At 47.0% G+C, this 144,179-nt stretch overlaps 1 protein-coding gene across 2 annotated transcripts; it reads left to right on the top strand.

Annotated features, from left to right (window-relative positions):
• The first annotated feature begins 55,817 nt into the window (after window positions 1–55,817).
• LOC147125024 (ADP-ribosylation factor-like protein 13B) lies at window positions 55,818–118,848 on the top strand. Of its 2 annotated transcripts, XM_085996170.1 has the most exons (10): window positions 55,818–56,022; window positions 67,121–67,257; window positions 68,278–68,348; window positions 71,037–71,286; window positions 80,657–80,762; window positions 86,296–86,498; window positions 91,648–91,768; window positions 94,094–94,364; window positions 108,362–108,475; window positions 117,480–118,840. In XM_085996170.1, the coding sequence occupies exons 2-10, from the start codon at window positions 67,199–67,201 to the stop codon at window positions 117,533–117,535; spliced, it is 1,251 nt and encodes a 416-aa protein (XP_085852296.1). In that variant the 5' UTR covers window positions 55,818–56,022; window positions 67,121–67,198; the 3' UTR covers window positions 117,536–118,840. The 2 variants fall into 2 exon arrangements, with proteins under 2 accessions (XP_085852296.1, XP_085852299.1); XM_085996173.1 differs by lacking the exon at window positions 108,362–108,475 and having other exon boundaries at window positions 117,480–118,848.
• The last annotated feature ends 25,331 nt before the right edge of the window (window positions 118,849–144,179 follow it).

Raw genomic sequence — 144,179 nt, 5'->3', positions numbered from 1 at the left:
CAGTGAACTTTTTTTCTCCCATCTTTTTTGGTTAACTGCCCTAGGAAGTATACATCAATGCTTTCACAACTGAGAGGCGATTGTGGGTTAAGAAGACAACTTGGAAAGGCTTGCATAATTCCCTTTGAGACTACTTCAGCCTTCTTCTTCAGTGGATTATGCTTAACACAGGGTTGTTATGGCAGGCCTGAGTGAGGAGTAAATATCACATATAATAGAAGACACCCTTCATTCAGATTAATGAGCAGATCATTCACATCATTGTTTGCTGTTCAGAATAGTTCTGCGAATGTTGTCTTTTCTAACTGAAATTCCATAACTAGTTTATGAAAGCCAAACCTTTTAAATCCATCCATTAAAGTCTGCCTTGACTCCACATACACCTTTAAATTCTGATGGTTGCGCAGACATTACTCTGGGAATATTACCAAAAGATGCTGAAGTATTAAATTCATGTCAAAGCTCTTGTTGAGCACTTACCCATCTAAACATCACAGTGGTTAAGGTTTTGAGTCATTAGTAATCTTTCTTGATGGCCTCTGGCTTCATGCTACTACAGGAATCTCTGAAATCATCTCCTGCCTTGCAGGAGGTGCAATTCCAATTTGTATTTTTCTTTTAAAATGTAACAGGTCCTTCTGTAATGGGTGTCCAATAATAAATATTCTTCATGATGGTGAAGACATGATGAAGAAATCCGTCTTTCAATACTTCAAAATTGGTATAAGTGGCTGCAGACATTGTACAAGAAGATGCACTAAGTTAACCAGTTGCTGCTTCTAGTATTCTTCAGGATTCCTCCTGTTTTGCTATTTCTTCCCGATGGAATTTGCTGCCTGATCTTGACTGAAGACAAATCAGTGTCTGCCTTTGCCCCACTTACATCTCTATAGTAACATCCATTTTGGAAAACTAGACAGTGACACTCCACAAACTGTTTTTTGCCTTGCCAATAGAGTTCAACTGAACAATTTACACCTATATAAGCATAAGTCACAAATGTAGTATTTTGAGAAGTTTAACATCTGATGCTCATTACAAGTGCTGCCTTTGAAGGTGATTCACTCCTTGATTCTGGAGGCAAAGCTCCACTGATGCTGAAGGCTGGCGTCGGCTTTACCATTTCATTTGGCTGGAAGGGTGGGGAAAGATCTCGGCCTTCAGGGCCAGAAATGCCACCTTTCACATTGCTGGCCTGTATGAACAATCCCCTGACATCTATGACTTTTTTTGAATAAGTGTGTGCGCAAACTTTCAGTGTTGCCATCATGTTTGTTTGCTGTTCAACACAACAGGATCTGGGTTATATAACTTATATTGGTACCATTGGAAGCAATTCTGAAAAGTAATAGTGTATTAAATTCCTGCAATAGTAATATCTACTTAATCATTACAGTACGGTTTTAACAGAGGAAGCTGTTGGTGAGACCGTGCTTCTGATTAGTTGAGGTATGGTTCTTTCTGCTGGTCTGTGTAGATGATAAAGAATTAATCACAAAGAGTAAAGGATAAACTCTGTTTTGGTCAATATTCCCTGTTCCTCAAAAATTCACCTATGTACACTGCTTTTCCTTCGAAATTGCAACAAAAATTAGATACACATACCTTTCACATGTCTTCAAATGAAATAATGTAGCAGTCTTTTGGTTTCTAAAGTATTAGTTATAATTTTAAAAAATAGTAATGCTCATGACCATGATTATCCAAGTGCATATCTTTCCTGTCCATATCAAGGAAACCGGTCCCTTAATAAGAGCAAGGCAGTTCCACTTACAAACAGCCCTATTCTTTCAGCCGCAGTGCACCTGTAGTGATCCAGTGACAGCTTCATATCATCTGCTGTAGTCTGCACACTAATCACATACCTAAAACTCAAGAGCATGTTAATGCCCTATGCATAAAAGCTGATTAGTTAATGGTTTCAAAATTTTCAAAGGTCAGATCGAAAACCAAGTTGGACTGTTGCCAATCCACAGTGAAACTTTGCTTGTCCTAATGAGGCCCTTGCCATGATCCTCTGCAACGTTATAATAGCATTTTATATTGCAGAACTTCTACCACATTATGTCTCTTCTCCCAGTGCTATGGAATCTGCCCCCCTCTTCTTCCTTATCTACATGCTGCAACATTAGCTGCAGAAATGGGGTCACCTTCCACATGTATGTAGTGACACCCAGTTCTACCTCTCCAACATCTCTCTCAATCCCTCCACTGCCTCCATGCTGTCAGACTGGTTGGATAAGTCATAACTTCCTCCAGTTGAATATTGGGAAGACTGAAGCTCGCGTCTTCGACTCCTGCCACAAACTTCATATCCTTGCCACTGACTCCATCAGGCTCCCCAGCAGCTATTTCAGCCTGAACCACTGTTCTCAACTTCAGCATCCTGTTTGGCCCAAGCTGACCTTCTGAACCCATATGCTTGACATCAGAAAGACTGTCTACTTCCATCGCTCTAACATCGCCCACCTCTGCCCCTATCTCAACCCATTTGCTGCTGAAAGCTTCATTCATGCAAGAACAAGCAGATGGGCCACTGATTTAAAGTCTGATCCCAAAGGACAGTACCTCTTACAATTCAGCATTCCCTGCACTGGAGTGCCAGTCTAAATTATGATCTCAACCTTTAGTATGGCGATTGAAACCACAACCTTCTGACCCACAAGCAAGAATGCTACCAGCTGAGTCCAGGTGAAATATCTACATTACTGGCCTGTGTAGGCGCGTGGGGAGGCTGAATAAAATGTAAAAACTATATTGGTAATGGTGGCAGTGTGCCTCTGACAGTATCTAGTGTGGGGTACCCCATCCTGCGGGAGGCACCTGCATGTTTCCTTTATATTACTGAGCTTGATGCCGCAGGAGGCTCCCTCTTTCTTCCTTTTCTCAGTATCAGCTCTGTTTCTCTTTCTCTCTTTTTGTCTGTCTGTTTTTCATAGAATTATAGAAATTTACAGCACAGAAGGAGGCCATTTGGACCATCTTGTCTGTGCCGGCCGACAAAGAGCTATCCACCCTAATCCCACTTTCCAACACTTGGTCCGTAGCCTTGTAGGTTACGGCACTTCAAGTGCATATCCAAGTACTTTTTAAATGTGAGGAGGGTTTCTGCCTCTACCACCCTTTCAGGCAGTGAGTTCCAGACCCACACCACCCTCTGGTTAAAAATATTCTCCTCAAATCCCCTCTAAACCTCCTACCAATTACTTTAAATTTATGCCCCTTGGTTATTGACCCTTCTGCTAAGGGAAATAGGTCCTTCCTATCCGCTCTATCTAGGCGCCTCATAATTTTATACACCTCAATTAGGTTTCCCCTCAGCCTCCTCTGTTCCAAAGAAAACAACCCCAGCCTCTCCAATCTTTCCTCATAGCTAAAATTCCCCAGCCCAGGCAACATCCTCGTAAATCTCCTCTGCACCCTCTCTAGTGCAATCACATCCTTCCTGTAATGTGGTGACCAGAACTGCATGCAGTATTCTAGCTGCAGCCTAACTAGTGTTTTATACAGTTCAAGCATAGCCTCCCTGCTCTTATATTCTATGCCTCGGCTAATAAAGGCAAGTATCCCTTTTGCCTTCTTAACCACCTTATCTACCTGTCCTGCTACCTTCAGAGATCTGTGGACATGCACTCCAAGGTCCCGCTGGTCCTCTGCACTTCTCAGTGTCCTACCATTTAATGTGTATTCCCTTACCTTGTTAGCCCTCCCCAAATGCATTACCTTGCACTTCTCCAGATTGAATTCCATTTGCCACTGTCCTGCCCACCACACCAGTCCATTGATATCAGCTTTCTTCTTCATTATCAACCACACAGCCAATTTTTGTATCATCTGCAAACTTCTTAATCATAGTTCCTACATTCAAGTCCAAATCATTGATATATACCAAAAAAAATAAAGGACCCAGTACTGAGCCCTGCGGAACACCACTGGAAACAGCATTCCAGTCACAAAAACACCCTTTGACCATTACCCTTTGTTTCCTGCCTCTGAGCCAATATTGGATCCAACTTGCCACTTTGCCTTGGATCCCATGGGCTTTTACTTTCATGACCAGTCTGCCATGTGGGACCTTATCAAAAGCCTTGCTAAAATCCAGATAGACTACACCAAACTCACTACCCTCATAGACCCTCCTTGTTACCTCCTCAAAAAATTCAATCAAGTTAGTCAGACACAGCCTTCCCTTAACAAATCCATGCTGACTGTTCCTGATTAATCTGTGTCTTTCTAAATGAAGATTTATCCTGAATCTCAGAATTTTTTCCAATAATTTTCCCACCACCAAGATTAGGCTGACTGGCCTGTAGTTACTCGGTCTATCCCTTTCTCCCTTTTTAGACAACGGTACCACATTAGCAGTCCTCCAGTCCTCCGGCATCACACCTGTAGCCAGAGAGGATTGGAAAGTGATAATCAGAGTCTCTTCTATTTCCTCTCTTACTTCTCTTAACAGTCTGAGATACATTTCTTCTGGGCCTGGGCATTTATCCACTTTCAAAGATGCTAAACCCCTTAATACTTCCTCTTTCACTATGTTTATTTCATCTAATATTTCACACTCCTCCGTAATTGCAATGTTTGCATCATCCTGCTCTTTTGTGAAGACAGAAGCAAAGTATTCATTAAGAACCATACCCATGTCTTCCGCCTCCACACACAGGTTGCCTTTATGGTCTCTAATAGGCCCTACTCTTACTTTTGTTATCCTCTTGCTCTTAATGTATTTATAAAACATCTTTGGGTTTTCCTTGATTTTACTTGCCAATGTTTTTTCATGCCCTCTTTTTTTCCCTAATTTCCTTTTTAATTTCACCCCTGCACTTTCTATACTCCTCTAGGATTTCTGCAGTATCGAGCCCTTGGTATCTGTCATAAGCTTCCCTTTTTTTCCTTTATCCTACCCTGTATGCCCCTTGACATCCAGGGAGCTCTAGATTTGTTAGTCCCACCCTTTTTCTTTAAGGGAACATACTTGCTCTGAACCCTCACTATCTCCTCCTTGAATGCCTCCCACTGATTTACCTTCAAGTTTCTGTCTCCAGTCCACTTTGGCTAAATCGATTTACTTGTACTTCTTGCAATCTAGTATACTGTATTCGCTGCTCACGATGCGGTCTCCTCTACATTGGGGAGACCAAACGCAGATTGGGTGACCGCTTTGCGGAACACCTCCGTTCAGGGTGACCCCGAGCTTCCGGTCGCCTGTCATTTTAATTCACCGCCCCATTCCCACTCGGACCTCACCATCCTCGGCCTCTTGCATTGTTCCATGGAAGCTCAACGTAAACTCGAGGAACAGCACCTCATCTTCCGATTAGGCACTTTACAGCCTTCCGGACTCAATATCGAGTTCAACAATTTCAGATCATAACCTTGGCCCCTATTACATTTTTATTTATATATTTTATCCACACCTTTGTTTTGGCCTTTCCCCCCCCTTTCCTTTTTTTTTCTCTCTCCCACATGGCAGCTGTCTCCCATTCTGCCAGCACATTTCACACCTAATCTAGAGCTGTCTTTTGTCTCCACTAGTCCTATCACCATCTCGTCTCGTTTTGAATACCTCTTAATGTCTCTTCTCTTTTGTTCTCTCCCAGCCCGGCCTCTTAATCTATTTCATTCCCTGTGCCTCTTTAGTCTTGATAAAGGGTTTTGACCCGAAACGTTGACTCTAATTTCTCTCCACAGATGTTGCCTGGCCTGCTGAGTTTTTCCAGCATTTTCTGTTGTTATTTTGGCTAAATCACATCTCAGCTAAGTAAAATTAGCTTTTCCCCAATTGAGAACTTTTATTCCTGGTCTATCCTTATCCTTTTCCATAACTACCCTAAATCTAACTGAATTATGATCACTACCACCAATATGCTCTCCCACTGATACCCTTTCCACCTGCCCAGCTTTATTCCCTAAAACTAGGTCCAGAACTGTCCCCTCTCTTGTTGGGTTTGCTACGTATTGGCTAAAAAAATTTCTTCTGAATGCATTTTAAGAATTCTGCTCCCTCTATACCTTTTATAATATTAACAAAGTTGAAATCCCCTACTATACTGCCCTATTTTTGCACGTCTCAGAAATTTGCCTACATATTTGCTCTTCTATCTCCCTTTGACTGTTTGGGGGTCTATAGTACACTCCCAGCAGTGTGATTGCCCCTTGTTTGTTTTTCAGTTCAACCCATATGGTCTCATTGGATGATCCTTCTAAGATATCATCCCTCCTCATAGCTGTAATTGTTTCTGTAATCAATATTGCAACCCCCCTCCTTTTTTATCCCCCTCTCTATTTTGTCTGAAAACCCTGTAACCAGGAATGTGGAGCTGCCATTCCTGCCCTTCTTTCAGCCATGTCTCAGTAATAGATGACAAGATAGATGAGTTGTCGGTACAAATAGAAGTAAATGGGTATGATCTGATAGCCATTACAGAGATGTGGTTGCAAGGCTGGGAGCTGAATATTCAGGGGTATTTGACATTTCGGAAAGATAGGCAGAAAGGAAAGGGAGGTGCAGTAGCTCTGTTAATAAAGGATGAGATCAGTGCAGTAGTGAGAAATTATATTGGCCCAGATCAAGATGTAGAATCAGTTTGGGTAGAGATAAGAAATAATAAGGGAAAGAGTCAGTGGTGAGAGTAGGCCCCCTAATAGTGGCTACATTGTAGGTCAGAGCATAAATCAAGAAATAATGGAGGCTTGTAAGAAAGGTACTGCAATCATGGGCGATTTTAATCTTCATATTGATTGAACAAATCAAATTGGCCAAGGTAGCTTTGAGGAAGAGTTCATAGAGTGTATTCAGGATGGTTTCTTAGAACAATACATTGTGGAACCAACCAGGGAACAGGCTACCTTAGATCTGGTACTGTGTAATGAGACAGGATTAATTAATGATCTCATAGTAAAGGATCCTCTAGGAAAGAGTGAACATAGCATGAAAGAATTTCAAATTCAGTTTGAGGGTGAGAAAGTTGGGTCTCAAACCAGTGTCCTGAACTTAAATAAAGGCAATTACCAAGGTATGAAGGCAGAGTTGGCTGGGAAAATAGATTAAAGGGTAAGATGGTAGATAAGCAGTGGCACACATTTAAGGAGATATTTCATACTCTCAGCAAAGATATATTCCAGTGAGAAGGAAAGACTCTAAGAGAAGGATAAACCATCTATGGCTAACTAAAGAAGTAAAGGATGGTATCAAATTGAAAACAAAGGCATACAATGTTGCGAAGATTAGTGGTAGGCCAGATGATTGGGAAATTTTTAGAAACCAGCAAAGGATGACTAAAAAAATAATAAAGAGAGAGAAGATAGATTATGAGAGTAAACTAGCAAGAAATATAAAAACAGACAGTAAGAGCTTCTACAGGTATATAAAAAGGAAGAGAGTATCTAAAGTAAATGTTGGTCCCTTAGAGGATGAAACTGGGGAATTAATAATGGGAAATAGGGAAATGGCAGAGACTTTGAACAAATATTTTGTATCAGTCTTCATGGTAGAAGACACTAAAAGCATCCCAATAATAGATAATCAAGGGGCTACCAAAATTCCCTATTTAAGAAAGGAGGGAGGCAGAAAGCAGGAAACTATAGATAAGTTAGCCTAACATCTGTCATTGGGAAAATGCTGGTGTCCATTTTTACAGAAGTATTAACAGGACATTTAGAAAATCATAATACAGCCAAGGAGAGTCAGCATGGTTTTATGAAAGGGAAATCATGTTTGACAAATTTGCTGACGTTCTTTGAGGATGTGATGAGCAGGGTGGATAAAGGGGAACCAGTACATGTAGTGTATTTGGATTTCCAGAAGGCATTTGATAAGGTGCCACATAAAAGGTTAGTGCACAAGATAAGAGCTCATGGGGTTGGGGTTAATATATTGGCATAGATAGAGGATTGGCTAACTAACAGAAAACAGAGAGTCGGGATAAATGGATCATTTTCACGTTGGCAAACTGTAACTAGTGGGGTGCCACAGGGATCAGTGCTGGGGCCTCAACTATTTACAATCTATATTAATGACTTGGATGAAGGGACCAAGCGTAATGTAGCCAAATTTGCTGATGATACAAAGATAGGTGGGAAAGCAAGTTGTGAAGAGGACACAAAGGGCTGGATTTTCATTGGGCTGTGGAGTCGGGATTGGAGGCATGTGGGGGTTTAAAATCTTGAAATCGGGGGTCCCGACCCCATCCCACCCCCAACCCGCCTCCATGCCAGTTTCAAAGGAGGCGGGTACCCGCCCCGCACTGGGACCCGCCTCCCCGAGGCGGGAAGGGGATTAGTGCCAATTAACTGCCTGTTAACAGGCAGTTTTTAGCCTAATCCCTATTTTCATTGGTGAAATGTGGGATTCCCGATGGCTCCAAACCACGCCAAGTTAGTGAGGCAGGCCGTCGGGATGAAGGGCTTGGAGGGATCGAGATGTCCGGTGTTCAGGTGAGTGATGGGTGCATGAGTGCAGAGGTAAGTGTGTTTGGTCTGTGTAAAGTGTTTAAAGAAGTTCTACTAACCTTTACTTACCTTTACAGCCTTCCTTCCTTCAGGTCTTGGGAGTCCCTCATCTCACCGGCACAGAAAGCAGAATGGCCGCCAGCTGTCAAAATCTGCAGCCTCTGCTTTCTGTTCCGGGTATATATCTAAATCATCCTGAGAGGACGGAATTAACCTGGAGTACAGATTGTCCGTGTTTGCCAGCTTCAAACAGCTGTGAAACGCTGATATTTCATCTATCAAAAGGTCTTTCTGTGATGTCACCTGTTGCCGGGTGGCCCTTAATTGGCCTGCTGAGCCCGCCGGGCAGGCTCAACAAGGTCAGTCAAGTCAAAATCGCGTGGGTTGACCACAACTCGATGGAGGCGGGACTACAACCCCAAAAGTTGTAGTCCCACCTCCTACCCGACTCCTCAATGAAAATCCAGCCCAAAGAATCTGCAAAAGGATATAGATAGGCTAAGTGAGTGGGCAAAAATTTGGCAGATGGAATATGATATGGGAAAATGTGAGGTTATCCACTTTGGTAGGAAAAATAAAAAAGCAAATGATTATTTATAGTAATCTTGGATGTAATGCTTAAGTTATCCACCAGAGGGAGACAAATGTTAAGGGTTCATTTACTAGTTTTAAGGTAATGTTGCATTATGGGTAGAATGACTCATAGCATCATCCATCTTGGATATATTGTGCAGTAGAAATACAGAGTGCATGCCTGTAACTGTGAGAGCTCTGTTCTCTCCTTATTCTGTGTAAATTAAAATTAAGTTTTGAGTTCCTGAAGTCTCACTTATATCAATTAATTGGACCTTACTACTCGGTTATAACATTTGGCGATGAGGATTAACTGTTTCAACTTGAAGAAGGGAAAATACAAGAACACTGCATCTGAATCATGGCTACTCGAGTAGGAGAGATTTCTGCTTTTGATGTTCAAAAGCAAACTTGGATCGAGTACTGTGAGTTATTGGAGCATTTCTTTGTGGCAAATGATATTGTCGATGTTGGAAAAAGGAGAGCTATTTTGCTAACTTCGGTGGGAAGTCTGACGTATAGTTTATTGAGAAACTTATGCAGTCCTGCAAAGCCTGGAGATAAATCATTTACTGAATTAGTGGACTTGCTAAAGGAACATTTCAATCCCAGACCGAGTGAGATTGTACAGCATTTCAAATTTAATTCACAGAACAGGATACCGGGAGAAACTGTGTTGGATTATGTAGCGGTGTTGAGAAAACTGGCACATGATTGCAATTACGGGAACAGTTTGAAGGACATGCTGAGAGATAGGCTGGTTTGCGGAATAATGGATGCTCGAATACAGAGGAGATTATTGTCTGAGACTGGGCTTACGTATGAAAAAGCGTTGGAACTTGCTCAATTAATAGAGACAGCTAACCGTGATGTACAAGAAATACAAGGTTCAGACTGGTCTACTACAAAGCAAGTTGGAAGTCAGTTTATCATGCACAAGTTAAATATGGGTCCGAAATCACAACGTGCGCATTTAAAAGCATGTTATAGATGCAATGGAGATCACCTGGCAAGGGAATGCAGGTTTCTGGAGGAAAAGTGCCACAAGTGTGGGAAAAAAGGACATATAAAACGTGCATGCAGGGCAAAAGCTACCATGGAGGTATACGAACCTAAAGGGGGAGAAAAGCAAAACCTGGTAAGAGAAGTGAAAAAACAGGGAGCACATCACATCAGTGGAGAAGCTGAGAAAGAAGACAACGTGTTCATAATGCATAGTATGGTAGAGGACATTCCAAAAGTGGATCCTATCGCTTTGCAACTGATAGTAAATGACACTAAGGTGAACTTTGAGGTGGATACTGGATGTGGTGTTACCATAATGAACAGGGAAGAATACTCAAAATTGTGGAACCGTGCAAAAGTTCCAGAGTTAAAGTCTTGCTCTATGAAGCTTAAAACCTATACCGGTGAACGAGTGATAACCTTGGGTACAGCTATTGTAACTGTGAAACACAGGGACACCGTGGAACAGCTACCTATAGTTGTAGTATCAGGTTCTGGACCAAATTTGTTAGGTCGGGGCTGGATAAAAGAACTTAAATTAGATTGGGGAGCAATAAATCAACTAGAGGGAGGCAAACAATTGTCTTTGCAAGAAGTCTTGATTGAACATGAGAGCGTGTTCAAGGAAGAACTTGGAACATTTAATGGCCCCCCAGCTAAGATTTATGTCGACAAGGAGGCACTGCCAAGATTTTTTAAACAACGACCTGTGCCTTATGCCATGAAACCGAAGGTAGAGGCTGAGTTTGATCGTCTTTTGCGGGAGAACATTCTGGAACCCGTGAATTGTTCAGAATGGGCAGCTCCAATTGTACCTGTTTTAAAACCAGACAATTCGGTAAGAATCTGTGGAGATTATAAATTGACTGTAAATAGGGTGTTTAAATTAGAACAGTATCCTATTCCTAAAGCTAAGGATCTTTTTGCAAACCTGGCTGGAGGGAAGAAATTCACGAAGCTGGATGTGAGTCATGCTTACTTGCAGATTACGCTAGATGAGGAATCCAAGAAGTATGTAACCATAAATACACACAAGGGTTTGTTCACCTATAACCGCTTGCCATTTGGTGTCTCATCTAGTCCAGCTATCTTCCAGAGAACTATCGAGGGTGTACTGCAAGGGATTCCACATGTTTCCATCTATCTGGATGGTGACGGGAAGGACCGACCAGGAGCATCTGAGCACTCTGAGCGAGGTACTGCAAAGATTGGATAAGGCTGGGTTACGGCTCAAGAGGAGTAAGTGTACTTTCATGGGGAATGAGGCCGTGTTCCTGGGACACAGAGTGGATGCCACAGGGCTCCATCCAATCAAGGAGAAGGTAAAAGCACTGCAGGAGGCCCCAGATCCTACAAATGTGACTGAGTTAAAAGCTTACCTGGGACTGCTAAACTATTATAACAGGTTTTTGCCAAACTTGTCAACAGTGTTAGCACCTCTTCACAAACTACTGCGCAAGGAGACACAGTGGCAGTGGGAAGAGGAACAGAGGGTTTCATTTGAACAGTCCAAGAAACTAATGCTGTCCTCGGATGTGCTGGTTCACTACAATGCAGAGAAAGACATCATTCTCTCTTGTGACGCTTCACCTTATGGGGTGGGGGCAGTTCTTTCACACTGTATGGAAGATGGAACAGAAAGACCGATAGGGTTTATGTCTCGAACTCTGACCCCAGCGGAAAAAAACGACTCCCAGTTAGATAAAGAGGGATTAGCAGTGATGTTTGGGTTACAGAAGTTTCATAAGTACATTTATGGCAGGAAATTCACCATATACACCGATCATAAACCTCTTCTGTCTCTTTTTAATGAGATGAAAGCAGTACCACAGATGGTGTCACCCCGAATCCAGAGATGGGCAGTGACGTTGAGAGCGTATGAGTATGTCATCGTTTATAAAGTGGGCAAGTACCATGGGAACGCAGATGCCTTGAGCCGTCTTCCACTATCAGGTACACCTGTCCGTGCAGCTCCAGTGGACAGAGTTTTGATGTTGGGAACTGGTCAGGAAGTACGCAGACATGTGGATCAGATACTGACCAGACAACGGGAGATCGAACTGGAGGCTCCAGAGGAAAGGTTGGAGGACAAGTTGGTCCCCAGTTATCCAAATGCACTGGTGGTACCAGCACCATGAACAGAGACAGTTATACCTGGACCCCTTAATCAAGAGGAAACCATCATAGCAGAGTCAGATACTCTGAGTACTGCTCAGGAGCAGCAGGTGGCTCTACCACAACCAAGCAGGGACTTGACTGTAAGACGTTCAACAAGGTCTCACAAGCCGCCAGAGCGATTGATAACGACCTGTTAAATTCGTTCAGGATGGACTATCGTTAAAGGAGTTTCCTTATGGACTTTTTAAGAATGTTGTTAAGAATCGTTGTAACTTAAGATGGGGGGGATATAGTAATCTCGGATGTAATGCTTAAGTTATCCACCAGAGGGAGACAAATGTTAAGGGTTCATTTACTAGTTTTAAGGTAATGTTGCATTATGGGTAGAATGACTCATAGGATCATCCATCTTGGATACATTGTGCAGTAGAAATACAGAGTGCATGCCTGTAGCTGTGAGAGCTCTGTTCTCTCCTTATTCTGTGTAAATTGAAAGTAAGTTTTGAGTTCCTGAAGTCTCACTTATATCAATTAATTGGACCTTACTACTCGGTTGTAACATTATTTAAATGGAGAGAGATTACAAAATGCTGCAGTAGAGAGAGATCTGGGGGCCCTTGTACATGAAACACAAAAAGTTAGCATGCAGGTACAGCAAGTAATTAGGAAGGCAAATGGAATGATGGCCTTTATTGCAAGGGGGATGAGTATAAAAGTAGGGAAGTCCTGCTACAACTGTACAGGGTATTGGTGAGACCACACCTGGAGTACTGCGTACAGTTTTGGTCTCCTTATTTAAGGAGGGATATACTTGCATTGGAGGCAGTTCAGAGAAGGTCCACGAGCTTGATTCCTGAGATGATGGGGTTGTCTTTTGAAGAAAGGTTGAGCAGGCTGGGCCTGTATTCATTGGAGTTTAGAAGAATGAGAGGGGATCTTATTGAAACATATAAGATGCTGAGGGGGTTTGACAAGGTAGATGCAGAGAGGATATTTCCTCTCATGGGGGAATCTAGAACCAAGGGGCATAGTTTCAGAATAAGGGGTCGCCCATTTAAAACGGAGATTAGGAGGAATTTCTTTTCTCAGAGGGTTGTGAATCTGTGGAATTCTCTACCCCAGAGAGCTGTGGAGGTTGGGTCACTGAATATATTTAAGGTGGAGATAGACAGATTTTTGAATGATAAGGGAGTCAAGGGTTATGGAGAACGGGCAAGGAAGTGGAGTTGAGGCCAAGATCAGATCAGCGATGATCTTATTGAATGGCAGAGCAGGCTCGAGGGGCCAAATGGCCTACTCCTGCTCCTATTTCTTAATTTCTTATGTTCTTATAGCTTTAATATGATACTCCCACGTGTCTATCTGTGCCCTCAGCTCGTTTGCTTTTATTCCCTAGACTCCTTGCATTGAAGTATATACCATTTAGCACGGCCAAACTCCCTTGTTGTCTATTTTCTAGCCTTTGTTTCCTCTGCCTTCCAAACTCACTTACTAATTTTCTGCCTTTCATTTCCAGCTTTGCTTCTCTCCCTTCTGAATCTACTCTCAGGTTCCTACCCCCCTGCCAAGCTAGTTTAAACCCTCCCCAACAGCACTAGCAACCCCTCCCCCCCACGAGGATATTGGTCCTGGTCCTTTGAGGTGCAACCCGTCTGGCTTGTACAGGTCCCACCTCCCCCAGAAACGGTCCCAATGCCCCAGGAATCTAAAGCCCTTCCTCCTGCACCATCTCTCCAGCCACGCATTCATCTGCTCTATCCTCCTATTTCTGTATTCATTAGCACATGACACTGGGAGTAATCTGGAGATTACTACCTTTGAGGTCCTGCTTTTAAATCTCTTTCCTAGCTGCCTAAAATCTGCCTGCAGGACCTCATCCCTCTTTCTACCTATGTTGTTGGTACCGATATGGACCACGACCTCTGCCTGTTCACCCTCCCCCCTCAGAAAGTTCTGAAGCCACTCAGTGACATCCTTGACCCTGGCACCAGGGAGGCAACATACAATCCTGGAGTCATGTCTGTGGCCGCAGAAACGCCCGTCTGCTCCCCTAACTATCGAATCCCCTATGACTATTGCTCTTCCACTCTTCTTCCTCCCCCCTGTGCAGCTGAGCCACCCATGGTGCCGTGTGTAGTGTATGTACCTTTAAGAGAGAACTACTTTTACAGCTCCTGTATACTGTAGTACCGGCAGTGACCAAACCTGTATATAAGCCTTGCGCATGCCTCTGTACCCCCAGTCTTGAGACTACCCTACTCCAGTAAATACCTGTTGATTGTTAAGTTACAGCATCCGTGTGGTTATTGAAAAAACATCATACTCTCCGAATCACGGATCTAACAGTGGCGACGAGTGTCGATTCGAATCTACCTGCAACTCTATATTTCGCTTCGAGGATTCGCTCCGGGAGGGCGGTGGAAGAAAGTCGAGGCCAGAAACACGGGCGTCGACCACGAGCAACCGCCCAGTCGTCCGGCAGAGAGTGAACATCGCAGGGGAGGCTGTGGAAAGCCGGGCTTGGTTCCCCAGCCACGACGATCAGCAATAGACTGACGACAGGTACTGCGCAGACCCTTCCCGGACAGCGGCGGCTGGAGCCAACCGACGGCGGAGAGAAAGCCGAGCAGCGTCGACGGGGTAAGACAGAGGGTGAAGCGCACAGGGCGCAGCCGGGGTTTGAAAACCGAGTGGCGTCGAGGAAAAACAAAACGGAGAGAGAGAGGGTAAAGCAACAGCCGGGTTCAGGACCGAGCGGCGGAAATGGGAAAGGCACACAAAAAAAAAGAACGCGCAGAGCACAGCCAGGGCTCAAGGGCTGAACAGTGTCCGCGGGGAGAAGAAGGGAGTGCGCGGGAGACGCCATTGAGCCGCGGAGAAGAAGGAAGAGCGCGGGAGACGCCATTTTTAGAAGCCGCAGTGGAGAAGAAGGGCGAGCGCGGGAAGGAAGGAAAGAGCGGGAGACGCCATTTTGTGCCAGCGGAGAAGAAGGGGAAGCGCAGGAGACGCCATTTTTGACAGTTAAATGACACCCAGGGATGCAGAAGAGTGGCAGTATCTCTACGTTCGACAATGAAGTCGAAGATTGGGCGACATATGTGGAACGTATTGAGGTGTACTGCAGGGTGAATGAAGTGCCAGATGCTAGGAAAGCACTGGTTTTGTTAAATTCCATGGGTGCAAAAACTTATGGGTTACTGCGAAACCTAATAACCCCAGAGAAGCCTGTGAACAAGAATTTCGAAAGCATAGTCGAAATCCTACAGGACCACTTAAATCCCACACCACTGCTGATAGCAGAACGATTTAAGTTCCATAAAAGGAACCAACACAAAGACGAAAGCAATGCTGAGTACCTAACGGAACTGCGCAAGCTATCGAAACACTGCCAGTTTGGAGCGGGACTAGCAGATACGTTAAGGGACAAGTTTGTGTGTGGGCTGCAAAGTGAAGGAACCCAGAAACGGCTTCTATCAGAAAAGGATCTTACGCTGGACAAGGCTTTCAGTATGGCAGTATCACACGAAGCAGCCGCAAGGGGCGCTGCAGCGATACAACGGAGACCGCAAGAATATAAAGGCACGAAACAGCATGGAAACGCTGATGGGCTATCGCGCCTGCCACTGCCTACTGTGGAGGAAGCACCAGCAGTGGACCCTATTGAGATATTTTATTCGTCAATAATTGAACGATTGCCAGTAACAAACACGGATATAGAGAAGGAGACCCGCAATGATCCAACGCTGTCTCGGGTATATGATTTGATGGTGAGGGGATGGCCAACACATGGCGACTCACTGTTGCCAGCATTCTCATCCAGAAGAGAACAGCTGTCAGTATGCCAGGGGACAGTGATGTGTGGATCCAGAGTGATGATTCCACCCAAGTTAAGGGAGAGAGTGCTAAATGAGCTACATGAAGGTCATCTGGGGGGAGTGAAAATGAAAAGCCTTGCTAGGGCTTATGTGTGGTGGCCGGGAATCGATCAACAAATCGAAGACCTAACCAAGAGCTGCTCAGGATGCCAGAAGGTCCAAAATGCACCACCACATGCCCCTCTATACTCATGGGAGTGGCCCTCCTCTCCATGGCAATGGGTGCATATTGATTTCGCTGGTCCATTCATGGACTCAATGTTCTTAATAGCAGTGGATGCTCACTCGAAGTGGCCTGAGGTGATAAAAATGTCCTCAACCACTACAGAGAAAACGATTGCAGTCCTATGGACCATATTTGCCAGATACGGCTTGCCAGAGCAGATTTGCTCTGATAATGGACCACAGTTTGTGTCCGAAGAGTTTCAAAAATTTATGAGAAGGAATGGGGTAAGGCATTACACATCCGCCCCATATCATCCAGCCACAAATGGATTGGCTGAGAGGTTCGTACAAACCTTTAAGAAGGCGATAAAGGCCATGTGCGACGATGAAATTCCACTACAGCATATGGTGGACAATTTCTTATTAGCCTACCGAAACGCGACACATGCAGTTACCAACCAGACCCCGGCCATGATGTTCTTTAACCGAAGGTTGAGATCTCGTCTGGACTTGCTCAGACCAAATGTGCGAAGAAATGTTGAGGACAAACAATTCCAGCACATCAATGAGAAGCCGACAAGGAGCTTCAATGTAGGACAACCAGTCTTGGCCCGTGACTACCGAACAGAGAAATGGCAACCCGGAACGATATGCACAAGGCAGAGGCCATTAATGTACACAGTGGATGTCGGGGAGAACATTGTGAGACGCCACGTCGATCAGATCTTAGCGTCACAGGAACGAGTCAACCCCATGTCTCGAGTACCTGGGGATGAACCCGACATACCCGTTGCATCTACCTCAGAACCAGTAGCAGTGGCAACCGATGAACTAACCGATGAAAAGGGGCCAGAATCGCCTCTGCACCAAGAACAAGAACCTCAGGAAAGGCACTATCCCGAAAGGATCAGGAAGCCGCCCCAAAGACTGAATCTATAAATGGACTATTGTTGTTTAATGTACATGTTAAAGTGTTAATTGTTATTTGAATATTATGGGTACTACTAATCTAAAAGGGGAGGAATTGTAGTGTATGTACCTTTAAGAGAGAACTACTTTTACAGCTCCTGTATACTGTAGTACCGGCAGTGACCACACCTGTATATAAGCCTTGCGCATGCCTCTGTACCCCCAGTCTTGAGACTACCCTACTCCAGTAAATACCTGTTGATTGTTAAGTTACAGCATCCGTGTGGTTATTGAAAAACATCATACTCTCTGAATCACGGATCTAACACCGTGGACTTGGCTCTGGCTCCTCTCCCCAGAGGAATCATCGCCCTCACCATTATTCAGAACTGAAAACCGGTTAGCGAGTGAAATGCACTCAGGGGTTTCCTGCCCTACCTGCCTGGTCCTTCTCTTCTGTCTGGTGATCACCCATTCTCTCTCTGCCTGCACACTCTTAAGCTGCGGGTGACCACCTCCTGAAACATGCTATCCAGGACGTTCTCCGCCTCGCGGATGCACTGCAGTGACTCCAGCTGCCGCTCAATCTCTGAAACCCAGAGCTCAAGCTGCTGTAGCTGGCGACACTTCCCGTAGATGTGGTTGTCCAGGCCACGAGAAGCGTCCAGGGCTTCCCAAATGGCACAGGATGTACATTCCACAGCTGCCCTGCCATGCCTTTACTTTGTAGATTATTAACTAGAAACACTTACCAGCTACTCGCCAATCAGCTCCTTCCCTGGTTGTGACATCACTATAGCTGTTTTGCAGTAGTTGCTTTTGTTGTTGTTTTCGCTGGTGGTTCTCGGGCCTCCTCGCTGCCTCTGCTTTTATCCTGCTCTGATCCTGCTCCCGCTGGTCTCGGGCCTCCTCACTGCCTCCGCTTTTATCCTGCTCCGCTCCCGCTGGTCTCGGGCCTCCTCACTGCCTCCGCTTTTATCCTGCTCTGATCCTGCACCCGCTGGTCTCGGGCCTCCTCGCTGCCTCTGCTTTTATCCTGCTCTGATCCTGCTCCCGCTGGTCTCGGGCCTCCTCACTGCCTCCGCTTTTATCCTGCTCTGATCCTGCACCCACTGGTCTCGGGCCTCCTCGCTGCCTCTGCTTTTATCCTGCTCTGATCCTGCACCCGCTGGTCTCGGGCCTCCTCGCTGCCTCTGCTTTTATCCTGCTCCGCTCCCGCTGGTCTCGGGCCTCCTCGCTGCCTCTGCTTTTATCCTGCTCTGATCCTGCACCCGCTGGTCTCGGGCCTCCTCGCTGCCTCTGCTTTTATCCTGCTCCGCTCCCGCTGGTCTCGGGCCTCCTCGCTGCCTCTGCTTTTATCCTGCTCTGATCCTGCACCCGCTGGTCTCGGGCCTCCTCGCTGCCTCCGCTTTTATCCTGCTCCGCTCCCGCTGGTCTCGGGCCTCCTCGCTGCATCTGCTTTTATCCTGCTCTGATCCTGCACCCGCTGGTCTTGGGCCTCCTCGCTGCCTCCGCTTTTATCCTGCTCCGTTCCCGCTCCTTCTGGTCTCGGGCCTCCTCGCTGCCTCCGCTTTTATCCTGCTCCACTCACGCTCCTTCTGGTCTCGGGCCTCCTCGCTGCCGCTGCCTTCATCCTGCTCTGCTCCCACTGGTCTCAGGCCTCCTCACTGCCGTCGCCTTCATTCTGCTTCGCTCCCGCTGGTCTCGGGTCTCCTCACTGCCTCTGCTTTTATCCTGCTCCGCTCCAGCTCCCGCTGGTCTCGGGCCTCCTCACTGCCGCTACTTTTATCCTGCCCCGCTCCTTCTGGTCTCGGGCCTCCTCACTGCCGGGGGGGCGGGGGGCGGGTGGGGGTTGGGTCGGGGGAGCGGTGGTGGGGCAGGTGGTGATCGATGCAAGATTATGGGCCGGGAGGAGGGGTGGGGGGTTCAACAAGATGGCGATTGTTGGCCGGCCGGAGGAGCTGGGGGGGTGGGGGTGGTCTCCAGTTGATCATGGGCCGCGGGGAGGTCGGAGGAGAGCGGGAGGCTTCGTGGGATATTCGGTGATCTGGGGGAGAGGTGGCCTGGGGGGGGGATCGGAGGCCTCATGGGGGTGGTCTCCGAACGCGGTGGGTGGGTTAGGTAGGGACCCTGTATCCAGGAGGTAAGTGTAAAGGCACTTACCTCCTGGATCCAGCAGTTCTCTCCTTGCTTTTGCTGGTGGGTTTCACGAGGGGCACAAAACCCGACCAGCTAAAGTTAAATTCAAAATGCAGGTTAAATTAGAGGCTTCCAGCCTCATTATAATATTTAAATAGATCACCCGCCTCCTGGTAGCGGGTTGGTTGCCCGCCCCACATCCCGCCTCCATTAAAACCGGAAGTGGGCAGGTTGGAGTTGGGTTCAGGTCGGGATTCAGATTTTTAACACTTTAACAACCCCCACGCCACCAACCCACCCATTTTTTTAGGTTGAAATTCCCCGTGTGTCTCTGTTTCTCTCTCTCTTTGTTTTGGTCTTTCTCTCTGTCTCTCTCTCCTTTTCTGTGTCTATAGAGGCATAGGGTACAAAAGCAAGAAAGTTATGATGAACCTTTATAAAATACTGGTTCGGAGTATTGTGTCCAATTCTGGGCACCACACATTAGGAAAGATGTAAAGGCCTTAGAGAGGGTGCAGAAAAGATTTACAAGAATGGTTCCAGGGATGAGGGACTTCAGTTACGTGGATAGACTGGAGAAGCTGGGGTTGTACTCCTTAGAGCAGAGAAGGTTAAGAGGAGATTTGATAGAGGTGTTCAAAATCATGAGGGGTCTGGACAGAGTAGATAGAGAGGAACTGTTCCCAATGTCGGAAGGGTCGAGAACCAGAGGACACAGATTTAAGGTGATTGGCAGAAGAATCAAAGGTGACATGAGGAAAATGATTTTATGCAGCGAATGGTTATGATCTGGAATTCACTGCCTGAAAGGGTGGTGGAGGCAGATTCAATCGTAGTTTTCAAAAGGGAGTTGGATAAGTACCTGAAAGAAAAAGATTTGCAAGGCTACGGGGAAAGGGCTGGGGAGTGGGACTAGCTGAAGTGCTCTTTCAGAGAGCTGGCACAGGCTCGATGGGCTGAATGGCCTCCTTCTGTGCTGTAACTGTTGTGTATGTACCTTTAAGAGAATAACTGGTCTCAGACTGCAGTACCAGCAGTGACCACCCCTGTATAAAAGGCGCTAGTGAGCCTCTGTGTTTTTAGTTTCACTATGGACTTCCACCAGTAAAGACTTATTTTGTTCACTCCTGCTGTCCGTGTCTCAATTATTCACGGGCGTAACACTGGCGACGAGTAAGAAACAAACTTACCTGCAACTCGGCAGCACCTCAGACGACGTTATTGAAGGTCGAAGCCAGAAGAAAGAAAAAAAATAAAATAAAATCCAAAGAAACTCGAGAAACGGACGTCGACCGTGGGCAACCGCCCTCCAAATCGTCGGATTGAAAACTTGCAGGAGAGACTGTCCAGAGCCAGGCTGGGCTCCTCGGTCTGTGGTTTCCCAGCTAATCGGGCTGGTGGCAGGTAGTGCACTGATCCTTCCTGGGCTGCGGCGGGCTAGAACTCGATCGGGTGGCTTTTCAACGGGGCCAGGCAGTGAGTCGGGAAGCAAAGAGAGAGAGAGAGGGTGGAGCACACAGGGCACGGCCGGTGCTTTCAATCCAGGCAGCGTTCGGACCTAAGAAGAGGGAGGGAAGTGTCCCAGAGGGTCCGCTCCACGACGGGAAAATAATAAAAGAAAAAGAATCATTTTAAACGCGCAAGAAACCGTGGAAAGCAGCGCTAACAACAGCGGGGAAGAAGGCAAAGCGCGGGAGGCGCCATTTTGATAAATCGGGGAAGAAGGCAAAGCGCGGGAGGTGCCATTTTAGATTTGCAAGATGCCGAAGACTGGCTGTATCACTGCTTTTGATAATACAATAGAGGACTGGACCACGTATGTGGAAAGAGTCGAGGTATATTTCGAGGCAAACGAAATAGCGGAGGGGAAAAAGGCATCGATATTGCTAAACTTAATGGGCACTAGAACGTACGGCCTATTGCGGGACCTGATTACTCCAGCCAAACCGAAGGCGAAGAGTTTTAACGAAATTGTTGCTGTCCTACAGGAACACTTAAACCCTGCACTGCTGTTGATAGCAGAAAGATTTAAATTCCACAGGAGAACTCAGCACAAAGATGAGAGCAATGCTGAGTATCTTACGGAACTATGCAAGCTATCAAAGCACTGCCAGTTCGGAGCAGGACTGGCAGATACCCTACGGGACAAATTTGTCTGTGGACTCCTGAGTGAAGGAACACAGAAGAAGTTACTCTCAGAGAAAGAGCTGACGCTAGATAAGGCTTTTAGCGTGGCAGTATCGTATGAAGCAGCAGCCAGGGGAGCTGCAGAAATTCAACAAAAACCACAGGAATACGGCACCCACAAAATGACACGGGGATTTGCAAAATGTTATCGCTGCGGCAGAACTAACCATGACCAGAAGGACTGCTGGTCCAAAGACAAAATATGCAGGCAATGCGGGAAGATGGGACACATTGCACAAGTTTGCAGGTCTGGGAAGAAGACCAGTGACAACAAAAAGGCTACTAAGGAACTGTACAAGAAAGTACAAAAGATGACGGACAGTAGTTCCGAAGACCAGATGAGCGATAGTAAATCCGGGAACAGGAGACTAAGCTGTCTCAAACTTCACAATGTAATCGCAAAAGAGGATCACCGAACCATTTGGGTCACCCTCACGATAGCAGGGTCACAAGTTAAAATGGAATTGGATACAGGATCAGCGCTAACCGTCATGAATCGACGAGACTACGAGTGGCTATTTTCACACATACCCTTGAGAGAGACATCCATCGTCTTGACGATGTATACGGGGCAAAATGTATACCCCAGAGGAAAAATAAGGGTGCCTGTCGAATACAACGGCAAGAAAATACGGAAATTGTATCTCTACATACTGCCAAATGGTGGACCACCGTTATTGGGACGGGAATGGATCAGGAAGATAAACTTAGATTGGCACTCCATTCATGCAATGACGGTGGACGGTAAAAAAGATGAAGACGTCACTCCTGGACGATTGTCAACAATCTTAGCTAACGCCAAAGAGGTATTTGAACAAGAACTGGGCATGCTTAAAGGCGTAACAGCCTCGATAAAAATAGAAGAGAATGCAGTTCCCAAGTTTTTCAAAGCAAGACCGGTACCATATGCAATTCGCCCAGCCGTCGAGGCAGAGCTGGAGAATCTGGAGAAGGCGGGCATGTTGTCTAAGGTCGACTGGAGCGAGTGGGCGACACCCATCGTTCCTGTCATGAAGAAAACGTTAAGCAATAAGTCCGGGGAGCCAAGGAAGATTCGCATCTGTGGGGATTTCAAGGTGACGGTGAACCCAGTCCTTCACACAGTACAATATCCTCTTCCAAGGATAGAAGACATCTTCGCCTCACTGTCTGGAGGGAAGCGTTTTACAAAAATTGACCTAGCACAAGCATATTTGCAGATGGAGGTTGAGGAGTCCTCTAGGAAGTATCTCACGATAAACACTCACAAAGGTCTTTACCAGTATCATCGATTGGTATTCGGAGTAGCACGGCTCCGGCGATATGGCAAAGAGCGATGGAACAAGTTCTGCAAGGGATTCCGGGGACTCAGTGTTACTTGGACAACATCCTTGTAACAGGCGAAGATGACAGTGAACACCTTAACAACCTAGAACAGGTGCTCACTAGACTACGGGAACATGGGCTGCGAGCCAACCGCCCCAAGTGCGAATTTTTTAAGAAACAGATATCGTATTGTGGCCACGTGATTGATGAAGAGGGGTTACATAAGTCCCCTGACAAAATTGAAGCGGTTGTTAAGGCCCCAGCGCCTGAAAATGTGTCGCAACTGAGGTCATTCCTCGGATTGGTGAATTACTATCGTAAGTTTTTGCCGAATTTGTCGACAATTCTGCACCCACTGAATGCCCTGCTACGAACGGGGAATGGAAATGGAAATGGAGCGATGATTGTAAGCGTGCTTTTCAGAAGAGTAAGGACTTAATCACTTCAAGGGAAGTATTGGCTCACTACAACCCAGCACTGCCAATCAGGCTGGCATGTGATGCGTCTCCCTACAGCATTGGGGCGGTTCTGTCACATAAATTCCTTGATGGTTTAGAGAGGCCGATTGCTTTTGTGTCACGCTCGTTAACTTCTGCCGAGCGTAACTACGCCCAGATTGACAGAGAGGCCCTCAGCCTAGTGTGGGGGGTGAAGAAGTTCAATCACTACCTGCACGGTCAAAAATTTACTCTACTAACCGATCATCAACCTCTTGTCTCCATTTTCAACCCTCAGAAGGGCGTACCGATAATGACAGCACAACGGCTGCAGAGATGGTCCCTTTTCCTAGGGGCACACCAATATGACATCGAGTACAAAGGAACTAAACAGCATGGAAATGCTGATGGATTGTCACGTCTACCGTTGCCGACGGTGGAAGAAGAAGACCTTGCAGTGGATCCAATGGAGTTATTCCACTCGACCATAGTCGAATGTCTCCCTGTGACGAATGCAAACATAGAAAAGGAAACACGGAATGACCCGACACTATCACGGGTCTATGATTTAACGGTGAAGGGATGGCCAGCACATGGCGAACCACTGCTGCCAGCATTCTCGCCGAGAAGAGAACAGCTGTCAGTGTGCAGAGGAACCTTGATGTGTGGATCCAGAGTAGTAATTCCACCTAAGTTGATGGATAGAGTGCTCAATGAGCTTCATGAGGGTCATCTGGGTGGGGTAAAAATGAAGAGCTTAGCCAGAGCGTTTGTGTGGTGGCCGGGAATCGATAGAGAAATCGAAGAGATGACCAAGAGCTGTGCAGGATGCCAGAAGGTCCAAAACGCCCCACCACAAGCTCCTCTGCATCCATGGGAGTGGCCCTCATCTCCATGGCAAAGGGTGCACATTGATTTTGCTGGTCCCTTCATGGACTCGATGTTTTTAATTGCGGTGGATGCACATTCAAAGTGGCCAGAGGTAATAAAAATGTCCTCAACCACCACGGAAAAAACTATCACAGTTTTATGAACCATATTCGCCAGGAATGGGCTGCCTGAACAGATTTGCTCTGACAATGGACCACAGTTTGTGTCTGAAGAGTTCCGGAGGTTCTTAAAGAACAATGGTGTTAAGCATTACACATCTGCCCCATATCATCCAGCCGCTAATGGATTGGCCGAGAGGTTTGTCCAAACATTCAAGAAGGCTATCAAGGCAATGTGTAATGAAGATATACTCCTACAACACAAGGTGGACAACTTCTTGTTTGCCTACCAGAATGCGACACATGCGGTTACCAACCAAACTCCAGCCATGATGTTCTTCAATCGAAGACTACGATGCCGCTTGGATTTGGCTAAGCCAAATGTCCGAAGAGATGTGGAGAACAGGCAGTTTCAGAATATGAATGAAAGGCCGACCAGGAGTTTTAAGATAGGTCAACCAGTTTTGGCCCGGGACTACCGCACTGAGAAATGGCAGCCAGGAACGATTTGTACACGACAAGGACCTCTCATGTATACTGTGGACGTTGGGGAGAGCATTGTAAGACGCCATGCTGACCAGATTCTAGAGTCACTGGAAAACGTCAACTCCACACCACGATCTGATACACCTGGTAATGAAATCGACGTTCCAATTGCAGCTACCGCTGAACCGGTAATATTGGAAGCAGATGAACCAAACAACGACATTGATCCCGACTCAACATTGCCAGAAGAACCTGATACCCCAAAGAGGCGTTATCCAGACAGAATCAGGAAGCCTCCTCAAAGACTGAACTTATAATTGCTTAAACTTAACCAATGTATCTAGCAACAGTAATTGTGATTGTAATTAGTTATCATTTAGTTGTTAAATGAATGTTATGTACTGTTTATCTAAAAGGGGAGGAATTGTTGTGTATGTACCTTTAAGAGAATAACTGGTCTCAGACTGCAGTATCGGCAGTGACCACTGTGGTAAACCACTGTAGTTCACTGTGTTCACTTGTTGTTGTTGTTGTTGTCGTTCACTCTTGTTTCACTGTTGTGCCTGACTATGCCTCAGCTGACTCCGCCCCTGGGCTACCGAGTATAAGAGCGGCCGCATGGCAGCTCCTGGCATTCGGTCGTCCACTAGAGGCATAGTCCTGATCTGTCTGAAGTGCAATTCAGTAGTTAATAAAAGCCTGTTGTTCTGAACTCTGCCTAGCCTTTTATTAGAATTGATAGCGCATCAACCACCCCTGTATAAAAGGCGCTAGTGAGCCTCTGTGTTTTTAGTTTCACTATGGACTTCCACCAGTAAAGACTTATTTTGTTCACTCCTGCTGTCCGTGTCTCAATTATTCACAGACGTAACAGTAACCATTCCATGATTCTATATCTCTCTGTCTGTTTGTCTCTCTCTCTGTTCCCCTTCCCCTTTTCTCATCTAGCTATATGCCAGAAAATGAATAATCTTTTCAGCAATCATTATATTCTGCTTCAATTCAGACTTGAGAGATTCAATGTCAATGGAAACGAAATTCAACACTTCTGAAGCCCGAATTTTAAGGATAGTCAAAATTATAGTACTTTTTACCCATGACCTGTAGCAGAGCTAACAATGTGTGAAAGCAAAAGATTTGCTTTGATCCACGCTACAACCATCAGGTAATTGAATTTCCCATTACTTAGTGCAAGCAAATCTGCTGAATTTCAGCATTCCCACTACAAGGCTGAATATTTCCTTCTCACAGGACCACCAGCCCATTTATATTGTAGAATGGAATATGCAATATGTTCCAGTCCCTGGTTTGCCAAATTTAACCCATTTATACTGCAACAAAGATGGGTTCTGTGATGCCAGAATAACTGAAATGCATGATTTTGTGCATGCAAAGTTGCTACAAAGAAGTGTTTAAGACTTTGCTCCTCTGGCCATTGATGTTTCCTAGTGTTGATATCTCCTCTTATCTCAGGAGATTAGTATACTGCCTTGTTTATATGGCAGTTCTGCCTCCAAAAGCCAGGCTGTATTAGAAACAGCCGACATCAGCTCATACTGGCAGTCAATCAACACTTATCTGCACCTGGACTCTACCCCTGAGATTGAGATGATTTGTGCTGGTCCTGATTTGGAATCTGTAATTGGATAGTTTCTACGCCAAAGGGACTGGAGGCCTGATTTCAGCTGATAGTCTGAGCTTTGCTTGTCAGTTTAGGCTTTGCTTGTCAGTTTAATTGTATATTATCAGTTACAACACAAGCCCAGATTATATTAATGCAATCAGCCACCATGGTGATGCACCTGCTTTGATACCTACTACCAGTCCGACAGTAATACTGTACATGAAAATTATAATATTTGATTTAGGAGCTTTAGGTGACTGGGACCCTCCACAACCTTTTTCCCCTTCACATTCCTCTGACCCCCATCCCTTCTTCCAATCTCACCCCTTGCCGTGTTTTCACTATCCCCTCTGACCTTCCGCCCTCTGACCCCAAAAGATCAGTCCTCAGCACGGAACACCTCCGTTCAGTCCACAAGCGTGACCCTGAGTTTCCGGTCCCCTGTAACTTTAATTCTCCGCGCCACTCCCACTCTGACCTCTCTGTCTTTGGCCTCCTACACTGTTTAAATGAAGCTCAACGTAAGCTCGAGGAACAGCACCTCATCTTTCGATTAGACACTTTACAACCTTCAACAATTTCAGATCATAACCTCTGCTCCCACTTTTTCAGATGGCAGCTATTGATGATTCTGCTATTCCCATTTACACCTCTTCTAGACCCATCTTTTGTTCCTTTACTTGTCCCATTACCACCTGCTTTTGCCTTGCACCATCATCCCTTTTGTCATTTAATCTCTCCTGCCTTCCACCGTATCACACACCTTCCCTTTTGTTCTTTCCTCCCCTCCCCCCTGTCCCTGCTTCTGCGCTTGCTTAAAACCTGTTATATCTCTAACTTTTTTCAGTTCTGATGAAAGGTTATCGACCTGAAACGTTCACTCTGTTTCTCTCTCCACAGATGCTGCCTGACCGGCTGAGTATTTCCAGCATTTTCTGTTTATATCCCATCAAAATAATGTGCTTTTTACTGACTTTGCATTATATTTTTAAGCCAGTTCTTTATTTAAAGGGTAACTGTCTTTATGAAAAAGTGTTTGGCAGCCATTCAGTTTTCCAGTGTGGTTCTTGGGCAGGCAATTTGGAAACTAGTAACATATAAACTAACAAAAGTCACTTTTTAATGATATAATAAACATCCTGCGGTGCCCACCGATTGCAGAAGGCCCCAAGTGTCCTGGTGGACACCGCATGATCCCTCTCCAGGGCCACCCGGGCACCCACCAGGCCACAGAAGAGAGGCAGACAGTTGTATCAATCTTCCCCCCAGAATCTATGCATCCTGAGCCTATGAATGGTGGATTTGGCCAGGCCCAGGAGCAGACTGACACGGAGGTCCTCCAGCTTGCTTGCTCATTTACGTGTACCGGTTGACCCAAGTTCAAGAGCGTTGGACTGAAATTTAGCCAAAACTTGAGGAGCAGCCCCTTTAAATAACCAGATTATGATTTGGATTTATGTGTATTTTGCACGTATCAGTTTGGTTGGGCCATTTGTCTATTAATGGTGACCTCCTCCCCAGGGGTCACCTGCAGCAATGTTTTTGTCCTTGTTGCACTGGGATAGCGCAGTGTCATTCTACTGGTCCAATCCAAAATGGACAAAAGTCACTTTTTTTCCCCATGTTCCTTCAGTGTCTGATCTGGTGGCTTTGGTAATTAATGTTTCAATAAACTTTCAACAGCAGCAAAGCAAACATGAGAATGCAGGCCATGATCCCTATCCTGTCCTCCATCCTTTTCTGCACTTGGAAAAAGATATATCGCATACATCATTCATTACAACACAGTCACACATATATGGTGCATTTCAATGTGAAGTATATCATTGCACAGTGTGCTTGTAAAATAAAAAATCACATTCCTTTGAAGCTCCTGTAGACTCAGTGACAGGCAGGAGCAGCTTTGTGTGGATTTTATTTGAGCCTCTGTAATGTTGTATTTGCACTGGAGAACTGCTTCCTGAAGCAGTATATCCAATATAAAATACTGTTCCTGCTGCTGAAAACACTGCCTCATTTATATTACTGTATGTAGCAGATGATAATACAGGTGGCAGTACTTCAGTCTCAGCCTCAGCCAACGGCTGGGGAAAGTTTGCAGAGATCAGAGATAACAAAACAGCTTTGTTGGTTTTTACATGGCTGATGGCAGCACTTCATCCTCTCAGCCTACCAGTGATGACATAATCTGGTCACCTTTACCTCTGATGGCAACATTTATAATGGCTGAGGTGATGCTGCCATCAGTTACAGGGCCTCTGGCAATGGGAATATAGCTTCATTGACTTTGAACTTCTTGCTGATATCAGGGGTGCCAATGATGTCCAACTTCTAGATGCTATGAAATAACAATGGCCTTGGATTTTTTAGATTAATGTTCAGTGGTTGTAGGACACTCTACATAAGCACAAAGTTTAGAATCAGTTAATAACAAGGAGATGGGGAGTTCCTGAACGGACAAAGTTTCAGGAGGGACTGGATGATGCGATATGTTATACCCCTTGGCTTTTACCTCCAGCATCTGAGTTAAAATCGAATCCAGATCATTGAGTGTAAAATGCATTTATATGGCAATGTAGAAGTAGTTTTACTTTGTTTCAAGTTCACCTCTTTTTGATTGATCTCACTCCCACCTCCTCACCTTTTCCTTCTCTCTCCAGAAACACTTCTAATTGTGCCGTGAACATATTTATACTGTTTGGTGCAATTATTTCCCCTAGTTTTTTTTATTCGTTTATGGGATGTGGGTGTCGCTGGCAAGGCCAGCATTTATTGCCCATCCCTAATTGCCCTTGAGAGGGTGGTGGTGGTGAGCCACCTTCTTGAACCGCTGCAGTCTGTGTGGTGAAGGTACTCCCACAGTGCTGTTAGGTAGGGAGTTCCAGGATTTTGACCCAGCGACGATGAAGGATCGGCAATATACTTCTAAGTCAGGATGGTGTGTGACTTGGAGGAGAACTTGGAGGTGGAGGTGCTCCCATGCGCCTGCTGCCCTTGTCCTTCTAGATAGAAGAGGTTGCGGGTTTGGGAGGTGCTGCCGAAGAAGCTTTGGCGAGTTGTGGCAGTGCATCTTGTAGATGGTACACACTGCAGCCACGGTACGCCGGTGGTGGAGGGAGTGAACGTTTAAGGTGGTGGAAGGGGTGCCAATCAAGCGGGCTGCTTTGACCTGGATGGTGTTGCGCTTCTTGAGTGTTGTTGGAGCTGCACTCATCCAGGCAAGTGAAGAGTATTCCATCACGCTCCTTACTTGTGCCTTGTAGATGGTGGAAAGGCTTTGGGGAGTCAGGAGGTGAGACACTCGCCACAGAATACCTTGCCTCTGACCTGCTCTTGTTGCCACAGTATTTAATTGGCTGGTCCAGTTAAGTTTCTGGTCAATGATGACCCCCAGGATGTTGATGGTGGGGGATTCGCCGTTGAATGTCATGGGGAGGTGGTTAGGCTCTCGCTTGTTGGAGATAGTCATTACCTGGCACATCTGTGGCGCGAATGTTACCTGCCACTTATCAGCCCAAGTGTGAACGTTGCCCAGGTCGTGTTGCATGCGGGCATGGACTGCTTCATTATCTGAGGAATTGTGAATGGTGCTGAACACTGTGCAGTCATCAGCAAACATCCCCATTTCTGACCTTATTATCATAAGAGGGAAGGTCATTGATGAAGCAGCTGAAGATGGTTGGGCCTAGGACACTGCCCTGAGGAACTCCTGCAGCGATGTCCTGGGGCTGTGATGATTGACCTTCAACCACCACAGCCATCTTCCTTTGTGCTAGGTATGACTCCAGCCAGTGGAGAGCTTCCCCCTCCCACCCCTCCACCGATTCCCATTTCCTTCAGTTTTACTAGGGCTCCTTGATGTCACACTCGGTCAAATGCTGCCTTGATGTCAAGGGCAGTCACTCTCACCTCACCTCTGGGATGCAGCTCCTTTGTCCATGTTTGGACCAAGGCTGAAGTGACTTCTCAGATTTCCTTTTTGCTGCTAGCTTTCAAATAAAAAGCACAAGTATAAATTGGGGTTCAATGACACCGTTTCTAGAAATTCAAGTTAATTTGCTTTTAGTTTGCTTAGTTTCACAGTCCCACACTTGGCTCTCCTCCTGCGCAGGATAGGGGGACGTAGAGGGAGGGCAGTTGCAAACCAACTGGAAACTTTAGCTTTCTTTTGGGAACTTCAGAATTACATAGAAACTACAGCCGGGATTTTGCTCACCTCGGCTGGCTCCATCCCACTGTCTAAAATAATTTTCCCTTGATAGGGTTTGTTAAGCCCACCCAGTGCATTTCCCGGTCCAATTGGAGGAAGTGGGTCTGGTGACGTCATTTCATGAGCCGGTTTCCTTAAAGGGACCATGACCAACTTTATTTTGAAAGTTGTGCTGTTAGTGCACTACTGCATTGGAGTGCTGCAAACACTGACAAGCACTGCACAGAGGTGCAGGGCTGCACCCAGGTTCTCCCATGACTCCTTTAAAAAAAAAAAAAAAAATTATTCATTGATGGGATGTGGGCGTCGCTGGCTGGCTAGGCCTGCATTTAGTGCCCATCCCTAATTGCCCTTGAGAAGATGGTGATGAGCCGCCTTCTTGAACCGCTGTAGTCCATATGGTGTAGGTACACCCACAATGCTGTTAGTAAGGGAGTTCCAGGATTTTGGCCCAGCGACAGTGAAGGAACGGCGATACAGGTCCATGTCAGGATGGTGTGTGGCTTGGAGGGGAACTTGTAGGTGGTGATGTTCCCATGCGTCTGCTGCCCTTGTCCTTCTAAGTGGTAGAGGTCACGGGTTTGGAAGGTGCTGTTGAAGGAGCTTTGGCGAGTTGCTGCAGTGCATCTTGTAGATGGTACACACTGCAGCCACAGTGCGCCGGTGGTGGAGGGAGTGAATGTTGAAGGTGGATGGAGTGCCAATCAAGCGGGCTGCTTTATCCTGAATGGTGTCGAGCTTCTTGAGTGTTGTTGGAGCTGCACTCATCCAGGCAAGTGGAGAGTATTCCATCACACTCCTGACTTGTGCCTTGTAGATGGTGGAAAGGCTTTGGGGAGTCAGGAGGTGAGACACTCGCTGCAGAATTCCCAGCCTCTGGCCTGCTCTTGTAGCCACAGTATTTATATGGCTGGTCCAGTTCAGTTTCTGATCAATGGTAACCCCCCAGGATGTTGATAGTGGGGGATTCAGCGATGGTAATGCCATTGAATGTCAAGGGGAGATGGTTAGAGTCTCGCTTGTTGGAGATGGTCATTGCCTGGCACTTGTGTGGTGCGAATGTTACTTGCCACTTGTCAGCCCAAGTCTGAATGTTGTCCAGGTCTTGCTGCATATGGACACGGACTGCGTCAGTATCTGACGAGTCTCGAATGGTGCTGAACAGTGTGCAATCATCAGCGAACATCCCCACTTCTGACCTTATGATGGAGGGAAGGTCATTGATGAAACAGCTGAAGATGGTTGGGCCTAGGACACTGCCCTGAGGAACTCCTGCAGTGATGTCATGTGATTGAGATGAATGACCTCCAACAACCACAGCCAACTTCCTTTGTGCTAGGTATGATTCCAACCAATGGAGAGTTTTCCCCTTGATTCCCATTGACTTCAGTTTTGCTAGGGCTCCTTGATGCCACACTCGATCAAATGCTGCCTTGATGTCAAGGGCAGTCACTCTCACCTCACCTCTTGAGTTCAGCTCTTTTGTCCATGTCCATATGCTTATGGAGTCAGAGCACACAGGGAGGTCCTCTTCCCTTCTGATGGGTGCAAGATACCTCCCCAACAGACCAACGCAGCCTGGTTGCACATTGCACAGGAGGGCACAAGCAGGGATGTCGTCAGGTGGACCTGGGTGCAGTGGCGCAAACCTTTCAATGATCTTATTAGATCACAAAACGTTAGTACAAAGCCACACTCACCTTCATCCTTCTATGCCTCTCATCACATCCACTCTGCCTTCCCTGCCCTACCCCTGCACATCCTTATTCACACCAACTTACCTTGCACCTCCACCCATCCCTCTCACTCTCTCTGCATTATCACATCCCCATCTCACTAGCCACCCCTCACACTCACCCTCATTCTAGTGCAATCATACCAACTAACAACACACAAGAAGTTTGCCACTTATATGTTTTATGCAATGTTCATGTAAAGTTTCTGTTAATGTGCTGTCAAACATTGAAACCTTTATTTTCAACACTTTCCGTTCTTGGACAGATTTGTATGCACCTTTGGAAGTGGCTTAATGAGTTTCAGTGAATGGTGAGACATAACTGTACCCTCTGCAATGGTGGTGAGTGTGAAAGGAATGGCTTGGACATTGTAGGGATGCTTTATGGTGTTGATGTGGGGTGGTGCCAACCTGGTGCATCATGTGGCAGCCAGGGTGTATAGTGTCAAGTGAAGTAAATCTGGCCATGGTGAAGCCATTCCTGGCCTCCCGGGCAGCAATGTGGTCGGGTGCTGATGCCCTCTGTCCTGTGCAGCATCAGGTGATTGCGGAGAAGTTTGGTGTTGTTGTTGGTGCTGCTGGTGTACCTGGTGCTGCTGGTGTTGGGGTTGATCGTGGTTGGATTCTGAGGACCAAGGTGAGGCAGGGCATCTGTGTTTATTGAATAGATGGCAAGTGAAGTAGAGATGACAGAAGCATTCTGTCAATGTTGAGAGAGTTCTTCCAATGAGGTGATACTGGATGGAGAGTGGAAAGTGGAAAGCCTGCAGAATGTGTGCTGGAAATGGACTGAGATACAGCTTGTGGTTGAGGAAAGTGATGATCTGTAAGGTGGGAGCTTTTACTGTACATTTGAAGCTGTCAAGTAATCAGCTGGCGCAATGGCCACTGAACTCCTGCCTCAGGTTGACAGCCGTGGTCCCTGAACAGGGTGGTTCCTGTGGCCATGAAGTTAAAGTGAAAAGGTAATTTTAAAAAGCCTGTTAATGATCTGTCAGCTAGATGTTAATGAGATTACAAAAGCAAAATACTGTGGATGCTGGAAATCTGAAATAAAAACCGAAAATGCTGGAAATACTCTGTCTGATGCTGCCTAAATTGCTGAATATTTCTAGCATGGTCTGTGTTAATGAGATTAATTGGGTTGCCTGCCGCTGCCTGTGGTCATGAAGTTAAAGTGTAGGGTCTGCTCAGCGCTGACAGACCCGACATTGGGAAAGGCGCGTGGTGGCGGGTTGACAGCGGGGTCCCGATCCGCTGTAAAAAAAAACACTTTGCCACCCGACCCACCACCAATGCCACCCACTAACCCCCTGGAAAATTCCAGCGTATGACGCAGAAATAGGCCATTCTGCCCAAACAGTCCGTATTGGAATTTATCCTCCACATGAGCAGTAATCCTAATCCCACTGCCCTCTCTCTTCCCATATCCTTCATTCCTCTTTCCTTCAACCACCTATCTAACCTATTTTTAAATGTTGACTTATATTCTACATCTCTTGGCATAAAACACAGCATTCCATTAGCTTTTTATAACCTTATCCACTTGAATGCTGCTTTTGATGTCTTGAGAACCTTCGAAGCCCTCTGCTCTTTCACTCATCCAGCTTTCCCCATTCAAAGTGTAAATATCACTTGATTAACCAAAATGTACCTCCTAACACTTACCAGCATTGAATTTCATCTGCCTTTTTTTGTCCATTCCATCGCCGTAACGATATCCCCAAGCAGCTTTCTTTGATCCTCCGAAGTATTTATTATGCCTCCTATTTTAGTATAATCTGCTAATTTGGAACCATTCCCTCTAGCCCCGTATCCAAATCATTGATATATCCAGTCAACAGAAGCAGATCAGAACAATACCCTGTGGGACACCGCTACCCACTAAGAAATTTCACTGGGTCTGATTCATACTAATCTCTGGTCAGCATTCTTTCACAATTACTTTAAAAACAATGTTGATGTATTTTGTCTTATTCAAAGTGAGGGATATCAGTGCTGGAAGTAAAACACATCATTTCAGACACACATGTTAGCATCAAATGTTACGTATAGCCCAGTCAGTTGCTTAACACCAACAACTTGCACTTATATAGCACTCTTACTATAAAGAAATGTCCCAAGGTGTTTTGTAAATAGGCGTAATGAAAATGGATGCTGAGCCAGGAAGGAAGAGATTAGGAATAGTGACTGACAGCTAGGTTGAAGAGATAGGTTTTGAAGAGGATTCTAAAAGTGAAGAGTGAGGTACAGATATAAGGCTGGAGAAGATAGCAGAGATAGAGTGGATGGAGGAAAGCCATGGAACGATTTTGGAATGACAATGAGAATTTTGAATTGAATGTGTTGGGGGACAAGGAGTCAATTTCAATCAGCAAAGATGGGGATGATGGGTGAGTGGGATTTAGTGTGAGACAGGATCATTTGGCAGAGTTTTGGAAAAGTTGAAGTTTATGGAGGGTGGAGGAAGGGAGCCAGAAAAGAAAGTATTAAAGTAGCTGAGTTTGGAAGTGTCAAGGCATTTATGAGGTTGGGGAACAGAAGTGTAATGTTGTGGAGGTGGAACTAAGCGGTCTTGCTAATGGACAAGATATGGGTTTATAGGTCAGCTCAGGTTTGAAGAGGACACCAAGATTTCAAGTGGACTGGTTCAATCTGAGAGTGGCCAGGTCGGGAAATGGATTCAGTGGCGAGCGACCGGTGCATCTCCCCACAGTGACTGAGCTGAGGCTGGGAACTCAGTGTGGGGAGAATCAGTGGCAAAACTCATGCCTTTTCAACTTGTGGCAGTTTGGAATGACGCTTATTTTAATAAATTTGTTATCCGTCATTATAATGGATTCTGACACTTGAAAAAGACTCACTGAAGCCCCATTGGCTTTGTTGCTGGGAGCAACCCCAAAGTTAGTGAAAAAGTACACAAGATAGTGCCAGTGCCAAAATAAATGGTGCTGTCATTAGTCTTGTCCAACCATTAGAGAGGGCAGCAGGCCCTAGAAAAGCATCAGTGCAAAATAGCAGTGCAGATGCAAGCTTGTATCTGAGCAATTGTTTAGATGTGGATTCAGTGCTTTAGAAACCATCTGGCAATATAACTGGGTGATTTCTACAGCCCTGGGAATGACAACTGGCATGGCAAAATTTCCTTCTGGAGTGTCTCTGAAAATCTTTTTTTATTAAGTCCACAAAAATATTACTAAGCGCGTTCCCCATAGAAAAACTAAGTGTAGGGGAGAAGGTAGGGTCCTTCAGATGAAGAGACATAACTTTCGTCACATACAAAAACAGACAGCATAAGACAGGTCTCTGAACAGACTCGTCAATCCTCTTCTGCATATTTACTGATGCAATCAGGGAGTGTTGATGTTGCTTGTGCTAACAATCACTATTTTACATCTGCTACAAGACTTTAACTGATGCTACATTTACATTACAGCGTTGCTGCCACTGGTGGCCCCAAATCTTATTGGCAATGCAATAGTATCAATGAGTGCCTTAAGTAGCATGGAGTACACAACAAGAGTTTAACTGAGACACTAGTTGTGACTTAAACTTTTTAAATACTCAATTAGTCAACACCCCTTTGTGATTATTCCATAATAAGGCAAATTCATCAATAGTTAATAAAATGTGTATCAGCAGTTTCAGTGTTACATTCATTATTATTAATGGTAGAACTCCCACAGGATTATTCATGGTATTTTATAACTGGAGAATTATACCATGCCCGTCCGTCCGAACATTGTGTTCTGCCCTAGGGCAGGTCCTACATGAAATACTTGAGCCACTTACTAGGCAAGAATAGTGGAGATGGTTTCCCTTTTTGCCTTCCTCGTGGTTCTTATCTTTGGAGTACCTTCTCCTAGAAAGGCTCTAACCGGGCCTAAAGATCCCATCAACACTTTATGATGGTGGGGGCGCGGCACCCACATCCATCGTTCACATGTACCGCCACTGGACGGCAATCCAGTATTCAGAGCCGGCGCTCCAGTCTCTGCTCGCCAGGGCTGTCAGCAGTGGGGCCAAAACTCAACCCTTCTGTCTAAGAGGCAGGAATACTACCACTGAGCCAGTGGTCACACTGTCCCGACGCGAGTACCCCATTGGATGTCAAACCAATATTTAGAAATCATATTCTAGTCTCTAATCACCAGGGCAGTCTGAACTGGGCTTGAACCCTACATCTTCTGACTCTGAGGCAGGAATGCTACCAAAAAGGAACTGTCATGAGGAGAGTTATGGTGAAGCTCTGTTTAAAGTAGCCTGTCCCTTTAAGGCCACAGACTGTACTCTCTGTGGGGAAGTGTTATAATTAAGTCAATCAAAGCTAATTGCTTCTGTAGATGAAATTTTGTCATTAGATTGGCAGTTGCATGCAAATCACTGGCTCTTCCCCTTAGGGAAAGGTCAAATTATCATGGTCAACAGAAACCAATAGGAAATTACTGACTTTCTTTTTTATATACTTTTTTTTTAAGATTCTACAAATGTAATTTGTTGTTCTTTGAGTATGGTATTTGAGCCAGGCAGATACATGTGTGACACAAACATTACAAGTGTGGCAATTTCATAGAAACATAGAAACATAGAAACATAGAAGATAGGAGCAGGAGTAGGCCATTCGGCCCCTCGAGCCTGCTCCACCATTCAATGCGATCATGGCTGATCATCCAAATTCAGTATCCTGTCCCTGCTTTCTCCCCATATCCCTTGATCCCATTAGCCTTAAGAAATATATCTAACTCCTTCTTGAATATATTTAATGAATTGGCCTCAACTGTTTTCTGTGGTAGAGAATTCCACAGGTTCACCACTCTCTGGGTGAAGAAATTCCTCCTCATCTCAGTCCTAAATGGCTTACCCCTTATCCTTAGACTGTGACCCCTGGTTCTGGACTCCCCCGCCATCAGGAACAGCCTTCCTGCATCTAGTCTATCTAGTCCTGTTAGAATTATGTAAGTTTCAATGAGATCCCCTCTCATTCTTCTAAACTCTAGCGAATATAAGCCTAATCGACCCAATCTCTCTTCATACGTCATTCCTGCCATCCCAGGTATCAGTCTGGTGAATCCTCGCTGCACTCCCTCCATGGCAAGAATATCCTTCCTCAGATAAGGCGACCAAAATTGCACACAATACTCAAGGTGTGGTCTCACCAAGGCCCTGTACAACTGCAGCAAGACATCCTTGCTCCTGTACTCGAATCCTCTCGCTATGAAGGCCAGCATACCATTTGCCTTCTTAACCGCCTGCTGCACCTGCATGCTTACCTTCAGCGACTGGTGCACAAGGACACCCAGGTCTCGTTGCACGTCCCCTTTTCCCAATCTATTGCCATTCAGATAATAATCTGTCTTCCTGTTTTTGCCACCAAAGTGGATAACCTCGCCTTTATCCACATTATACTGCATCTGCCATGCATCTGCCCAATTGCCCAACCTGTCCAAATCATACTGGAGTTTCTCTGCATCCTCCTCACAGCACACACGCCCACCCAGCTTTGTGTCGTCTGCAAACTTGGAGATATTACATCTAGTTCCCTCGTCTAGATCATTAATATATATTGTGAATAACTGGGGTCCTAGCACCGATCCCTGCGGTACCCCATTAGTCACTGCCTTCCACTCGGAAAAAGACCCGTTTATTCCAACTCTTTGCTTCCTGTCTGCCAACCAAGTCAGTACCTTACCCCCAATCCCATGTGCTTTAACTTTGCACGCTAGTCTCTTATGTGGCGTCCTTATCGAAAGCCTTCTGAAAGTCCAAATACACCACATCCACTGGTTCTCCCTTATCTATTCTACCAGTTAAATCCTCAAAAAATTCCAGTAGATTAGTCAAGCATGATTTACCTTTTGTAAATCCATGTTGACTTTGTCCGATCCTTTCAATTATAATGATCACATTATATTTATGGATATACTTTTCCCATGGCAATGCCAGAGGATATGTTGTTTTGTATCATAGCCCTACTAAGCCATGATAGCAATCATGCTTCCTAGAGCAGCCGTCCCTCACAACTGGGTTGCTCTCCCTCATTTATGATTTTTCTTTCACTTTCCTCGCTCTTCTTTTATTTGTCTTCTCTTTCTTTTCCTCTCCTGGTTTTATTTTCTCTCTCCCTCCTCACAACAGAGTAACATGAGTGATGATATTTTATATTTCATCTGTCAGTCTCACATACTGATTATAATGACAGCTGATTATGTTGTTGGTAATGACTTTCAAATATTGAACCATTTGAAGGAACTGTAGTCGTGTTGGGGGAGCCACATTGGAGTACGGCACGCATCAGACCCACAGGTTGGCACTGGGGTGGCCTCCAAACATTAGAAATCAGACGGTCAGTTTCTGCATTAGAACCCTGCATGCGGTTGCTTCTGGGAATTGTGGTCTCGCTGGGGGAAGCGTATCAGGAGGCCTCTGACTGCTGGCTGGGAATGATGCATTGGGGGAGGGTGCACCTAGAGCCCAGTATGTTCAAAGGATTATCATTTGCTGTTTGTGGAAGAGTGGAGGAAATTATGAAAGCCAAGTTTATGAGCAAATCTCTAATTTAAAAAAAGGTTTAGATGCTCGTTATGTGAATTTTTACCTTTAGGGATACAGTGGAAGAGGAGAGGAATGCTCATGGCCACTGTATCTCCTTTTGCTGAAATGTGGGTAGTATTTTATTTTGATGGCGTTTAGTTGGGGAATGGTTTGATGAATAATGAAAATGGAAAGATGGAAAACACAGGGACTTAAATGTTTAACCAATGAGGAAGAAGAAAACTGATATAAACGACAGGTTTAATGTACCTGATGGGCACAAGAATTGTTTTTGAAAGATTAGTTTTCTTCAACTACATTTAAATGTGGATTAACAGGTTGGAGGGGAGTATTTGAATGTTCCAGGAAAAAAATGTAGTTGTTGCTATCGACTATTTGGAAATTTTTCAGCATACGTGTCTTGAACCAGTTTTGCACATAACTACCAATGGGTGTTGAAATGTGGGCAGTTTCATGGTGCGGAATATTATCCACTACGATATAAACTTAAGCGTTTATGTGCTGCCAGATTCTTCTATTGCTGATTAGTCAAGTAACTGCTCACAAGCAGCAAGTCAGACGGGATCTCCAAACATTCTCTGAAATGGTGATCGGCAGTGGCTTTAAAAGGTGCCCATGCTTGGAAAAAGTGGTAAATCCACACACTAAAAACAGATTGCTTACCATCAAGCTAACTAATGACGGCTGAGCTTGTAGTTGCTCAGCTAATCTCAGCAGTTCTGATTTACAGTTGCTAGAGAAAAATTATCTTTCCTTTTGAAAAAACAGTTCCTACCAGCATATTTAACTCTGAGCTCTTGCAACTGGTAGAGAGAAGTGTTGTTTATTCTATTAGTGCATGCATTATGCAAATGCATGCACTGAGACATATCTAGTCATACTTTATGTATCAGCTTTGAATTGACCAAGAGCCTCAATTCACCCATGAGAGTATAAGGCTGTTGGAAGACCCTTCCACTGTGAAGAACTGCTGGAAACACATTCTGAGATTCAGTTTTTAAAATAAGTTTTTTTTGCATAACCTGATATTGTATCTGTTTTGGAAAAATCCCACAGATAAAAAGGAAAAGCTTATAGCATTTAAATAAATTGCACTCAAACAGGGAAGGGTTTGACAGAAGACTTTGTTGGGAATTGTCTGAAGGATTCTTCTCTTTCTACAAAGATTTCGGGAAATTCCGGCTTATAATTCATCTTCTCACTAACAGTATCATATCCAAAGTGGGGTCAAAATATAAATCTACATTTTCTTCACTATAACCCTGTTTTAGGAAGCCATGATCTTCATACAGAACTTTCCAAATGAAGATCACTTTTCTGGATCTGTGAGATCAACATGACTGTAAAGAGGACAGTGAAGTCCATAACTCCACCATCTTGAACAATACTGATGCTGTTGCTATAGTAACTGTTTAGACAATTCTAATCTACTAATCTAATCATGATAATGTGCTCTGTTTGTCGTCTTCAACATGATGTTAATCCAATAATCCTGTATATTGATTCCGCTCATTTCTCCATTCCCGACCAGTCAAAGACTACTGTCCTGCTCCAGGGAAGGAGGCTGAAATAGACCAGGATTCAGGAGTTTCTGTCAATACTGGCATGTGACAGGTGCCGCACTTATAACCAGGTAAGATGGATACAACAGCGTTTCAGTGCTTGAAGTAGAAATTTAAAAGGTTCAGTGAATTTGTGCTGTATAATCTGGTTTTGGAGTCAATGTATGTGAGATCAGCCCTGGCTTAAAAGGCTACTGGTACATGATACCTGTCTGCCTCCCCCCACCTCCTCGTGTGAGTTCAAACCTCCTTAAATAGGTGGAACAGCAATCCATGACAGCAAAGACTAAGCAAATGTGGGCATCCAGACAGTACTAAGAGTCAATAAGCTCAGGACAATCCCCTAATTCCAACATGTGAAATAATTTTTTTGTGTTATACTAAGGTGCTATTGCAGGCATTGAAAGGACTGTAAATTCATGTGAACTCTATTTTGCTGACAAAATGAAGACAATTCAAGGAACCTAGGTTATATGCGTAAGGAGGAACTGACTATAGAAGTATATTATTATCATCATGATTCTTTAACACAACTGAATGTAAACCTTATAGATTTCGATCCAAAAACTCACATGAATTCAAAGAATAAAATAGACTAAAGCTACTTATATTACCAGTTAAGAATTTCTGTGAAATAGCTTTTTGGACAAAATTCAATAGATGTCTGACAATCACAACATATTACCAACATAGGGAAATGCTTCAGCAATCCTTCGTCATGCTATAACATCCCCTTACCTTTTTATTTTGGTCAGTTAGGGTGATGCATCCTCTCCTGAAGCATGACCAAGAGAATTCGGTGCGGCTTCCGTTGAGGAGCAGCAGTGGCAGCAGACGGTTTGCTCACAGACATTCGTACCTGTACATCCACATCACTGCTGTCAGCCAGTACTACTGAAGAGCTCCCTGCAGCTCTGCCAGCCCGATTCACACTCACCAAGCCTGGCTTTGCTGTGGAAAACCAGCAATGGAATTTCTCATTGGGATTGGATTTTCTTCATTTGTGCCACAGGATGATATGAGAAAATGTAAAACTGCTACTGGTCGCAGACAAAACTATTCTATCCTGGTAATAAGGATGGATCAGTCCGTAGAGCAGTTAGAAAGTTAACTAGAATTTCGATCGACCTTAATATTTGTCTGTTTCTGTCATTCTGGTATAATTTTTAAACTTTTGAAGAAACTGGATCAAAGGAAATGTTGGGTCACCAGCAATGTGATGGAGTTGCACTAGCACCAGATTCCACCATCAGCACAAGCTGAGAGGAGTTAAAGCGATTGTGCATTTATCCTGGCTAAACCAAGCTCTTGTTCCCACCTTTATTTATATACTACCCTGTGCCTGTGCTGAGCCTGTGCGGAATCTAAATTAGCATCTAACCAGTCTCTAGGAGAACAGAACCACAGGATGGTACAGTAAAATCTGAGTAATGACAGATACAGCACATTGATACACTGAACCAGGTCAGAGTATTTAGAAAGATAAGGCGGGAGCTCTGGTGGCAGATAGGGAGATTCATAAAATGGCACATCTCTGCTGCTGTCTCTTGTCTGGAGGCCAGTTAGTTTATATTTGCCAGTGCCATCAGCTGTGCGAGATCCCTGTATCAGGGGTCATCTGCACTGGAGTACACTAAAAGCCTGACTCTGTGAGGTAGCTGAATTAAGATCAGTAGAGATATAGGGGGAGAAATTCGGTATCGCCCCATTTGGGGCGCAATTATCGGCCGGGCGCAAAGATTAGCGCCTGGCGCTAATTATCGCCTCCGACTGCAAACTTGGCTTTTATCGCCCCTGGAGGTGATTGGAGCGCTAAATCAGGCGCTTCACATCTGTCTTAAGGCGCAAAGGCCAAGGAGCGAGGCGCTAACTCACAGCGCTGGCAAAGCTCATGTGATGTCAGTCAGCAATGGAACACAGACACACTGGCACCGGCCAATTCTTAAAGGGGAGTTCTGATGAATGGTCATCGACCTGAAATGTTAACTCTGTTTCTCTCTTCACAGATGCTGCTTGACCTGCTGAGTTTCTCCAGCATTTTCTGTTTTTATCTTGAAGGGGAGGGTTGATCTTGGTCTCCATCTACATCCTGTTCATTGCAGCCTTGAGTCTCGGCCTGGAGAGACCTGTACATTAAATCTGTTGGAAAGAACAATGGAAAGACCCAGGGAAAGAGCTCAGAGTGCAGCCCCCGCAGTCTCTTCTAAATAGATACAAGGAAGGGCAAATCAAAATGAACCTGCAAAGTGCTGCACAGTATGCAAAACACCTTCACAAAGTGTAGAATCTCTCCAGAAGTCTCTCTCTCTCGCTCTCTCAGAATGCGTGGTGCAAAAATATCACCAACAAAAAAAGGCAGGAAGCGGTCACCTTTAAATAGCGCTCCCCCAGTCCCTTCCCGACTGCAAAACGCTCCCCTCAACCTGTCGTTGCTAGCGGCAGGCGGTAAGGCAGGGGGCGCCACTCAATTTCCAGTCCGGGGCGCTACCAGGGCGTTGCGCACTCGACTGTCGTCACGATCTGCTGGCGCAGGAGATCGTGGCAGTAGTGTTTAGTGCCGCCACAAAATGTCCGGTCAATTTAGCGAGAGGTGCAGATATCGCCGCCCCCGGGCGCTAGTTGGTTTGCGCCCCACTTAACGCCCTCTTAAGGCGCTAACGGGTGGCGCTACCAACTGAATTTTTCCCCCATAATCATTAACACAAGGTGTTGCTTAGGAGAAGTTACTGATCTCATCTCTTCACCTGAAGAAGGAGCAGTGCTCCGAAAGCTTGTGATTTCAAATAAAGCTGTTGGACTATAACCTGGTGTTGTGTGACTTCTTACATTCATCTCTATGAGGCAGCTGAATTAACTGTACAGCTATAATTATAAAGGATTAAGTGGTGCAATGGGTTAGATATTGGCCTTTCAGTTCTGGGACCTGGATTCAAATCCAGTCTCAGATTGGCTGTAAAAGATCCTCTGTGAAATGCTTGAGCCATCTCAATCCAGTTCCTAGTGTGCATAGGTCCACATCAGAAAATTACACCTAGTTTGGCAATAGTTAACTACTTTAGCAATCTCAGTCAGAGAGGCCACTGGATGGTTGATGTAGGAAATGGAAAATGTTTACATTTATTACATTAATTTAGTAAGGGATGCTCTTCTAAAGTTGAGAGCTCAATGTTGGTAAAGCATAGAATGAGCTTTACTGCTTGATGCTAGCACTGGATACCTGAAACTAAAAGTGTTCCATTCCACAACTATGCATGAGCAAAAATTCATGCAGAAAACAAGTCAAGTAGAGATACAGTCATTAACCCAGAGTGATTTTTTTATTAAGTTCCTTGAGGTGCTGTTTGATGTTGGGGTGTAGTTCCATGCCTGGCACCCTCTGGCCTGAGTGGCCATTCTTCATGTGTGAGCCTAGACAATGAGTGCTGGCGGGCCTGTGACTGAGGGGCAGAGAGAAATCACAGCTGAGCTGAATGCTGCCCGTTCCCGACGTTCGCACAAATACTTTTTTAGGAAGCGTCATTGATTGGGAATGGGAATCTTAGGTGATTTATTTTCCCTCTCCTCTCTAGCCCAGTGGCGCTAAGACCAATTGTAGAGCCTTTATCACAGCTGAGATCAGCTAGCTCTGTACAGATGGGGGATTGAGCCTGGCACCTCCTTGGTCTGTATGGCTCAGTTTACCTAGCCTGGTTCATTCACCAACTAACCTATCAGGGCAGCAATATTGGCACTTATTGCATCTTGACCGAACAGTAATGAATAGAGGAGACGGAATGTACCTTTTACTATTTACTGAGTAAATGGGTGGACATTACAGCACATTGTCTGCATGGCAGGACCCGAAACTGAAAGTGAAAGACAAAGTAAAACCGAGCCCCCCAGCACCCCCTTCAGGTAACACCCGGGAACTGGGACAAACTTAATTGAAGCAAAACTCAAAACACAACACTCCTTTCCCCCAGATAAAACCCCTTAGTCCTCCAGGCGTCTGGGACGGAATCTAACCCGACTTGAGCGTCGCTGGACAGGCATAGTCGGGGTGCCACTGCTAGCCGCAGGAAAACCTTCCTCCATGGCTGATGACTCCGTGACACCTTCTGTCGATGTGGCTTCCGTCGTTGTTGCAGGAAGCAGGCCGTCACTGCCTGGCAGAGGTGGCGGAGACAATGGCCTAGCCTGTGACGTCTCTGTTACTCTCACCGGAGTACGACCCCATAGCTGGTCTACGTGGCGTCTGTGTAGCTGGCCATCAGGTGTACGGACGCTGTACGACAGGGGACCCGTGGCCTGCTCCACCACGGCAGGCATCCATTTGTCTCCTCCTGCATGGCAACGGGCAAACACAGTCTCTGACGGCTCGAACTGCCTGGTGGTGCCCTGGTGCTTCTTAGCCAGCTCTTCTTGCTTTGTGTGCATCTCATCCCTGTAGTCCGGGCGTAGCCGGTCCAATGCAGTCGCCAGCCGGTGACCCATCTGCATCTCGGCAGGACTCTTCCCAGTTGCTGAGTTTGGTGTGGTATGCTGTGATAACAGGAACCTGGCCAATCTGGTTTGCCAGTCCCCCACCGATATCCTCACCAGTGCCTCTTTTGTGGTTTGCACCATCCTCTCTGCCTGCCCGTTAGAGGAGGGGTGATAGGGCGCTGTGGTCACGTGGTGGATCTCGTTTCTGCCTGCAAAAGCCTTGAACTCCGCTGACATGAAGGCTGCTCCATTGTCCGAAACCAGCACGTCGGGGACCCCATGCGTGGCAAACAGCAAACGCAACGTGTTGATCACTGCACTGGATGTCATGGAGCTCATGATAGCCACCTCCAGCCATTTCGAATGAGAATCCACCACTATCAAAAAGACCTTCCCCTGAAATGGCCCTGCAAAGTCAATGTGGAGTCTTGACCATTTACGAGTGGTCCACTCCCAGGGGTGAAGGGGAGCCTTGGATGGGCTATGGCGAGTCAGCTGACATGTCTCACAGCTCTTTACCACCTCCTCCACGTCTCGGTCCAACCCCGGCCACCAGACGTAGCTTCTCGCCAATGCCTTCATGTGCACAATCCCAGGGTGTGAGTCATGCAGCATTTTCAGCACATCCTCTCTTGCGGTGGCAGGAACCACCACATGGCTTCCCCAGAGCACGCAGTTCTTGTGTGCAGACATTTCATGACGCCTCTGAATGAAGGGCTTGAAATGCTCCTCCTGGACCTCGGAGGGCCAGCCATGCAGCAGCCAGCGTAGCACCCGTGATAAGACTGGATCTTTCTGTGTGAGGCTGCCAATCCGCTGGGCATGGAGTGGGGCCTCCGGAACCTCCTCCAGTAGCAGCACCTCCAGGGGTGGTGGCGTCTCAGCCATTGGCCGGTTCAAAGGCAAGCGACTTAGAGCATCAGCATTAGCCAGCATCTTCCCAGGCCTGTAGCAAAGTTCATAACTGTAGGCCCCCAACATCAGACTCCACCGAAGCATACGCGGTGATATGATCTGGGGCATGGGCTTGGAGTGATGCAAGAGCCCCAAGAGTGGCTTGTGGTCTGTGTAGATGACGAACTGTCTCCCTAACAGGTACTGGCTGAACTTCTTTACCCCAAATATGATGGCTAGGGCCTCCTTGTCAATCTGGGCGTAATTACGTTCTGTTGTTGAGAGTGTGCTTGAGGCAAAACTGATAGGCGCTTCCCAGCCATCTGGCTCTATGTGACCCAACAGAGCTCCCAGCCCATATGGTGAGGCATCACACACCAACACCAATGGCTTGTTTTCATCATAGTGTGCCAGAACCTTATCTGCTTGTAGCAGTTCCTTTGCCTGTCTGTAGGCTGTTTCATGAGCTGAGGTCCAGTTCCACACTGTTGCTTGGTCTAACAGCCTGTGCAGTGGCTCTAAGATTGTGGCTTTGCCCTTGAGAAAACAACTGTAGAAGTTTAACAGTCCGAGGAATGCCTGCAGTTCGGTCTTGTTCTTGGGGGTGGGAGCGCTCCTGATAGCCTCCACCTTCTCCGTAGTCGGATGCACACCGTCTTTGTCCACTCCGAATCCCAAGAACTCCACCCCATTGGCAGCGAACACACATTTCTCCTTCTGAAGGCGTAGTCCTACCTCAGCCAGCCGGCGTAGTACTTCCTACAGCCGCTCATCATGGGCTTCCTGTGTCTTGCCTGTAATCAGTATGTCATCCAAGTAAGGCTGAACTCCCGGAACACCAGCCAACAGGGTGTCCATGAACCTCTGAAAGATTGCCACAGCCGTAGACACCCCAAACTGCAGCCTTGTGGCTCGGAAAAGTCCTCTGTGGGTGTTGATTGTCAACAGCTCGGCTGACTCTTCATCCAGGGCCAGTTGCTGGTATGCTTGCTTGAGATCCAGCTTGGTGAACAGAGTGCCTCCAGCCAGTGTTGAAAACAGCTCTGTAACTGTTGGTAAGGGATACACATCTGGTAACACAGCAGTATTAACCGTACATCTGTAATCTCCACAGATTCGCAGGCCCCCATCCTTCTTTGCAATGGGCACGATAGGGGTGGCCCAACGGGAGTTCTTCACTGGCAAGAGAACCCCTTAGTTCACCAGCTTATCCAGGGCCTCATCCACCTTCTTGCGCAACGCAAAAGGAACTGGTCGTGCCTTGAAGAACTTAGGCGCTACCCCTGGGTCCACTTCGATTGAGACTGGCGGTCCCCGACAGGCCCCAAACTCACCAAAAACCTCTTCATAGTTCTCCAACATAGGCATTATGGGCTGTCGCTGTACCGTGTGTACTCCTGTCACTTCAATACCGAGGGGCTCAAACCAATCTCTGCCCAGCAGGCTTGTGCCCTGCCCCGCCACCACATAAAGTGGAAGTGTGTCCTTGACTGCCTGATACTTAACTTCCACATGAATCATACCCAGCACCTGGAGTTGAGCTTGGGACCACTGCCGTAGCATGCCACTGACCTGAGCCATCGCCGGGGGTTCACTTGGCCACAGCCTATTGTAAGTCTCTTCACTTATCAACGAACACGCTGAGCCTGAATCCACCTCCATGCAGAGTGGTGCCCCATTCATGATCACATTTGCCGTGTATCCCCACTGTCTGTGGGGTAGCTGCTCAGCTTCCGTGGTATACACTGTGCACTCATCGTTGTCCTCCAGTGTCAGGGTGTGTGTCTGCGATGCTTGTGTTGGCTCTGCTGCAGCAGCCTGAGCTTTCTTCATGCAAACACGAGCTATGTGTCCTCTTTTCTTACAGAAATGACATACCGCTGACACAAATTTGCATGTAGTGGAACCATGGAGAGCCCCACAGCGGAAACATTTTCTTCCTGTCTCTTTAGTTGCCTCCATGTCTCTCGCAGCAGCAGCTGCGTGTGTGGTCTTGTGCACCTCCTCGGCGGCCTGAGATGGTGCTGCCTCTGTACGGAGCATACGTGTGTTCATCGATGCAGCCTCTGCTGCTAAAGCCTTCTCCTCGGCCAGCCGGAACGTCAGGGCCTTCTCCGCTAACAGCTGTCTCTGCAATGCCGAGTCCAGCACTCCACACACAATCCGATCACGGAGCATATTGTCTAACTGGTCACCAAAATTACAATGTAATGAGCATTTCCTCAACTCAGCAATGTAACTTGAGATAGATTGTCCAGGCTGTTGTTTACAATTGTGAAAATGGAAACGCTGCACAATCTCTGAGGGTTTTGGGTTAAAATGTTTCTGCAGCTTCTCAATCAAATCAGCATAATCCACCTCACTAGGTTTACGAGGAGCCACCAATGAATGCAGGATGGAGTAAGTAGCAGCTCCGCATACACTTAGCAACACTGAGCGCTTCTTCTCTTCTTTGTCAATATTATTGGCCTCAAAGAAACACCCCAGTCTTTCTGCGTATTCCTCCCATGAACTGTCCTTATCCCCAGAGAACTCTTCAATACGTCCCAAGGTCGTCATAGTTTTAATGTGCACTGTCCCTTTAAGATCCACGGACTTTTTTCTTTTTCAAAAAAATTCTTTTTCTCCTCTGGCCAGAGTTACGGTAGCTACATTCACGGTAGTTGCCTGGCCCGCACAATACTCTGTCCGCCGTCTACGTCGCAGCTAGCCAACTATCAAAATGCCGTTGATGTTGCTAGCTGAGTGGCCCTCTCATCGCAATTTCCAATATCATGGCTGTAGGTTCGCATGTCTATCTCCGTCCTTCTAGAGAGTTCAACAGCCGCCTCATCGCCAGTATTGCATCTTGACCGAACAGTAATGAATAGAGGAGACGGAATGTACCTTTTACTATTTACTGAGTAAATGGGTGGACATTACAGCACATTGTCTGCATGGCAGGACCCGAAACTGAAAGTGAAAGACAAAGTAAACCGAGCCCCCCAGCACCCCCTTCAGGTAACACCCGGGAACTGGGACAAACTGAAGCAAAACTCTAAACACAACAGCACTGATCATGCAAGGGAGCTACTTTAAAATAAGTAAAGATACACTCACTAACACAGGTTGGTGCTGGGAGCCTGGCAGTGATCTTGCAATCTCCTTGTGTACATTTGTTAAATCTGCTCCATCACATTATCAACTATAGTTGGTCCTCCTTGACACTTCAGATCATCAGCACTCAGCAAACTCTTGTAGAGGCCAATACTGTACAGTTAGTATTTAACCTTAGATGAGTTCCTTATATTTTTATTTGAACTAGATGTGTAAATATTCTCATTTGGAGGTCTTATCTTTGAAGTTCTATATTTAAGTAAAATAACATTAGTCTTCCCAGTATTTAACAAAACTTCAGCAAAGAACAGCAAACAATCAAGGGTGCCTTCAGACTGGCTAGAAAACAAAACAAACCCACTGACAATGATGGAGAAATGTATGTTCAAGGACCTGCCTTATAAATATAAATATTTACTCAATCAAATCAGAGATATGTCAAGTATACGTACTTTTGTAATATTTGCTCTTCAATTATCCTTTTACTTTAAACAAAAGTTGTCCAAACAAAATCAATCGTAACTATTCCATATTGTAAAAAGGTCATACGGTTATACTGTTCCTCTTAAAAGGGGGCAGGGGATGCTGTAGTTTTGCCAACTGAGGGTAAAGATGCAATGGACCCATCCATTTCTGACGGTAGAGATGATTCAGCGATGTGATGAGCAGCCCCTGACATCCTGAGATGCATTCCCTGTGGGTGCCACTCTCCACTGGGACAGTAGGTTTCAGAATCACCCTCATAAGAATCTCAGCATTTCATTTTTTTATTATTATAACAACTTAAAATTTGTACCTGTTACTACTTGTTCAGAAGGATTTGTCTGTTGTTGTGTACATAGGTGGAGGAGATGTCAGGTTGTCTAGGTTGGGACTGTTTGAAAGGACAGTGGGTTTTATCTGATATACCAGTAAATTACATTGTGGAAATATATATGTCTTTGAACTATGTTAGATGGATATTTTCTCACCCTATTGTCTACAAGACGATGCTGGAGTCATGCTGCCTGCAGGATGCAGCATGTGTTCGACACATCAACCAGCGATCGCCTAGGCATATCGATTTATGTCCTGTCAAGGTATTAATTAGATACTTGGGACCTGAACGGATCTTTGAAATATATTTTTGATTGACAGTTTGGATTAATTGTGAAGATCTTTTTATCTTTCCATTTGTACCAAGGTGATTTCAAAGGGAAGAGAAATATATAATCAGGCTCACACTCTTGGTTCTGTAGTGCCTTCTTACCTTGTTGTTCTGCTCGACATGCCAGGAGTGAATTGAGCGCCCCGTGAGAATTCAGTCCCATTGCAAAGCTTATCATTACAGACAGAGGGTGCAAAGCTATTGAAGAAAACTGTTAGGACATTAAAAGCTTTTATTGTTCTAATACTACAAGTTGAGTGAATTATTGTAATCTAGCTAAATCTGTTATGTTTGTTCTTGTTTCTGTTTTAATATTACTTCTCATTAAGCTTGATTTGTAGTTTGCAGCCCGAGTTTTATGTCCTATCAACATGGGGTTTGCCAGCAGTGGAGAACATGGTAGCAGTCATACTATTTTTAGTGTATACCCCATGGCAAAAGGATTAATTCTGTGCCCATTGTCCCAGTTACTTCACACATAAGATAACATTTTGCTTCATTGATTTAACAAACTTAGATATGGAAGCAGATTTTTCTATTGAGCATGCAGCACGAGTAAAAAGTATTGAAGAGTGACCAAACTGTTAAACACAATGACAAATGCAGTGGAGAATTAGGCAACATTTTCCTGTCGCAGCAACATTTCTGACAAGAATGATTTGTTGTTTGACCGCAAACTAAAAATGTCTGCCATCTAAATTTTAGTGGGGCTGATACCTCTAAAATGTAAAGATTGTCTGTACCAATGAGTAGATTTTCCACTTTCCACTAGTGTGTAAAATGGATAGGCCGCCGAATATAGAAACCATCTGATTTTCATTTCCATTAATTGCAAGGGGATAATTTGGCAGCAAAATCTAACCAAGCGAATAGGGTTGCCAACCCTCCAGGCTTACCCTGGAGTCTCCAGTGCAGTACTGAGGGAGTGCTGCACTGTCAGAGGTGCTGTCTTTCAGGTGAGACGTTAAACTGAGGCCACGTCTGCTCTCCCAGGTGGACGTAAAAGATCCCTAGGCACTATTTCAAAGAAGAGCAGGGGAGTTATCCCCAGTGTCCTGGCCAATATTTATTCCTCAATCAACATCACTAAAAACAGATTATCTGGTCATTATCACATTGCTGTTTGTGGGAGCTTGCTGTGCACAAATTGGCTGCTGCATTTCCTACATTACGACAGTGACTACACTTCAAAAGTACTTCATTGGCCATAACGCGCTTTGGGACGTCCTGAGTTCGTGAACGGCGCTATATAAATGCAAATCTTTCTTTCTTTCTCCAGGAATTACAGATAAATCACTGCAAGCAACCTGGAAGAAAAATCATAGGGGCATTGAAACAATTTTTTTCTTGTTTTCTTTGTACTGCTTTTATTAGTTATAAAAATATTGGAGATGGGGAGGGGAAGAAAGGCTGTTTGACAGTCAAGTACTCTCCAATCAGGTAACGAAGAGTCTCTTCACTTTCCAATTGTCACAGGAAGGCGGTGCGCCGTGAGGATAGACATGTCGGGCGACCAATGGCTGGAGCATGGGGGCGGAGCAGTTGGAGGTCATGTGATGGAACCTCCTGGAATACGTCCAACCAGAGTTGGCAACCCTACAAGACAATCCTTTCCAAAGGACAATGTATCGAGAGTTTTCCAATTGTGACCTGAGTCGTTACTTCTGTGTTTCTATGTTGTCAAAACCCGCATTTGGGGTCTTGTTGAGGCTGAAACAATTTATTAGCCCTTAATCTCAAACACCACTGCTCTTTGACTAGTGAGTACCGTATGTCTATTTTGAGGCATCACTACTGCTCTTCCTATTTTAACCGGTCAGCAGAAGGAACCCAAACACATGTGCTAGAGCCACAGAAATCATAAATCTGGAATGCAACTGGACTGGGCTGACCAGTGTAGATTATGATATTAGATCAATATCCTGGAGTTTTCACGCCGCAACATATACCTGAACTGGAGCAGAGTGGATGGAGATTTACTCTGCTTTTAACCCATGCAGTGCCTTACCTGGGTGTGCCTTATCCTGACACTTGGTGCCAAAAATGGAAACAATATTTCCTTCCTTAGCATAGCCATCTCTTCTCTTGGTGAGGGCAAAATTCACCACCCAAAAAATAGAATAAAACATGGAGCCACTATAAATTCAGTACCAGGTACTGAAAGACTGCAAATAACCCCCAGGCTATGCTTGGACACCTCTGAGTGGTCAGTTTTGGAATGGCATTGCTAGAGAATGGGCAAAAGTTTTAGATAGAAGGAAGTTTCCTTCCTTAGATAGAAGGAAGTTTCCTCAAAACCTCAAAAGGGGTCTCATCATCAACAAAATAAATAAGGTATATGACATTTGTTACAAAAAGGAAAGTGAGCCAAAAGGGATTTTTTAAAACCATCTAGACTGTACCAAATGCGATGCATTCTATGGTGTAAGTGAATATTACTTTACATTAATATTCAAAGTTACAGAATAATCTTTAATATTTGAAAACACAGCTCCTCTGATGGCTCTGTGGGTAAATGCACCATGAGGTGTGGTACTGAGCCTAAAATCCCAGGTTCGATCTATGATCTGTGCTGGATTAGCCAATCTCAGAGAGGCTGGCAGTGCAGGTGCCACAGTCGGCCTTGGTGTTGCCAAGCTGGTGATGGGGGGTAAAAGCAGCCAGGGCCCCTGCTCCTGATTGGCAGCGAGTGACTCCTGCTGGAAAGTGTGCATGAATGAATGTTGGATGAGAACAGAATTAGATTCAGCTGTGATAGTCTTCATGGTCAACGAGACTGTCACCACTCACGGTCGAGGCTCATAGATTAAGAATGGCCACTCAGTCGGGTTCCAGAGGGACACCTGTTAATGACTATTGGACTGTACCCTAGTGTGTCACTGACTTCAGGAGGAGAGTAAAGGAAAAATTCTGAAGGAAAATTGGAGCAAGAAAAACATTATTTTGTGATAGATAGTACAGTTGGAGCCATCAAAATCCAGGTACTTTAGTGGCAAATATATGCCTACTATCCCTTTGGGTCTGCTTGTGTTCTGTGTATTAGAAGACAAAGCAACAGGGGATGACTGAAACAAAGTAAAATGTCTGATATGTCTGACCAGCTGGTTGCTGGGAGTGCAGAAAGACTTGGGGAATTTGTACGGAGACACCAATAGTTACAGATTTTTCAAAGCCTGATTCACACTCCAAAAACCCTGGCTCAGCAAATGCAGGCTAATCGCTAATGTTTAAATGTCTGCACATCTATTTCCTGGGAGAGTTTCACAGTCAAGAATCAGCATGGGATGCCTGGCTGCTGGTATTCCTTAAGGTTTCCACATCTGATCCCTGGGGGCATAGAGATGAGTATGTGTAGATGGAGCATTACACTGCAATTTAACGTGATTGAAACCTGACTGGAAGACTTTGATGGTACAGTATAGAAGAATCTTTACTGTACACCTGACCTGCCTTGTATCTTAGAAAGAGTAGGGAACCTGGATGGACACATTCAGAGGGTGACATGATGATGCCATTGCTTTACTGATCATTTTTGAAAGTTTATTCAAATGAATATAAATCCTCCCAGTGAAAATCATGTCCCAGTACTTGTAATAGAGCAAATCTTGCATCTGTCATAGTGTTGACTTTCCAATCAATTAATATAGCTGCTGTAATCAATTTTAAGAGCAAACCGTTCATGAGGCAATATCTGCCCAAAGACTTCCCAAGGGGGAGTGCCTCTTTAATACAAAGGAATTTAACAGATTGTAAATCTTGTTTCTTTGCCTTAAGGCACCCTCTAGTGGGAAATTTTCACAGTACAATATGGTTTGTTAATTATTTTTCATATAGAAAAATCAGGTAATTGATGAATGGAGGATTGTGAGAAAATTATATATATTTTAAATGCTCATTTTAATTACTCTCTCAATCCCCCATTCACTCAATCACACCTGGAGGTACATCAAATCAAAAGGAGAATTATCTCTCAGAGCACAGGGGGGAAGGGGAAGGAGCAGACTATCAGATACATCACAGTATCTAATTTTAGGGTGAAACTAGACCTTACATGAGTAGCTCATGGTGCTGGAAGATGGAGAAAGGGAAGAGGAGAAAATACCTGAATTAAAGAAAGAAGTTGAGTACCTCTTCATCCTGATCACCATCAATGTCTTTCAATTGTAGTCAAACAAGTCAGCAAGACAGAGGTTACCACAGTTCTACTGCTTTGTCTCCCCTTTTATAGGGTCATATGATCCAATCAGTATAGAATTGCCGATGTTAACTCACTCACAATAATATGATCCTTCTCCACAGAACTGCCTGGTGTTTCCCCAGGACCAGAGACTGTACTGGGTCTAATACTAATGGTGTTTTTAGTAGTAAATTAGTAAAACAAAAAATAAGCTGGCAGGTATTGGTATAACACAGTGCAGCCTCAAACCATATCGCGGTCAATGAGTCCTGTGCACGGGCCATGATCCTCATCCTTTCCCATGCAGGCTGGTCACCTACATGCTTCGGGATCAAACAGTAGGACGAGGAGTGGCTGTCTGGAAATTGCTAGATGAAAATGTAAGAAATGGTCTATTTGATCTATTTTATATTAATTTCTTTCATTTCTGGCTTTTGCCTGCTAAGTGAGTTTCTGTTAGAAGGCGGGAAATGTCAGTTTCATTTCACTGGAATTGAAAAGCAAGCACTGTGTTTTAGCCGATAAGAGTTGAGTCGAGGCAAAAACAGACTTCCTTTGTTACATGAGACGGCTGTATCAACTTCCACAGGTCGTGCAGCTGCGAGGTAGTTGGCAGGTTAATGGTGCCATCCATTCAAGAGCTAGGTTGGCCTATTCCTCCACGAACATTGTTGAGGAGCTTGGTCAAAATGATAACTAAAGCATTGGGCCTCTGTAACTGTCTCCAGTCGAATGATTTGATTGACAACTTAGTCGAGATAAAGCCTTGAGAAGGTGTATGGGAGGCCTTCTTGTTAAAAGTCAAATTTATTAAGTGAATAATGGAATAAGGGAATCATTTGATAACATATGAATCCGCACTGGAGGAAAATATATAAAGAGGTTTGTTAGAATAGATATTTCAGAATTCGACAAAGCTTGCCAGCCATTCAACATTAGAGCTCGAGACCTGCGATGTGGTGAATTCTTCGGTACCATATACCGCAAGTGTGACTCTAAGTATATGTGTAATTATTATTAATAATAGTTATCATTGTTTATGTGTAGTTATTGGTAATAATAGTTATTGTATTCCTATGAAAGCCAATAAATGCCTTTGAACCCTATTATCTTGTGGAATAACTTATACATTTATAAGTTAAGAACATCCATTCCCTAACAAAAACAGCACATAAACAGGCCAGGTTTTAAATTAGAAGTCTGTTTTTTCCCCATTGCTATAGTGTGGAAGTGCTGTTGCTGAAGGTGTTTCCATGAATTGCCATAAGTAGCTCAGAACAACATTAGAATACAAGCTGGGATTCCAGCTCCTGCCACTACCATCCTCCCCCGCCACCCCCCCCCCCCACACCCTTTAGCTTTGGACTTGACAATAGTGACAACCTATTGGCAAGTGATGTAATCTAACCTGACGACCAGGCACTTCCCCAACAGTAACACAGCAAAATCTTTCTAGAGTAAACTCTTGCCACCTAATGCCACTAAACAGTTAAGATATAGCCATGTGGGTGATTCTTCCCCATTAGCAACTAGTTTTAATGCAGTCAACAACCAATGTGAAACGTTTTGTATAATTCAGCGACAGAGAGAGGAAAGAATGAAAGACTCAGAGAAAAGAACTACAGGTCCCAGGGTGCATGCCCGTCTTTGTACAGTTTCCTCCTTGCCCTCCCTCAATGGGATTAACATGGGAATTATATAAATCCGGATTACAGTCAGCATAGCAGGAAATGATTGAGACAGTGAACAATTTCAGGACTGACAGACAATGGGATTACTCCTGCAATATTCCCAAGGGTCCCAAATAATGAAAGAATCTCTTTGAGTATTCCGATGTTTAAGTTGATCAGTTGTTGCTGTGTTTAAATTGAGCACCGGTGATGACCCTGCTTTGACTACAGGAGCAGTTTATACAGGAGGTGAGTTAATTTAATTGTAAAGCTAGAACTGTACATTCACTGAGTTTGAAAATAAGCTACAGCTTTGACTGCTTCAATGTATACAACTGAATTTCCAATTGTTCGATAAAATACTCCAGGATTTTAATTGTGTTTATTCTTTATCCTGGATGTGGTTGAATAAAGGCTATTCTATGGGGGAGGGGTGTAATAGGATAATTAATTCCACAAGTGACTTACCAGATAATTCAGTGCGGAGCGCGTCCCAAATGATTTCACTGCAAGGATGCTGGGTAACTCATTTATTATACTTTCCTCTCCTCCCTCCCCCCCAAAAGAATGCTCTATTTATCACACTTGTTTTTACTTCAACAATTGTTACTCTAATGGGAAAGCAACAGTACCAAAAACTGGTCGGTATTTCACTGCTGTTAGTGGGATGATGCCCTACACGAAAGGCTGCCACATTTACCAAAAGCAACAGGTATTGCACATTAAAATAATTAATTGCATGTGAACATAGAAAATAGGAGCAGGAGTAGGCCATACGGCCCCTCAAGCCTGCTCCGCCATTCAATAAGATCCTGGCTGAACTTCTGCATCGACTCCAAAAATTGTTCAATCTCAGTCTTGATTTTTGGGCACTAAGGGAATCAAGGGATATGAGCATAGGGCAGGAAAGTGGAGTTGATGTAGAAGTTCAGCGGACCAAGCTCGAGGGGCCGTATGGCCTACTCCTGCTCCTATTTCTTGTGTTCACATACAATTAATTACTTTAATGTGCAACACCTGTTGCTTTTGGAAAACGTGGCAGCGTTTCGTGTAGGGCATCATCCCACTAACAGCAATGAATAAAGTATGTGAAGCACTTTGAGATGTTACTGAGAGATGTGAGAAAGTGCTACTTTTTTCAACTGTAAGGCGGAATGGAGGGATAGAGGGCAGAGAGGTGAGAGTGATGATATGAACACAGTTTCATTTCTTGTTTTTACTGCCATACTGAATCAGCTTCATCTCCTCTCTGGTTTATGAGTCAGTGCTATAGAGATGGCAGGAGTCAGTGAAGGAGAGACTGTGCCAATATTCTTCTTGAACACAGAGCAAAAAGAAAAAAACGATGTAACAATACTTTCTGGCTGCCACAGAAAGAGATTTTCCCAATGCATTATTTATCTTTAAAAGGTGAGGGAAACTCTGACTAAACGCCCTTGGTGAGGGGTAACATTTTACCATCAACTGCTCTAGACAGACACAAAAGCTCACTCCAATAGTAAGGGACCATTCGACTCATCAATAAGTAACTTTTAATTTCCAACTCTTACTGTGTATAGAAATACATCGATCGGAGCACAGTTTTGCATTGGTTTCAGAGTGTTCATAGAATAGTTGTGTGCTGATGCATTGAGGGAGCTTTTCTAAGCTTGGTAATTGAGGTACATTATTGGCAGAGGAGCAGAAGGTTTACTCTGTATTTAACTCATGCTTTGACCTTCTCATGCCTGCCTCCCCCTGGTACCTAATGACTTTTACAATAGGAGTGGAGAAAGCTTGCTATTCCATATACCTCTTGGGTAATTTTTTTTACTGAGTTGTAACTCACTGAATGTCTGGAATTTTTTTATTTGGTGCATAATGGCATTTGCACTGAGGAACATAAGAGTGCTGACCTTTGAGCCCAGAAATCTTTAAGGGATGCTTTGCTCTCGCAATATGTCTTGAAAAGTTTCAATGGTATTTATTAGGTGTCAGCACAGTGGCACAGTTTCATTGGAGCTCCCAGCATGCTGTGCCATGGAAATTTAAAAGCACCATTCTCCACAGGATGAATTAGCAATCTGATTAGTACTGTTCTAAGAGACACTGGAGGCTAAATTGGATAGCCCCCGAAAACGGGTGTGGGGATCTCGATGCGCGATTAACCCGCGCCCGTTGATTGCAATGCAGGCAGCGCGCCAACTTCATGCTGCCTGCTCATTTAAATGATCTCTGTGTCCAGACATCGCTAACTCGCTGTTCATTGGCTGGTGCATCAGCAGGAGGCCAATATCGTGAGAGGCTAGCACCTCTTAAAGCTAGCTTGCAATGATTAAAGCTAGCTTGCACCTCTTAAAGGGGAGCGACATTATGGCTGGAGCAGGTGTTGGAAGTTATGATTGAAGAAATTCTGACCTGGGAAAGAGTGAGAAATGGCACAACAGGGGAGAGAGTAGGCTCCAAGGTTTTTGGACACTGCACTGGAGGTCTTGGTGGAGAAGGTAGAAAGGAGGAGAGATGTCCTGTGTCCACAGGGGGGAAGGAGGCCCACCAGTCACACGGTTAAAAGGCCGTGGGAGCAGATAGCCGTGGAGGTCAATGCCAGGAGTCCAGCCCTGAGGACCTGGATGCAGTGCCGCAAGAAGTTCAATGACCTCACACGAGTGGTCAAGCTCAGTGAATGCATCTTCAAATGCCAGATCCTACCAACTGCACCAGTAGTCTCAGCCACTGCTCAAATCACCACAACCCCATCACTAACCTACCAACAATCTCTATCAATCAGGCCGCATACCTAACATTCATATGCTTCACCTCACCCTCACACACTTAGCACTGCTGCAAGCCTCATACCCACATCTCACAGCTTGCACACACTCCCAGCTATTCAATCATGACAGCCACATCACCCAAACAGATTGCACCACACTCACTGACACACTTCCCTCTCTCTTGCAGGACAAGGTGGTACACAACAGGAGGCTGCAGGAGCTAACCGGAGGGGACAGGCACGTCTGCATATCCTAACCCCCATGGAGGAAACGGTGCTGGCCATTATTGGGATGGCATTTATTGAGGCCGTGGCCAGCGGCAGAGCTGAAACCATCATAGATAACGGTACCTTTAAACCTAATCCTCTTTCTCACATCCCACTTCCCCCTCATCCCACACTCTCTTCTGATTTACAAGCTGCGGATGGTGTAAGCATACAGCTCTTACTTTCCCCTTCTCTCCCCGCACCACAACCTTACCCTTGTGCCATTTTCCTTTCAGATACTCAAGAGGTGCAACCTGGCCAGGCAATGGAGGAACACCAAGAAGAGAATGATAATGAAGACACACCATCACTTGATTTCACACTTGCAGCCAACAGCTCAGATACTGATGCTTGGTGCAACTTAAAAGATAGATTACAGGCAGGATCTGCATGTGATGAGACACCGGGCATGAGTGGTCTGCAGCCAGGGCAGGGGACAAGGGTAGTGCAGGCGCCAGCTCACTGGAGGACAAGGTTGCAGAACAGGTTCCACTACAGAGGACTCAAATGAGGACTTCGGTGAGGCAGCCTACAGAAGAACACTGATGGGAATGCACAATGAAATGCTTGGTGCATTGGTAAGCCTGTGGTCAATGTCAAGGAGCATGGAGGTATCCAGCACCAACTTAGCACAGGGCTTTGCGTAGAGCTTGGAGCCCATCCTTTCCAGCATGGAAGTGGTGGCCAACTCCATTCGTACACGTGTGGACCCAACCATGATGCAACGTCTGATGGCCGATGTCGCAGCTTCCATTGCAGCACAAGCAGCAGCCGCCCAACGTCTGAGTGCTGCAGTGGAAGCTCAGACTACTGTCATCATGGCTGTTGTGTATGTGTACCTTTAAGAGAATAACTGGTCTCAGACTGTAGTACCGGCAGTGACCACCCCTGTATAAAAAGGCGCTAGCAGCCTTCTGTAGTTTCAGTTCCTGATTGTCTCCATTCAGTAAAGACTTGTTAAACCAACTCGTGCATTCCGTGTCTCCATTAACACACGGATTTAATACTGGCGACGAGTAAGAAACGAACTTACCTCCAACTCGGCAGCACCTCAGACGACGTTATTGACGGTCGAAGCCAGAAGAGAGAAAAATAAAAAAATAATCCACAGAAACTCGAGAAACGGGCGTTGACCGTGGGCAACCGCCCTCCAAATCATCGACTTGAAAAGTGCAGGAGAGACTGTCGAGAGCCAGGCTTGGTCTCCAGTCTATGGTTTCCCAGCCAATCGGGCTGGTGGCAGGTAGTGCACTGATCCTTCCTGGGCTGCGGCGGGCTAGAGCTCGATCGGTTGGCTCTGCAACGGGGCCGGGCAGCGAGTCGGGAAGCAAAGAGAGAGAGAGAGGGTGGAGCACACAGGGCGCGGCCGGTGCTTCGCAGCCGGGCAGCGTTCGGACCTAAGAAGAGGGAGGGAAGTGTCCCAGAGGGTCCGCTCCACGACGGGAACGATTAAAAATAAAAATACCGCGGAGAGCGGCGTTGACAACAGCAGCAGCGGCGGGAAAGCACGGGAGGCACCATCTTAACTCGGCGGGGAAGAAGGAAAAGCGCGGGAGGCGCCATTTTGATCCATCGGGGATGAAGGAAAAGCGCGGGAGACGCCATCTTAGATTTTCAAGATGCCAAAGACTGGCGATATCACTGCCTTCGATAATGCAATAGAAGACTGGACCACGTATGTGGATAGAGTCGAGGTATATTGCGAGGCAAACGAAATAGCCGAGGAGAAAAAGGCATCGGTATTGCTAAACTTAATGGGCGCAAGAACGTACGGCCTATTGCGGGACCTGATTACTCCAGCCAAACCGAAGGTGAAGAGTTTTAACGAAATTGTTGCTATCCTACAGGAGCACCTAAATCCTACACCGCTGCTGATAGCAGAAAGATTTAAATTCCATAGGAGAAATCAGCATAAAAATGAGAGCAATGCTGATTACCTTACGGAACTACGCAAGCTATCAAAGCACTGCCAGTTCGGAGCAGGACTGGCAGATACCTTACGGGACAAATTTGTCTGTGGACTCCTGAGTGAAGGAACCCAGAAGAAGTTACTCTCAGAGAAAGAGCTGACGTTAGATAAGGCTTTCAGCGTGGCAGTATCGTACGAAGCAGCAGCAAGGGGAGCTGCGGAAATACAACAAAAGCCACAGGAATACGGCACCCACGAAATGACACGGGGATTTGCAAAATGTTATCGCTGCGGCAGAACAAACAATGACCAGAAGGACTGCTGGTCCAAGGACAAAATATGCAGGCAATGCGGAAAGATGGGACTCATTGCACGAGTTTGCAGGTCTGAGAAGAAGACCAACGACAATAAAAAGGCTACTAAGGAACCGTACAGGAAAGTACAAAAGATGACGGACAGTAGTTCCGAAGACCAGATGAGCGATAGTGAATCCAGGAACAAGAGACTAAGCTGTCTCAAACATCACAACGTAATCGCAATAGAGGATCACTGAACCATGTGGGTCACCCTCACGATAGTAGGGTCCCAAGTCAAAATGGAATTGGATACAGGATCAGCTCTAACTGTCATGAATCGACGAGACTACGAGCAGCTATTCTCACACATACCCTTGAGAGAGATATCCATTGTCTTGAGGACGTATACGGGGCAAAAAGTATACACCAGAGGAAAAATAAGGGTGCCTGTCGAATACAACGGCAAGAAAATACGGAAATTGTATCTCTACATTCTGCAAGATGGTGGACCACCGTTATTGGGACATGAATGGATCAGAAAGATAAGTTTAGACTGGCACTCCATTCAGGCACTGACGGTGGCTAGTAAAAAGGATGACGACGTCACTCCTGGACGATTGTCAACAATCTTAGCTGACGCCAAAGAGGTATTTCAACAAGAACTGGGCACTCTTAAAGGCGTAACCGCCTCGATAAAAATAGAGGAGAATGCAATTCCCAAGTTTTTCAAAGCAAGACCGGTACCATATGCAATTCGCCCAGCCGTCGAGGCAGAGCTGGAGAATCTGGAGAATGCAGGCATGTTATCTAAGGTAGACTGGAGCGAGTGGGCGACACCCATCGTTCCTGTCATGAAGAAAATGTTAAACAATAAGTCTGAGGAGCCAAGGAAGGTTCGCATCTGTCGGGACTTCAAGGTGACAGTGAACCCAGTCCTTCACACAGTACAATATCCTCTTCCAAGGATAGATGATATCTTCGCCTCACTATCTGGAGGGAAGCGTTTTACAAAAATTGACCTAGCACAAGCATATTTGAAGATGGAGGTTGAAGAATCCTCTAGGAAGTATCTCATGATAAACACTCACAAAGGTCTTTACCAGTATAATCGACTGGTATTCGGAGTAGCATCAGCTCCGGCGATATGGCAAAGAGTGATGGAACAAGTCCTGCAAGGGATTCCGAGGACTCAGTGTTACTTGGATGACATCCAGGTGACAGGTGAAGATGACAGTGAACACCTTGCCAACCTAGAGCAGGTGCTCACTAGACTACATGAACATGGGCTATGAGCCAATCGCCCCAAGTGCGAGTTTTTTAAGAAACAGATATCGTATTGTGGCCACGTGATTGATGAAGAGGGGTTGCATAAGTCCCCTGACAAAATTGAAGCGGTAGTTAAGGCTCCAGCGCCTGAAAATGTGTCATAACTGAGGTCATTCCTTGGATTGGTGAATTACTACCATAAGTTTTTGCCGAATTTGTCCACAATTCTGCATCCACTGAACGCCCTACTACGAACGGGAGTAGCATGGAAATGGAGCGATGAATGTAAGCGGGCCTTTCAGAAGAGTAAGGACCTAATCACTTCAAGAGAAGTATTGGCTCACTACAACCCATCACTACCGATAAGACTGGCGTGTGATGCGTCTCCCTACGGCATTGGGGCAGTACTGTCACATAAATTCCTTGATGGTTCAGAGAGGCCGATAGCTTTTGCGTCACGCTCGTTAACTTCAGCCGAGCGTAACTATGCCCAGATTGACAGAGAGGCCATCAGCCGAGTGTGGGGGGTGAAGAAGTTCAATCATTACCTGCACGGTCAAAAATTTACTCTAATAACTGATCATCAACCTCTTGTCTCCATTTTCAACCCTCAGAAGGGCGTACCGATAATGACAGCACAACGGCTACAGAGGTGATGCTTTTTCCTAGGGGCACACCAATATGACATCGAGTACAAAGGAACTAAACAGCATGGGAATGCTGATGGATTGTTGCGCCTACCGTTGCCGATGGTGGAAGAAGCACTTGCAGTGGATCCAATGGAGATATTCCACTCGACCATAGTCGAACGTCTCCCTGTGACGAATGCAAACATAGAAAAGGAAACACGAAATGACCTGACACTATCCCGGGTCTATGATTTAACGGTGAAGGGATGGCCAGCACATGGTGAACCACTGCTGCCAGCATTCTCGCCGAGAAGGAAACAGCTGTCAGTGTGCAGAGGAACCTTGATGTGTGGATCCAGAGTAGTAATTCCACCCAAATTGTAGGATAGAGTGCTCAATGAGCTTCATGAGGGCCATCTGGGAGGGGTAAAAATGAAAAACTTAGCTAGAGCGTTTGTGTGGTGGTCGGGAATCGATAGAGAAATCGAAGAAATGACCAAGGGCTATACAGGATGCCAGAAGGTCCAAAACGCCCCACCACAAGCCCCTCTACATCCATGGGAGTGGCCCTCATCTCCATGGCAAAGGATGCACATTGATTTTGCTGGTCCCTTCATGGACTCGATGTTTTTAATTGCGGTGGATGCACATTCAAAGTGGCCAGAGGTAATAAAAATGTCCTCAACCACCACAGAAAAAACTATTACAGTCTTACGAACCATATTCGCCAGGAATGGGCTGCCTGAACAGATTTGCTCTGACAATGGACCACAGTTTGTGTCTGAAGAGTTCCGGAGGTTCTTAAAGAACAATGGTGTTAAGCATTACACATCTGCCCCATATCATCCAGCCACTAATGGATTGGCTGAGAGGTTTGTTCAAACATTCAAGAAGGCTATCAAGGCAATGTGTAATGAAGATATACCCCTACAACACAAAGTGGACAGCTTCTTGTTTGCCTACCGGAATGCGACACATGCGGTTACCAACCAAACTCCTGCCATGATGTTCTTCAATCGAAGACTACGATGCCGCTTGGATTTGGTTAAGCTGAACATCAGAAGAGATGTGGAGAACAGGCAGTTTCAGAATATGAATGAAAGACCGACCAGGAGTTTTAAGATAGGTCAACCAGTTTTGGCCCGGGACTACCGCACAGAGAAATGGCAGCCAGGAACGATTTGTACACAGCAAGGACCTCTCATGTATACCGTGGACGTTGGAGAGAGCATTGTAAGATGCCGTGCTGATCAGATTCTAGAGTCACGGGAAAACGTCAACTCCACACCACAATCGGATACACCTGGCGATGAAACTGACGTACCAATTGCATCTACCGCAGAATCGGTGATATTGGAAGCAGATGAACCAAACAACGACATTGGTCCCGACTCAACCTTGCCAGAAGAACCTGATACCCCAAAGAGGCGTTATCCAGACAGAATCAGGAAGCCTCCTCAAAGACTGAACTTATAATTGCTTAACCTCAACCAATGTATCTAGCAACCATAATTGTGATTGTAATTAGTTATCATTTAGTTGGTAAATGAATGTTATGTACTGTTTATCTAAAAGGGGAGGAATTGTTGTGTATGTGTACCTTTAAGAGAATAACTGGTCTCAGACTGCAGTACCGGCAGTGACCACCCCTGTATAAAAAGGCGCTAGCAGCCTTCTGTAGTTTCAGTTTCCCGATTGTCTCCATTCAGTAAAGACTTGTTAAACCAACTCCTGCATTCCGTGTCTCCATTAACACACGGATTTAATAATGGCTGTGGATTACATTGTGCAAAGGAGCTTGCAGGGTGTCACAGCAGTTCAGCAATCTGTCCTCCAACAGATTACCAGGATTGCTGAGGCAACATCCCGGGGGAGTGGCAGTGGCTCCATGGAGCATGAACCTGCTGTCCTCTCTCAGGAAGACAGCATTTGTCCTATCACCCCTGCCACTCTGCCAGTGCCCTTTCCTGTCAGCCAGCGTCAAGACTGCTGCCGCCTATGCTGAGATGGTGCAGTGCGCAGCCAGGCCTTCTAGGCCCAGAGCTGCTCGAGGTCGTCCTCCAAGTCCATCTGCAGTCTCTTCCAAAGAAAGTCAGCAGCCTTCCACCAGTCATGCTGCAGCCATTGGGGTAGCACTGCGTAGGAGCACTAGGACAGGCAACACAGGCAATAAGGGAATGCACAAGGGTGATTAATGACTTATGTGTGCAATATGGCATGATTTCATTTATAAATTTGGTTTGGAATATTTATTTTGTGTTGGTTTTTATTTTTGCATTGTGGCCAAGCAGATGCTGTGATGTCAGTGTCAGAGGGAAGGTAAAGTGTGGGACTGTTGGTGAATGGGGAACTGTGGTTGTGGTTACTGTTATCGCACTCGGATGAGTTCTTCACGGACAGCCCGAGCAGAAAGGGGCTGTCTAGGTTGCCTACTCCCTTCCTCTTCCTCCTCCTCCTGCTCCTCCTAATACGCCTGCTCCTCAGCTGCTCGCCATATAGCTGGTGGCAAGGGCTGTGCCCTCATGATGGTGAGGTTGTGCAGCATGCAGCAGGCCACCACGAATCTTGACATCGCTCTGCCTAGTACCACAGGGCTCATCCAGATTGGTCCATGCAGCAGAAGAGTTGTTTCAGCATGCCAATGGTCTGCTCTATCACATTTTGTGTGGCAGCATGTCTTTCATTGAATGCATGCTGCGCACGTGTGTGTGGGTTGTGCAGAGAAGTCATGAGCCATGTCATCAGTGGATAGCCCATGTCACCCAGTAGCCACCCTTTGGTTTGCTGAGGTGGCTGAAATGCAGCTGGCACAGCCAACTGCCACAGAATGAAGGCATCATGATTGCTGCCAGGATACCGGGCATTGACCTGCATGATTTGCTGCCTATGTTTGCACATCAGCTGGACGTTGAGGGAGTGGAATCCCTCTCAGTTCTGGTATAGGGCAAAGCAATTTGTGTGCAGTCAATGGCACCCTGCACCATGGGGAAGTCTGCAATCCTAGTAAAGCCGTGTGCTCACTCCGCCTGCTTGTCTCTGCCAAGAGAGAATGAAATTTAGTCAGCTCTCTATGAATAGGGAGCCTCAGTGACTTCCCTTATACAACCATGGATGGCAAACTGCGAGGTGTTGCAAATATCTCCAGCTCCAGCCTGGAAGGAGCCAGATGCAAAAAAGTTCATCACCATGGTTACCTTCACAGCCACTGGCCACGCGGTCCTCGCCCTGCTCTGAGGTTGCAATTGTGGCTGCAGCCGGAGGCAGATTTCAGTGAGGACGTCCTTACTGAAGCACAGACGTCTCGCACATTGTTCCTCGCTGAGGTTCAGGTAGGAGAATTGATTCCTGAACACCTAAGGCGAATATGGCCTCCTGCTGAGAGCCCTCCTCCTCCTCCCTCTTCCAGCAGCTTGTCCTGCTCTGCATTGCCTCTGTTCATTCTCCAAGTCATGCTGTATTCCAAGGGGAATGCCTACTAGTGCACCCATGTCTGACAGCAGGAGGTTTGTGCAGAAGCCTTGAAGTCAGCAAAAAGTCCTTCAGCACCTGCCACACCACTCCCTGTAGACTTTTGCAACTTGAACCAACTATGGAAAGCACCAAACACTTGTAGAATTGTAGCAACAACCAGAAGAAATCAATCAGCAACTAACCTGTAAGTTATTGATGATCCCTTTAAACAGCGCTGGTGGGGGACCTTCCTGCTGCTGAACGCGTGTTCAGCTGTGTGAGATTAAGAGATGGTGTTGGCTGGAGCGTTGAGGTCCAAAATGGCACTGCTAGCATCAAATCAATGTGGCATGCTAATTGACATCATGATCTGCCTGCTCTGCATACTTCCGGCAGATGTTAGCTGCGCGCGTGCTAATTCACTCACCAATATGGTGTCCGGCGCGATTCGCCCCACTAGTGTGCACGTACGCAGCAGATGCCCAAACAATGGGCGCTACCGATTGGAATTTCGCAGCGACTTAGTTAAGGCCAGCATCTTTCACACGCAGGAGACAGATTGGAAGAACAATCACTGATAAATGGAATGTATCTGTAGATCTTCGAGTAGCCTACCCAGGAGTGGCATTGCCAAGGATCTGGGAGCAGGATGGTATCTGATAACTGAATAGGAACAAAAATAATTTGGCAACAGATGAGGAAAGAATGTTGTGTTGCTTGAATCCTAATTCTGCTCATTATCCTGATCTGGTGTTCTTTTTTTTGTCCCTTAACCTAGTGGATGTGAAGCTGTCAGTCAGTCAGTTTGTCAGCCTAAATGCTCTGGCTAGCCATCATCTCATGTTGATTCCACATCATGTTCAGTCTAATTACAAACTGCTGCACCTGGGCTCAGAAAGTTCAGGAGCCAATAAGGTGAGTTTTCTTCTGCTTTGTTGGTCTAAAGGGAAATATCTTAAGAGAAACGTTATCGCATTTATACTTTTATTACTTTTATTCTGTATTGGGTCTATAGCTGTAGCAGTGGTTTGATCTTGACTCTGGGTGTGAAAAAATAGGAAAAGTTTCCACTCCTTAGTATCATGACCCTAATCTTAATTTAACTCAAATACACAATTCATATTTTTTTTGTAATCATTTTGCAATGGACACCATGGCAGAGAATGAGCAACTTGAGCTCACCTTTTGCTGCATGGAGCTAGACGAAGTTGATCGGGGGCAGGTGGAGTGAGGGTGGGGGTGGGTGCTGGTTTGCAAGTACCCTGAAGACTTCCATCCTGTGTTACCTGAGCTCTGGCACTGTACTAACCAGGAGCCAGAACCAACAGTGGATGGAGATTTCTGCATAAATTAAGTGTTACTCAAATTCATCTCCTTGTCAAAAAGATGAGTTATATCATTTCAGGCAGTGCTTGTACAATTCTATCACAGGAAGCTGATCTGAACTGTATGTTCATTAATATCTGATTAAGGAGCAGATTGGCAGTGGCACAATGACACAGCTTGTTGATACGCCAATGGATAGCACCACAAAGTGGGAAGGCATGCTCAGTCCCCTCGAAGTGCACTAGGCCCTGGAAGGAGGAGGGAAAATTAAATGGTGATGTTGCTGCAAGGTGCTATTGTGCTGCTCCTGCCAGTTAGGCAAAAGTGAGCATTGGCAGAAGTTTGGAAGCAGGCCACAGAATCATGGGACCTATAGCTACAACTGAGAAGATGTGCCTTTGTTGGAGGGCAAATACTCTCAAGCAGAAAAATCTAATCTTGGGATGAATATCAGCTTTAATTAGGCACAGTGCCCGATCATTCAAGGAACCCACGTACAGTATCATTATTATAGCCATAATTGTATTTATTTTCTGATGCTGATTTTTGGCCCAATTTGAGTAATCTATTGGTTACAGATATCTATGCACTTTTCCATCTCTCCTTCAGGAATGTCACTCTGCTGATCCTAGGACTGAACAATGCAGGGAAATCTGCAATATTGAAAGGAATACAAAAAGGTAAAGGAACTGCTACCCTAAGACCCGATCAGGAGCACAGACACAATTGTTGTTTTTTATCTGTTACGTCACTTTTGAAAGAGAGAGTGTCACTGTCAGAAACCTGGATTCATGGGAAGGCAGGAAGAATTATTTGACAACTCTAAGGCAGAATTATAAGGAAATTAGGAGCCACCCATGTGCTCGCATTGAATGAATAAACTTCTCAAGAATAGGAATCTAGGGACTTGCATTTTATATCGCAGTAAGGTGCGTGTGGACTATCTAATTTAATAATGGATGAATAAAACTCTTGGAGATGAGAGCTGAGATATGGAGATTCTCTGCCGGGGAGATTTCCTACTGAGCGCTTGTTCAGTATCCAACTGCTCCCTCGGGTTCAGGGAACATAGGGGAGCAATGCTGGAGTATAGCAGGATGGAGCATCTATTTTTCTACTTACTGGATTATTTGTAAGGGGGGAGGGATGCAGGAGTATAATAGGAATTTTATTGGAATACTAGTTAATAGCCTTTGGCTTGGCACATGGGAAGTCAAAACCAAGTGTAGTTTTGAGATAAAGTAGGGTTAAAGGTTAGGGGATAATTGGACCAGGGTGTGCAGATATAATTAAGTCCTCATTTTAAAAGCAGCAGTGCCTCAACTAGCAGGGCATGTAATTGCAGTGTGATAAGTTTACATAGACCCTTTCCATTTTGAATATGGATGTAGAAATTTATAGTGAAACATTTTGACAGGTATTGTGTGCAGATGTAAGATTTTTCATATATTACAGATAAGTTTGCACCATGCACCTCCACTGGCAGAAGAATATAATTGCAGGGTCACATGTTTGCATAGGCAGTTCCTATTATAAATGTGGACATAGGAATTTATAATGGAAAAAATTGACAGGAAATGCATGGAGATGTAAGATTTTACTATATTATAGATAGATTTCGACCATTTCTACGAAATGCTGATGTTACACGTTTTGGGCTAGATATTATCCTATGTTCATACTGATACATAGGGGAAATTTTAGGCCTAAAACACAGGTGGGTTGGGGTTGGGTGGGATGTTAAAGCGTTAAAAATCTGAATCCTGACCGGAACCCACCTCCAACCCCTGCCCACTTCCTGTTTTAATGAAGGCGAAATGGGTGGCCTATTTAAATATTATAATGAGGCTCCGTGCCTCAAATTTAACCACCATTTTAAATTTAACAGCAGCTGGTCGGGTTTTGCAGGCCTCATGAAACCCGCCAGCTAATGGAAGGCGAGGATTGCTGGATCCAGGCGGTAAGTGTCTTTACCTGCTGGATCCAGTGTCCCTGCCTAACCCACCCCCCAGGAGGCCTCCAATTACACCCCCCATCCCCTGCTCCTTCTCCCCCCTCAGACCCCCCCCCTCCCCATCCCCCTCCCTCCTCTCTGCGGTTTAGTATCGCAGGCCTATCCGCCCGCAGCCAGCCAGCCTCTCAATCTGGACAGCTGTGGGTGGGAAACAGAGGTTTCAAATGCAATTTCATTAAATTCGGCTGGGCCTGCGAGAAACCCGTTCTCCCGAGTTTCCCGATCACTTCCAAGTGCCCCCCTCCCTGCCCGCCCCGCTCCCAACCCACCAAAGTATTAAAATTCAGGCCATCGTTCTTCTTGTAGTTCTGATTTAATCTAAAACTGACGTTTTATTCATTACAAAAAATAAAGGCGTTAAATGTGTACAGGTAGGTTGTTTCTGTTTACCACGTCTATAAATAATGCATTTATGATTTTGCTACACACAGTGCACAGAGGAAATATTTCCAAGTAATATACTTCATTATATTTTATCTTACTGTAACCCATTAAAAGTGAATCCATTCTGTATAACAATGTATGTTATGTAAGTGGCACATGCACTGGAACCAAATGATAGGATGTCTGCATAGCTTGATTTCTGCAGCCCCCCTATGTCCTGTGCTGGGAAGTTCCTTGGGGTTCTCCCAAGTGGCCTCCATAACTTCCATGGAAGACCAGCGGAAACCTCAGATACACCATATAAACAGGGTTTCCACCGATCTTCCCCCAAGGTTACAGCGGCGGATCGGGAGAACCCCCAAGGGAATTCCCAGCGTGGATCTCCATTGGTATTGGTGAATAAAACTGTCCTATTAACTTGATGATATTACATTAAGAAAAACAGATAAATGGGAGTGATTTTAAGCCTATCATTCCTTGTCCAGTTTGGATAGTTCTAAAATGCTGTTGTAGTTTATTACATCATTAGAACCCCTCAATGAGATTACTATCGCTAATCCATTAATTTCTGTAGTAACAGTGTAGAATTGTAGAATTTCTTACATCCCATTTCATTGTCACTTGACTTTATCTTACAGTAATATGCACTGTTTATTTTCAGCTGAGGCTATAATCATCCCTGTGCTGCAATCATTAAATTAAAAGCTTCTTTGTTGCCTGTATTTCATACAGTTTGCTTGTATTACAATGAGGAAGAAAAGCTTGAACAGTTCCACTCCATTTCTATTGTGATTGGGGTTAAGGCACTTTGTTGGGGCAATGTAAAAAGCATTTCCCCCAATCTCTAACCCCTGCTATAATTGACCTGACACAAAGTGGAAAAGTGTTCCAATTCCCAGAATCTTCACAACAACAAAAATTCACCAAAAGGATGAATATTTTGTGTCATTGTTACTCTTTTTTCCGCCAGAATCTCCTTACTTCATTCGTCCAAATGGTGGATTTTCCAGGACTAATCTCATGGTAGATCGGTTTAACGTGACGATATTTGACCTTGGCGGTGGAGAGAAAATCCGAAGTACTTGGAAGAATTATTATCCTGCAGCGCATGGCATTATTTTCATTGTTGACTCTACGGATGTGAAGCGAATGGGGGAAGCTGGAACTGTTCTGTCAGAAGTACTAAAGCATCAAAAGATGTCTGGGAAGCCTGTCCTCGTGTAAGTCCTGAAAACTGTAAGATAGTAAATTTGATAGTAGATATAGTTGGATGATTAAAGGGGCACAGGGTTGATGGCAAAGTGTTTAGCAAAGCTTCTGTTGTTTTGTTTATATGTGACTTAACTTAAGTAAACGGTATCAACATGAAAAGCCACAGTATCATTTGTGTGTGATACCATTAAAGTTTAAATGGAGGACAGTTTTTCTGGCCTGTCTCCTCCAAATACATTTTGGTTTCTCCTCCATCTCGCCATCAGCTTACAGCACACTTATATTGTCCACAAGGCCTGCTCCTTTGACTCTCCTTCCACATAAGCTCCTGACTACTAAACTCCCTTCCTAAGTCCCCTGCTTCTCCTCAGCCCCATGCACACTGATATGATTAACCTTCTCTGTTCTCTAGCAGTGATCCTACCTCTTTCAGAACTGCTATTATCAGCCCCTACCATCAAAAATCCCTGGGCGGAAAAATTTGGTTGCTTTGCGCCTTCCGTTAGTGCCCTAAGAGGGCGCTAATGGGGCGCAAAGCAACTAGCGCCTGGGCGCGGCACTGCCAACGCTTCCCGTGAAATTCAGCGGTATCTTCGGTGTTGCCCCCTGACTTACCACTGGACGCTATGTCCGACGAGGTCACGGGGGCCTACCTGCGGCCGGGGCGGCGCTAATTAAAGGCGAGGTGCCGGGCGGCCATTTTTGTTGCAGGCTGCCTGCCAGCACCTGCCCCCGTTGCCGTCCCCGGCCTCCTGAGCAGCACCCCCCTCCCCCCCCACGGAGTGCCGGCTGCGCTCCATGAGCCCGGCACTTCCCTTGAGTGCCGGGCTCTTTTGCTGGCACTCCGATCCCTGGTGGCCCAGCTGGGCCCCAGGTCATGCTGTGCTAGGCCCCTCCCTTTACGAAGGGGTGGAAAGCCTGCAGTATCGCGCTGCGGCACGTAGCGCCACAATATTCCTTCGCTGCGTCCCAAGAGGGAGGCAGGGCACTTCCAGTAGCACCCCGCTTCCCTCTTGGGGCGCTACTGATGAATTTCGGCTGCAGGGGCGCTAAAAGTAGCGCCCCGGCTAAGTTAGTGCCCCAAAGGGGGCGCAACTCAATTTTCCCCCCTGATCTCTTTACCTGTCTCTGTATTTCCAATTTTCCCATTCTTTCCAAAGTTCTGGAATGTGTTGCTTAACAACTGTGCTCTCACTTTTCCCAACACTCCCTATTCAAGACCCTTCAATTCAACTCCTGCCTTGCCCACAGCATTGAGAATGAACTGATCAAAGCCACCAATGATATCCTGTGCAATTGTGATTGTAGCTTGCTGTTTCTCTTTATACTCCTTGACCTCTCAGTTGCCTTCAATATCATGGACCTTTCCATTCTTCTGCAATGCCTCTACTCTGCATCCATGGTATTGCCTAATTCTGCCAATACCCATTGCATCAATAACATTACATCATCTCCAGTGACTTCTCTCCACAATCACCTCCCTAAGTCTCCATCCTCGGTCCCACCCTCTTCCTCATTTACATGCTAAATAAACCTTGGTAACATTATTAAGAAAACACCCAGCTCTACTTCCCTGCCTCCTCCATTACTCACAAGGCTATTGCTGCACTCCTCATCAGCTGCTTTTCTGACAGTAAGCCTGGATGAGCCAAAATTTCCTCTAATCTAACACCAGCAAAATCAATGTCATTCTGTTTGGTTCCTATCAACATATATACCGTGATTCTATCAACCTTCCCAGCTAGCACGTCAGCTGGTGTGGAACCTTGACATCTTGTTCAACTAAAAGCTAAGTTTCCTCCACCACGTCTACTCTATCACCAAGATCGCTTTCTTTTAGCACGGTCTGACTCTTCCCCAATGCTGCTGAGACCCCATTTCATGCCTTCATCATCTCTAATGTATTCCTAGTTAGCCTCCCTGCTTGCACCCTGTACAAAATGCAACTCATTCAAAACATCACAGTCTGAGTCCTCATTAGCACCAAGTCCTGCCTCCTCCATCACCCCTATCTTCTCCAAGCTCCACTGGCTTTCTGTGCCCCAGCACATTGACTTCAAGTTCCTTGTCCTCACTTTCAGATCATTGTATTGCCTTGTCCCACCCCACCTCACTGATCTCTTCCATCCATACAACTCCACATGCACCCTTCACATCTCTGATATTGTGTTACTCTGCTCCCTATGCTCCAACATTGGTGGCTGCTCTTTCAGTCACTAAACCCTGATCCTCTGGAACTCTCTCCCAGATCCTTCTATCTTGCCAGCTCTCTCCCTGCCTTCAAAAACTTACTAAAAATCCTTCTCTTTAACCATGCTTTATCCCACCACTCACTAAATGTTTTCATTCTTCCTCACTTTTTCCTTCTGCTTAGCAATGTAAAGTGCCTTAAGACGCCTCTCTATATGTGAGAAACACTATAGAAACATAAGTATTCTAGTTGTTGAAATGTAGTAAGTATACGGAATAGTAATAATTTATTCCAAGTTACATCCCTTTCCCTTTTCAATTTTGGTGTAGACGTGGATGCTGTACTGAGGTTGGGATTCAAGTAGATTGAGGTGTACTTTCAACTGGTCACTAATTTTAGTGGAAAAGCAAATATGAGAATAAAGAAGGAACATTGCTTTATACCCATGTCTACTTTTAGCTAAGATTAACAAACAAGAGGTCAGTATTCCTATTGTTTGGGCAGTGTAGAGGGAGTTTTACTTTGCTTTGCATCTAACTTATGCTTTACCTGATTTGTGGTTGTTTGATGAAACAATGGCCCAGAAATTCGTGTCGGGGGCTTCCCGCGGGTGCAAGCCCCCGGCCTACACTTACATTGCGCGCCGACAGTTGAGGCCTGGGCCTGCGTGGATTTCCTGTCTGTGGCCCGGTCCAGCTCCCGGCGCGCTGTACTTGCGTGATCCAGCGGCGTACTTAGTGCGATGCGTCGGCTGGGATCACGTGAGCACTGGGCAACCAATCGGAGGAGGGAAAAGTCCATTCATGAGTTTGACATAAGACCTGTGAAACTCATGAAAACTCCGGGCGCCCAAAACAGTACATAACCTTAAAATAATTTTTTTTTAAACATCACACTATTTAAATCAACTATAAATAACATTAAATAACCATTTAAAATAATAATTTAAATTTTTGAAAAAAATAATTTTATAAAAAATCAGAGCTAAAAATACACTTACCTTACTGTAAAGTATTTAAAAATAATAAACCTGTGGAAAAACTGTTCTAATTTTAATTAATTGACCACTTACCTTTTAAAATGAAGTCCTTACATCTGCTTTTTTAATGTGTAAAAAGTGGAGGCCTTCACGCACGGGCAAACCTGTCAAAAAAAAGGAAGTTCAACGCGCACACGCTGCCTCATACGTCGCACACGTTTCACCTCTTAACCCCTACTTTCAGGGGACCGGAAGTGCCATTTTCCCACGCATGCGCTGTGCATGCAAGAAACCGGCACTTCCATCGGGTCCACGCATGAGTACCCCGTGCGTACTCACGTGTTGGGACCCGAATTACTGGGCCAATGTATAGGGAGATTTACTCTGTATCTAATCCATGGTTAGACGCATTTTCATGAGGCGTTCATTGATTCCCACAGGAAATTCGGAGAGTTGGCTAACAAGTTCATTTTTGATGGCAAATCCAACTCCATGGATCCGGAGGTTTTCCGTTGGCTTCCCTTTCCAGTAGAATGTGCAACCCCCCTTCTCCTCCTTCAATTGACCTTCTTCTGCTAGTCAAGTTTCAGATAGGGCCGCTATATCAATGTTGCATCGTTTCAGCTCTCTGCATACGATGGCCGTCCTTCTCTCTGGTCGATCACTTGTTGCACTGTCTACTAGTGTCCGCACATTCCATGCTCCGAAGTTCAATTTTCTGTCTTTAGGACCGCATTTTGGTGACCCCTCTGGATGCGGTATTCCAGACAGGGTGTTATTGTGGCAGGCTATTTTGGGGGCACCTTTTCCAGCCCCCCTCCCTGTTCAGGATGAGCAGAGTGGATCCTAAATAGGGCTGCTCAGTCATGGATGTAGCTGCCGGGGGGCTCCCCTGCCTCGATCCAGGAGCCCGACGACTGAATCAGACACCCACCGCCTAGTGTGCCAGCTTGTGATTAGGAGCTTCCAGACCTCACAATCCTGCCCCCATCACCACTTACTGATCGCCACAGGACTTTACGCTGGCGTGTTGTAGAGGTAAATGTAGATCCCTCTGAAGGACGCCTGTGCGTGGTATCTTTTAGCGTGGGGTGGTTGGTGCACAGCCAGCCACCACACGATCCTTGACAGAAAAAGGGCCAGGGTCCAGTGGCAAGGAAAAACCGAGACGACTGGAGACCCCTCTCTGCTGCAGCCTTCTTCCGCCTTCACAGCCGTTGTGGTGCTTCTCGCAGCCCCTGAACCAAAGTGACTCAGAGTTACCACCGTCATCTGCCTGTTCCACCGTTGAGGACTTGGTATGGATCGCACTTCGTCTGGAACCTCCCCCTTGACCTTACCGCCTTGGGTGACCCTGCCAAGAGCTGTGCTCCCGACGGCATCACTCACAGGTTCATAAGTTCATGCAAGCCTCTCCACCACGACAAGGTGGCGATCCAAGGAAATCAATGAACGCCTCATGAAAATGCGTCGAACCCTATCCAACAATCAGATGGCAACAGTTGTGAGTGCTTATGCTCCCACCCTGGATTCGCTAGATGAAGTAAAGGAGATCTTCTATGCTGACCTGAATAAAACCTTGTCTGGTATCCCAAAAGATGATAAAGTCATTCTTCTTGGGGACTTCAATGCCAGGGTCGGTCGGGATTACCAACTATGGAAAGGCATCATAGGAAAAGAGGGCATCGGAAAGTCCAACTCAAACGGACTACTTCTTCTCACTAAATGTGCTGAGCACAACCTCATAATCACAAACACTTTCTTCCGACAAAAAAACAAGTACAAAACCTCCTGGAGGCACCCCCGCTCAAAATTGTGGCATCTCATTGACTATGTCATTGTACGGGCAAGGGATCGTCGTGATGTTCTGGTCACTAGGGCCATGTTCAGCACTGATGACTGCTGGACAGATCATCCTTATCCAAGCAACTATGTCCCTCAAACTAAAGCCCAAGATATGTGCTCAGAAGAAGCAGTTCCGGCCAAAATTAATGTCTTGAGGACACTACCATACAGCAGTGCTTTCAAGATTCCATCAGGCAAAGTCTTCCAAAGGAATACCCACATGACGCTGGAGAACATTGGGAACTGCTGAAAGCCACTATCCTCAACACCTCCCAGAACACATCAGGACTGGTTTGATGAGAACGACTCAGAAATTGAGCAGCTCATAGAAAGGAAAAGGAAAGCTTTTTGCGCTTGGCAAAACAACATCAGCAGCAAGGCCAAAAGAGAGGCTCATGCTAGAGTTAAGGCAGATGTCCAGCAGAGAATAAGGGAAATGAAGAACAACTGGTGGTCTCAAAAGTCCCTAGAAATACAACGTATGGCTGATACTGGGGACTCCAGAGGCTTCTTCAGTGCCACCAAGGCAGTTTTCGGACCAAGCTACCATGGCTTAAGCCCCTTACGCTCCAAGGACGGTTTTACTCTGCTCAAGGACAAGGAGGCAATTGACACAAGATGGAGGGAGCATTTTCAAGAACTGCTCAACCAACACAGTAGCGCAGATCTGGAGTCCATCAATCAATTACCGCAGAGACCAGAAAGGGAGGAAATGGGGGCACCCCCAAGCATTGTAGAAGTGCAGAATGCCATCAGGTCCATGAAAAACAAAAAAGCTGCCGGCTCAGATGGGATTCCAGCAGAAATCCTTAAAAAAGGTGGCCCTGAGCTCCTGACACACATACATGCCTTCCTCCTAAAAATATGGCAGCAGGAAGAAATTCCACAAGATCTCAGAGACGCTTTGATTGTTACTATCTTTAAAAAGGGGGGAAAGTCGGTGTGTGGTAACTACCGAGGTATCTCCCTTCTTTCTTCCACAGGAAAAGTGCTTGCCCGTGTCCTTGCTAACAGACTTTTGCCGTTATCTGAGGAGGTGCTTCCGGAGTCGCAGTGTGGTTTCTGACCATCCAGAGGAACAGCTGATATGATCTTCACAGCACGTCAATTACAGGAGAAATACCGTGAACAAAAGCAACCACTGTTCATAGCTTTCATAGACTTAACTAAAGCTTTTGACACCATCCACCGCCAGACTTTATGGCATATCTTGTCTAAGCTTGGTTGCCCCGATAAATTCATCTTAGTTCTGAGGCTGCTACATGACAACATGTCTGCAGCAGTTCTCAGCAGCAGCGGTTCTATTTCAGAGCCCTTTACAGTTGAGACAGGAGTAAAACAGGGCTGCATCGTTGCTCCAACCCTTTTTGCAGTGTTCATCTCAGTTATCCTCCATCTCATCAGCAATGATCTGGCCACCGGAATTCAAATCCTTTACCGTACTGATGGCCGACTTTTCAATCTCAACAGGCTTAAGGCCAAGAGCAAAGTCTCCATCACTACCATTATGGAGTTACAGTATGCAGATGATAACACCATCACAGCTCTTTCTGAGCATGATCTGCAAAACACCTTGAATGCTTTTTCCAGAGCCTACAAACTTCTGGGCCTCACCATGAATATAAAGAAAACCCAGGTGCTCCACCAGCCATCACCTAATCAGCTTGCAACTCCTCCCTCTATAAAGATTGATAATAACACCCTTGAAAATGTCAACACCTTTCCATATCTTGGTAGCCATTTATCCTCCAAAGCTGACATTGATTCGGAAATCCATCACCGCCTGAGTTGTGCAAGTGCAGCCTTTTCTAAACTGAGGAGGAGAGTCTTTGAAAATCATGACCTCCAAGTCCAAACTAAAATTCTTGTATACAAAGCCATCATCCTTCCCACCCTTTTATATGGAGCTGAAACCTGGACTACGTACAGTAGACATATCAAAGCCTTAGAGCAATACCACCAACGCTCTCTACGCAAAATCTTGAGGGTCAGCTGGGAGGACAAGCGTACCAACTGGAGTATACTTGAAGAGGCCAATATCTACAGCATCACTACGCTCATCATGCAGCATCAACTCCGATGGATTGGACATGTCATTCGCATGTCAGACTCACGTCTCCCAAAACAGGTTCTGTACTCCCAGTTGAAGGAAGGGCAGAGGTCTCCTGGTGGTCAAAAGAAGCGTTACAAAGATAACATCAAAGTAATCCTTAAAAAGTTCCACATCGATATTAATAACTGGGAGGAAATCGCACTGGACAGAGACAATTGGAGAAAATGCATCCACAACGGTGCCGCACTACATGAAAAGAATCTCCAGCGTGCTGCTGAGGATAAACACCAGCGCCATAAGGAGAGACAACAACTTAAGAAGACCCATACTCCAGTCACTACCAATAGTCTTATATGCCCACACTGTAGTAGAGTCTGTGGATCTCGGATTGGCTTCCACAGCCACCTGAAGACCCACAAGTAGATGACTGATGAAGGACATACCACACTCGAATTCGAGTGGTCGCCGATGATGATGATCTAAACCATGCTATAATAGAAACGACAGAATAGTGGATGCTTTCCTTTATATTTAACCCATGGTTTACCTGATGTGGCCATCCTTGATCCTAATGCTGACTGCTAAAAATAGAAAAATATTCAATTTCCCACTGAAATCCCTCAATCTTGATAAACACATAAATATAAATTGTTTAGACTTCCTGCATGTAGTTCATTTCTTGGAAACCCAGTTCATATTGATGTGTCAAAGACATTCCATGTGAATGGAAATAACCTGTGGCAATCAGCCTGGTATAGGACCTTTTACCTAATAGCTTTGCAATTTGGATCAACAATCTGTCATCTAATTGGAAAGTCAACTATCATTCAATAGTTGGAGTTAGAACTAACGGTAGCTCTGACAGCTCATCCACTTCCAGACACAACAAGCAATTATCCTCTGATACTGTGAATGTGAAACTTATGCAGCTTCTTGTATGCATGTACAAGATCTGACACTTTTTTTTTATTTGTTCATGGGATCTGGGTGTCGCTGGCAAGGCCAGCATTTATTGCCCATACCTAATTGCCCTTGAGAAGATGGTGGTGAGCTGCCTTATTGAACTGCTGTAGTCCATGTAGTGAAGGTACTCCCACAGTGCTGTTAGGGAGGGAGTTCCAGGATTTTGACCCAGCGACAATGAAGGAACGGCGATATACTTCCAAGTCAGGATGGTGTGTGACTTGGAGGAGAACTTGGAGGTGGTGGTGTTCCCATGCTGAAGATGGTTGGGCCTAGGACACTGCCGTAAGGAACTCCTGCTGCGATGTCCTGGGGCTGTAATGATTGACCTTCAACCACCACAACCATCTTCCTTTTTGCTAGGTATGACTCCAGCCAGTTGAGAGTTTTCCCCCTGATACCCATTGCCTTCAGTTTTACTAGGGCTCCTTGATGCCACACTCGGTCAAATGCTGCCTTGATGTCAAGGGCAGTCATTCTCACCTCACCTCTGGAATTCAGCTCCTTTGTCCATGTTTGGACCAAGGCTGTAATGAGGTCTGGAGCTGAGTGGTCCTGGCAGAACCCAAACTGGGCATCAGTGAGCAGGTTATTGGTGAGTAAGTACCTCTTGATAGCACTGTCGGTGACACCTTCCATCACTTTGCTGATGATTGAGTAGACTGATGGGGCGGTAATTGGCCGGATTGGATTTGTCATGTTTTTTGTGGACAGGACATTCCTGGGCAGTTTTCCACATTGTTGGATAAATGCCAGTGTTGTAGCTGTACTGGAACAGCTTGGCTAGAGGCGCGCTAGTACTGGAGCACAAGTCTTCAGCACGACAGCCGGGATGTTGTTGGGGCCCATAGCCTTTGCTGTATCTAGTGCGCACAGCCTTTTTTTGATATCACGTGGAGTGTATCGAATTGGCTGAAGACTGGCTTCTGGAGGAGGCCGAGATGGATCATCCGCTCGGCACTTCTGGCTGAAGATGGTTGCGAACGCTTCAGCCTTGTCTTTTGCACTCACATGCTGGGCTCCGCCATCATTTAGGATGGGGATATTCATGGAGCCTCCTTCTTCCATTAGTTGTTTAATGGTCCACCACCATTCATGACTGGATGTGGCAGGACTGTGGAGCTTTGATCTGACCCGTTGATTGTGGAATCGCTCCTGTAATAGGAGTCAAAATGAATCAGCAGACTTTCATTTGTGTATGCAAGCATAAGATCCCTGCAAGGTTTATTTCCAACATGTAAAGTAATAGATACTGTCAGACCATTGAAATACTCTTGTTTGCCTAAAACTTCACATATTCATATGTTTTTCTCATAGTGAATGTTTTATACTTTGCTTTTTATTTAGACTTGCGAACAAACAGGATAAAGCTGAGGCACTACCAGAGTTTGACATTATTGAGCAGATGTCCCTGGGGAAACTGGCCAATGAAAATAAATCCATCTGCCATATTGTAAGTTTCATCAAGTTTCTGTTTTGCTGAGATTCTACTCACTTTACTATCACCTCACAAATTCTATTAATGTTTTCTCCAAAAGTGTTAGGGTAGAATTTCCTTTGGATCACCCATCAGGTGCCCCTCAGGCACAGCATATCCAAGGTGCACTGCACCCATCAGAGAAGGGGAGCACACAAATTTGCTGCCCTGGGCCTTTTGTATGGCCTGGCATGTTCCGAAGGCAGGTCTGCCCCATGGCGGGGCCTAGTGCTTGAAAGCAGGGCAGGAAACAGGAGTGCAGCTGCTGACCTGAGAGGCCATGAGCATTGCTACCTTCTGGCTGCCCCCAAGACCCCTGTGGACCATCTAGTCTGCAGGGGTTCTGGCGCTAGCCCTATCACCTAGTTTCTTCAGGCACCCCTCTACTGTGGTGTCTAATGGTCCCATAAAGGAGAAGTGAGGCACTAGGTCAGGAATATCCCCTTCAGCTTCATTAGCATCATAACACTGCGCCTGCACCTACTTCTAGTGCAGGTCTGCTGACATGTGGGGTCACATGAGGACCATACGAATGACCTAATCCTATCAATCCAGGCGGGTTCAGGTCTGGTCAGATACAGGGGCCACAGGAAATTCAGCCTTACACTGTGTTATCATATGATATGGGCTAGCTTGTTATAATTAGTAACTCACAGGGCTGGATTTTTCCAACCTCGGTGGGTCCGTGGTGGGTGGCATGTGGGGACTCTGCATCTGTCTTGATCCCGGCCTCCAACAAGATTTTACATTAATAGGGCTTCTTAAGCCTGCCCTGCGAGGTTCTCGGCCAATTAATAGGAAGCGGGTCTGATGATGTCATTTGATGACGCATCATCAGCCAGTTTCCTTAAAGGGACCATGGCCAAATTGATTTTGACAGTTGTGCTGTCAGTGTTCTGCAGCATTGAGGTGCTACAAACATAGAAACATAGAAGATAGGAGCAGGAGTAGGCCATTCGGCCCCTCTAGCCTGCTCCGCCATTCAATGCGATCATGGCTGATCATCCAAGTTCAGTACCCGGTCCCTGCTTCTCCCCATACCCCTTGATCCCTTTAGCCTTAAGAAATATATCCAACTCCATCTTGAATATATTTAATGAATTGGCCTCTACTGCCTTCTGTGGTAGAGAATTCCACAGGTTCACCACTCTTTGGGTGAAGAAATTCCACCTCATTTCTGTCCTAAAAGGCCTACCCCTTATCCTTAGACTGTGACCCCTGGTTCTGGATTCCCTGACCATCGGGAACATTAACCCTGCATCTAGTCTGTCCAGTCCTGCCAGAATTTTATAAGTTTCAATGAGATCCCCTCTCATTCTTCTGAACTCCAGCGAGTACAAGCCCAATCGACCCAACCTCTCCTCATACGTCATCCCTGCCATCCCAGGTATCAGCCTGGTGAATCTTCGCTGAACTCCTTCCATGGCAAGAATACCCTTCCTCAGATAAGGCGACCAAAACTGCACACAATACTCAAGATGTGGTATCACCAAGGCTCTGTACAACTGGAGCAAGACAACCTTGTTCTTGTACTCAAACCCTCTCGCTATGAAGGCCAACATACCATTTGCCGTCTTAACCGCCTGCTACACCTGCATGCTTACCTTCAGTGACTGGTGCACAAGGACACCCAGGTCTCGTTGCACTTCCCCTTCTCCCAATCTATTGCCATTCAGATAATAATCTGCCTTCCTGTTTTTGACACCGAAGTGGATAACCTCACATTTATCCACGTTATATTGCATCTGCCATGCTTCTGCCCAATCGCCCAACCTGTCCAAATCATCCTGTAATTTCTCAGCATCCTCCTCACAGCACACACGCCCACCCAGCTTTGTGTCGTCTGCAAATTTGGAGATATTACATCTAGTTCCCTTGTCTAGATCATTAATATATATTGTGAATAGCTGGGGTCCAAGGACCGATCCCTGCGGTACCCCACTAGTCACTGCCTGCCACTCAGAAAAAGACCCGTTTATTCCAACTCTTTGCTTTCTATCTGCCAACCAGTTCTCTATCCAAGTCAATACCTTGCCCCCAATCCCATGTGCCTTAACTTTACACGCTAATCTCTTATGTGGGACCTTATCGAAAGCCTTCTGAAAGTCCAAATACACCACATCCACTGGTTCTCCCTTATCTATTTTACTAGTTACATCCTCAAAAAATTCCAGTAGATTAGTCAAGCATGATTTACCTTTTGTAAATCCATGTTGACTTTGTCCGATCCTGTCACTGTTTTCCAAGTGCTCTGCTATTACATCTTTTATAATGGACTCTAGCATTTTCCCCACTACCAATGTCAGGCTTACCGGTCTGTAATTCCCCGTTTTCTCTCTACCACCTTTTTTGAATAGTGGGGTAACATTAGCTACCCTCCAATCCATGGGTACTGTTCCAGATTCCATCAAATGTTGGAAGATGATCAGCAATGCATCTACTATTTCTAGGGCTACTTCCTTAAGTACCCTAGGATGTAGATTATCAGGCCCTGGGGATTTATCGGCCTTCAATCCCATCAATTTCCCTAACACCATTTCCCTACAAATACTGATTTCTTTCAGTTCCTCCCTTTCATCAGACCCTATGTTCCCCAACATTTCCAGGAGGTTATTTGTGTCCTCCTTTGTGAAGACAGAACCAAAATATGTATTTAATTGGTCAGCCATTTCTTTGTTCCCCATTATAAATTCCCCTGATTCTGACTGCAAGGGACCTATGCTTAACTTCACCAATCTTTTTCTCTTCACATATCTATAGAAGCTTTTACAGTCAGTTTTTATGTTCCCTGAAAGCTTACTCTCATATTCTATTTTCCCTTTCTTAATTAACCCCTTTGTCCTCCTTTGTTGAATCCTAAACACTGTCAAGCACTGCACAAAGGTGCACGGCTGCACTCAGGCTCTCCCATGACTCCCTCCACATGCTTATGGAGAGAGTCACAGCACACAGGGAGATTCTCTTCCCTTCCAATGGGCAGAAGAGACCTCCCCAGGAGACCAACGCAGCCCGTTTGCACATTGCACAGGAGGGCACAAGCAGAGATGTCATCAGGAGGACCTGGCTGCAGTGGCGCAAACCTTTTAATGATCTCAGTAGATCACGAAATGTTACTGCAAAGCCACACTCAACTACATCCTGCTGTGCCACTCATCACATCCCCATCACTCTGCCTTCCCTACCCTACTCCTGCACATCCTTACTCACACCAACTTACCTTACACCTCCACCCATCCCTCTCTATCTACATTATCACTTCCCCATCTCACTAGCCACTCCTCACACTCACCCTCATCCTTGTCCAATCATACCAACTAACAACACACAAGGGTAGACACTTGGATGTTTTATGCAATGTTCATGTAAAGTTTCTGTTAATTTGCTCTCAAACATTGAAATCTTTATTTTCAACACTTTGCCTTCTTGGACAGATCTGTGTGCACCTTTGGAAGTGGCTTAGGGAGTAGCAGTAAATGGTGAAACATAACGGTATTCCCCCCAGTGGTGATGAGTGTGAAAGGAATGACTTGGGCATTGTAGGGCTGCTTTATGGTGTTGGTGTGGGGTGGTCCCAACCTGGCACATCATGTGGCAGCCAGGGTGTACAGCAACAAGTGAAGTAAATCTGGCCATGGTGAGGCCATCCCTGGCCTCCCGGGCAGCAATGTGCTCGGGTGCTGATGCCCTGTGTCCTGTGCAGCACCAGGTGATTGCGGAGAAGGTTGGTGCTGTTGTTGGTGCTGCTGGTGTGCCTGGTGATGTTGGGGCTGATCTTGGTGGAATTCTGAGGACCAAGGTGAGATTTTTTCAAGGGCACCGATGCTGATGGAATAGCTGGCAGGTGAGGTTGAGATGACAGAAGTGATCTGTCAATGGTTAAAGAGGTTGCTTCAAGGAGGTGACACAGGATAGAGAGTTTACTCCAAACACTTCAAAAGTCCATAAAGCTGAAAAGTGTATTCCAAATCATGAAGGCTCCAGCCTCTAATATTGGAAATTGAACAGCTGTGAAATGGTAGCTTTTATACCACTTTTGCAGCTGTCACCTATTCACAGCAATGGAGAGTCATTGAGAACACGACACACTTACCTGATGTGATCCCCGAGCGCCGGGAACCTCGTAAAAAACATGGAAAAATCATTAGGACCTGGTAAAATGCTGCTTAAATACCTTTAAGCAGCTTCTTAAGTTTCTCAATTGCCTGACCCGCCATTTAGTGCCGGGTCTGCAAACCACAGGCAGAGCCGGCACTTGGGAAATTAACAAGGAGGCGGGTTCAGAGCGGACTTCCGCCCCACTGTCAATCACTGCCATTTTGACAGCAGACCCGCCTCCAAACTCGCACTCGCAGCGCCGGTAAGATTCTGGCCATGGTGTGCTGTTTTATATTTTTACACTCACCCAAAAACGTTTCATAGCATCTCACCAGAGAACCACTCCACATTATCCACATCATTTTAGTTCCCATTTAAGATTACAAATTGCATCTAACTCTTATTATCGCTATTGCCTAAAATGTGGTATAAACTGAATACATGTTCAAGAATCATGGATTGCTGTTGTCCATTTATCAGGTTAGTCAATGTATCTCATCATCTTATATCCTCTATACACATTAGAAAACTGGGAATGCAAAAAGTAACAAAACCACTAATAATAAAGAACCTCAAGGTTACTATAAACTTAATAAGTTGTTCTTAAATATGGATCTCTTCCAATGCCAATATAATAAATCTTTCATTTCAAAATGACACTTCAACCAGCCCAATGCAGTTAGCACAGTACAAATCCAATCTCCAAGGCAGAAAAAATAATTCTCAGCGAATACCATGAAATTAATTATTTACAGTGTACATACCTACGTTTGCATTGACATGATTTATTGGTTCTATGACTTGTAGGACAATTCATGATTTGCTTGCCTTCTTTCCCTGTAACCCTTGTGTATTCAGCTGCTCACTCAGATGGGTTTGGTTCGCATTCTTCTCATTACAGCCGCATGCCAGAGGGGGCAAAACTTGCAAAGACCGCAGCCCAGGTTTAAATATATAGGATGTTCTGGTGGCATTTGTGCTTGAGGGCACTAGGCTGCGAAGGGGGATATCTCATGTGTTTTTCTTCTGTTGTGTCATCTGGGAGAAAGATGCTCAGGGAGACCAGGGAGAGGAGTGCCACCCCAGGCCGTTCTTGTTAATAGATTGTTTCAGCAGGGCATTGGCAGAGTCCGAGGAAAAAGCTATCCACCGTAACAATGAAGGATGCAAAGAGGATGTAAGGCAGAATTTAAAACAAAATTATGAAGATAAAGAATAGGAAGTCATTTTTACAGACAAAAGCTACAACATAACACACAGGGAACTCCTTTCAATTATGGGTATGGCCTGTTTGTGAAGTAGAACTTGCAACAGCTTGGTGTTTGTTGTTCTGATGGTGAGCTCTCACCCAACATCAAACTATTGTACCAAACCACAATTATATGAATTCTCAGTGACTGTAAAAATTTTTAAGGAACCATGCTCGGCTACTTTGGACTACGCCGAAAAGAAACTAGACAAGACCATTTTGAAAGGGCTGCGGTGGCTCCTGCGTGCTATCGCCAAGGACTACACCGATCTGTGCACACGAGTGCTCCATGATGGCATGACACCAAAGAGCAAAGAACAGGAAAAGCCAGAGGGAGCACAGCCAATACGCAGGATGAAAGTTGAAAGGTAAAAATATTTGCGTCAGCTGTGGCTCAGTGGGTAGCGCTCTCTTGCCTCCGAGTCGGAGGGTTGTGGGTTCAATCCACTCCAGAGACTTGAACACATCAGTTAGGCTGACACATCAGTGCAGCGCTGAGGGAGTGCTGCACAGTCGGAGGTGCCGCCTTTCCGATGAGATGTTAAACCGAGATCCTGTGTGCTCTTTTGGATGGATATAAAAGATCCCATGGCTCTATTCAAAGAAGAGGAAGGGAGTTCTCCTGGTCTCCTGGCTAACATTGATCCCTCAACCAACGTCTAAAAAAACCACAAATGATCTGGTCATTTATTTCATTTCAGTTTGTGGGACCTTGCTATGCACAAACTAGCTGCTGCATTTCCTATGTTACAACAGTGACTATATTTAAAAGTCTTTATTGGCTGTAAAGCTTTTGGGACGTCCTGAGGTCAAGAAAGGTGTTATATAAATGCAAGTTCTTTATTCTTTCTTTCTATCTGAGAAAAAGCCATCAAGATTGAATATTCCCACCGACTCTGCACAGTCTCCCTCCCCACACACAACAATAACTTGCATTTATACAGCACCTTTAATGTAGTTGATTAACATCACAAGGCGTTTCACAGAAGGGAAATGGATTTCAAGCTGTAATATAAAGGTTAGGGGTGGTGACTGGAAACATGGTGAAAGAAGTTGGTTTTGAGGAGGCTTTTGAAGGTGGGGAGAGAGGTAGCAAGCAAAGGGATTCATGGAGGGAGTTCCTGAGAGCAGAGCGCAGATGGCTGAAGGTACTACCATTGCTGTTAGAACAAAGGTTGGAGAAAGTCCTAGCTCACCCATGATTTAATAATGGTTCAGCATTTTGACAGCATAGTGGTGGCTATAAAATCCAGGGTGGTGCCAGAGGGGATGGCTGGGTGTAATCAGACCAACTGTGCAAGCTGCAACCATGTCCTAAGGTGACTTCATGGGGCCAGAAAGAGAAGTTATTGCTAGAAATAAGTTGCCTAGGTTGGAATATGTAGGAGTGGAACCAAGCGAGGATGGATTCACAGAGGTGGACCACGGAGGGACGTGCTAGTGGATGATGGACTGATCAACATTTCCCACAGCATGGAGACGGTGAGGAGTACAAAAAGGGATAGTGGGTCTTCGTCACAGTCATTGTGGATCTCGGTGATAACCAGCACGGTCTTGGTGCCGTGGGTGGAAGACCAGCTAAAGGGACTCGAGGAGGAGTAATGATTACATGTTCAAGGACCTTAGACAGTAAAAGGGGGTTAGAGAGGGGGCAATAACTGGAGAGGGTGGAAAAGTTGAGGGTGGACATTTTGAGGAGCAAGGTGAGAACAGCAGTTTTGAAGGGGAGAGCAAGAGTTTCTGTGCAAAAGTTGCTATTAACGAATAGAAACATAGGACCGGGCCATTTAGCCCCTCGAGCCTGTACCGCCATTCAATTAGATCATGGCTGACCTATGACCTAGCTCCCTATACCCGCCTTTGCCCCATAGCCCTTAAAATCTATCAATCTCAGATTTAAAATTAACAATTGACCCAGCATCAATTGCTGTTTGCAGAAGAGAGTTCGAAACTTCTACCACCCTTTGTGTGTAGAAGTGTTTCCTAACCTGACTCCTGAAATGCCTGGCTCTAATTTTTAGACTATGCCCCCCTAGTCCTAGACTCCCCAACCAGCAGAATAACCAGAAACTGGGGAGGAATAGGTATTGAGTGTTGTAATAGTTCTTTAAAACTCATAAACCTCCTGCTCTTTTAAGATAATTAAGGCTGGGAAAAGTCAATAAGATGTGGATTCTGTTCCAGCCAGTGCTCTTCCTGGACAGAGTGGTTAGACAACCCCATCTAGTGGTCAGCACTCTAAGCAGGTCTCCATGTCACTGAGGTGCAGTTAAGAAAATGGATGAAGGATTGCCAAATGGCTCAATAAATACTTTATTTGGATGGATAACAAATTTTATTTTGCCCCATATTATATTAATGACCAATAATGAGAATAGTCTAACTATTGTCTTGAACTAGCTTTACCAGGGATGTCAGTCCTATACTGTGCAGTAAAAACCTTGGTTAACGGGCTATTGTTAGCTATTGACTTCGTGGGCCGTATATTCCGATCCCTATGGGTGTGTACGCGCTGTGTACACACCCGTAGGGACATCGGGAATGCTGGTTTCAGGCATGCCAAGCGCATGCGCTGAAAACTGTCTTTTCCGACCTGTCAAGAATGCTCTTGACAGACAAGACGCCTGCCCTGGAGAAGGGCCTCTGCGGGCGGATAGTTCCGCTTTCTGGAGAACCTCCGCCTGCAGAAAACCCTTAGAAATCTTACAACTGGTTTCACTCATTTATCATTTAAAAATACTTTAAAAAAGGTAAGTTTATTTTTAGCCCCGTAAAAAACTTTAATTATTTTTTTCAAAAAATTTAATTTTTGTTTAAAATATTTAATTTATTTTAATTTCAACGAATTTTAAAAATGTGATTTTAAAAACAATATTTAATGTTTTAATGTGTTTTTGGGGTGATCTCCATTCATATATTTGACAGGTCTATCTGTCAAGTGTATGAAGGGAGATTCCCTTCTTTGATTGGCTCCCCATGGCCCACGTGATCCCAGGGACGCTTGCGAACCGCATGGGCCTCTGGGATACGTGGGCCCTGCGCATTTCGAGTTTGGAGAGGCCCAGGAGCGGAAGTGTCCGGACCTCGGGAGCCCCCAGGTGAGTCCGTAGATTTTTTCCAGATCGGAGGCCTCCGCACGCAGAAAGCCTCCGATCAGAAAATACGGCCCTATGTGACACAAAAGTATGGGTTCTAGGAATTGAGGATGGCTTTTTTTTCTAATCTTATTGTATCATGACTTTTCCTCAGACAGACAATCCACTCCTCGACCCCAAAAAGATGCTATTCTGTAATCTGCCACTAGGAGGTGTATAAAAAGACTCCTGAAAGGGGTGACTACAATTTGTCCTCCATCCCTGTGGGGCAAGCAGCTGCTCGTTCATTGGCACTTCATTGTAGTAACCGCAGCTGAAATTAGAACTTCTGTAAAGCGAGCGTGTGGCGGATAGATTTGCCAACTCTGATTGGACGTATTCCTGGAAGTTTCATCACATGACTTCCTGCCCGGCTCAGTCAAACAGCCTGTCTTTCCATCTCCAATATTTTTATAACTAACAAACAAAACTGTACAAAAAAAAGTGATAAAAATACACAATTCTTTTAATGCCCCTATGTTTTTTTTCTAGGTTAGTCGAAGCAGTGTCCAGAAGATTAATGTTTAATTCCTGGAGACTCCGGGACAATCCTGGAGTATTGGCAACCCTAGTGGAGGATCATGTTCTACCATTGCATGATGTACTGTGCACTGCACGCTAAAGTTCAGAGTTGCTTTTAAAGAATACTTAGCATAAGGTCACATTGTCCAGAATATGTTGAAAACCTTAGTTATAAACATAAATTTATTCTCTGGTCATTTGCTTGTCATTTCTGAGACCAGGCACGAAAGCATAACTCATGCTGGCAGCCTCATACTCAGCATCCAGCCATGAAGGTTAGCTGCTGGATCTGTGAGTAAATGCACTGTGTGGTATGATACTAAAACCATACAGACTAGCAGGATCCCAGGTTCAGTCCCTGCTCTATGTTGAGATAACTGATCTCAGCCGAAGCAACAGTGGGGGTGCTATTATTGACCTCAGTGTCCCTATGCTGTTTTCAGTGAGGAAAGAGTTCAGTCAAAATGACATTATGGAAAAATAGTCCAACAGCACTCATTTTCCAGGTTCACACATAAAGTAGGCCACTTGAGGTACTGGAGGGGCACTGGAATCAGTGGGATCATACTGAACATCAGTCGCTACATTCAGAAGAGAGAGAAAATTGGGGGGGGCGTGAAGAAATAAGTTTCTTTTGCATAGAGTAGTTATAGAGAGGGGTTGTATTTGGCAAGTACTCAATGACAGCCCCAGCAAGCAGAGATGAGAGTTCCAGTCTCTAAATCCTGGGTTGACATCCAGTGAGGTACTTGTGCCTAATGGGGTAGAGTTGCAACCCCCCCTCCCCACCCATTGTATTGGTCCTCCTGGTAGTGGGTTGTGAGTCAGGCTAACGACCTGTCCACATAAAAACAGGGTCTTTATTATGAAACAACCCAGAGCGCAATCAACTGGATGTAAAAGCAGTGGAAGAAATGGTTTTCCTCATGTGCTGCTTGGTGCGGAAGAGAAAAGCAGAAGAAGAGACTGAATGATAAACCCATCACATGATTTTATCCGGGGGCAGTCATTTAATTGTGCAGAGACATTCTGTGTAAGAACTTAATATGGTGTCTAATTCAGAACACTTATCAGCTTGGGTTATGCTCCTGGCTTTGAGGAACATTTTGCAGAATATCCAGTAAGACATTGAGGCCTAGAAATTAGCTATAGCCCCGCCAGCTCGCTGGCGGCCAGAATTTACCGCTGGGCGCGAAGCCACTCGCGCCCAGCCGATATTCAGTTTCAGCGCCCAAAGTCGAGGACGGCCGCTGTTCAAGGGTGTGGCCGCCCCCGCTTGGGGCGCTGAAACTGAATATCGGCGCGCTAGTGGCCGCAGCGCCACCCGCAGCGGAGCGGCAGGCTGCGGTACTGCAGGCCTTCCTCCCTCTCTTAAGGAGGAGGTGCCTGCAGCAGCCGGAGCCCTGATCGCGAGTGCCGGCAAAAGAGCCCGGCACAACGGAGAAGTGCCGGGCTCCCGGAAACCAGCCGGCAATGCCGCGGGGGGGGGGGGGGGTGGGTGGAGGAGGCCGGGGAAGGAGGTGCGGGCAGGCGGCCGCCGAAAAAGCGGCCGGCCGCACCTCCACCTTAAAGCGCCCCACTAAGGCTGCTGTACAGACCCGGTCTCCGAATGTTATTAGCGGCCGCCACGGAAGAGGCGGCCACTACTGAAGATGGGGGTCGGGCCGGTGTCGGGGCGGTACCGGGGCGCTGCGCACACCGATGACGTCATCGGTGGCGGCGCAGCGCTAACGGCTACCGCCGCAATTAGCACGTCAATGAAGTTTGCCCGAAGTTTGCAGACTGGCGCAGAAGCCCTCTTTGGGCGGTAACTGGGCGCAAAGCCCACTGAATTTCTAGGCCTGACTCTTTTATTTCACAGGAAGAGACAGACCAGAGTTGGATTGGAGAAGCAAAAGATGGAACATCTTAAAGACCTTGAAGCCACACCTCACACAAAGATCAACCCTTTTAAGCGTATAAATAATGTCATCAATGCTCAGGTATGAAGATAAAGGTAGATTATCAGCTAAGTGCTGCACTGCAGGGTTTAGGTTTTTCACGTAGCACATTGGTTAATATATTAACATAATAATGTTTATGTAAAATTCCTTCGTATGCTATTTTAATGCAATAGTTAACCAGTTTACATACAATGTACAGAAACGGGCCATTCAGCACAACAGGTCCGTGTCGGTGCTTATGCTCCACACGAGCCTCCTCCCAGCCCTCTTCAACTAACCCTATCCATAACTTTCTATTCCTTTCTCTCTCAAGTGTTTATCTAGATTCCCCTTAATTCACCTCTACTACCCCTGTGGTAGCGCGTTCCACATTCTAACCACTCTCTGAATTCCCTATTGGAGTTATTAGTGACTATCTTATATTTATGGCATAAAAACAGAAAATGCTGGAGAAACTCAGCAGGTCAGGCAGCATCTGTGAAGAGAAAAACAGAGTTAACGTTTCAGGTCGATGACCTTTTGTCAGAGTTTTAATCTCCCCAACAATCATTGGATCATACACCACAGAAGGAGGCCATTTGGCCCATCATGCCTGTGCTGGCTCTCTGAAAGAGCTATTCAATTAGTCCCACTCCCCTGTTCTTTCCCCATAGTCCTGAAAATATTCCCCTTCAAGTGTTTATCGAATTCCCTTTTGAAAGTTATTATTGAATCTGCTTCCATCAACCTTTCAGACGGTGCATTCTAGATCATAACAACTTGCTGCGTAAAAAAAGTCTCCTCATCCTGCCTCTGGTTCTTTTACCAAGTGGAAATATCTACTCTACAACCCTTTCAGAATCTTAAAGACTTCTATCAGGTCACCCCTCAGGGGCATTAAAAATTGCACATAGGAGTATTTGTGCAAGTGTGGTTGATGGTGAGTTGAATAATGAGGTGACACACGGGTGCTACTGAACATTTTTGTATTTTGTTCCCAAAATCTCAAGGTAGATACGGATGAGGAAACCCACATGGCCCATCGTAGCTCCTCCATCCAGAAAGGTCTTACAGTCACTCCATCACAGCATCCAACTGTTACAAATGATTCCAAGGTTTTCATCTCAACTGCCTTACCTAGATGTCGATTCCATCTATTGATTGCTGTGTGAAGAAGAACCTCCTAACCAGTTTGAACCTGTGCCTCCTTGTTCTACTGTCATGGTTTTGGAATAGTGTTCCATGTTTATATTTTTATACCATTTGCTATCTTCTATAATGTCACATCTCAGTCACCTCCTTTCAAAGCTGAAAAATTCAGGTTTCTTCAGTCTTTCCTCAGAACTCAGTCATCTGATGGTCAGGATCAGCCTGTCTGGCTATTTTCTATAGCATCTCCAAGACTTGAACGTCCTCTATATAACAGCCTTATCATCACTTATTCCCCAGGTATTCTTAGAGATGATTGGGTGAATGAATGTCTTATATCCAGAAACTTGTGGCAGTAATCAATACCTATTTCCAAAGGTTAAATTTGCAATCTCTCAGCGTAAATGGAAGCTTATGTTTTATTGCAAACTTATTCTGTTGTAAACTTAATACTTATATTGTGTGAGGCATTTTTACGCTATGTATCAGGAATGCACTGCCTGGAAGGGTGGTGGAAGCAGATCCAATAGTGACTTTCAAAATGGATTTGGATATATACTTGAAAAGGAAAAATTTGCAGGGATATGTGGAAAGAGCAGGGCAATGAGACTAATTGAATAGCTCTTCAAAGAGGCAGCCCAGGCATGATGGGCTGAATAGCCTCCTTCTGTGCTGTATGATTCTGTGATATTCGCCATTAGGATTCCTTACAGAAATTACACAGTTACATACTAGTACACTGGGTTGCAGCTTCGCTCTTGTGCTTCCATCAATCTGTTGAAAGGAGGTGCAGAGTGAAAAGCAAGTGCTTTCCTTTGGGAAGGGAGAAAAATCAGTAGCGCAAGATTCCATTCTTGCACATTTTCTGACAGGCAATTAGGGTGACAATGGGATTAAGGATTGGGAGGAGGCTGCCCATCCATTGCAAGAGCTGATCTATGTTATGGGATATAGGGGGACCTCAAAAAGTGAGAAAATGTAAAATTTGCCAAAAATTAAAAAAGTCTGATGTTTATAATTTTCTGATATGAGGGTTTATTTTTACTTCAGGTGATGGTGATATTTTTGCAAGTCCCTTTGATGATAAATTCATTGGATGGGGTACAGTGATGCCACTCACATTCAGCTCTCAGCTGGACACTAAGAGGGATATATTCCACTGCTGAGGCCACAGTGAATGTGCATCACACTGTGAAATTGTAATTCTGAATAATTCTCCATTTTTATTGTAAACAGAATGAAGAAAAAATCAAGAACGCATTTGTCACTAAGAAGAGAAAGAAGAAACTCAAGTTTGGTGGAAGCAATCTGAGTTTGGCTGGAACCAGTGGATTACCTGGTGGAAGCAATTCCCCCTCAGACATGAGTATCAATACACTTGTATCCTACAAAGGGAGGAGTGAGAGAGGTGAAGGAAGTGCCCCATGGCTTACTCAGCTGGACAATTCTCACCAAGCAGAAAAGAACACACTGATGCCAAGCTCTGCGAACGCAGAAGCCAACACAGGTATAATAGGAATCTAGAGAAAAAGGCCTTTTATAAAACAGGAGTATGACTCTCCCTCTGTTATGTGAAATCCTACGTAATGGCGCCGGGTTCACTACATTAAAATTTTATAAAATTTTTCAAACTTGAAGAAGCTTGGTCCTGAGAAATTCTATACAATGGGAGGAACTGGGAAGTGGTTTGCTCCTTCGGAATTTTCCAGAATGGACAGTAAATTGATCAGTTGGAAATCAGTTGGTAATAACTTAATCAATTGGGAAGATTTGAATTTATGTAGAATTTTATTGTGTCTCTCAGAAGCATTTCAAACAGGACTGTTACGTTGGCAAATACAGAGCAGCCATTTTGCACTCTGCAAGTGTACTGGCCGCGCTAGACGTGCTCCTATCTAGCTATCCAGCAAGTTAAACACTCATTCATAATAATTCCTCGTGAAGCCATTTCGCTGTTTGAAGCTTTACTTGAACAAATTTGTGAAACTGTAAACAAAGACAAAGTATGTTTTGTACATAAACTGAGTATGATACATTCGATATTACATAAGATATAAACATATTTACAACAGTAGAATAGACTAATTGTATAACTAACTAACATTTGAACTAACTTCTGTAACTATTAAATATTAACCTTTTACAAACATAGTATTATCAAAATATTACTCTGACAACATTGCTATTATGCTAAGAACTAAAGATACTCACAAATATTGCGTTTGGCCTAACATATGAAGTCAGATTACACTGGATTGAATCCCTCATGGAATTCTCCATTACTTAAGTCAGGTTCTTCCTGGTAAAACTGCTTCCTGGGGTCAACAGGAAGAAAGGTAAGCAGGTCAAATGACCTCTCACAGGAAGAAAAGTCAGATGACCTTTCCAGCATACAAACTGTTAACACAATAACCGCCACCAGAGGGTGCTATCTACACACATAAAATGTTCAGAATGTCCATCGGTCCAGAACAGCAAGATTCCACAAACAGCATCGAGACGAATGACCAGTTACTCTGTTTTTGCTGGTGTTGGTTAAGGGAAGAATCTTTTTTCCAGGATACAAAAAGAACTCCCTACTCTTCTTTAAATAGTGCCACGTGATCTTTAACATTTTGACCCAAAATAGTTTCTGCTCACTTCTGACTCACTGAATTTATTGAAGCATTTTCTGTATAGCCCTCAATTCTATATGTTGCAACATTCTATTTGAAGATCACTTCCATTTGCTTATACCTTTAACATTCACCTAATTGGGGCCTTGTTTTAATTTGCCTTTGACACAATTGACCACACCATCCTTGTCTAACGCCTCTCTTCCATTGGCCAGCTGGGTGGGACTGCCCTCACCTGGTTCCACTCTTATCTATCCAGTCATAGCCAGAGAATATCTTGCAATGACTTCTCTTCCCACCTGCACATCGTTACCTCTGGAGTCCCCCAAGAATCTATCCTTCGCCCCCTCCTTTTTCTCACCTACATGTTGCTCCTCGACGATATCATCTGAAGACATGTCGTCCAGTTCCACATGTACACTGACGACACCCAGCTCTACCTCACCACCACTCCTCTCAACCCCTCCAATGTCATCAGACTGCTTGTCCGAAATCCATTTCTGGATGAGCCACAATTTTTTCCAGTTAAACATTGGGAAGACCAAATCTATTGTCTCCTTCTCCCATCACAAACTCTGTTCCCATGCCACTGCTTTTCTTGATATATATTAATGACTTAGACTTGGGTGTTGTAAGCTTTTTATTTCGACCAGCATTAAATTGACAGCAAGACCAATTCTTTTGAAACGATTTGGAATAAGTTTATTAAACACATACACTCATGCACATCAAAACAATAGCCTACTGGTATTAATGGACTCTACTCAATTACAACTCATAAGGTAATGGGTTAGATTTACACAGACTGGTACTTCCCTGAGTCAAGCAATGCATGCAGCCTTTTTCCTCGCTTCTTGGTCTGGTCTGTAGAGGGAGGGCTTCTTGTTTTTCCGCGTGGTCATCCAGAGAGAGAGAGAGAGCAAGAGCCTTTGGGTTCCTTGTTTTATATCTTTTTAAGTCCATTGTCTCTAGTCTAAGTTGCTAAGACCCCAGGATTGGGTCTTAGTTTCATGGCAGTTCTTGATTGGCTTTCCTTTGAACATGTGTCTGTCTGCAGTGGCTGGTGCCATTTCTTGCTTAAGTTAATTGTTTGTTGACACCTTTTAATGGCTCTTGAGTTTCGATGGTGAGTTTCGATGGTGTCTCTGTGGGGGGGTTATCCTTTTATGCAGGTTTCCTTTGTTAAGTTTTGCGCCGTTGCCTTACCCAGGGGAGATCCATACACATCAAATTTATCTTTATTACATACATCTTATATTAATAGTCTCAAGTCCATCACACATACAAAACATATATTTTTATTCTTACAGTGTACAGGGCACAATTTCAAAATTTGCAGATGACACAAAACTTGAAAGTATAGTGAACAGTGAGGAGGAGAGTGATAGACTTCAGGAAGACAAACAGGCTGGTGAAATGGGCGGACACATGGCAAATGAAATTTAATGCAAAAAAGTGTGAATACATTTTGGTAGAAAGAATGAGGAGAGAGCATATAAACTAAAGGGTACAATTCTAAAGGGGGTGCAGGAACAGAGAGGCCTGGGGGTATATGTGTACAAATCGTTGAAGGTGGCAGTTTAAAAAAAAATATTTGTTCATGGGACGTGGGCATCGCTGGCAAGACCAGCATTTATTGCCCATCCCTAAAAAGTGGTTAAAAAAGCATACGGGATCCTGGGCTTTATAAATAGAGGCTTAGGGGGCAATTTTGCCAGCCCTGGGGAGGTGGGTATGGAGGCGGGACTGCCAGGAAAATGGCAGAATTTGGGGGCGGGTGCTCAACCGTTTTTCTTTAGGAAATATGCTTTGCACCCAGGAAATACATCATCTGTATAAAGTAGGATTGATTATGCATATCTGAGATGCCAGTATTGCTCAATGATGATGCAGGAGATTCCAGGAACATTGGCTAAAAGCAGCTTGGGTGTACAATGCTATTGCAGGGATTGATTTGTTGTGCTTACCTCAGGCCTCTTAATGGATGTTGAACAAAGTATCCCATATAGCAACAGAAAATTCTGGAAAAACTCAGCAGGCCAGGCAACATCCGTGGAGAGAAAATAGAGTCAACGTTTCGGGTCAAACCCTTTGTCAAGACTGGAAAGGCACAGGAAATGAAATAGATTGAAAGGCCAGGCTGGGAGAGAACAAAAGAGAAGTGAAGAGACGTTAAGAGGTATTCAAAACGAGACGAGATGGTGATAGGACTAGTGGAGACAAAAGACGGCTCTAGATTAGGTGTGAAATGTGCTGGCAGAATGGGAGACAGCTGCCATGTGGGAGAAAAAAAAGGGGGTGAAAGGGCCAAAACAAAGGTGTGGATAAAAAATAAGTAAAAATGTAATGGGGGCCGAGGTTATGATCTGAAATTGTTGAACTCGATATTGAGTCTGGAAGGTTGTAAAGTGCCTAACCCGGAATCAATATCGAGTTCAACAATTTCAGATCATAACCTCGGCCCCCATTACATTTTTACTTACTTTTTATCCACACCTTTGTTTTGGCCCTTTCCCCCCCCCTTTTTTTTTCTCTCCCACATGGCAGCTGTCTCCCATTCTGCCAGCGCATTTCACATCTAATCTAGAGCCGTCTTTTGTCTCCATTAGTCCTATCACCATCTCGTCTCGTTTTGAATACCTCTTAATGTCTCTTCACTTCTCTTTTGCCCTCTCCCAGCCTGGCCTTTTAATCTATTTCATTTCCTGTGCCTTTCCAGTCTTGACAAAGGGTTTGACCCGAAACGTTGACTCTATTTTCTCTCCACGGATGTTGCCTGGCCTGCTGAGTTTTTCCAGCATTTTCTGTTGTTATTTCGGATTTCCAGCATCCACAGTATTTTGTTATCGTGAAGTATCCCATAGTCCTGCTGAGGATATTCATTTATTGGGTGGTATGGTGGGATGGAAGGTTGGTCTGCATAGTGTGAAGAACTTGCATATCTCATAGGAGGTGAAAAATTCTCTCTGACTATATTCGATTCAGACTGATAGTGATTGATAAAGAAAGTTACGTTATTAATCATTGTTAAAATGCCACTTTGTTCCTTTAGGTTATAAGATTTCATTAGACCACTGTGTTAACATAAGTACTGTGTTCTATGTGAAAGATGAGGCTTACTGAGCACATGTATTCAAAAATATTTAATTTCCCTTTAAGATGCTTTTAATGTCCTTTATTTAATTATATATATGAAAATAGAGTTTGACTGGTGCAGTATTATACTCTGCAGTCTCAAATCTGTTAGTGTTGTGCAGAAATTAACCACCAGAGGGCAATTATCCACAGTGACTGAGATCACACGGAATCCTAAGGGGCGATTTTGCCAGCCCTGGGGAGGCGGGTATGGAGGTGGGACTGCTGGGAAAATGGCAGAATCTGTAGGCGGGTGCCCAACCCGCCTCCATGCCATCTTGCCAGGAGGCGGGTAGCCATCCTGCGCCGGGTCCCGTCTCCTTGGAGGCGGGAAGGGATTAAAGCCTATTGACTGCCTGTTAACAGGTAGTTCACAGGCAGAAAATAGGATTATCCCCTTTTTGCCCTCAGAAGTGCGGGCTTCCCGAAGGCTCCAAAACCCGCCAGCTCAGTGAGGCAAGTACTGGGTCTGTGGGGGTCGGGTGAAAAAGTGTGATGTGAAGGTAAGTGATGGGTGCAAGAGTGGAGAGGTGAGTATCTGAGGTAAGTGCAAAGTGTTAGTAAAAGTGTACATACCTTTGTTTCTCCCTGCAGGCTTCAGTCGGTGTGTATGTGGAGAGCCTTGGACCTCCGTGTTGCAGATGAGAGATGGCCGTTGCATAGAAACATAGAAGATAGGAGTAGGCCATTCGGCCCCTCGAGCCTGTTCCGCCATTTAATGAGATCATGGCTGATCATCCAAATTCAGTACCCTGTCCCTGCTTTCTCCCCATATCCCTTGATCCCTTTAGCCTTAAGAAATATATCTAACTCCTTCTTGAATATATTTAATGAATTGGCTTCAACTGCCTTCTGTGGTAGAGAATTCCACAGGTTCACCACTCTCTGGGTGAAGAAATTCCTCCTCATCTCAGTCCTAAATGGCTTTCCCCTTATCCTTAGACTCTGACCCCTGGTTCTGGACTCCCCCGCCATCGAGAACATCCTTCCTGCATCTAGTCTGTCTAGTCCTGTTAGAATTTTATATGTTTCAATGAGATCCCCTCTCATTCTTCTAAACTCTGGCGAATAGAAGCCCAATCGACCCAATCTCTCTTCATACGTCATTCCTGCCACCCCAGGTATTCGCCTGGTGAATCTTCACTGCACTCCCTCCATGGCAAGAACATCCTTCCTCAGATAAGGTGACCAAAATTGCACACAATACTCAAAGTGTGGTCTCACCAAGGCCCTGTACAACTGCAGCAAGACATCCTTGCTCCTATGCTCGAATCCTCTCGCTATGAAGCCCAACATACCATTTGCCTTGTTAACCGCCTGCTGCACCTGCAACTGCCATCTAATTTCTGTAAAAGAAAGAAGCTTGATCAGCAAACTACAAAGAATGTCACTGTTTGACAGCTTCACAGAGCTGTCAAATGATGACAATTCATCTGTCAAAAATTTTTGACAGATGAAACGTCATACGTTGACGTTCTCTGCAACCGTCTTTCCCTTAATTGGCCTGCTAAGCCCGCTGGGTGGACTTAACAATGTCAATCAAGGGAAAATAGTGTGGGTTGCCCACAAATTGATGGAGGCGGGACATCGACCCACCAAGCAGCAGTCCCGCCTCCAACGCGCCTCCATTAACAAAATCGCCCCCATAGAGTACAAAAGCAAGGAAGTTATGATGAACCTTTATAAAACACTGGTTCGGCCTCAACTGGAGTATTGTGTCCAATTCTGGTCACCGCACTTTAGGAAGGATGTGAAGGCCTTAGAGAGGGTGCAGAAAAGATTTACAAGAATGGTTCCAGGGATGAGTGACTTCAATTACATGGATAGACTGGAGAAGCTGGGGTTGTTCTTGTATTAGAGCCACCTGGTGGACTACTGATTTTTTATATAATAATAAAGCTATGTACAGTACAGTTCTTACCAGAAGCCATGTTGTGCTGTTGTATATATATGCTGTGTCTCAAGATATCACAGAATTGGTGATGAGGATGCGATTGCGGATTCCCTAGCTGAAATTTTTGTTGGAGGATAATCCTGCCAACTGATGGAGGGACTGTTAGAGGTAATTCATTTTGCAGAAAAACTTAAAAATCCAAGGTAAATTTTGAGCACACGTGGCTGAACTGTGAACATTGCCAGAGTCCAGGTGGCCACGCCTATGGGAATAATAGTGCGCTTGGGTGAGTTCCATCGTAACCGAGAGACTTTTGGGGTGTATATGGAGCGGCTAGAAATGTTTTTCACCACGAATAGTATTGTCAAAATCCCCGACGATGTAAACAGTAACTGGGCAGTTTTAGAAATGAAACGGGCTATTTTTTTGACTGAAGCAGACCCCGAGGTGTATGAAACCCTGAAAAATTTGCCAGTCAGTTTACTCTTCAAGGACACGGCATTGAAGGAGATCCTAACCAAGTTAGAACAGCACTACAGTTCTGAGCCCCTGGAAATTGCTGCAAGTTATTGTTTTGGAACACGTGATCAATTAAATGACGAGGGTATCAGCAAGTACATTGTAAATTTTAAAAAGCTGTTCATTCACTGTCATTGTGGAAACTTTCAGGACCAAGCTTTGCGTGACCGCTTTGTTTGTGGGTTGAAAAATGAACGTATCAGAAGTAAATTGTTAACAACCCCTAACTTGACTTTTGACTTAGCTATGTCGATGGATATGGCCAACCGATACTCCCGAGAGTTCCGTGCCATTTCAAGTCATTAGACAACCGAGGTGAATCGGCTGCAGGCTAAAAGTAAAAGGCAGTTGGGCCCCAAGGCCTCAGCAATTGGCCAAGGTAACAGTGCATTGAAGTTGTGCTATCAGTGCCTGGGACAACACATCACTCAAAGCTATCCATATGTAAAGGAGAGTGTTTCTACTGCAAGAAAACAGGGTATCTTGAGAAGGCATGCCAACAGAAGAGTAAACTGACTGGCAATGCTAGAAGTAGAAATCGCCAGACACTACATACCATTGAGGAGAAGCAGCAGGACGTGGAGTTTCTGGAGATTCACGTCATCAGGAACACGAAGGTATCTAACAGTGATTCACGAGGTATCATCATCCAAGTGGATGTCGCAGGAACCAGGATACCCATGGAAATCGGCACTGATGCATCCGTGAGCATAATACCGGAATCACTATATCGCGACAAGTTCCGTGATTATCGACTAGAGAAATCGAAGGTAGAGCTATGAGGCTACTCAGGAGAGCAAATCCCTGTAGTAGGAAGTGTCACCATACCAGTGAAATACAAGGATCAGTGTCAGAGCTTGCCTCTCAGTAGTGGCAGGAGACAAGCCTGCCTTGATAGGTAGAAATTGGTTGGGATCACTGAAGCTGGATTGGAATGAGATTTTTCATGTGGAAGCAAAATTTGCGTTGAAAGATGATGGGCTAAAAATTCGGTTTCGCCGCGCCAGGTCTTTAGTGCCCGAAATTTTGCGCTGGCCCGGATTCCCGTAGCGCCCGCCTGAAATTCAGTTGCGCCGGCCCAAGACGGAGGCGGGCGCTATTGCAGGGTTTGGCCGCCTCGTTTGGGGCGATGTATGTAAGTTTCAGGCGTCCAGCTGCCGCTGCGGCACCCGATGCGGTGCGGCAGGCTGGGGTACTGAAGGCCTCCTCCTTCTCTTAAGGAGGAGCTGCCTGCAGCCGTGAGTTCGGCGCGGGACTCCCCCGGCAAATGAGCCCGGCACCCCGGAGAAGTGCCGGGCTCGTGGGAGTCACACATCAATGCCGCGGGGGGGTGGTGCAGGAGTCCGGGGAGGGAGGCGCGGCCAGGCGGCCGCCGGGAAAGCGGCCGGCCGCCCCTCCACCTTTATGCGCCGGCCTTTCAGAGCTGCAAGGCACCGTTTTACAAACGCTGTTTGCGGCTGCCACGGGCGAGGCGGCCGCAACTGAATTTGGCCATCGGGCCGGAACAGCATTGCAACCGGGGCGCTGCGCACACCGATGATGTCATCGGTGCCGGCACAGCGCTACCGGCTAACGCCGATGTTAGGGTCCATTTGAATTTCGGGCGATAAAAAACTCCAGGCGCAAACCACTTTATAGCCAATAAGTGGGCGCAAACGCGACTGAATTTCTAGGCCGATGTCATCAAGCAGTATCCAAAGGTGTTCAGCAAAACGGGCAGTCTGATCCAAGACTTCAAGGCGAGTGTCTGAGTGCAGAAGGACGCAAGACCAGTTTACTGTAAGCTACGTCCTGTACCATATGCATTCAAGGAGAAAGCTGAGCAAGAACTCAAAAGACTAGAAACTGAGAACAATGGCCCAGAAATTCAGGTCCCCACGGGTGAGTGCCAATGGAAGTGCCGGTTTCGTGCATGCACTGCGCATGCGCAGGAAACTGGAACTTCTGTTCTCTTGAAAGAAGGGGTTCAGAGGTGGAACGCTTGCGCCAGAGAGGCAACGCGTGCGCATTGAACTTACGTTTTTTTTCCAGGTTTTTCCGGGAGGGTAAGTCTCCAGGAGTTACACATATAAAAAGCAGGCGCAAGGCTTGCTTTTAACAAGGTAAGTGGTGAATTAATTAAAATTAAAACATTTTTTCCACAGGTTTATTATTTTTAAATACTTTAAAGAAAGGTAAGTTTATTTTTAGCCCCGTTAGAAAATGAAATTTTTTTCAAAAATTTAAATTATTTTTTAAAATAGTTATTTTATATAATTTATAGTTATTTTAAAAAGTGATGTTTTTTAAAATTTATTTGAAGTTTTAGTGATGTTTTGGGTCTTATAGTATTTATGGTTTTGACAGCTCTTCCTGTCAATTTTATCAATGCTACCATTGGCTCTCCATGGCCCACGTGATCCCAGGGGACGCATCGAACTAACTGTGCCCCTGGGGTACGCAAGCACTGTGCGCCGGCAGTTGGAGCAGGCCCAGGATCGGAATCCCACGTGGGCCCACAGCTCAATGGCCGGCGCGCTAGGTAAGTGCAGGTCGGAGGCTTGTATCCGCGGGAAGCCTCTGACCCGAATTTCTGGGCCATTATTTCTAAGGTAGATCTGAGTAATTGGGCTACACCCATTGTTGTTGTACCTAAGTCAGATGGTAAGGTAAGGTTATGTGGTGATTATAAGGTAAACATAAACCAGGTTCTAGAGTGTAATCTACCCAATATGTTGCCAAATGTGGAAGATTTGTTCACAACGCTGACAGGTGGTCAGATCTTTTCAAAGATAGATCTAACAAACGCCTACCTACAACTTGAGTTAGATGAAGAGTCCAAGTCATGCTTGACTATAAATACTCACCGAGGCCTATATCAGTTCAATAGGCTACCATTTAGAGTGTCTTCTGCCCCTGACATATTCCAGGGGGTGATGAATCAAATTTTGCAAGGGATTGAAGGGGTAGTGTGTTATTTGGATGACATAGTCATTACAGCACCAAACAGGCCAATCCATGATGAGGTGTTGAATGAAGTGCGCAAACAGCTAGAGAAGCACAGAATACGAGTGACAGCTCACAAGTGAGAGTTGTTTCAAAACTCAATGGAGTACTTAGGGCATGGAGTAGACAAAGATGGTTTACATCCAACCAAGAGAAAGCTGGATGCAATCAGAAATTCACCTACTCCCAAGAATGTCTCTGAACTTCGATCATTTTTGTGTCTTGAATTATTACGGAAAGTTCCTCCCAAACTTGGCTACATTGTTACATCCACTGAATGAGCTGTTGAGAAAACAGGTCCCTTGGAAATGGTCAAAAGTATGCGACACAGCATTCAAAGAGTGTAAAAGCCAGTTAGTAGAAAGTACCATGTTAGTTCACTATGATGTATTTAAGGGGATCAAGCTAGCATGTGACGCCTCTCCGTATGGAGTTGGGGCAGTGATTTCTCATGTATTAGATAGTGGGGAGGAGAGACCAATTGCTTTTGCTTCTTGAACCCTCCGTGCCAGTGAGCGGAATTATGCACAGATTGAAAGGGAAACTTTGTCATTGATTTTTGGGGTCAAGAAGTTTCACAAATACTCGTTTGGTCATAAGTTTACCATAGTTACTGACCATAAGCCCCTGACAGCAATCCTCCATCCAATGTCCCCAGTTCCAACCCGTATACATATGACATTGAGGACAGTTGATCAGCTGATCACAGTCATACTGAAGCTATATCCAGGTTGCCATCCCCATCACAAGTTACACCCAATAAGGAGGAAATGTTCTATTTCTCATACATTGATGAGCTGCCAGTCACAGCTGAAGATATTGGTAGGGCAACCAAACGTCAAAGCTGTATGATTACATAGCAAATGGATGGCCAAACCAGGTATCAGAGGAAGATATCCATCCATACTTCGTTCGTAGGAATGAATTGTCAGTGGATAAAGATTGTATCATGTTGGGAGCAAGAGTGGTTATCTCAAATAGGTTCAGGTCTAAATTGTTCCGAGATCTTCATGACCAGCACTTGGGATGTGCTTGACCGAGAGCTTTACACACAGTTACTTATGGTGGCCAGGTTTAGATAAAGAGATAGAGTACATAGTCAGTCAGTGTACAACATGTCAATTGGTGAGCAAGAAACCACCATCAGTACCATTACAGCCATGGAAATGGCCTCCCAGAGTGTGGCAAAGGTTACATGTAGATTTTGCTGAGTTAGAAGGACAGCAATTGTTCATAGTGATAGATAGTCACTCAAAGTGGGTAGAGGTGTTTCCGGTGCGGATAATAACAACAAGCAAAACACTAGACAATTTGCGAAGATTGTTTTTTTCATACGGCCTCCCAGAAGAAATTGTGTCTGATAAGGGGCCGCTATTTTGTTAAGAAGAGTTCACATAGTTCATGAGCAGAAACGGTGTGAAACATACCAAAGTTCCACCATACCAACCTGCTTCAAATGATGCAGCAGAGTGCACAAATTGTTAAACGTGCCCTCATCAAGCAAATGTTGGATCCAAATCCAAAGAAATGTTAGTTGTCGTTGGACCACAAACTGGCAAATTTTTGATTACCTATTGGAATACTCCTCATACCACTACTGGTAGAAAACCAGCAGAGTTGTTTCTCCAATGACAGCCACGAACCGGGTTCTCGTTGTAAAGCCAAACTTGGCACAGTTCGTAGAAGAGAAACAATCAAGGCAGGAAGAGAGTCATGATGAAAGTAGAGTTAGAGAGAGGAGTGTGAAGTTGAACCAGAAGGTTAGAGTGAAGAACCATCACCATAAATGGTTAAAGTGGTTACCAGGAAGAGTAGTGAAGATATGTGGCCCTCGCACATAATTGGTCAAGATGTTTGATCATGGAAAGGTTAGGCGTGTTCACATTGATCATATCTTACCTACAGATGTGGAAGGAGTTGAAATCTGGGATGATTCAATTTATTCTGATGAGTCAGATAGTCTTGTTACAATTAGAGTACCAGTAGCAAATCCTACATCAGACGTACCAGAAACAAGTCCAAGACAAAGTCAGAATTTAAGTCTGAGCCCGAGTCAGGCAGACAAACAGTTTGAAAGTGTAGAGTCCAAATGTAGATCAAGTTCAGCCCTTGGAGAAAAATTATCCGCAGGCTCAGCCTAGAATGAGTCACAGTCCTACAACAAGATCTGAAAGTTCTGTTCAAGAAAGAAGGTATCTTCTTCGAAACAGAGAACCAGTGGTTAAGTTTAATCTGTAAATATGGAAAATAAGTTCATATCTTTTTTTGTTTTACAGAATTCTAGTGTAGAATTTGGAAACATAAAATGGGTTCCATTTGAGAAATGTATAACAAGAGCTGTGTATACCATGCAAGTCATGTACAATGATTATTTGCTAATATTAACTTCTTCAATAAGGAGGGAGATGTGTAATAGAGCCACCTGGTGGATTACTGATGTATATATAATAATAATAAAGCCATGTGCAGTACAGTTCCTACTGGAAGCCATGTTATGCTGTGTCTCAAGATATCACAGTTAAAGTCATGAGGGGTCTGGACAGAGTAGATAGAGAGAAACTGTTCCCATTGGCGGAAGGGTTGAGAACCAGAGGACACAGATTTAAGATGATTGGCAAAAGAACCAAAGGCGACATAAGAAAAACTTTTTTATGCAGCGAGTGGTTATGATCTGGAATGCACTGCCTGAAAGGGTGGTGGAGGCGGATTCAATCGTGGCTTTCAAAAGGGAATTGGATAAGTACCTGAAGGAAATTAATTTGCAGGGCTACGAAGAAAGGGCGGGGGAGTGGGGCTAGGTGAAGTGCTCTTGCAGAGTACTGGCACAGACTTGACAGACCGAATGGCCTCCTTCTGTGCTTTAACTATTCTATGATTCTATTGATTCCTTCCCTCTCCCTGACCACTGTTTCAGGCTGAGCCATACAGTTTGCAACCTCGGCGTCCTATTTGACCGTGAACTGAGCTTCCAACCCCATATCCTGTACATCACAAAGACCAGCTACTTCTACCTCAGTAACATCGCCCATCTCTGTCCCTGCCTCAGCTCATCTGCTGCTGAAACCCTCATCCATGCTTTTGTTACCTCCAGACTCAACTATTCCAATGCTGTCCTGGCTGGCCTCCCACTTTCTACCCTCCATAAAATTGAGTGCAGCCAAAACTCTGCTGCCCATATTTTACCTGACACCAAGTCCCGTTCACCTATCACCCATGTGTTCGCTGACCTACATTGGCTCCTGGTCCACCAATATCTTGATTTTAAAATTCTCATCCTCATTTCCAAATCCCTCAATGGCCTTGCCCTCTCCCTATCTCTATAGCCTCCTCCTCTCCGGGAACTCTGCGTTCCTCCAACTCTGGCCTCTTGTGCATCCTCCACTCCCTTCACCCCACCATTGGTGGCCATGCCTTCAGCTGTCTAGTCCCTAAGCTCTGGAATTCTCTCCTTAAACCTCACTGTTTCCGTCTCTTTCTCACACTTTAAGACCCTCCTTAAAACCTACCTCTTTGACCAAGCTTTTAGTCACCGGTCCCAATAGCTCCTTCTTTGGCTCGGTGTCAGATTTGTTCTGATTCCGCTCCTGTGAAGCATCTTGGGACGTTTTTCTACGTTTAAGGCGTTATATAAATGCAAGTTGTTGTTGAAATCAAATCATTAAAATGACCAGTCAATTAAAATAACTGGTTAGATGTAATGGCAGAACTGGAAGCAGGCAACAGATAGGTGCAGCATATTTCTGATGCACATCCTAGTGATCACTCTCATTGACTTTTAAGAGGTACCTATTCACTGTCGTCTTTCTAAATTTATTGAAGCCTTGTCCGTACGACGCCCTCAATTCTGTATGTTGTAAAAAAATTGTTTGAAAGCCAGTTCCTTTTCTTTATAAAGGTTCCTGCTTGCCATTTGTCCTCTATTTAAAATACAGTGTAGGGAGTGGGTGTGGATCAGCATAATAAATGAGAACTTATATAGACATTATAAATCAGAATACTTCTAGTTTAATAGCGTCAGCTAGTTCAAAGTCCATCCACACAAATCCCATAATTTACTCTTTGAGCTCCATCAGGGACTCATAACTAATTTATAACAAAGGAGGTTTGTTTATACTGTCACTGAGTTATGTGTCAGGGGTCCAAGATAACATCAGAGAGGGGGGATGCATTGTAAATTAAATTAGGTCCTGAAAGCTGAGGTTTGTTTGGAATTAACAGATGATGAGATCTAATTATTATGATGTTGTCTGACAGTGTTTGAAAGCCCGAGTAAACAACAGTCTGGATTGTTGCAATTTGGATTTAAGATCATGGTCAAATTTCATGATTTTGTTACTTTTAAAAAATCTGGTTTAGATTCTGAAACGAAAAACAAAAGGAAGAAATTGAAGAAGAAAAGCAAAAATCAAATCAATTCAGCTGATTCCGAACATGATTTTTCCAGAACTGTGGACTTAACTGCACCTCTGGGTAAGGACACAGCACACGTTCAGCACTCCAGCAGTTTGATTTAAATGGCTGATATATACATAGAATGAGATAGAATTACAAAGAATATACAACACAGAAACAGGCCATTCGGCCCAACCAGTCCATGCTGACATTTATGTCTTTTTCTTTTTTATGCTCCACTCGAGCCTCCTCCCGTCTTTCCTCATCTAACTCTATCAACACAACCCTCTATTCCCTTCTCCCTCATATGCTTGTCTAGCCTCCCCTTAAATGCATCTATACTATTCGCTTCAACCACTCCCTGTGGTAGTGAGTTCCACATTCTCCCCACTCTCTGGATAAAGAAGTTTCATCTGAATTCCCTATTGGATTTCTTGGTGACTATCTTATATTGATGGCTTCTAATTTTGCTCTTCCCAGAAGTGGAAACACTCTCTTTGTGTCTACTCTATCAAAAACTTTCATAATTTTAAAGACCTCTATTAGGTTACCCCTCAGCCTTCTCTTTTCAAGAGAAAAGAGACACAGCCTGGTCATCCTTTCCTAATAGGTATAACATCACATTTTTGGTATCATTCTTGTGCATCTTTTTTGCACCCTCTCCAGTGCCTCTATTAGGTCACCCTTCACCCTTATCTTTTCAAGAGAATAGAGACCCAGAGATGAGCAGGACAAGGTGAATCAAGCATGTCTGTTGGAACTCTAGTCATACTAGTTAGGTCTGCTGGGACTTAAGAGCTTTGTTAGTGGCTTAGTGGAAATGAGTCAAATCAACCAAGAAATCCCCAAGTTCATTCTCCAGTCTTTCCTGGAGTTAGCTGATCTCAGGCAAAGTAGGGGTCATGGTGCTATAACTTACCTTAGCTCCCCTGGGCTAAGGAGTAAAATAGTCAGCCACAGTTCCTGCTCCTGATCACTATCTTGTGACTCTTGCTGAACAATGAATGTGCAGGGACTTTAGGTGAGGAGAGGATCAGGCTCATCTGTGAAGCTGTCCATGGTTGAATAGCTTGCTGGCACTAAGTCTAGATCTGCACAGGGGTGCTTGATACTTTGGTGGGGTTCCATAGTGCTACCAGCCAACACCTTTGAGGGAAAGAAAAGATTTCCTGGAATAGACAATTTAAGAAAAATATTAGAAGTACAGGTAGACTACCCTTTATCCGAACTTCCGAAAACCGAAACCCTCTAAAAACCGAAGGTTTTTTCATTCAGCGTAAGTCATGCGCACGACATGACCAGAGTGGCACATGACTTACGCTGAGCAGGGCAGAGGGTCACTGAGTTCCCTCCTGGGTAGGAGATTGCAGGCCGAGCCGGGCAGTGTGAAGGAGGTATACCGGGAGAGTGAACCCAACAATACAGCGGCCCGTCCGATAGCTGCAGCGGCCTGTCCGATATTCTTTTCTCCCCCCTGACCCCCCGCCGACCCCCACCCTTTCGGATAAGGGATAGTGTATCCTTTATCCGCACTTCCGAAAACCGAAATCCTCTGAAAACCGAAAGTGTTTTCGTTCAGCGTAAGTCGTGCGCATGACCCTGACCCCCGCCGACCCCCCCCGCCGACCCCCCCGCCGACCCCGACCCCCGCCGACCCCCACCCCCGACCCCCCCGCCGACCCCCACCCCTGCCGACCCCCACCCCCGACCCCCCGCCAACCCCCCCGCCGACCCCCACCCCCCGCCGACCCCCACCCCCGACAAATTTCCCAGTCTTATAAAATACCTTCCGAAATCCAAAATTTTCCGAAAACCGAAACACGGCTGGTCCCGAGGTTTTCGGATAAAGGATAGTCTACCTGTACTATAAACATATCTCAGATCTGGATTTTAGCGCTTCATCATCAGTAGTGTGAACTGATACATCAGAAATGACTGAGTCTAGTCCTGAAGACTGGAGAAGTGGGAAGTAATGCATACCAACTGACAGTTCAAGTGGCAGCTGTACCCTACATGAAATGAGTTGGGCAGGTTCCGCCCAATGGATTTAAGCCCAGACCACAAAGCTGCCCCTAATTAACATTACATTACATTAGCAATTTCATTCCGAGGAGCCATAAATATGGCTGGTGTAGAAATGGAAATATTCATACTGGTACAACAGAGGTGTTCTTGCAGATGGGACTTGGGCGCATTATTAGGAAGAATAGGAACTTTGCTTGAATTCACCCTGCGGTATATCTGACCTGGAAGTGTTTGATGTTGACACCAGGTGGCAAAAGTGTGAAAGTATTTCAGCATCTCTCTCCTAATGAACAAAAGCTTTTATCAAAGCATTTTAAAGAACTGTAAAGAAAAAAATGCAGATGGTTTTCAGTTGGGGCTCTGAGCTATTTAAAGGGACGATAAATCTTGTAAGACAGGGTGAGCAATGTAACATTGAGCTGATTGGTGGATATCCAACATGGCAGCTGTGATTTATCTCTCAACTTTTTTTAGATGAATTTCGAGGATTTGTTTTAGAAACTGTTTCAGACAGTCAGCCGAGCTCCGTGGGCATCACTCTGCTGGATAACAGGAGTCCTGTTCTCTCTTGCAACATTATAATTAAATAGCTTTGGCTCCTGCCACAAACCTCATACCCTTGCCCTCAATTCTATCCCACTCCCTGGCCACAGTCTCAGGCTGAACCAGACTTTTTGCAATCTCAGCATTCTGGTCGACTTTGTGCTGATTTTCTGACCCCATATCTTCGCCATCACAAAGATTGGCTACTTCCATTACTATAACATCGCCTGCCTCTGCCCCTGCCTCAGTCCATCTGCCACTGAAACCCTCGTTCTTGTCTTTGTCACCTCCAGACTCAATTACTCCAATGCTTTCCTGGAGGGTCTCACATCCTCCATCTCATTCCAAAACTCTCTTGCTTGTATCCTATCCCACACCGAGTCCTACTCACCCAACATCCCCATCCTCGCTGACTTACATTGGTTCCCAGACCCCCAATGTCAAAAAATTAAAATTCTCATCCTCGAGTTTAACTCACTCTATGGCCTCACCCCTCCCTATTTCTGTAACCTCCTCCAGCCCTACAACCAGCCACCTGATCTCTTCGTTCCTCTGACTCCACCCTCTTATGCACCCCCCCTCCCTTTGCCCCATTGACATGTGTCCCTTTAGCCTCCTATGCTCAAATGTCTGGAATTCCCTCACAAAACATCCCTGCCTCTCCACCTCTCTCTTCTCCTTAAAGACTCTCCTTAAAACCTACCTCTTTGATCAAGCTTTTTGTCACCCTCCTAATCTCCTTATACCTCTGAAGTGCCTTGATAGTTTTTACTATGTTAAAGGGTGCTTGATAAATGCAAATTGCTGTTGATGATGATGATATGGTCTTATTAATTGGTTGCAAAGAAAACTGATAGCAATTGCAAACCGTTTGTAACCTGAACAGTACTTTGCCTTCATAACAAGATTCACTGCATTTCAAAAGTAGTTCACTGTCTGAAATGTTTTGAGATGTTCTATAAATCCAAGTATTTTAGTTTTGTTTATTTTCAGCATCAATGAGATAATCAATAGAACAGACTGACAGAACCTGCTAACACAAGTAGTCTATTTTACTGGCAGTAAATTGTGAATAAGCCTACAATATGATGTTTCAATACATTGCTGGATTTTAACTGCCAGCGGGCTACCAGCAGGCGAGTTAATTTCTCACCCACCTGCGGCAGAATGAGACCCAGCCGATTTTAACAGCTAATTTAAATCCTGCTGGTTCACTTCCCACCTGCTTTTAGCGGGAAGTCAGCGAGAAGGGGCATAAAATCGTGTGGCCCAGAGTCCGCCTGCCGACGTGAGGTGGGAGCCGGAACTGGGTCTGAGGGCGTCTCACAGGCACCTAATGTTCAGGAAGGGAGGAGGAGTCCAGGCTTGGGGGGGCCTAAGCTATCCTTGTGGGGACCAGAGGAGCTCCTGCCCTTCCTGGCCCCACAAAAGGAAAGGAAAACACTTAGGCCTAGAAATTCGGTTGGTTGCGCCAGCCGGTAGCGCCTTAGGAGGAGTAGATGTCGGGCGCTAGGCGGCTAGCGGCCGGGCGCAGCGCGATCTGCGCCTCGCCCCAACTTCACTCAAGATTTAGCGGCGGCGCAGAGTCTTTGCACGCGCTCAGCTGCGCGCGCAGATCATGACGTCATTTCCTCATGCAACGCCCTTTGTGCGCCCCATACCGGAAATTCAGTCGCGACGCCCCATTGTGCGCCTGGCGCCCCTAGCGACTGTTAGAGTGGAACGGTGCTCAGTCGATGCGGGGCGCGGGGGGCGCAAATTAAAGGGCACTCCTCCTGCAGTATAAAAGGCTGCCATTTCGCAGCACTCCTTCTTGAGAGACGGATCTTTGCAGAGAGACCAAGGTAGAGAGCGTTCTGCTTTGGCCCAACACTCGGACAGGTACTTGTGGCTTCAGGCCACAGCTTTCCACTTGTCTTTGCCTTCATTGACATCTCATTGTTTGCCAGCATATTATGGGGGCTGCAATGGGTGTAAACGCTGGCTTTCTCAATTACATCCAAAGGGCTCACAGACGCCGTGAGAGAATGGCAGCCCTGGCTAGGCGGAGAGGGGGCAACAGGCGTCGGGAAAGGAGGCCTTACCCACCCAGGGTATACCGCCAGCAGTTCTCCTATCTCAACATGTCTGACGAGCAGTGTGTTCGGAGGCTGCGATTCCGAAGGGAGGTGGTCACAGAGATCTGCCACCTGCTTGGCGGTGATCTGCAGCCACAGCTGAGGAGCAGGACGTCTCTGTCGGTGGCAGTGAAGGTGACGGTGGCTCTCAACTTCTATGCCACCGGCTCCTTCCAATCCGCTACTGGGGACATTTCCAACATCTCCCAGTTCGCCGTGCATTGCTGCATCCGCCAGGTGACCAATGCCCTTTTCAAAAGGAGACGTCAGTTCATCTGCTTCTCCATGGCCCTTGCCAAGCAGCAACAGCGTGCAATGGGCTTTGCAGCATTCGCGGGCTTCCCCATGGTGCAGGGCGCCATTGACTGCACGCATGTGGCTTTGCGGGCACCTCTGGAGAATGCCGAGGATTACCGCAACCGGAAGGGCTACCCTTCGCTGAACGTCCAGCTGGTGTGTGACCACAGGCAGCTCATCCTAGCTGTCAATGCCCGCTTTCCAGGCAGCAGCCACGATGCCTTCATCCTGCGACAGACTTCTGTGGCAGACATGTTCCAGGCCCAGCCTCACCCACGAGGATGGCTTATCGGGGACAAAGGCTATCCTTTGTGTACCTGGCTGATGACCCCGCTCCGTGCGCCCAGCACCCCTGCTGAAGAGGGATACAACGATAGCCATCAAGCGACCAGGAACATCATCGAACAAACAATCGGCGTCCTGAAGCAACGGTTCCGCTGTCTGGATCGTTCCGGTGGAGCCCTACAATATTCGCCGGAGCGAGTCTCCCATTTCGTGGTCGTTTGCTGCATGCTGCACAACCTGGCTATCCGCAGGACTCAGCCACTGCCACCAGAGATTGGAGGACCACCTGAGGAGGAGGAGGAGGAGGAGGATGACCAGCACAGGAGGGAGGCAGAAAGTGCAAGGGCCGCCCGTCGCCGGCTTATTGAACGTCGGTTCTAGGCCCCCTCTCAGGGAATGGCTTGTGCCAATGTCAGCAGATGAATGTAGCCACTCCACAAGCCCTCAGCCGAGCAGGGCAACCAGGACTTAACCAAAAAACCATGCACAGTGCAATTTAACAACAATAATTTATTGCAAACCTCTGCCCTTCCCACATTACATCCTCATGTGGCGAAGCCCCCTCCAAAAACACAGAACTACCAGTCTCGGCCTTACAAAAAGAAAGAAAGACACCAGTCTCGGCCTTACAAAAACACAACTGCACCAGTCTCGGCCTTACAAAAGCACAACTGCACCAGTCTCGGCCTTACAAAAAGAAAGAAAGACACCAGTCTCGGCCTTACAAAAACACAACTGCACCAATCTCGGCCTTACAAAAAGCACCAGGCATTTGTGCATACCTTCTACTTTTTGCCCTGCGAGGGCGATGCCTTTCGCATCCTTGCCTGGCCGCTGCCCGCCCTGCAGCTCCTCCTCAATGGGAGCCCAGTGGCTGCAGCAAGGCTGGGGGAAGGCTGCTGAGGGGCAGATGGTGAGACGGCAGATGCCCTTGGGGGTCGGCCTGCACCAGCTCTGGCCTTGGAGTGGCCGGTTGCTGACTGCTCCAACTCTGGCTGGGCGGCAGCAGTCTGTCCAGCGGCTCGTGGCAGCTGCAATGGCGGAGTGGCAGTGTCGGCTGCAGGAATGGTGCCAACCTGGCAGATCGCAGGTGCTCGCTGGTCGCCTGACACATTGGCACTCGCACGGGCCAGCACTGCAGCATGCGCAGCAAACAGCTGAAGAACAGACTGCTGGGCTGCTGCTGCGCGGCGAGTGCCCTGGCGATGCCTGGCTGATCCAGCGAGGGTGGCAGCAGTTAGTGCCCGTGTGGCCCTGGTCTGTGTCCGCATGACAACAGCCAGTGAATGGATGGCACGACTGAGCACTTGGCTCGACGCCGCCTGTGCTGCCGCGAAGTCCTGTAGACTCCTGGCCTGTGCTGCACTGAATTGATCCAGACTCCTGGCCTGTGCTGCTCCAAATTGCTGCACACTCCTTGACAAAGACTCAATGGAGTCAGGCATCCTTGCCACTGCAGCCATGAGCTCATTGTGCCTGCGCTCAGCCTGGACGGCCATTTCCTCCAGGAGCCGCACCTCCTCTGCGCTGACCGTCGCAGGACTGGAGGCCGCACTCACCCTCTGGGGAGAAGTCCGCCGAGCTTCCCCACCCCTCCCGCATTGCTGCAGGCCGCTGGGCCCCGGAGCTTCACTCTCCTCCGACCCTTCCCCCCGGCTCCCCTCCAGGGAAGACGTGTCCCCTACATCGCCATGGGCTGGCGCGGCTGAGGGTGGCACTGATGGGCCGGCTTCCTCTTCCTCCTCGTATTCCGAAGCGCTGACAGTGGCAGCTTGAGGGCCCGCCTCCTCACCTGGCGATTCACCATCTGAAAGCAGGAAGGCACAAGAGTAGCTTTAGAGTGAGGACAGGGCGGCAGCGAGGGAGGCACGAGTGGTGCCATTCACTGCATTGGTCGGACAGTGGCAAAGGATGCTGATCTGAGGCACAAGTGTAACGAGAGAGGTCAAAAAGGTGATGCCCTTACCATTGGTGCCCAGAACAGGGTCGGCATCTCCACTGGTGACGGGGCCAATCAGCCGGCCTGCCATAATGCGCTCCACACGCTGGTCGAGGTCGGAGAGCTCTTTGACGTCAGGACGGCCTCCCCCGGTCTCAGTTCGTTTCCGCCGGTTGTGCGCCACCTTGGCCTGCAAGAGAAAGGGCGGCCTCTAAGTACAGTGTGAAGCCCTGATCCTGTCTGCAATGCCTCCCATGGTCGAATAGCTTGTACAGTGTGAAGCCCTGATCTTGTCTGCAATGCCTCCCATGGTCGAATAGCTTGTACAGTGTGTAAAGTGCTGAATGTGCAAGTGATTTTCATGCCAGTCCCATAGCTGCTGGATGAGGGCTGGCCATTAGGGCTTTCAGGTCCCTTTGCCCATAAAGTGAGGTGCACATGCAGGGATGAGGAGGACACTGGAAAGGGTACTCACCCTGACAACCCGAGTGAGGTCGTTGAACTTCTTCCGGCATTGCACAGGAGTCCTGGCAACCACGCTGTTGGAAGACACCCTGTTTGAGACCTCCCTCCAGGCTTTCCGGTAGGCGCTGGGCAGCGGCCTCTTGCCACCTTCTGGGAACAGAACATGGCGCCTGCGCTCCACTCCGCCAACCAGCAGCCTCAGGTCACCGTCGCTGAAGCGCTGCGCTCTCTCCCTGGCCTTCTCCATAGCCCTGGGCGTTGTGCAGGTGAAGCTGAAGTGGTCAGGCCTAGGTTGAGGGCTGCAGTGTGCAGGCCGTGGCAGGCAAACAAATCCACCCTCCCCCTTTAAGAGCTGACCGGCGCCAGAGTGTCTGCCGTCAATCAGCAACTCGCCGCACCTGCGCTGCGCCCGGCCTCGGGGGTATGGCTCAGCACCACCGGCTTAGCGCCTAAAGATAGTCGTGCATCGCCTGTTTTAGCGCAGCAGCAACCTCTTGGGGCGATGCGACTGAATATCGGCGAAGGGGGCGCGACTTTGCGCCGGGCGTAAACTTTAGCGGCCGCCTGACTTTACCGCCCCAAAAGTGGCTATACTGAATTTCTAGGCCTTACTGTTTTCAGATCATGATACTGAAACTGATCATGAGCAGCAACCATGATCAATTTCCATCCTCCCACCCTCTAACTCATGTACACAGAGGCCAATTGTAGCACTGGCTGGCATCAGTTAACTCAGTATAGACCAGGAGTTGCACCTGGGATCTAATTGACCTGCATGGCTAACCTACTCTCCAAATATATTAACTGAGCCATCTGGGGAACCTGTAGTAACCTGTAGCCCTACACACAACAAAGCTCCTATCAGTTGGGATGGATTCAATATTAGGTTCCAGAGATGAAAGGATGGTTCCGTAACCCACTGCAGCCATTAATCCTCTGAGTATAAATATTTTAGACAACAGAGAAACTCCTAGTTCACTGGTGTTGAAAATGGTGATGTCACACTGCTGCAGCAGACAGTGATTTGGTTAAGATATGTTACATCAGAGTAGGGAGGAGCTTTGCCCTGCTTCTAAATCTTTCTGTGCCTGGCTTACAACTATTTGACGCAACAGTGCAGAAAGAGCTGATCCTGATCTGAGAGTGCTTGATGCTGGTATTGGTGCCCACTCTCACCCTCGTGGACATAAACATTACCACCACTTCAAACAATATAACTGCATCTAATTTAGGGAAGAAGCTGAAAGGTTGTTAGAAAAGGAGCTATTCATAGTTTTTTTTAAAACAAGTATACATTGAAACCCTGTGTAAATTTCAATTTTAACTGCTAACTAATCGAAGGATACATAAGATTCCATTTCAAGCACTTTAGATTCATCTAATCATTTTGTTTCCTTTTTATACCTTTTAGATCTCTACAGAAAAGCACTCCTTGCATTAAAGACCAGACCACGAGCTAACAACTAGGCAATTTGTTCAATTAAACAGCAAGGATGAGTATCCCAATGAACCGGGTTCTTTACTAGCTGGATAATATTCACACTGGAGAAAGTGGACAATTGTTACTGTCATTTGAAGCCCATGCTTTCTTGAACTATGTCCATCTTTGGAGATGGTTAGGTAGAAATGAAGCCCTTCAGTCAATGCATTAAACTATCTTCTCTGTAGGATCTCAAGAAAATATTGACAAATCATGCAAATTAGTAATCAGGAACTGTGACAAATTAGTTTTTTCATGATGTCATCAGATGCTGCAGGAGACCTGAGACCCTGGATGCCACCCACATCAGATAGTGATCCAATCTCACTCCACAGGCTCAGTTTCTTCCCATTATGTACAACGCTATACTGTCTTTTCCATTTTATGTTGCCACATTCATTTCTTTCTCTTCATCTATTGTATTTTGTATTCTTTGATGCTTGCTTAATGTGTTTAAAGGGAAAAATATTGACCTGTTGCATAATTTTTAATGTTATAAAGAGAGGTACCTAAATATCTACTGGTGTCTCTCAGTCTTTCCTTATTCTAGAGTTTCATGGTCAGAAGAAGTCTGGAGCAGCCATGGAGGAACATAGGAACAGAAGTAGAGTAGGCCATTCAGCCCCTTGAGCCTGCCCACCATTCAATGAGATAATGGCTGATCTGTATCTTAACTCCATCCATCTGCCTTGGCTCCATATCCTTTTATAACCTTATCTAGCAAAAACCTATTGATCTCAGATTTTAAATTATTAATTGAGCTAACATCTACTGCATTTTGTGGGAGAGAGTTCCACACTTCTATCACCCTTTACATGAAGAAGTGTTTCCTAACTTCTCTCCTGAATGGCCTGGCTCTGATTTTAGGGTGATGTCCCCTTTTCCTAGACTCCCCCCACCAGCGGAAAAAGTTTCTCTCTATCTACCCTATCAATTCCTTTCAAAATTCTAAAAACCTCAATCAAATCACCCCTTAACCTTTTATATTCCAGAGAATACAAACTTAGTTTATGTAATATCTCCTAACCTAACCCTTGGAGCCCTGGTGATATTCTGGTGAATCTGTGCTGCACTCCTTCCAAGGCCAATATATCCTTTCTAAGGCGCGGTACCCAGAACTGTACACAGTACTTCAGATGTGATCTAACCAGGGCTTTGTATAGCTGTAGCAAATTGTCCTCCCTTTTATATTCTAGCCCTTTAATAATAAAGGCTCACAGTCCATTAGATTTTTGATTATTTTTTGTACCTGGGTACTACATTTTAATGATCTGTGTGCATGGACCCCTCAATCTCTTTGGACCTCCACTGTTCCTAGATTTTCACCATTTAATATTACTCGGATCTGTCCTTTTTTGGTCCAAAATGGATGACCTCACACTTGCCTGTGTTGAAATCCATCTGTCACAGTTTCGCCCACTCACTTAATCTATTAATGTCTCTTTGTAATTTTATGCTGCCATCTACACTACTTAGTGATGTGATGAAAAACCTGTCCAATGGCATGAATTGAGATTGCTGCCAACATATTTCGGGTCAATTTCAGAAGACTTTTGTTCCCATTTCCATTTGGCCCAGCACCACCCGATTGTTATGCCAACTACTATCCAAAGGGAAAAGCAGGAGTCATATCTAAAACCTAAAGGGGGAGAAATTCGGTATCGCCCAGTTTAGGGTGCAATTATCGGCCGGGCGCAAAGTTTAGTGCCTGGTGCTAATTATCGCCTCCGACTGCAAACTTGGCTTCTATCGCCCCTGGAGGTGATTAGAGCGCTAAACCAGGTGCTGCACACCTGTCTTAAGGCGCAAAGGCCGAGGAGCGAGGCGTTAACTCAGAGCACGGGCGCAGCTCAGGTGATGTCAGTTAGCGATGGAACACAGACACACTGGCGCCGGCCAGTTCTTAAAGGGGAGGGTCGATCTTGCTCTCCAGCCACACCCTGCTCATTGGAGCCTTGAATCTCGGCCTGGATAGACCAGTGACTACATTTTCCAGCCAAGGATTATGCAGAGGGTGAGAGAACAAGCTCAGCGCTTCAGCGATTGGGCCTTGGAGGCTCTGGTTGGCGCGGTGGAGCGCAGAAGATCTATACTCTTCCCTGAGAGTGGCAGGAGGCCTTTGCCACGCAACTACAGAAGAGTGTGGAGGGAGGTGGCTCAGCACGTCTCCTCCAGGCGCATGGTGACTAGGACCCATACTCAATGTCGCAAAAAGTTCAACGACCTCACTCGGGTCGTCAGAATGTGTGGCTTTTTTTCAATACCTCTCCATCCCTCTATCTCAACCTCACTCTATGGCCAGCGGGTCATAAAACCCCAATGCCCAACACTCATCCAACACCTATGGCCCTCTCATGAAACACACACACACACATTGCACACCTTGCATACAGTAAGGGCTATTCAACTATGGGAGACACATCAGGCAAGACCATGGCTGCATACATTAAGGGCTATTACATTATGGGAGGCACATCAGGCAAGACCATGGCTGTATATTTACTCAGACGCCGTCCTTTTTCTTGCAGGCCAAGCTATCTCATAATAGGAGACAGCAGCAACGGACGGGTGGAGGGCGGCCTCAGCTGCAACCCCTCAGCGATCTTGAGGCGCGCGTCCACAGGATTGTGGCAAGCCAAGTGATCGGTCCCATCGCCCCTAGAGAGGCCGACCCCATTCGGGACAGCAATGGTAAGGTCATCAGCTTTCTCTCCTCTCAACACCAGCCTTTGACACTTTCAATCAAACTTACTAAATTGCTGCACTCCTTCCTCCCTTACTGCCCTCCTGTTCTGACACTAAAGCCACTCTTGTACCTCCCTGCTTTCAGATGGTGATTCACTAGCTGAGGAGACGGGCCCTGAAGCTGCCAGTGGGAGTGAAGCCGTAGACGAGGAGGAAGAGGAAGCCGGAGCATCAGCTCCACCCTCTCCCGAGGAAGCCCATGCCCACACTGGGACCACGTCTTCCCTGGAGGGGAGCAGGGGGGAAGGGTCTGATGAGGGTGAAGCTCCAGGACCCAGCGGGCTGCAGCAACGCGATGTGGCTAGGGAAGCTCAGGGGCCTTCTCTCCAGAGGGAGAGTAGGCCAGCGAGTCCTGCTGCACTAGATGCAGAGCAGGAGTGGCTCATTGCTGAAATGAACACCCAGGCGGTGGACATGCACACTCAGCTCATGGGTGCAGTAGGAAGGGTGACCGATTGCATTGATGCACTGGCAAGGAGTGTGGAGCACTATACTGTAGCAAAGGCAGATGCCACACTAATGCTTAGTGCTGCAATTCAGTCACTGGCTGCCGTGATCCAATCTCAGACTGGTCTCATGCAGACTTGGATTGAGGCCACGCAAGCACTGACTGCTGCCATTGTCACTGTTTTGGACGCATTTCCCCGGGGCTCTCACCGCGCCGCAGCAGGCCAGCAATCTGTGCTCCAGCAGATTGCTCCGGATGCTGAGGCGCTGCCCTGTGGGAGTGCCAGTGTGTCAGTCGAGCAGGGAGTTGCTGCCCTCTCTCAAGGTGACGGCATTCTTGCTGCCACCACTGTCACTTCCCCTTTGCACTTGCCACTGCCTGTAGCCCAGACTGCTGCCACCCATGCAGAGTTGGTGCAGTCTGCAGCCGGGCCCTCCAGGCCCAGAGCTGGTTGAGGCCGTCCTTCAAGGGCATCTGTAGACTCAGGTTCTGACAATCAGCAGCCTTCCACCAGCCTTGCTGCAGCCACTGGGGCCCCATTACGGAGGAGCAGTAGGGTAGGAAGGGGGGAAGTGCGCAAGGGAAGGAGATCACCCTCGAAGGGCAAAAAGTAGGAGGTGTGACGAAATGTTGGTAAATTTTTTATTAAAGGCCGAGGTTCGTGTTCACACTTTTGTTTAGTGTTTTGGACCTTATCTCCAGGTTGTGAGAACCAGTTATGTTAATGAATGATTTTTTGTGTTTGTTTCTATTAGTTTGTCATGAAGAAATGACACACACAGAGTTTGTAAAATAAAAAAGTTTTTGTATTCAAAATGTGCAGGTTTGGCCTTTGGAATCATTGCTGCCTTGGCTGGCTTTGGGGTTGCGGGTTGCTTTCATTCATGTTGTTCTCCATGCCAGAAGCCATTTCCTCAGTAGGGGCCTAGAAGCGGCTTGTTATCAGCCGTTGACGGACAGCCCTTGCAGTTTCAACATTATGGGCCTCCCTCCCGCCTTGGTGCTGCTGATCATCCTCATCCTCCTCCGCCGGTGGTGTTCCAAGACCTGGTGGCATTGGCTGGGTCCTGAGGATTGCCAGGTTATGAAGCATGCAGCACACAACTATGAAGAGGGAGACTCGCTCAGATTAGTACTGCAGGGCTCCTCCTGAGTGGCCCAGACAGCGGAACCGTTGCTTGAGTATGCCAATCGTCTGCTCAACGATGTTCCTGGTGGCAAGATGGCTCTCATTGTACCGCAGCTCAGCAGGGGTGTTGGGGTTATGGAGCGGTGTCATCAGCCAGGTGCACAGTGGATAACCCTTGTCCCCGAGGAGCCAACCACTTGGCTGATGTGGTGCCTGGAAAAGTTCTGGCACAGCAGTCTGGCGCAGGATGAAAGCATCGTGGCTGCTGCCAGGATAGCGGGCATTGACAGCAAGTATCAGCTGTATGTGGTCACAGACCAACTGGACATTTAAGGAGTGGAACCCTGTAAAGTCCGCGCCTCAATAATACACGGACTTCGGGAGAACAATTAAACAGGTATTTTACTGAACAGAGGGTACTCTTTTGTTTGGACCCAAAAAAAAAAAAAAAAAAAATTGGACTGTAAATTAACAAAAGTTCAACTAAAACTTAACAAATCAAATTAAAATTTGGTTTTCCGGGTTGATGATGCACTCCAGTCCCTGCGGTGCCCACCGGTCGCGGAAATACTCAAGCGTGCCGGTGGACACCGCGTGCTCCATCTCCAGGGCCACCCGGGCGCGAACATGGCCGCGGAAGAGAGGCAGGCAATCCGGCCGGACGACCCCCTCGACCTCCCGCTGCCTGGACCAATTGATGGCTCTTTTAGCCAGGCCCAGGAGCAGGCCTACAAGGAGGTCCTCCAACCTGCCCGCTCCCCTCCGCACCGGGTGACCGTAGATCAAGAGCGTGGGACTGAAGTGCAACCAAAAATTGAGGAGCAGCCCCTTCAAGTAATGAAAGAGGGGCTGCAACCTCTCACACTCGAAATAAACGTGAAACACGGACTCCTCCAGGCCGCAAAAAATGCAGGCGGCCTGGGAGTCCGTGAACCTACTTAAAACCATATTGCACGGGACTGCTCCGTGCTACACCCTCCAGGCCAAGTCCCCGATGGAACAAGGGAGGACTCCCACATAGAGTGCCCTCCATTGGGGACCTCCGCCTCCGCCGGTCGGCAAGACGCCACGCCAAGGCGTGTCCAGACGGCAGACGAAGATGGCAAAGTGGAGAGTGTGCAGGAGCAGCCCGTACAGGAAACCCCTCCGCGCGGAATGAAAAGGCACGGAGGGTATTTCCTCGAGATGGCTCAAGTTGTGAGGCGCCGGTTCCCGAGGGGAGTTTCGGGGCCGGGCGCCGATGAGGAATTCCGTCCGAAAGGGGGTAAGCTCGGACGGGATCGCCCCACGTGCTTGAGCCGCCTCAATACACCTAGTGGAGTCAGGACCCAGTGCCACTTTCACCGACTCGATGGCTTCGACCGCGAGCCGGACGTTAGCCCAGGACAGGCACCGCGCCAGCTCCTCCGGCGCCATCCAGCCCGCTCCTCCGGCATCGAGCAGGTCCCCGACTCTGGTCACCTTGCCAGGCACAGCCCTGCCCTCCGCCAGCCGCCCGAACCCGCGGTCGTGGAGGTGCGGATTCCTGAGCAGTGGCTCCCGAAGGAGAGCCGCCGCTCCTGACGGGGGAGAGCTCCGCCTGGAAGCGACGTAGTTCCAAACCCATAGCAGTTCCTGGTAGAAGACAGGCAGCTCCCGCAGGCCGGCATGCCTGCAGCCCACTTTCACAAACAGGAGCTGCGTGTCGTAATTGAGGCCGTGCAGCTGGCGGAAGAAATACATCGCCAGCGCACACCATCTCGGAGGATTCTCGACGTACAGGTATCTCTGCAGCGTCTGAAGACGGAAAGTCACAGCCTGGGTGCGAAGGCACACCAGCGCCTGACTGCCCTCCCTAAGCGGGAGATTCAGAATCGCGGCAGAGACCCAGTGCTTCCTTTTGTCCCAGAAGAAGTCGATGAGCTTCTTCTGCATCTTGGCGACAAACGCAGGGGGAGGGATCAAAGTGACCACAACATGGCGGCCACCAGCTGGTTTATGACCAGCGCTCGACCCCTGTAGGACAACACTCGGAGCAGTCCTGTCCAGCATCCTAGGCGAGCGGTGACTTTGGCCTCCAGCTCTTGCCAGTTCGCCGGCCAGGCGTCCTCGGCAGGGCTAAGGTAGACTCCCAAATAGAGGAGATGCGTGGTGCTCCAGGCCAAAGGCCTGAACTCCTCCGGCAGGGAGTCCACCCGCCACTGACCCACCAGGAGTCCGGAACATTTCTCCCAGTTGATCTTGGCGGAGGATGCGTCCGAGTAAATCTGCTGGCATTCCCGCATCCTCCTCAGGTCAGCGGGATCCGTGACCGTGAGGAGCACGTCATCAGCGTAAGCCAAGAGGACAACCTCCATGCCCAGCCCTTGCAGAGCCAGTCCCATCAACCGCTTCCACAAGAGGCGTAGGAAAGGCTCCACGCAAACGGCGTATAACTGACCGGACATGGGGCATCCCTGACGCACCCCCCTCCCGAAGCGAAGGGGCACCGTCAAGGGCCCGTTAACTTTAATCAGACACTCCGCGGCGGCGTACAGAAGCCGGATCCAGGCGACGAAATGCGTCCCGAACCCGAATGCGCGCAGAGTCCCGAAGAGATACTCGTGATCCACCCTGTCGAACACCTTCTCCTGATCCAGGGAAAGGAAGGCGACCGACAGACCAGCCCTCTGGGAGTGGTGGACCAGGTCCCGGACCAGATGGATGTTATCGTGGATGGTCCGGCCCGGGACCGTGTAGGACTGGTTGGGGTGGATCATGTGGGCCAGCACGGTGCCAATGCGAGCAGACATGGCCCTGGCAAAGATTTTATTGTCCGTGCTGAGGAGGGAGACCGGGCGCCAGTTCTTAAGGAGGCGGCGATCGCCCTTCTTAGGCAGCAGGACAATGACCGCCCTGCACCAAGAGAGGGGCATCACCCTGGTCGCCAAACTTTCCCCCATGACCCGCGTGTAGTCGCCCCCAAAGACGTCCCAGAATGCCCTGTGGAACTCCACAGTCAGCCCGTCCAGCCCCGGGGACTTTCCCCTGGAGAGCTGGCGGAGGGCGTCGGTCAGCTCCGCCAGGCTTAGCGGAACATCCAGTTTTTCGGCACTCTCCGGGCTGACCTTCGGCAGGTCCTCCCACAAAACTCTGCGCGCATCCTCGCTGGACGGATCCGGAGAGAACAGAGCCCCATAATAGGGGCGGGTCTCCGCGCTGATTCCCTCCGGATCCGAGACCAGAGATCCGTCGTCGGCCAGCAGCCCCAAGAGCTGCTTACGGACCCCCCGTCTTTTTTCCAGCGAGTAGAAGAAGGGGGAGCCACGGTCCAGGTCCCGCAGGAGCTGGATCTGCGACCTCACGTACGCGCCTCGGGACCCGATGAACTGCAGGTCCTTCAGCGCGCCCTTCTTCTCTTCGTACACCTTCTGCAGGGCCGGGTCCTCGACGACCTGACAGAGACGGGACACCAGGTCGAGCACCTCCTTCTCCAACCACCCGACCCGGGCTTCCCGCCTCTTGGTCGACCCCTTCGCGTACTCCTGACAGAAGAGATGCACGTGAGCCTTGCCCACGTCCCACCATAGCCTCAAGGAGGGGAAGCCCCCCCGCTTCCTTCTCCAGTCGGCCCAGAACCGATGAAATGAATCCTGGAACCGCGCGTCCTCCAGCAGCAGGTTGTTAAAATGCCAGTACGCGGAACCCCCCTGGCGCGCGCAGCGGAGCGAGCTCTGCCCACACCAGGTGGTGGTCCGTGCATGGCACCGGCCGCATGGAAGCTGCCGGAATGCAGGAGACGTATGCCCGGGAAATGTAGAGGCGGTCGATTCTGGACCATCCTCCCCCAGACCTCACGCTAGTGAAGGCGCTGGAGTCGGGGTGGAGATTTCGCCAGATGTCCACCAAGTCGAAGGACCCAACCAGGTCCCTCAACTTCTCCATCGCCGCCAGGCTTCGCGGGGGACCCGGACGGTCCCTCGCCTCGAGGCTGCAGTTAAAATCCCCCCCGAGGATGACACACTCGCCCGCATCGACGGAGCCCAAAAGAGCGGACACTTCTTCGAAGAAGCGCACTTGCTGCGCACCGGTCTGAGGGGCGTACACATTCACTAGATGGAGCGGCACGCCCCCTAGGCGAACAGTGACCTGGAGCAAGTGGCCCAGCACGTGCTCCCTGACCCCCAAGATCTCCGGCTGAAAACGCGGGGCCAGCAAGATAGCCACCCCGCTGGAATTGTTGGAGAGGTGACTCATGCTGACCCCTCCTTGCCACTCCAGGAGCCACGTGGCTTCGTCTCCCGGAACGGTGTGGGTTTCTTGCAGGAAGCACACCGCATACTTCCCGTCCCGAAGGACCGAGAAGTTATTGAATCTACGGCGCGCCTCCCTGCTGCCGTTGATGTTGAGGCTGGCTATGGTTATCTTCATGTCAGAAGCATAGTGCAACCTCTACCTACACCTAACGGGGGGAGGGAGCGCAGCCGCTGGTCACCGCCACTTCCTCAGCAGCCCAGTGAGAAACGTTCTGAGCCGACGCAGCTCGAGCGGGTCCATGCCCTCGTCCGCGCCCATGATTTTAACGGCGGCTTGGACGGACACGATGAGCAGCGCCAGCTCTGACCACCTGTCGAGGGCCAGCCGGACCTTATTGTGCCGACCCAGGCACGTGGCCATAAAGCCCCAGAGTTCCCTATGGGAATGAGGAGAGACTTGGCGAGGGGCACGAGGTCATCCAGCGCCTTGTCGACGGTGGAGTCCAAATCGTCCTCCGTGCCCATCACCGAGTCCCCATCCTCCTCCAGGGGATCGTCACCAGCGGCCGACCCATCCGTCGCGCAGTGCACAGCGAATGGCTCGGCCGCACCAGCCGGCCCCGCCTCCGCCCGGATCCCATCCCCAGGATCGGCGGCAGAGGATTCCTCCCTGGGCTCCGCTAGGGGTGCCGGGCCAGAAGACGGCGGCAGTTCGGAGTCCCCCCCCGCCCCAGGCGCCAGAACGACTGGAGAAACGGGGGAGAGAACAATTCCCAGCTCCTCCAGTACGTCCGGCACCAGAGACGCAGCCAGGGGGCCATCCTCCTCCCCGCCACCAACCTCCGACCCAGCGGATGGGGTGTTTTGAATTAAAACCTCTACCGGGTCGAGCAGCCCCTGGGAGTTGTCCGGGTCGCATTGGGCAAGCTCATTTTCCTCGAGCGCGCCCGACCCAGACCCCAGGCCGCCCGACCCAGCGAGGGGTAACGGCACCGATAAAATGTTAATCTCCGCCGCGGGTTGTTCCGCACCCACCCCCACGGGCAGGGTCTCATCCCCACCCCCGGGAGGCACGTGCCGGACAGACACACCTGCCTCAGCCTCCTGAGGGACAGGCGACCCCTGCCGATCGCTGGTGATGACCACAGCGGGGGGGGGGGTGCAGTACCCGCGGCGGGCGACGACTCCCCCTGCTCGGAGGGACCTTCCTCCTCCCGGTCCTCCTCCTCTTCCAGGGGGTCACGCCTTCTTTTCAGCGCAGAGGGAGCGAGGGAGACCTCCATGTCTGCAGGGGCCTCCTTGTCTGCTCCCTCCGGCAGAGCAGGTTTGTCGGGTTCCTCGGGGCCGAGCCCGGCTGCAGGTATTGGCGTTTCCGCTACGGCGGTTGCGGCCACAGGCTCGGGCACGAGGCCCCTCCCACTCCCATCCGCCCCGATTAACTCCGCGAGGAGCGCGGGTGTAAGGGGCTTAAGGGGCAAGGGCTGGCCCTCCATGGGGGGACCCACCCTAAGGTGTTTTGATTTTTGCTGCGCCTTCCTTCCGGCCGGACGCGCTCCCTCCCCCCGCCGGAGGCCTTGGTGGCATCGGCCTCCGACGCCGACCGCACATCAGCAGTTCCCGATGCGCGGGCAGATCCGGGGGGAGAAGCGACTTAGGCGCCAGCCTCGGCCCCACTAGATGATCTGGCGGCCTTGGAGGCGGGGCAGTTTTTCCGAATGTGCCCCACCTCCTTGCAGGCGTGGCACCGCACACCGTCCGACGTCCAGAAGACGCGATAGGCGGTCCCCTCGTGGTGGACGACGAATGCCCCGTCGGTGTCCTCCTCCTGCGCCAGCTGGATAAACAGCTGGCGCCGGAAGGAGAAGACGTGGCGAAGGCTGGCTTCCCAGAAGCCGAGCGGGATGCGCGTGATCCCCGACATCACCTCCCCAAGTTGGCATAAATGGGGGAGGAGGAGCTCACCAGGAACATAGGGCGGGACGTTCGAGATGACGATCCTCTGCGCGGTGGCCTCGAGAGGATCCACCGGCAGGAAGGTCCCGCCCACGGTGAGCCCCTTGGCGACGGCCAGGGACACCACCCGCTCCGACCCCAGGAAGAACACAGCCTTCCCGTACATTTTTGAGGCCGCGACGATGCCTGAGGGGCCGACAACCCCAGCCATGGCTTTAACGCAGGCCTCAATGGTCATAGTGGGGTGAGTGTAGCTCTTCACCCCAAGCTTTTTTGTCATAAGTTTAAAAGGTGACGAGGCAGCAGGAGGAGCGGGAGCAGCTGTGGCTGTGGCTGCCACTCCTGCATAAGTCCTGGCTGGCCCCGCCACCGGCGAAGATGCAGTCGCCATTATGGAGTGTTTTTATAAGGGCTACACTCACCCCAAGTCACAGGCCTGAAGGTGTTAATGGCCTCAGGTATTTTTTGGCCCTCTATTGAGCAGAGGGAGCTGTTTAAAATGAAGGCACACCTCTCCCCTTATTGATTGAAATTGGGAGAGGGGCCTTCTCCCCTCTGCTCAATAGGCAATTAATCAATAAAGATGAAATTGAAGTGCCTCAGAGAAAGAGGCAGAGAGAGACAAAGAGAGAGAGAGAGGTGGGGTGGGAAGGAGGGAGGCTGCAAGGGCAGGGTTGCCACTCAGGACGGTGGGTGGGTGGGTGTCGGCAGGGGTGCACTCTCTGATGGAAAAATTAAAGTCTTTGAAGGTGGTCTTCTGGCAGGGGGAGAAAGATGTCTTCACCTGGGAAAGCTGGAGATGCCCCAGGCTCAGTCCCACACCAGGTCTTAATGATCTATTATGAAATTGGACTTCACCTAGGCAGCTCCAGCTGTCCCAGGTCAGGCAATAGAAAGGGTGCTTATTAGTGGTGTGTGTGGCCAGAAGACGGCGGCGGTTCAGAGCTCCCCTCCGCCCCAGACGCCGGAACGACCGGAGAAACCGGGGAGAGAACAATTCCCAGCTCCTCCAGTACGTCCGGCACCAGAGACGCAGCCAGGGGGCCATCCTCCTCCCCGCCACCAACCTCCGACCCAGCGGGTGGGGTGTCTTGAATTAAAACCTCGACCAGGTCGAGCAGCCCCTGGGAGATGTCCAGGTCGCATTGGGCGAGCTCATCTACTTCAAACTCGCCCGACCCGGACCCCAGGCCGCCCGACCCGGCGAGGGGTAACGGCACAGATAAAATGTCAATTGCCGCAGCTTGATCCACGAACCCCCCTACGGGCAGGGTCTCGTCCCCATCCCCGGGAGGCACGTGCCAGACAGACACATCTGCCTCAGCCTCCCGAGGGACAGGCGACCCCTGCCGATCGCTGATGATGACGACAGCGGGGGGAGGGGTGCAGTACCCGCGGCGGGCGACGACACCCTCTGCTCGGAGGGGCCTTCCTCCTCCCGGTCCTCCTCCTCTTCCAGGGGGTCGCACCTTTTTAACGCGGAGGGAGCGAGGGAGACCTCCATGTCTGCAGGGGCCTCCTCGTCCGCTCCCTCCGGTGGAGCAGGTTTGTCGGTTTCCTCGGGCCCGAGCCCGGCCGCAGGTATTGGCGTTTCCGCTACGGCAGGTGCGGCCACAGGCTCGGGCACGAGGCCCCTCCCACTTGCGTCTGCCCCGATTAACTCCGCGAGGAGCGCGGGTGTAAGGGGCTCTAGGGGCAAGGGCTGGCCCTCCACGGGGGGACCCGCCCTAAGGTGTTTCGTTTTATTCCGCGCCTTCTTTCCGGCCGGACGCGCTCCCTCCCCCCCGCCGGAGGCCTTGGTGGCATCGGCCTCCGGCGTCGACCGCGCATCGGTTACTCGGGATGCGGGGGCAGACCCGGGGGGAGGAGCGGCGGCGGCGCCAGCCTCGGCCGCACTAGACGATCTGGCGGCCTTGGAGGCGGGGCAGTTTTTCCTGATGTGCCCCACCTCCTTGCAGGCGTGGCACCGCACACCGTCCGACGTCCAGAAGACGCGATAGGCGGTCCCCTCGTGGAGGACGACGAACGCCCCGTCGGCTTCCTCCTCCCACGCCAGCTGGATAAACAGCTGGCGCCGGAAGGAGCAGACGTGGCAAAGGCTGGCCTCCCGGAAGTCGAGCGGGATGGGTGTGATCCCCGACCTCACCTCCCCAAGTTGGCGTAAATGGGGGAGGAGGAGCTCACCAGGAACATAGGGTGGGACGTTAGAAATGACGATCCTCTGCGCAGTGGCCTCGAGAGGATCCACCGGCAGGAAGGTCCCACCCATGGTGAGCCCCTTGGCGACGGCCAGGGACACCGCCCGCTCCGACCCCAGGAAGAACACAGCCTTCCCATACATTTTTGAGGCCGCGACGATGCCTGAGGGGCCGACAACCCCAGCCATGGCTTTAACGCAGGCCTCAATGGTCATAGTGGGGTGAGTGTAGCTCTTCACCCCAAGCTTTTTTGTTATAAGTTTAAAGGGTGATGGGGCTGCAGAAGCAGCGGGAGCAGCTGTGGCTGTGGCTGCCACTCCCGCATAAGTCCTGGCTGGCCCCGCCACCGGCGAAGATGCAGTCGCCATTATGGGGTGTTTTTATAAGGGCTACACTCACCCCAAGTCACAGGCCTGAAGGTGTTAATGGCCTCAGGTATTTTTTTTGGTCCTCTATTGAGCAGAGGGAGCTGTTTAGATTGAAGGCATACCTCTCCCCTTATTGATTGAAATTGGGAGAGGGGCCTTCTCCCCTCTGCTCAATAGGCAATTAATAAATAAAGATGAAATTGAAGTGCCTCAGAGAAAGAGGCAGAGAGAGACAAAGAGAGAGAGGGGGGGGCGGTGGGAAGGAGGGAGGCCGCAAGGGCAGGGTTGCCACTCAGGATGGTGGGTGGGTGGGTGTTGGCAGGGGTGCACCCTCCGATGGGAATTAATAGTCTTTGATGGTGGTGGTCCCCTGGCAGGGGGAGAAAGATGTCTTCATCTGGGAAAGCTGGAGATGCCCAGGCTCAGTCCTGCACCAGGTCTTTACGATGTTTAATGGAATTAAAGACTTCACCTAGGCAGCTCCAGCCGTCCCAGGCCAGGCAATAGAAGGGGTGTTTGATAGTGGTGTGTGTGGCCTAGTATTCTACAAGAGCCACACACACACACAGACACCCCTTGGTGTTCCGGTCTTCTTTCCTCCCCCCACCTACAATACAAAGTCTTTTGGAGAGTGCACCAAATAACACCCACCTGCAGATGTTCAGTGAAGATGTTATCCTTCCCTCATTCCAGGCAGTTGATAGTGGGCATTGGTTGTTGCTTCTCTCCCCTCTCTCCCTCTCCTGGAATGGAGGCCGATTTGGGGAGGCAGTGGTGGAAAGGCCCCTCCTCTGGTAGGTGTTGGCCTCCTTTTTCCCTCTCCTCTCCTCTGTCCTCTCTCTCCAGGCACCTCAGTAGTTGTTGTTGTGATAGTGGTAGTGGTGGTCTGGCGTTCTCCTTCTCCTTCTCTCCCTGGTCAGGAGACCACCACTTTCCACTCTCCTCCTTCTCCTGGTCTGGCTGCTCCTTCTCCTTGTGTGCTGCTGCACAGCCAGCAATGCTGTGAATGAGGTCTAACAGAGGGTAACGTCAGACTGAAGTACAGAAGCCTGCTAGGGCCTTTTATACAGGGGTGGTCACTGCCGGTACTGCAGTATAAAATCAGTTCTTCTCTTAAAGGTACATACGCAACAAACCCCTTGCGGTTTCGGAAAACCTCTGCATTCTCATGCGGTGCCCACAATGACACATGCATGCAGTCAATGGCGCCCTGCACCATGGGGAAGCCCGCTATCCCAGCAAAGCCCAATGTGCATTCATGCTGTTTGGCCCGGGTCATAAGAACATAAGAACATAAGAAGTAGGAGCAGGAGTAGGCCATACGGCCCCTCGGACCTGCTCCGCTATTCAATAGGATCATGGCTGATCCGAACCTAGACTCACGTCCACTTCCCTGCCCTTTCCCCGTAACCCCTAATTCCCTTATCTGCTAGGAAACTGTCTATCTCCGTTTTAAATCTATTTAATGTTGCAGCTTCCACAGCTCTCTTGGGTAGCAAATTCCATAGATTTACTACCCTCTGAGTAAAGAAGTTTCTCCTCATCTCAGTTTTGAAAGGGCAGCCCCTTATTCTAAGATTATGCCCCCTAGTTCTAGTCTCACCCATCAGTGGAAACATCCTCACCGCATCCACCCGATCAATCCCCCTCACAATCTTATATGTTTCGATAAGATCGCCTCTCATTCTTCTGAACTCTAATGAGTAGAGGCCCAACCTACTCAACCTTTCCTCATAAGTCAACCCCCTCATCTCCGGAATCAACCGAGTGAACCTTCTCTGAACCGCCTCGAGAGCAAGTATATCTTTTCTTAAATATGGAAATCAAAACTGCACGCAGTATTCCAGGTGTGGCCTTACCAATACCCTGTATAACTGCAGCAAGACTTCCCTATTTTTATACTCCATCCCCCTTGCAATAAAAGCCAAGATTCCATTGGCCTTCCTGATCACCTGCTGCACCTGCATATTAACTTTTTGTGTTTCATGCACCAGGACCCCCAGATCCCTTTGTACTGTAGCACTTTGCAGTTTCTCTCCATTTAGATAATAACTTGCTCTTTGATTTTTTCTGCCAAAGTGCATAACCTCACACTTTCCAATATTATATTCCATCTGCCAAATCTCTGCCCACTCACTTAGCCTGTCTATGTCCTTTTGCAGGTTTTTTATGTCCTCCTCACTCACTGCTTTCCCTCCCATCTTTGTATCGTCGGCAAACTTCGATACGTTGCACTCGGTCCCTTCCTCCAAATCATTAATATAGATTGTAAAGAGTTGGGGTCCCAGCACTGACCCCTGCGGAACACCACTAGTTACTGATTGCCAGCCCGAGAACGAACCATTTATCCCAACTCTTTGTTTTCTGTTAGATAGCCAATCTTCCACCCATGCCAGTATATTACCTGTAATGTATGCACCTTTAAGGGGGGAAACTACTTTCTACAGCTCATGTATACTGTAGTACCGGCAGTGACCACACCTGTATATAACGCTGAGTAGTAATCTTTTGTTTCAGTAGCAGTTTGAACCACGTTGAGTAAACACCTGTTGAATCGTTCCCTGCAGTCTGTTGTCTGATTATTGAAGGACACAACATTAAGATACACGGACCTAACATTGGCGACGAGGCAGATTCGAACCTACCTGCAACTCTGCATCACCTCCCAGGGATTCGCTCCTGGAGAACAGTGGAAGAAGGTCGAGTCCAGAAGCACGGGCGTCGACCACGGGCAACCGCCCAGTCATCCAGCGGAGATTTGAGCATCACAGGGGAGGCTGTCGAGAGCCAGGCTTGGCTTTCCAGTCACGGTGGTCCAGCGAAACGGGCTGGCAACAGGTACTGCGCAGACCCTTCCCGGACAGCAGCGGGCTAGAGCCCGACCGAGCGACACAGAAAAAGGCCGAGAAGCATCGACGGGGGAGAGAGAGAGGGCAGAGCGCACAGGGCGCAGCTGGTGTTCAGGGCCGAGCGGCATCAACGGGGGAGAGAGACGAGAGAGAGCAGAGCGCAGCCGCTTTTCAAGGGCCGAGCAGTGTCAACCGTGGAGGGAGGCGCACAGGAAAACGTGAGGTGCTGCCATTGCCACGAGGACCGCAGAGAGCGGCGTTGGCAGCAGCGCAGGAGCAGCACACGAAACCCACAGGGCGTCGCCATTTGCCACGAGGACCGCCGAGAGCGGCGTTGGCAGCAGCGCGGGAGACACCATTTTAAGCCACAGTGGGGAAGAAAGGAAAGCGCGGGAGACGCCATTTTAAGCCAGTCTAACCACACCCAAAAATGCCGAAGAGTGGCAGTATCACAGCGTTCGACAATGAAGTCGAAGATTGGACGACATATGTCGAACGCATAGAAGTATACTGCAAGGCGAATGAAGTGCCAGATGACAAGGAAGCGCTGGTATTGTTGAATTCAATGGGTGCAAAAACATATGGCTTACTATGAAACCCAGTAACCCCAGAGAAGCCAGTAGAAAAGGATTTTGAAAACATAGTGTCAATCCTACAGGACCACTTAAACCCCACACCGCTGCTGATAGCAGAAAGATTTAAGTTTCACAAAAGGAACCAGAATAAAGATGAAAGTAATGCTGAGTATTTAACAGAACTGTGCAAGCTATCGAAACACTGCCAGTTTGGAACGGGACTAGCAGATACCTTAAGGGACAAGTTTGTGTGTGGGCTTCAAAGTGAAGGAACCCAGAAACGGCTTTTATCTGAAAAGGACCTTACGCTGGAAAAGGCTTTCAGCATTGCAGTATCATATGAAGCAGCAGCACGGGGCGCTGCAGAGATACAACAGAGTCCGCAAGAATATGGCACAAACGAACTGTCATATGGAACAGAGAAGTGCTATCGCTGCGGCAGAACAACACACGACCAGAATGATTGCTGGTTCAAAGACAAAGTGTGCAGACAGTGTGGAAAAGTAGGACACATAGCACGAGTCTGCAGGTCGGGAAAGAAAACCAGCAATAAGAAACTGACCAAAGGGAAGTACAAGAAGGTACATAAGATAACGGAGAATAGTTCAGACGAACAAAAGAGTGATAACGACTCTGAAAGCAGGGAACTGAGTTGTCTGAAACTACATAATGTGATCACAACGGAGGATCACCGAACCATTTGGATCACTCTCGAGATAGCAGGAGTCCAGGTAAAGATGGAATTGGACACAGGATCAGCTCCAACAGTCATAAACCAACGGGACTACGAGCGGCTATTCTCACACATACCCTTGAGAGACACAAAAATTATTTTGAAGACGTACACGGGGCAAAAAGTCTACCCCAAAGGAAAAATAAGGGTGACCGTTATATATAACGGTAAGGAAACACCGAAACTAGACCTGTATGTATTGCAAGATGGAGGACCACCATTACTGGGACGTGAATGGATCCGGAAAATACAACTGGATTGGCATTCCATACCGGCACTGACTGTGGCTGACAAAAAGGATGAAGACGTCACACCTGGGCAACTGTCAAAGATCCTAAGTGACGCGAAAGAAGTGTTCCAGCAAGGACTCGGAACACTAAAAGGCATGACAGCGACGATTAAAATTGAAGAAAACGCAAGCCCAAAATTTTTAAGGCCAGACCGGTACCTTATGCGATCCGCCCAGCCGTCGAAGCAGAGCTGGAGAGTCTGGAACGTTCAGGTGTACTGTCCAAGGTAGACTGGAGCGGGTGGGCTACACCCATCATCCCTGTGATGAAAAAGTTATTGAGCAGCACGCCTGGGGAACCAAGGAAGGTTCGCATCTGTGGGGTCTTTAAGGTAACAGTGAACCCGGTCCTTCACACCGTACAATATCCACTTCCGCGGATTGAAGATATTTTCGCCTCGCTATCTGGAGGGAAACGCTTCACTAAGATTGATCTGGCCCAGGCGTATCTGCAAATGGAGGTAGAAGAAGCATCAAAAAAATACCTCACAATCAACACCCATAAAGGTCTCTACCAATACAACCGGCTGGTATTCGGGGTAGCATCAGCTCCGGCTATTTGGCAGAGGACAATGGAACAAGTCCTGCAAGGGATCCCAGGGACCCAGTGTTATTTGGACGACATCCTGGTCACGGGCGAAAATGACAGTGATCACCTTGCCAACCTGGAGCAGGTGCTCACTAGATTGCAGGAATATGGGCTCCGAGCTAACCGCCCCAAATGCGAGTTTTTTAGAAAACAGATCTCGTATTGTGGCCACGTTATCGATAAAGAGGGGTTACATAAGTCCCCAGAGAAGATTGAGGCAGTAGTCAAGGCTCCAGCACCGGAAAATGTGTCACAACTGAGGTCGTTCCTCGGGCTGGTAAACTACTACCATAAGTTCTTGCCAAATTTGTCTACTATACTACACCCACTGAACACCCTACTGCAAACTGGGGTGCCATGGAAGTGGAGTGACGAATGTAGACGAGCTTTCCAGAAGGGCAAAACACTAATCACATCGAAAGAGGTATTGGCCCATTACAACCCAGCATTACCAATTCGGTTGGCATGTGATGCGTCGCCTTATGGCATTGGAGCGGTGCTGTCGCACAAATTCTCAGACAGCTCAGAGAGGCCAATAGCCTTTGCGTCACGATCACTAACCTCAGCCGAGCGTAACTACGCCCAGATTGACAGGGAGGCCCTCAGCCTAGTGTGTGGAGTGAAAAAGTTCAATCACTATCTGCACGGGCAGAAATTCACCTTGCTGATTGATCACCAGCCTCTTGTCTCCATTTTTAATCTGAAGAAGGGCGTTCCGGTGATGACTGCGCAACGACTACAAAGATGGTCACTTTTTCTAGGGGCACACCACTATGAGATTGAATATAAGGGCACGAAACAGCATGGAAATGCTGATGGGCTATCACGCCTGCCACTGCCTACTGCGGAGGAAGCACCAGCAGTGGATCCTGTCGAAATATTCCATTCGACTATAGTTGAATACCTACCGGTAACTAACGTTTGTATCGAAAAGGAAACCCGAAATGACCCGACACTGTCTCGGGTATATGATTTGACGGTGAAGGGATGGCCAGCACATGGCGACACACTGTTGCCAGCATTCTCGACAAGGAGAGAACAGCTGTCAGTGTGCCTGGGGACCTTGATGTGTGGATCCCGAGTGGTAATTCCACCCAAGTTAAGGGAGAGAGTGCTCAATGAGCTTCATGAGGGTCATCTGGGAGGGATAAAAATGAAAAGCCTAGCCAGGGCTTATGTGTGGTGGCCGGGAATCGATAAACAAATCGAGGACCTGACCAAGAACTGCTCAGGATGCCAGAAAGTCCAAAATGCACCACCACAGGCCCCTCTACACCCATGGGAGTGGCCCTCATCTCCATGGCAACGGGTGCATATTGATTTTGCTGGTCCATTCATGGACTCAATGTTTTTAATAGCCGTGGATGCGCACTCGAAATGGCCTGAGGTCATCAAAATGTCCTCCACCACCATGGAGAAAACTATTGCAGTCCTACGGACCATTTTTGCCAGGAATGGCTTGCCAGAACAGATTTGCTCCAACAACGGACCACAGTTTGTGTCCGAAGAGTTCCGCAGGTTCTTGAAAAAGAATGGGGTAAGGCATTACACATCCGCCCCGTATCATCCAGCCACAAATGGATTGGCTGAGAGGTTCGTACAAACCTTTAAGAAGGCAATAAAGGCTATGTACAATGACAACATTCCGCTGCAGCACAAGGTGGACAATTTCCTGTTCGCCTACTGGAATGCGACACATGCAGTCACCAACCAGGCCCCAGCCATGATGCTCTTTAACCGAAGATTAAGATCTCGCCTGGATTTGCTCAGACCAAACGTACGAAGAGATGTTGAGAGTAAGCAATTCCAGCACATCCATGAGAAGCCAACAAGGAGCTTCAATGTAGGGCAACCAGTCTTGGCCCGCGACTACCGAACAGAAAAATGGCAGCCAGGAACGATATGCACACGGCAGGGCCCACTAATGTACACAGTGGACGTTGGGGAGAGCATCGTGAGACGCCATGCTGACCAGATCCTAGAGTCACTGGAACAAGTCAACCCCATGCCTTGCCCATACGTACCTGGTGATGAACCCGACGTACAGGTAGCATCTACCCCAGAAACAGTGGCATCGGAAGCTGATGAACCAACCGACGACAGGGGGCCAGAATCGCCTCCGCACCAAGAGCGAGACACTCGGGAAAGGCGCTATCCAGAAAGGATCAGGAAGCCACCCCAAAGACTGAATTTATAAATAGACTATTTTCAGCTAATGTTGCATGTTAAAAGTGTAAATTGTAATTAGTTTGATATTTAATTGTTAAATGAGTGTTATGGTATTGTTAATCTAAAAGGGGAGGAATTGTAATGTATGTACCTTTAAGGGGGGGAACTACTTTCTACAGCTCATGTATACTGTAGTACCGGCAGTGACTGTGGTGTATGTAACTTGTTCCACCTTAAGAGAACTTAAACCTGTTCCGCCTTAAGAGATGTACTACTTTCTCTGGCTGCTGTATACGGTAATACCGGTGGTGACCACACCGGTATATAAGTGCTGTGTAGTAATTTGCTGTGTAGTTCAGCCCTGACCTTCGACTAGTAAAGACCTGTTAAAGTTATTCTTGTGGTCTGTGTGCAGTGATTCATATTAACCATAACTGGAACACACAGACTTAACAGTGGCGACGAGTACGATCTTACCCTGCGGCAGAGATACATCCAAGGCAGTTTAACGGGCGTCGAGGAGAGGCATCCACCCTCATCATCCTGCTGAGAAAAGACTCGGGTCTGAAGAGCAAAGGAAGAATCCTGACACGAAGCCTTCCATCAGCGACAGGCAGTGATCATCCCTTCTACCACGGTGGTGGGTAAGCCGATCAGCGATGAGCAGCAAGTCGGCCACGTTGGCTGTGGAGTAGGGGAGGGAAAACGGAAGATATAAGGGTGGAGAACTCGACCACGGCCGGGGAAAAGAGCCGGACAGAAGTCGGGGCCAGAGGCGCTGAGACTGGGGCAGCGTAAGGCACGGGAGCCGCGGTGAATGCAAACGCAGCCGGTGTAAAAGACCGGGCTGCAAGCGGGCTGGGAGACGCAACAGCGTCGAGAGAGAGCTCGACCGCGACCGGTGAAAAAGGCTGGGCAGCTACCGAGGCTGCGAGGCGCAGCGACCGGGACAACGTAAGGCGCGGGAGAATTTTTTTTTAAAAACCGCGGAGAACTCAGCCACAGCCGGTGGAAAGGACCGGACTGCAAGAGGGGCTGGGAGGCACAAATTGAGAACCGCTGGGGAGGCACGAACGGCAGCAATATGGCAATCGCCATTACAGCCAGCGGGGGAGAAAGGCAAACGTGGGAAGCCGCCATTTTCGTAGGCGGGGGAAGAAGACAAGCGCGGGAAACCGCCATTTTAAAATAAAAGAAAAAAATAAATAAAAGAAAATTTTTTTTTGTTTCTCAAGAAGATTGCAAGGATGCCTAAGCGTGGTAACATCAACGATTTCGATGCCGATGTTGAAGATTGGGCCACGTATGTAGAACGCATAGAAGTTTATTGTAAAGCAAATAAGATATCACATGAGGATAAAGCACTAACCTTATTAAACTTAATGGGTGCGAAGACATACGGGCAATTGAAACACCTTCTATCACCAGAGAAACCGGCGGATAAGACTTTCGGGGATATTGTTACCGTCCTGAAAAATCATTTAAGCCCCACGCCGCTGATGCTAGCGGAACGATTTAAATTTTACAGCAGAAAGCAGCTGAAAGATGAAAGCAATGCTGAATTTTTAATTGAATTGCGTAAGCTAGCAAAGTACTGTCAGTTTGGAACAGGACTAACAGATGCGCTAAGAGATAAATTTGTGTGTGGATTGTTAAAAGAAGAGACACAAAAGCGACTGCTTAAGGAGAATGAGCTGACGCTTGATAAAGCTGTCGCTATGGCAGCATCGCACGAAGCCGCAGCGAGAGGCACAGCGGTAATGCAGCTACGGTCACCGGAACTCAGCACAAATCAAATGGTCTTGGGTACAGTAAAATGTTATCATTGTGGAAAGACAACGCACGATCAGAACCAGTGCTGGTTCAAAAATAAGGAATGCAGAAAATGTGGCAGGCTTGGTCACATAGCTAAAGTATGCCGGTCAGGAGAGAAGACCAGCAACAAAAAGTCACCGCAGGGAAAGTACAGAAAGGTGCACAAGGTGACAGAGAACAGTTCGAACGAACAGAAGTCAGATTCAGACGCCAGCAGTAATGAACTGGGTAGCTTAAGAGTACACAACGTTGGTAAGGAAGCAGACCTCCAGACAATTTGGGTCACACTTCAGATAGCAGGAGTCCAAGTGAAGATGGAATTGGACACTGGATCGGCATTGACGGTCATGAATAAGAAAGATTACAAAAGGTTATTCCAACATATTCCCCTACGGGATACGGAGATTGTATTGAAAACATACACGGGGCAAAGAGTATACCCCATCGGAAAGATAGAGGTAAAGGTGGTCCACAAGGGCAAAGAAAGCCGAGGAATGGACTTATATGTGCTACCTGAAGGAGGCCCACCACTCCTGGGACGGGAGTGGATTAGAAAAATGAATATGGACTGGCATTCCTTAAAAGCACTAACGGTAGATGCCAGGGAAACAGATGTCAAACCTAAACGATTGTCCAGAATATTGGACGATGCTAAAGAGGTGTTCCAGCAGGGATTGGGAACACTGAGAGGAATTACGGCAAACATCAAGATTGAAGAACATGCACAACCAAAATTTTTCAAAGCCAGACCGGTACCCTATGCGATACGACCTGCTGTGGAAGCGGAGCTGGAAGCGCTAGAACGTTCAGGAGTACTGTCTAAGGTAGACTGGAGTGAGTGGGCTACGCCCATTGTTCCCGTGATGAAACGTCCTTCGAGCAACAAGCCGGGAGAACCAGGGAAGGTTCGCATCTGTGGAGATTTCAAGATCACTGTTAATCCGGTGCTTCACACGGTGCAGTATCCGCTTCCGCGGATTGAGGATATCTTCGCTTCATTGTCGGGCGGGAAACACTTCACCAAGATAGACCTGGCGCAGGCATACTTACAGATGGAAGTTGAGGAAGAGTCACGCCAGTACCTCACGATCAACACGCATAGAGGCTTGTACCGGTATAATAGACTGGTTTTTGGAGTGGCATCGGCTCCAGCAATTTGGCAGAGGGCCATGGAGCAGGTATTACAGGGAATTCCAGGCACACAATGTTACCTGGACGATATTCTGATTACAGGAGAGGGTGACGAGGAACACCTCGCAAATTTGGAACTGGTGCTCATCAGATTGAAAGAATATGAAATTCGAGTTAATCGGCAGAAATGTGAGTTCTTTCAGAAGTGGATCTCGTACTGTGGCCATGTCATTGACCAGGAGGGACTTCATAAGTCTCCTGACAAGATCGAAGCAGTTGTGAAGGCTCCCGCTCCGGTTAATGTACCTCAGTTGAGGTCGTTCCTAGGATTGATTAACTATTACCATAAGTTTCTGCCAAATTTATCCACGGTACTGCACCCACTGAACGCTCTTTTGCAGAAGGGAGTACCATGGGAGTGGAGCGAGGGCTGTAAGAAGGCCTTTCGCAAAAGCAAGGAATTGATAACCTCAGAGGAAGTGTTGGCTCACTTCAACCCAACACTGCCTATTCGTTTGGCTTGTGATGCTTCTCCATATGGTATTGGGGCAGTACTCTCACACAAGTTGCCAAATGGCACGGAGAGGCCAGTCGCATTCGCATCCAGATCATTGACCTCCGCTGAGCGCAACTATGCTCAGATAGATAGGGAGTCTCTCAGCCTTGTGTGGGGAGTAAAGAAGTTTAATCATTACCTTCAGGGCCAAAAGTTTACGCTTCTGACAGACCGTCAGCCGTTGGTATCCATTTTTAACCCTAACAAGGGTGTGTCGGTGATGACAGCACAGAGACTTCAGAGATGGTCCCTTTTCCTAGGGGCACATCAATATCAGATAGAATTCAAAGGTACAAAGCAGCATGGTAATGCTGATGGGCTGTCGCGCCTGCCACTACCTGAAGAAGAGGAGACAACGAAGGTTGACCCTGTTGAGTTATTTCACTCGACCATCATCGAGTGTTTACCAGTCACCAGTGCAAGTATTGAAAGAGAAACCAGGAATGACCCGACACTGTCCCGAGTCTACGAGGTGACAGTGAAGGGATGGCCAGCACATGGTGATTCTCTGTTACCGGCATTCTCGGCAAGACGAGACCAGCTGTCCGTCTGTCAAGGAACATTGATGTATGGAACGAGAGTGATTATTCCTCCTAAGTTAAGGGAAAGAGTTCTAAAGGAACTGCATGAAGGTCATCTGGGGGGAGTCAAGATGAAAAGCCTTGCTAGGGCTTATGTGTGGTGGCCGGGTATCGACCAACAGATAGAGGAGCTGACGAAAAGCTGCTCAGGGTGCCAAAAAGTGCAAAATGCACCTCCGATTGCACCGCTGCATCCATGGGAATGGCCTTCAGCCCCATGGCAATGCGTACATATTGACTTTGCTGGTCCATTCATGGACTCCATGTTTCTAATTGCGGTGGACGCACATTCTAAATGGCCAGAAGTGATCAAGATGACTACCACTACTTCAGAAAAGACAATTGCGGTGTTAAGAACGATATTCGCAAGGAACGGATTGCCAGAACAAATATGTTCCGACAACGGACCACAGTTCGTGTCAGAAGAATTCCAAAAATTCTTAAAGAAGAATGGGGTGAAACATTATACCTCTGCCCCATATCATCCGGCTACAAATGGGTTGGCCGAGAGATTTGTACAAACATTCAAAAAGGCAATAAAGGCCATGAGCGAAGATCAGATTCCACTACAACATAAGGTGGACAAGTTTCTACTGGCATATCGAAACGCCGCTCATGCAGTGACAAACCAAAGTCCTGCCATGATGTTTTATAACAGGAGGTTGCGGTCCAGGTTGGACTTGTTAAAACCAAATGTGCGGAGGGAAGTTGAAAACAAACAGTTCCAGCATATAAATAACAAGACCACTCGGAGTTTCGAGGTAGGACAACCAGTGTTGGCCAGGGACTATGGAAATGAGAAATGGCAATCCGGAACAATTCGGGCCAGACAAGGACCCCTGATGTACACTGTAGATGTTGGTAAAAATTTAATACGGCGTCATGCTGACCAACTGGTAGAATCGAGAACAAGGGTCGAACCCATGGTTACGACAGAGACAACCGTGGAAGAAATTAGTGAACCTGAAGCATCTACCTCGGCAGTGAATGTACCTGATGATGATGTCCAAGACATAAGAGACCAACTAGAGGAGTCACCTCAACAACAAGAATCAGAGACCCCTGAAAGGCGTTATCCAACTCGAATCAGGAGGCCTCCTGAGAGACTGAACCTTTGAACTGTTTCTACATGAAGTTGTATATGTATATATGTTATTATGTTATGTTAAATGGGGATATAACTGTTAAGCTAAAAAGGGAGGATTGTGGTGGATGTAACTTGTTCCACCTTAAGAGAACTTAAACCTGTTCCACCTTAAGAGATGTACTACTTTCTCTGGCTGCTGTATACGGTAATACCGGTGGTGACCACACCGGTATATAAGTGCTGTGTAGTAATTTGCTGTGTAGTTCAGCCCTGACCTTCGACTAGTAAAGACCTGTTAAAGTTATTCTTGTGGTCTGTGTGCAGTGATTCATATTAACCATAACTGGAACACACAGACTTAACAGTGACCACACCTGTATATAACGCTGAGTAGTAATCTGTTGTTTCAGTTGCAGTTTGAACCACGTTGAGTAAACACCTGTTGAATCGTTCCCTGCAGTCTGTTGTCTGATTATTGAAGGACACAACATTAAGATACACGGACCTAACATTACCCCCAATCCCGTGAAAGAGATGTACTGGCATCTCCTTTTATAGAGGGCATTTGAGACCTGACGGATACAGCAATGGACCACGAACTGGGAGATATTGGTGATGTCCCCAGTAGCTGCTTGAAAGGAGCCGGTGGCATAAAAGTTCAAAGCCACTGTGACCTTCACTGCCACCAACAGAGACATCCTGGTCCTCAGTAGAGGCTGCAGATCTGGCTGCAGTAGGTGGCAGAGCTCAGTGACCACCTCCTTGCTGAAGCACAGCCTGCGCAAACACTGCTGCTCGGACAAATTAATGTCGGAGAATTGTTGGCGAAATACCCTGGGAGGGTAAGGTCTCCTGTACAGAGGCCTGTTGGCCTTCCTCCATCTGGCCATGATTGGCATTTTCTCTCTACGTCTCTGTTGCCTCTGATTCTGCAAGCGCAGGACGACGCTCTGAATCAGTGCAGCCCCCATAGTCTCTTGGCAATCGAAGTAATGAAGGTCAAATCCAAAAGTACCTGTAAAGTGATGTTCAGTAGCCAAAACTACTTCACACAGCGTGACTCTATTCTGAAGTCTCTCCTTCTCTCTCTCAGAATCTCTCTCTGTCAGAATGAGTGGTGCAAAAATGTCTGCCACAGAAAAAGCCAGGAAGAGGCCATCTTTAAATAGCGCCGCCCCCCAGCCCCTCACCGACTGGGAAAC

Source organism: Somniosus microcephalus, chromosome 1 (assembly GCF_052327205.1).
Source record: "Somniosus microcephalus isolate GS21.2 chromosome 1, FLI_Smic_1.0, whole genome shotgun sequence".
Lineage (NCBI taxonomy): Eukaryota > Metazoa > Chordata > Chondrichthyes > Squaliformes > Somniosidae > Somniosus > Somniosus microcephalus.
The sequence above is the reverse complement of the archived record's forward strand: the minus strand, read 5'-3'. Positions and strand labels throughout refer to the sequence as shown.

What these genes read in the sequence shown, in the direction of transcription:
- LOC147125024 (XM_085996170.1), top strand. Translation starts at nt 67,199, where the DNA reads ATGTTCAGTCTAATTACAAACTGCTGCACCTGGGCTCAGAAAGTTCAG. An exon ending in ATTGAAAGGAATACAAAAAG is followed by an intron (nt 68,349 to 71,036) that starts GTAAAGGAACTG and finishes TTTTTCCGCCAG; the next exon opens with AATCTCCTTACTTCATTCGT. An exon ending in GGACTTAACTGCACCTCTGG is followed by an intron (nt 108,476 to 117,479) that starts GTAAGGACACAG and finishes TATACCTTTTAG; the next exon opens with ATCTCTACAGAAAAGCACTC.